The 137,240-nt window shown below is 50.2% G+C and overlaps 5 protein-coding genes and 1 non-coding gene across 32 annotated transcripts; 2 read left to right on the top strand and 4 right to left on the bottom strand.

The window, feature by feature from the left end:
- Positions 1-6,059: 6,059 nt before the first annotated feature.
- TFE3 (transcription factor binding to IGHM enhancer 3) lies at positions 6,060-20,995 on the bottom strand. Its single transcript, XM_054472172.2, has 10 exons — positions 20,441-20,995; positions 17,775-17,888; positions 16,442-16,745; positions 15,532-15,777; positions 15,345-15,449; positions 11,476-11,593; positions 11,066-11,122; positions 10,805-10,880; positions 8,732-8,879; positions 6,060-7,934 (listed from the first exon to the last, which is right to left on the bottom strand). The coding sequence occupies exons 1-10, from the start codon at positions 20,554-20,556 to the stop codon at positions 7,491-7,493; spliced, it is 1,728 nt and encodes a 575-aa protein (XP_054328147.1). The 5' UTR covers positions 20,557-20,995; the 3' UTR covers positions 6,060-7,490.
- Positions 20,996-21,489: 494 nt separating this feature from the next.
- Positions 21,490-47,407, top strand: CCDC120 (coiled-coil domain containing 120). 13 transcript variants are annotated; one of them, XM_054472253.2, is made up of 11 exons: positions 21,490-21,540; positions 39,358-39,516; positions 39,634-39,688; positions 39,867-40,000; positions 41,276-41,416; positions 41,781-42,075; positions 42,447-42,509; positions 42,862-43,036; positions 43,155-43,253; positions 44,658-45,572; positions 46,026-47,407. In XM_054472253.2, the coding sequence occupies exons 1-11, from the start codon at positions 21,511-21,513 to the stop codon at positions 46,138-46,140; spliced, it is 2,181 nt and encodes a 726-aa protein (XP_054328228.2). In that variant the 5' UTR covers positions 21,490-21,510; the 3' UTR covers positions 46,141-47,407. The 13 variants fall into 13 exon arrangements, with proteins under 13 accessions (XP_054328228.2, XP_063516911.1, XP_063516912.1 ...); XM_063660841.1 differs by having other exon boundaries at positions 21,491-21,540; positions 39,634-39,724; XM_063660842.1 differs by lacking the exon at positions 21,490-21,540 and adding an exon at positions 30,884-31,246 and having other exon boundaries at positions 39,358-39,457; positions 39,634-39,724.
- Positions 47,408-48,675: 1,268 nt separating this feature from the next.
- On the bottom strand, positions 48,676-51,814 carry PRAF2 (PRA1 domain family member 2). The gene is made up of 3 exons (XM_054471638.2): positions 51,327-51,814; positions 49,950-50,167; positions 48,676-49,523 (listed from the first exon to the last, which is right to left on the bottom strand). Exons 1-3 carry the CDS (start codon positions 51,503-51,505, stop codon positions 49,384-49,386), a joined length of 537 nt encoding a protein of 178 aa, XP_054327613.1. The 5' UTR covers positions 51,506-51,814; the 3' UTR covers positions 48,676-49,383.
- Positions 51,815-51,959: 145 nt separating this feature from the next.
- Positions 51,960-57,854, bottom strand: WDR45 (WD repeat domain 45). 13 transcript variants are annotated; one of them, XM_063660349.1, is made up of 11 exons: positions 57,487-57,854; positions 55,560-55,631; positions 55,356-55,430; positions 55,162-55,266; positions 54,164-54,272; positions 53,949-54,043; positions 53,384-53,463; positions 53,063-53,271; positions 52,882-52,983; positions 52,654-52,799; positions 51,960-52,429 (listed from the first exon to the last, which is right to left on the bottom strand). In XM_063660349.1, the coding sequence occupies exons 2-11, from the start codon at positions 55,612-55,614 to the stop codon at positions 52,320-52,322; spliced, it is 1,086 nt and encodes a 361-aa protein (XP_063516419.1). In that variant the 5' UTR covers positions 55,615-55,631; positions 57,487-57,854; the 3' UTR covers positions 51,960-52,319. The 13 variants fall into 13 exon arrangements, with proteins under 13 accessions (XP_063516419.1, XP_063516420.1, XP_063516421.1 ...); XM_063660350.1 differs by having other exon boundaries at positions 54,164-54,269; positions 57,487-57,848; XM_063660351.1 differs by having other exon boundaries at positions 53,063-53,181; positions 54,164-54,269; positions 57,487-57,842.
- Positions 57,855-59,105: 1,251 nt separating this feature from the next.
- LOC129025462 (U4 spliceosomal RNA) lies at positions 59,106-59,245 on the top strand. The gene has a single exon (XR_008497221.1). It is a non-coding gene; the product is annotated as a U4 spliceosomal RNA (small nuclear RNA).
- A 31,471-nt stretch (positions 59,246-90,716) lies between these two features.
- GPKOW (G-patch domain and KOW motifs) lies at positions 90,717-101,344 on the bottom strand. Of its 3 annotated transcripts, none has more exons than XM_054471641.1 (11): positions 100,849-101,344; positions 99,924-100,078; positions 99,700-99,824; positions 96,998-97,107; positions 94,877-95,087; positions 94,310-94,442; positions 93,502-93,604; positions 93,172-93,295; positions 93,007-93,076; positions 91,163-91,248; positions 90,717-91,065 (listed from the first exon to the last, which is right to left on the bottom strand). In XM_054471641.1, exons 1-11 carry the CDS (start codon positions 101,022-101,024, stop codon positions 90,931-90,933), a joined length of 1,428 nt encoding a protein of 475 aa, XP_054327616.1. In that variant the 5' UTR covers positions 101,025-101,344; the 3' UTR covers positions 90,717-90,930. The 3 variants fall into 3 exon arrangements, with proteins under 3 accessions (XP_054327616.1, XP_054327615.1, XP_054327614.1); XM_054471640.2 differs by having other exon boundaries at positions 93,460-93,604; positions 100,849-101,055; XM_054471639.2 differs by having other exon boundaries at positions 93,424-93,604; positions 100,849-101,055.
- Positions 101,345-137,240: the final 35,896 nt, after the last annotated feature.

Below are 137,240 nucleotides of genomic sequence, written 5' to 3' on the forward strand. Positions count from 1 at the left end.
TTTTTGACATGTGGTTTCACCATGTTGCTTAGGCTGGTCTTGAACTCCTCAGCTTAAGCGATCCTCCCACCTCAGCCTTTCAATATGTTGGGATTACAGGCGTAAGCTGCTGCGCCCAGCCTGAAGGTGATACTTTAAGGATGTGCAACTGTGTTTCACCTTAAAGTTTTGCCCGCTAGTTTTAGCATTTAGTGGATCTTGTCTGCAGCAATTATTACTGTGGTATTCTAATGGGAATTTTCTACTTCCCTCATTCCTTCTGTATTTATTATTTGGAATTCTTGTGTAAGAAAGAGTTGACCCTTCTCCACCATTCATGTATTTATTAGAGACAGCATCTCCTGGTGTCATCCAGGCTAGAGTTCAGGGGCTATTCACAGGAGTGATCATGGTGCATTACAGCCTCAAACTCTTGAGCTCAAGCCATTCTCCCGCCTCAGCCTCCCAAGTATCTGGGACTACAGGCACACACCACCTCGTCTGGCTCTCAGCATTTATTTATTCAGTCATATCACTTATATAAATAAGTATGGAATCATGGATGTTCATTTTTTGAACTATAATCTAATATTACCCTTTCTGTTATTCTTGCTCAAATTGTTCCAGCTTTGGCCATTGGGAGTTGTTTTTCTTTTTTTTCGAGACGGAGTCTCGCTCTGTTGCCAGGCTGGAGTGCAGTGGCAAGATCTCCGCTCACTGCAACCTCCGCCTCCCACGTTGAAGCGATTCTCCTGCCTCAGCCTCCCGAGTAGCTAGGACTACAGGCGCGTGCCACAACACCCAGCTAATTTGTGTATATTTAGTAGAGGCAGGGTTTCACCATGTTGGCCAGGATGGTCTTGATCTCTTGACCTCATGATCTGCCCACCTTGGCCTCCCAAAGTGCTGAGATTACAGACGTGAGCCACTGCACCTGACCAGGAGCTCTTTCAGGTTGGCTTCTGTATCTTATGACATGCTGCAATCATTGCTTTTTTGTTTGTTTGTTTGGTTTTTTTTTTTGAGATGGAGTTTCGCTCTTGTTGCCCAGGCTGGAGTGCAATGGCATGATCTCGGCTCACTGCAACCTCCGCCTCCCAGGTTCAAGCAATTCTCCTGACTCAGCCTCCTGAGTAGCTGGGATTACAGGTGCCCCCCACCACGCCCGGCTAATGTTTTGTATTTTTAGTAGAGACGGGGTTTCACCATGTTGGCCAGGCTGGTCTGAAACTCCTGACCCCGGGTGATCCACCCGTCTTGGCCTCCCAAAGTGCTGGGATTACAGGTGTGAGCCATCGCGCCTGGCCTCCATCATTGTTTTTAGGCATTTCCTTACTTTCTGTCACTACAGGATGCTCCAGGCTTATCTTGTATTTCTCTCCACCCCAGACTGAAAATCAGCCATTTTTCCAGGAGCCCTAGTTTCTTTTATTGGAGAATGGCATTTAGAAACCAAGGTCCAGGCCAGGCGCAGTGGCTCAGACCTGTAATCCCAGCACTTTGCGAGGCCAAGATGGGCAGATCACCTGAGGTCAGGAGTTCAAGACCAGCCTGGCCAACACAGCGAAACCCTGTCTCTACTAAAAATACAAAAAGTAGTCAGGCATGGTGGCCAGCGCCTGTAGTTCCAGCTACTCAGGAGGCTGAGGCAGGAGAATCGCTTGAACCCAGGAGGCGGAGGTTGCAGTGAGCCAAGATTGCGCCATTGCACTCCAGCCTGGGTGACAAGGGTAAAACTCTGTCTCAACAACAACAACAAAAAAGAAACCAAGATCTGGCCACTAGATGTGCTCATTGTTTCTGGGATAGCATGATTTGTAGGACTTCTCAGTGGACAGATTGAGAAACTGTCTGCAAAAACCAAGAAGATAGGACCACTTAGTACAACATAGTTTCTGTGGTAGGTGCCTTCTGAGATGCCCTCAACCAGTGCTCCCTGCCTGCTATATTCTTGGTCTTGTGTAATCCCCTCCCCTTCAGTAACTTGTTTCCAAGCAACAGAATGCCTCAACCTTGAGGGGATATCACTTCCATAATTAGATCACAAGAGATGTGACCTCTGTTTTGCTAGCCAACTCTTTCTCTCGCTGGCTTGGATGAAGCAAACTACCATGCTGTGAGCCACTGCGTGGAAAGGCACACACGGTGTGGATGGTGGGTACCTCTGGCTAACAGCCAGCAAGGAACTGGGGCCCTCTGTCCAACAGGCTGCAGAGAACTGGATCCTGCCAACAAATATGGGAGCACGGAGCAGATCCTTCCCCGGTCGCAAGTTCAGAGAAGTCCTCAATCCTGCCCGACTCCTTCCTTGATTGTGCCTTAGTGAGAGAGGCTGAAGCTGAGGACCCAGCTGAGCCCAGCCTGGATTCCTGACTCGCAAAACCTGAGAGATAATTTATGTGTATTGTTTGGAGCCACTAAGATTGTGGTCATTTGTTTCACAGGAATAAGTAGTACAGCATCCTTACTTGGATCCTAGCACAGAAAAGTCGTTAGTGGAAAAGCCAGTGAAATCCAAATAAAGTCTGAAGTTGAGTTAATAGTACTCTACCAATCTTATTTTTTTTTATTTTTTATTTTTTTCTGAGACGGAGTCTCGCTCTGTTGCCCAGGCTGGAGTGCAGTGGTGCAATCTCGGCTGCCAGCCTCCCGGGTTCATGCCATTCTCCTGCCTTAGCCTCCCGAGTAGCTGGGACTACAGGTGCCCGCCACCACGCCCAGCTAATTTTTTGTATTTTTAGTAGAGACGGGGTTTCAACCTGTTAGCCAGGATGGTTTCGATCTCCTGACCTCATGATCCGCCTGCCTCAGCCTCCCAAAGTGCTGGGATTACAGGCATGAGCCACCGCGCCCGGCCCAATGTTATTTTCTCAGCACTGATAAATGTGCCATGGTTATGTAGAATGTTAACATTAGGGGGAGGTGGGTGACAGGTATGAAAGCTCACTAATGGTGATGCAACTCTTCTGTAAATCTAAAATTATTTCAGAAAAACTGTTAAAAAACCTCTGGGAGGCCAGGTACGGTGGCTCACGCCTGTAATCCCAGCACTTTGGGAGGCTTAGGCGGGTGGATCACGAGGTCAGAAGATCAAGACCATCCTGGCTAACATGGTGAAACCCCATCTCTACTAAAAATACAAAAAAATTAGCTGGGCGTGGTGGCGTGCGCCTGTAGTCCCAGCTACTTGGGAGGCTGGGCAGGAGAATGGCTTGAACCCAGGAGCCGGAGGTTGCAGTGAGCCAAGATCTCACCACTGCACTCCAGCCTGGGCGACAGAGTGAGACTTCGCCTCAAACAAAAACAAAAAAACACACCTCTGGGAGGCCAGGTGCAGTGGCTCACATCTGTAATCCCAGCACTTTGGGAGGCCGAGGCGGTTGGATCATTTGAGATCAGGAATTCAAGACCAGCCTGGCCAACATGGTGAAAACCCATCTCTACTAAAAATACAAAAATTAGCCAGGCAGTAGTGGCATGTGTCTGTAATCCCAGCTACTCGGGAGGCTGAGGCAGGAGAATCGCTTGAACCTGGGAGGTGGAGGTTGTGGTGAGCCAAGATCATGCCACTGCACTCCAGTTTGGGTGAGAGTGGAGACCCTGTACCCCCACCCCCACCAAAAAAAACCTCTGAGCATTACATGTTACGTTTAAAAAATAAAGAAGAGGCCAGGCACAGTGGCTCACGCTGTAATCCCAACAATTTGGGAGGCCAAGGCGGGCGAATCATCTAAGGTCAGGAGTGTGAGACCAGCCTGACCAACATGGTGAAACCCGGTCTCTGCTAAAGGTACAAAAAATTGGGCCAGGGGCCGTGGCTCACGTCTGTAATCCCAGCAATTTGGGAGGCCAAGGCAGGAGGATCATTTGAGGTCAGTTCAAGACCAGCCTGGCCAACATGGTGAAACCCCATCTCTACTAAAAATACAAAAATTAGCTGAGCAGTAGTGGCATGTGTCTGTAATCCCAGCTACTCGTGAGGCTGAGGCAGGAGAATCACTTGAACCTGGGAGGCAGAGGTTGCAGTGAGCCGAGATCGCACCATTGCGCTTCAGCCTGGACGACAGAGCGAGACTCTGTCTTTAAAAAAAAAAAAAAAAAAAAAAAAAAAAAGGCCGGGCATAGTGGCTCACCCCTGTAATTCCAGCACTTTGGGAGGCCGAAGTGGGCAGATCATGAGGTCAGGAGTTTGAGACCAGCCTGACCAACATGGTGAAATCCTGTCTCTAATAAAAATACAAAAATTAGCCAGGCGCAGTGGCAGGTGCCTGTAATCCCAACTACTCGGGAGGCTGAGGCAGGAGAATTGCTTGAGCCTGGGAGATGGAGGTTGCAGTGAGCCGAGACCGTGCCACTGCACTCCAGCCTGGGCAAGAGTGAGACTCCATATAAAAAAAAAGAAAAGTACCTAAAATTTGCCAGGCATGGTGGCACATGCCTGTAATCCCAGGTACTCAGGAGGCTGAGGCAGGAGAATCGCTTGAACCCGGGAAGCGGAGGTTGCAGTGAGCTGAGATCACGCCGTTGCACCCCAGCCTGGGTGACAGAGGGAAACCCTGTTTCAAAATAAATAAATAAATAAATAAATAAAATAAGAAAGTATAGTGCCAGGTATGGTGGTTTACGCTTGTAATCCCACTTTGGGAGGCCACGGCAGGTGTATCACTTGAGGCCAGGAGTTTGAGACTAGCCGGGGCAACATGGTGAGACCCTGTCTCTACTAAAAATACAAAAATTAGCTGGGCATGGTTGCGTGTCTGTAATCCCAGGTACTTGGGAGGCTGAGGCACGTGAATCGCTTGAACCTGGGAGGCAGAGGTTGCAGTTAGCAGAGATCGTGCCACTGCACTCCAGTCTGGGTAACAGGGTGAGACTCCGTTTCAAAAAAAAAAAAAAGAGTATAGCAAAGTTGAGGAGAAAAAATAAAGGTTATTAGGGAGCCATCAGTCTGGTTACAGAGATTCAGCAACCAGGCTTGGAGGGGTAGCAGTGTGATAGGTTAGAAAGACCTAGCAAGGGTCGGGTGTGGTGGCTCACATCTCTAATCCCAGCACTTTGGGAGGCCGAGGCAGGCGGATCACTTGAGGTCAGGAGTTCGAAACCAGCCTGGCCATCATGGTGAAACCCCGTCTCTACTAAAAACACAAAAAATTAGCTGGGTATGGTGGCAGGCGCCTGTAATCCCAGCTAGAGAGGTTGAGACAGGATAATTACCTGAACCTGGGAGGCAGACGTTGCAGTGAGCCAAGATCATGCCACTGCACTCCAGCCTGGGTGACAGGGCGAGACTCTGTCTCAAAAAAAAAAAAGAGATATCAAGTATGGTGGTCACAGTCTAGGGGAGTCACGGTGACCAAGCCCAGTTCCAGCCCTCAGATGTCACAGTCTGGTGGGGGAAATGGAGGGACCAGGCCTGATGCTTGTTCTAGGAGTCAGTGTCTGGTTGAGAAATTGCGGGAAAATACTTTTTCCCAGCCTTCAAGATACTTGTGTTCCTTTAAATTCTCCCAAAATCTCAACATCTGTTCCAAAATTCAGTTGGTTGCCTGTTCCTCTGCCTTTCAGATATTTGTCTTTGCCCTTTCCACCATCTTAAATACCTCTGTTGTCTGCCAGGAAATATCCTCATAGACTTCTTTATCAGTTTCAAAAGTGGATTTGCAAGAAAAGCTTCTTTCCCCCTCTGCCCTCAGTGGCATTTTTCAATCGAGCCCTCACTCACCTGACTTTACTGTTTTACCGCCTCACCCATTTACAGGCTTGCATATCTTCAGAACAGTTCAATTCTATTCCTCAGCTTCTTCAAAGACCAAATGGAAGTAAGAAGCAGCATGTTCTGACTAACATCCCTTTAGAGAAATAAATTAGATGAAACACTTGCAGCAGTTAAAATTGTGCCTGGTGATTGGTCTTTAAAAGTACTAATGTCTTTTGTTTGCATATTGTCTTCCTCCATGCCCTCTTCCTTTCTAAATTCTTTTATCCATCCTTCTGGAATCTGTTTCTCCCAAGGACTTTTATCCCTCTTGGCCTGCATGGGCTATGTTCACTGCACAGTGAAAAACAAGGACAGGAGACTCTTTGCCAAAGTTAAAAGCGCATCAAACACGCCTAGCTTTTATTATTTTAATCACAAACCTATAGACCCCTCAGTATACCCTCCCTGGGGCCTGGCCCCAGCAATCCAAAGCTGACAACTTTGGGTGTAGGTATGAGGGGTGGGAATGGAAGGGGGACTGTCTCTTGATAACTCTGAAATGGGGTGATTCCTCCAAATGAAGAACTGGGTGGGGAACAGAGGTTGGGGTGGCCTAGATTCTCAGTATGCGGAGCAATAAAAAAATCAGATAAACAAATGAGGGGGTACAATATGTTTTACAACCCTCCTCCAAGCCTCTGCCTTGCTGGGGGAAGGCTTCCAGTTTTTCCTGGGCTGGGGAGCTCCCAGGATAGCCCCTTCCTTCATCCTCTTGCCCTACATGTTGAAAAAGAATACTGAGGTACTGGTTCTGGTAACCTGAACTCAGTCCCCTACTAATACCCATCACCTTCCCAAACTGCCCCTCAAGGAAGAAGGCAGGACTCTGCCCAAGGGTGGGGGCCTCTCACTCCAGATATAGGTCTGGAAAATTCATCCATGAAATTTCATAATCTGTCCCTTTTCCCAAAAGCAAGGTTGGCTCAGAGCCCTCCTAGGTCAGGTCAGGTTGGTCCCAGGTTAAGGTAGGGGAGCTTAAGTACCACTCCTCCCTGCAGTGTGGAATGCTTAGATGGGATGTTGCTGAGGGACAAGAGTGGGGCTGTGATCTCCACAAGCACTAGCGGTGGCCTGGTCCTACTGATTCTTCCACACCTGAAACGCCTGTGCTGGGCTGTTCCTATAGGGAAGGGGTGGGGCCTGGCTCCTCCATTCCTAGAAGGCCAGGAGAGTTCCCAGGGGAAGGGGCCAGGTCTCATCCTCGCTTCTGTTCCTTGCGTGGGCAGAGCAGGGCAGGGTTCATGGGGAAGGGGCAGAGCTTAAACCCCCAGGGCTGGGACCTCTATTACTTGACTCCTCTTCTGTGCCAGGATGGACTAGACTGGTGGTTCCAAGACAAAGGATGGAGCAACATCCTGACATCTCCCTTTCCCAGGAGACCTGGCTAGGACAGTCCCTAGGGGACAGGGGCGAGACCTCATCCTGTCTCCTTCCCTCACCTGGGCAAGGATGAGTCCCACGGGGACAGGGGTGAGGCTGTGATCCCCAGGGGGCAGGCCCTGATCTCATGTCCTTCTCCAGCCTTCTCCTTCTGAAATACCTGCACTGGGCGGTTCCTTTGGGGAAGGTGCAGGGCCTCATCTGACTCCTCCTCCTTGCCTGATTACAGGGGTGGGGCCTGATCACATCTCCTCTTCCCCCAGAATACCTGGGCAGGGCAGTCTCATGGGAGGGTGGGGGAAAAGGCGGGGCCTCATCCTGACTGGTCCTCCTTTCCTGGGTGGGGAAGTCCCAGGGGAGGGGTGAGGCCTGATCAGGACTCCTCCTCCATGCTGAAGCTGCTGCGGCGGCTGCTGGCCTTGGAGACAGCAGGGGACACTGAAGAGAGCAAGGGATCGGAGGCAGCCCGCAGTGGGGACAGGGCACCCCCTGACAGTCCTCCCACCACCCCCTCCTCCTCCTCCATCAGAATGTCCTCCAGCCCCAGGTGGAAGGGGTCTCCCAGGTCCCCCAGGTGGTCGCTGGGAAAGTGCAGGTCCAGAAGGGCATCTGAGGGCGGTGCGGGGGGCTGCTGATGGGGAGCATTCTGGGCAGGTCCCCCCCCTACATGGAACGTTGCTGCGCCTGGCCTGCCCTCCTCCTCAATGTCCAGCTGCTCTGGCTTGAGGCTGTCAGAAGCCGAAGTCGTGGCCAGGGAGAGCAGCCCTGGAGTGGGAGGTACCGGCAGGCCATGGATCTGGGCCTGCAGTTCTAGTTCCTGTAAAAAATAGGGGTTGGGTGCAGGATAAGTAGGGTTCAGAGTCCCTGAGAGGCAGAGGAGTGTAAAGTTTGAAAAGGGTAGGTTCCCTGGGTTGGAATTCAGCTTCTGCTACTCACTAGTTGCAAAACTTTAGGCAAGGTGCTTAACATCTCTGAAGCTTCAGAATCGCAAACTGTAAAGTGGGTATATAATAATGGCCCCTAGGCTGGGCGCAGTGGTTCACGCCTGTAATCACTTTGGGAGGCCGAGGCAGGTGGATCACCTGAGGTCGGGAGTTCGAGACCAGCTTGACCAACATGGAGAAACCCCGTCTCTACTAAAAATACAAAAATTAGCTGGGTGTGATGGTGCATGCCTATAATCCTAGCTACTCAGGAGGCTGAGACAGGAGAATTGCTTGAACCCAGGAGGCGGAGGTTGCGGTGAGCCGAGATTGCGCCATTGCACTCCAGCCTGGGCAACAAGAGCGAAACTCCATCTCAAAAATAAATAAATAAATAAATAAAATAATGGCCCCTATCTCATAGAATTCTGAGGATTGAATAAGTTAGTGGACATAAAGCTCTTGTCACAGTACAGAGCACAAGATAAATGCTATGTACGTTAGCAATATTATTATCCTTCTTAATATTATGATTATTATTTATCATTATCACTATCATCATCGTGTGAGCTGGGAAGTCCGGGGATCCCCCAAGTATGCCAGGAAGGGAAACCCTGGCCTGCTCTCTCTCTGCCTCCACCTGCAGGAAGCTCTCCCCCTCTTCCCCCACCACCATCTCCTCTTTTCAAACCTGAATTCGGAGCTGCAGGCTGCGGTTGGCCTGCTCCAGGGATCGCTGCCGGCTCTCCAGGTCTTTGGAGCGCTGCTGCTCCTTCTGCAGCTTGCGGATATAATCCACAGAGGCCTTCAGGATGGTGCCCTTGTTCCAGCGCATCTCCCTGTGGGGCCCAAGTGGGAGGCAAGCAGGAAATGCCACATGAGGGGTTTCTCAGGAGCTGAGGCGGGGATTGCACCAGGTGGGAGCCTCCCACCACATGCTTAGAACTTGAGGCTGGGGTCTTTCAAAGGTATGGAGTACCCAGAGGAAAACTTCCCGCCTAGAATCTTACAATGGTGCCCCATCACACTCCAAATGCTGGAAGCCGTCTCTGACCTGACCCCTTAGGATTCCTCTCTTCCCTATGTCCCTCCGATTGATCTCACTACAGCCACATTGGTCTCTCAGTGCTCCTAGAATATGGAAAACCATTCCCATCTCAGGGCATCAATCCCAGCCGTGCCCTCTGCCTTGAATACTCTTACCCCCAGACACCCATGCGGCTCCCCGCCTTGCCTCCTTAGGCTCTTTATTCAAACGTTTCCTTGTCAGTTGGGGCCTGCCCTGTCCTCACCTTCCTTACCCCAAACTAACCCTCCCCAACATTCTCCCATTTTCCTTCCAGTCTTTATTCTTCTCATAACACTCATCATAATGGATCTCATGGATGTTTACTTATTTACTATTTGCCTGCACCCACTAAAACATCAGTTTCATGAGGTCTGTTTTGTTCCCTCTGGTATCTTTAGGGCCTAATATGGTACCTGGCACAAACCAGAGGCTCAATAAATAAATCTTTCTCTTTTCCTTTTTTTTTGGGGGGGTGGGGGGGTGGGGGATGGAGTCTCGCTCTGTCACCCAGGCTGGAGTGCAGTGGCACAATCTCGGCTCACTACAACCTCCACTTCTTGGGTTCAAGCGATTCTCCTGCCTCAGCCTTCTGAGTAGCTGAGATTACAGGCCTACGCCACCATGCCTGGCTAATTTTTTTTGTATTTTTTGTAGAGATGGGGTTTCACCATGTTGGCCAGGCTGGTCTCAAACTCCTGACCTCAGGTGATCCACCCGTCTCAGCCTCCCCAAGTGCTGGGATTACAGGTGCCCACCACCACGCCCCGCTAATTTTTGTGTTTTTAATAGAAATGGGGTTTCACCATGTTGGCCAGGATGGTCTCGATCTCCTGACCTCGTGATCCACCCGCCTCGGCCTCCCAAAGTGCTGGGATTACAGGCGTGAGCCACTGCGCCCGGCCATCTTTTTTTTTTTTTTTTTTTGAGACAAAGTCTTGCTCTGTCACCCAGGCTGGAGTGCAGTGGCACCATATTGGCTCACTGCAACCTCCGCCTCCCGGGTTCAAGTGATTCTCCTGCCTCAGCATCCTGAGTAGCAGGGATTACAGGTGCGTGCCACCACGCCCAGCTAAATTTTTTGTATTTTTAGTGGAGGCAGGGTTTCACCATGTTGGCCTTCAACTCCTGACCTCGTGATCTGCCTACCTTGGCCTCCCAAAGTGCCAGGATTACAGGTGTGAGCCACTGCACCCAGCTAATTTTTGTATTTTTGAGTAGAGACGGGGTTTCATCATGTTGGCCAGGCTAGTCTGAAACTCCTGACCTTAGGTGATCCACCTGCCTTGGCCTCCCAAAGTGCTGGGATTATAGGCATGAGCCACCACACCCGGCCAATAAATAAATCTTGAGTAAATAAAGGAAGTACCATTGCACCACTGCACTCCAGCCTGGGTGACAGCGTGAGACTCCATCTCAAAAAAAAGAAAAAAAAAAAGGAAGTACTAAGTGAACAGAAAAGTAGGTGCATATATCCTACAGGGACCAGATGGGGCACACAGACCATAACATTATGTGCCTAACATTTTAGGTGCTGACACAGTGAGGGTCTGCAACCCTGCTCAGGCTGAGAAAGAACCAGACAGAGGAGAAATGCCTGGGCCGAGACTGCCTGGTGAGCCCACCAAGGCACAATTTTAGTAGCATGGGACGCCTGCCCCACCTCCCGCTGGCCTGAGGGTCCCAGCCCAGACTCACGGGTCACTGGACTTAGGGATGAGAGTGCCCAGTTCCTTGATCCTGTCGTTAATGTTGAATCGCCTGCGACGCTCAACTTTGGAGAGGGGAGGAGAGGAAGAAAGAGTGGGAGAAAGAGTTGTCAATTAGCCAAAAATGGAAGAGACAGAAAGTAGGGAGTTGGGAGGCTGTTGCAGGGAAGGAGTTCCCCATGGGGGCCCAGGACTTGGGGTGAGGCAGGCCTGCAGAGCACCCGGGCAATGCACACGCTCTCTGGCTTACTTAGGTTGTGATTGTCTTTCTTCTGCCGTTCCTTCAAAAGGGCCTTTGCCTCGGTCTCTGGAAAAGAGTAGAGTGATCAGGGCCTCTGGGCACAGGAAGGCAAGAAACACACGCAGATGCTAAGGTAGGGTTTGGTAGCCAAAAGCAGGGGAAATGCCTTTTTTAAAAAGTGCCTTCTTTTTACTATTTTAAACCATGGTGATAGGCTGGTTGTTAAATCCAAGATGAGAGGAAGTGAGAAGTGGGGTGAAAGCAAGACCACAAGCCATATGGGGAAAGGGGACAAACAGCCCCCATTTCCATATGTCCAAACCATTCCCCTCAGAATCAGGCCCATCTCTAGACCTGGTAGGCACAGGGCTCACCTGGGGTAAAGTGTAGGGCCATGGGGCCAAGACCCTATCACCTACCAGAGATCTCCCGTTTGATGTTGGGCAGCTCAGCTGGGCAGGAGTTGCTGACAGTGATGGCTGGTGTGGCCACGCCTTGACTACTGTACACATCAAGCAGATTCCCTGACACAGGTAGCTGGGGGCAGAGAGGGCAGAGAACCACCAGTTGGGAACAAACCCCAGGCTTGGCTCCTCCTCAGAACCAGGTTCCTGAGCTTCCACATATCCCAAAGATGGGGCACCCTCTAATGCAAGGACTGGCTGACTCAGCACCAGAACCCTTGCTTCTCCTTCAAGGCAAATTCACATGGCGACCAAACAGGGAGGACAGAGCAAACCGGACCTACCTTGCTTCGCTGGGAGACTGGAGCCTGCCTGGCCTGCTTATCGCTTCCTCCAGTCCCTCATATCCCTCAGTGACCTCTAAAGCCCCTCTCCCAAACCCCGGGGCTGGCTCTGAGAAGAAATGCTGGAAAACCACCCTTCTCAGGTCTTTGTGGGCTCTGATGGGACATTCCAGTCCGTTAGCTCCTCCCAGCACAACATTCCAATCCAGCATTCTTGGAACACTCCAACCCAATCTTCTCCGACCTTGGTAAATTGTCATGATAACATTCTATCCAAAATCTGGCCTTCTGGAGAATTCCAACCTAATCTCCAGTCTTTCACTCTGATCAAGTTGTACCATCTTCCACTCTGATCAAGTTGTACCATCTTCCACATCAGGGTCTCCTGTTGCTGTGGACCAAGGTCCTGACTCCAGTATCTTCCTGCACATTCTGTTCTCTCAGGAGATTCTTATCCAACTATTCAATTAGCACTGCTTTATGTCAGCCTAGTTTTTTTTTTTTTTTCCTCTCCTTCACATTTTTCTGGATATACTCCAGAGGAGCATGCCAATCTGAAGTATACCCAGGGCCAGGTGCAGTGGCTCACGCCTGTAATCCCAGCACTTTGGGAGGCCGAGGTGGGCGGATCACTTCAGGTCAGGAGTTCGTGACCAGCCTGGCCAACATGGTGAAACTCCATCTCTACTAAAAATACAAAACAACAAAAAAAATTAGCCGAGCATGGGGGCCTGCACTTGTAGTCCCAGCTACTTGAGAGGCTGAAACAGGAGAGTTGCTTGAACCCAGGAGGTGGAGGTTGCAGTGAGCCGAGGTCACGCCACTGCACTCCAGCCTGGGCAACAGAGCGAGACTCCATCTCAAAATAAATAAATAAATAAATACATACAAATAAAGTATATCCAAATCCCACTTCTTCATGAGTTTTAATCTCTTTTTTTTTTTTTTTTTTGAGACGGAGTATCATTCTGTCACCCAGGCTGGAGGGTAGTGGCGCAATCTCGGCTCACTGCAAGCTCTGCCTCCCAGGTTCACGCCATTCTCCTGCCTCAGCCTCCCAAGTAGCTGGGACTACAGGCACTCGCCACCACGCCCGGCTAATTTTTTCGTATTTTTAGTAGAGACGGGGTTTCACTGTGTTAGCCAGGATGGTCTCGATCTCCTGACCTTGTGATCTGCCTGCCTCGGCCTCCCAAAGTGCTGGGATTACAGGTGTGAGCCACCACACCTGGCTGAGCTTTAATCTCTTGAACCCACTTCCAATCTGGTGGATATAAGGTCCCAATCTCTAGCTGTGTCCAAATCAATAAAAAGTTCTGATAAATTAGTCCCATTTTTATACATGCTTCCATCCTATTGATAAGTTGGAAAAAAGCAAAACTACAGCCACTTGGTATGCTCTAAAGCAAGTTATGAGACCAGGCATGGTGGCTATGTCTGTAATCCCAGCACTTTGGGAGGCTGAGGTGGGTGCATGGCTTGAGCTCAGGAGTTCGAGACCAGCCTGGGCAACACAGTGAGACCCTGTCTCTACTAAAAATACAAAAAATTAGCCAGGCATGGTGACACAAGCCTATGGTCCCAGCTACTTGGGAGGCTGAGGTGGGAGGATCACTTGAGCCCAGAAGGTGGAGGCTGCAGTGAGCCAGGATTACACCACTGCACTCCAGCCTGGGTGACATGAGCAAGACCCTGTCTCAAAAATAAATAAATAGGCCGGGCGCAGTGGCTCAAGCCTGTAATCCGAGAACTTTGGGAGGCTGAGGCTCAGGATCACCTGAGGTCAGGAGTTCGAGACCAGCCTGACCAACATAGTGAAACCCCGTCTCTACTAAAATACAAAAATTAGCCAGGTGTGCTGGCGGGCACCTGTAATCTCGGCTACTTGGGATGCTGAGGCAGGAGAACCCAGGAGGCTTGAACCCAGGAGACAGAGGGTGCAATGAGCAGATATCGCACCATTGCATTCCAGCCTGGACAAGGAGAGCGAAACTCCATCTTAAAAAAAAAAAAATTAAATAAATAAATAAATAAAGCAAGTTAGGCCAGGCATGGTGGCTCATGCCTGTAATTCCAGCACTTTGGGAGGCTGAGGCAGGCAGATCACAAAGTCAGGAGATTGAGACCATCCTGGGTAACACGGTGAAACCCTGTCTCTACTAAAAATACAAAAATTAGCCGGGCATGGGGGCACGCGCCTGTAGTCCCAGTTACTCAGGAGGCTGAGGCAAGAGAATCGCTTGAACTTGGTAGGCGGAGGTTCCAGTGAGCCGAGATAGCACCATTGCGCTCCAGCCTGGGTGACAGAGCAAGACTTTGTCTCAAAAAATAAATAAATAAATATAATAAAGCAAGTTACGAGACTCTTGGAGTGTTCAAAACCAGAATGTTACAATGGTATATTCCTTGCTCTAGAAAGTTTTATCTACTGACTAGAAGGACTCTGCCTCCTGGCACAGTTCACTTGGTATGTTCCAATCACTACGAGATCCAACTACTTGTTATAACCCACAGCAAGTTTGAAGACTTTTGTTATGCTTCAAGGCCGGGCGTGGTGGCTCACACCTGTAATTCCAACACTTTGGGAGGCCAAGGCAGGTGGATCACTTGAAGTCAGGAGTTCAAGACCAGCCTGGCTCACAGGGTGAAACCCGGTCTCTACTAAAAATACAAAAATTAGCCAAGCGTAGTAGCGTACACCTGTAATCCCAGCTACGTGAGAGGCTGAGGCACGAAAATCGCTTGAACCCAGCAGGCAGAGGTTGCAGTGAGCCGAGATTGCACCGCTGCACTCCAGCCAGGGCGACAGAGTGAGACTCTGTCTTAAAAGAAAAAAAAGGTAAAAATAAAATAAAACAAAATGCTCCAATCATTACATGGTCTGGTGTATACGTCCCAATGACCTGAATCCCTTGGTACATTCAAGTTGCTATAAGATTCTCATCTGGGCCGGGCACGGTGGCTCACACCTGTAATCCCAGTACTTTGGGAGGCTGAGGTGGGCAGATCACGAAGTCAGGAGTTCAAGACCCGCCTGACCAACATGATGAAACCCCGTCTCTACTAAAAATACAAAAATTAGCTGGGTGTGGTGGCACGTGCCTATAATCCTAGCTACTCAGGAGGCTGAGGTAGGAGAATCGCTTGGACCTGGGAGGCAGAGGTTGCAGTGAGCCGAGATCGCGCCACTGCACTCCAGCCTGGGTGACAGAGCGAGACTCCGTCTCAAAAAAAAAAAAAAAGATTATCATCTCTTGGTACTTCTCACAGCAAAGCCCAAGCACCTTGATATGCCTGATATGCCCTACTGTCTCAGTGAACTCCCCACCTGTATCTCTCACAGTCTACATGGTCCACCTCTCAACACAGTCCAACAAGGTCCAAGGGCATTGATATACCCTGTTCTCGTCATAAGGCCTCCCTCTCTATCTTACCATAATCAAGGCAAGGGTCTCATATACACACAGCCAGCCTGAGTATGGTCTTGGTGATACAGAAATGCCCTAATTTTCAGACCAACCTCCGATCTCAGGGCCTCACCGTGCTGGGGAGCTGCAGTCCTGTGGTGCCTCCGGGCAGATAGCTGAGCATTTCATCATTGTAACTGGACTCCAGGCTGATGATCTCATCAATGACATCATCAATCTAGGGGAAGAAGTAAATATTATACAGGTTTAGAAGAATTTGGGAGGGGAATGTGGGGGGAGGTTTGGCTGTAGCCTCTTACCTCCTTCTCTGAGCTGGACCCGATGGTAAGCAGCGCCATGGGGCTGTTGGGTGCACTGCCTGTGGGGCCGGTAGTGTGGGCAGCCTCGGGGGCAGGCAGTGGCTGGGCACTTGCGGGCCCCGGCGGTGGGGTGAGGGCCTGGGAAGCCAGCTTGGGCCCGAGTGTGGTAGACAGGTACTGTTTAACCTGCTGCCGGCGCGCCTGCTGCAGGTGGTAGCGTGTTGGGTTCTCCAGGTGGGTCTGCACCTGTGAAATAAGGTAGACAAGGAAAGGGAGGGGACAAGGCAGAACAGGACTCAAAGGGGTGAATTCTGAGCCCCAGCCTGACCCTCCTAACTCACTGGTGCCTAGACTCAGGCAGACAAGCTGGGCCCAGAATCTGAGAACACCCCAAAAATATTGGCGAGTCTCCCCCAGGACCCAAACTCTCTTTCTCAGAAATCCTTCACAGCTGCCAAGATCCACCCATGACTGACAGGATCCCTCGTAGTTTCTGGAAAACCCTGTCACAGTCCCCAAGATTCCCCACCTAGTCTCTGACACCACCTAATAGACCTGGGAACCATACAATGCTTCCCAAGACCCCCTAATGGCCAAAGAACTAATGTATCCTACACACATGAAGCTCTTCCTACAAAGCCAGGGCCCACTTGGGGCACTCATGAGCCTCCATGGTCCACCAAGACATCCTCATGGCCCCCAAGAACTCCTCGCAATTTCACAAGATCATCTCAGAAACCCAAAACACATGAGACACGAACACAGATCATTTAAACAGTACCAGGGACCTTCCTTAGAGTCCCTAAGACCTTGCCCCCAAATCGCCAGCGCATCGAGGCCATCCCTAGCTCCTAGGATCACTCCTCAGTCACCAGGAGCCCCCTCCCAGGGCCTCTGGATCTCACCTTACCTTGAGCACCTCCCTGGGCACCTGAGCAGGGGGTGGACGGCCCAATGTGTGGCCCCCAGCAGAGACGCCAACCACAGAGATGGCAGGAGAGGCAGGTGCAGGACTGGGGAAGGGAGCCGCGGCGGCCTGTTCCCGACGCTCACGCCTCTCCTGCTCCTGTGCCTGGGCCCGCATTAGCTGCTGCCGCAGCAAGACCCTCGATGAAGAAGATGACGACATGGCAGGGGTCCTGGAGCCCCCTGCAGAAGACGATGCAGAGAGTGTAGCTGGGGTGGCTGGTGTGGCCTGCAGTGATATTGGGAGGCTGTGGAATGGGAAATATGGGGCCATATTTTAGGTAAGCTAAAAGTCTCATCCCAAGCCTAAAGGGTCTTAGCGTGATGGAGTAGACACAGGAACCAGGCCTGTTCTCTGCCTTCCGAGGCCACAATGTAGAAGCAGAGACACAGGAACCAGGCTTGGTGGTGGCTCTCAGGGGTCACAGTCTGATGGGGGACACACTGGAGGTCAGTCTGGTGGGGGAGTTTTAGCCTTTGGTCCTTATGGTGAAGCCTAGATTTGAGCCTGTTGACATATTAAGTGGAGATGCTATTGTTCAGCTCTGCAAGGGGGGGTTTGTCCTATTTACAGGAGAGCAGAAGAAGCAGAATTGAGGCTGTGGCAGCAGAATGTGGATACAGAGGGCTCCTAAGCCCAATGTGAGGCTAGAGAAGCTCTCTGAGCTCCTGGGGGTGGGTGTCAGGTGATAGGAGAAGCCCCAGGTTCCTCTTCCTCCCCTGCCTGGGCCTCTGGTCCCAGGAGCTAGTCAGTCTTGAAAACCTCGGAGATTTCACAATACTCTCTTCCTGCCCCTCTTCCACCTCCCCTCCCCTCTCTCAGAGCCCGGGCCGATGACTCAGCACATTTAGACTTCCAAGCTTGGGGAAAGAAGAGACCAGCAGGGGCTCCTCAAAGGCTGAGGGTGGGTGAGTTGGTAGTGTGGGAAGGGACTGAGTTGGGGCTAGAGGCATGTCCCCGCCCACCCGGGGACAGGAGTTTAAGCAGGCCACGCCCTATCTCTGAGCACTCCAGGCCGGCTGGAACACTTGCATATGAATGGGTGTGCAGGTGGGCTGGGGGCAGGCAGAGGAGGTCTTGACAGAGATACTGGAATCCTAGCTTGGCCACCTACTTTCCTGTGTGACATGCTCTTTCTGGCCCCTAATTTTACCACCTAGAAAACGCAGGCTGGTGAAAGAATGGGTTGGGCTGGTACTGAGGGCCTCTGCCCATCAAGAGGGGAGAGGAGGGCTGAGGAATTGGGAGGGGAATCAGATAGACAAGTCATACATACCTTGAGCGAAGGGGTAAGGGTTGGCTTTTGAGCTCGTAGAAGCTGTCAGGATCAAGGACGTTTTCTAATTCTATGTCAGCAACAATCCCGGATTCCGGAAGCAAAGAGTTCAGGCTGAGGGGGAGGTGGAGTGGTGGTCAGTGATTGAACGAAGGACTTTATTCCCCAGCCCTCCCCTGAGATGGAGAAAGAGAGAGACAGAGAGGGGGAGAACGAACAGGAGGGCACAAGCCCCTCATATTTGGCCACCTTGCTGGGTACCACACCACCATGAATTCCCACCTCCTTCCCCCATCCCCCTTTCCCTTCCCCACTGTGTTACTCATAGTCCCTTAGGAGTCAGAATAATAAGAACACCTGCATCCCAACCCCCACACTGTAACAACCTGGGTTTGAGAAAAACAGAATTTAGGAATAACAATTCACTTTATAGAAGGATTCCTGACTTCCTATTCAGAGTTCTCCCAGCCCCCATACCCCCCTACTTTTTTTTTTTTTCTGAGACAGAGTCTAGATCTCGGCTCACTGCAACCTCTGCCTCCTGGGTTCAAGCGATTCTCACGCCTCAGCCTCCCGAGTAGCTGGGATTACAGGCACACACCACCACGTCCGGCTAATTTTTGTATTTTTAGTAGAGATGGGGTTTCACCATGTTGGCCAGGATGGTCTCGATCTCCTGACCTCATGAGCCGCTTGCCTCTGCCTCCCAAAGTGCTGGGATTACAGGTGTGAGCCACTGCGCCCGGACAACCCCTATTTTCTTTACAGCTGAATGTGAGCCCAGGTATATGTGTACGCACGCGCGCACACACACACACACACACACACACACACACACACACACACACACACAGAGCAAGTAGAGGCATCCCTCAGCATAACAGTCCCTCGTAACACAAACTGAATGCATCACAAAGAGAACTGGGAATAATTCACTTGACGTAAAGATCTACCATTTCACAAATGAGTTTCTCCCAGCCCCAGCCAGAGTTCATGGGATGCCAACACATGCCTAAATATAAAATAGAAATATCAAAGGCTCCCCTCGCTCCCACAGACTGGATTTACAAGAGGGAGAATTTGGGTGGTTGATCCACTTTATACAAGCATTCTTTTCTTACCGGAGGAGCCTGCCCAGCCTTCTCCTGTTTTTTTGGATAGATCAAAACACACACACACCCCCAACACTAACACCCACTGGCGCACAAAATAAGAAGCCATATACACCCCTCCCTTTAACTATGTCCACTACTGCGATGATCTAGGTTGTTACAGAGGAATTAGAAGATGGTGAATCGATATACAGAAAGGCTCTGCTCAGCCCCAGAGAGCAAGGGACAGTTAACACACACGTGGATGAATATGCATCCTTCAATTTAGCTAAACATTTAGAATGCTGAGAGATTGCTGGTGACTTCACTTGACAAGAATCCTCTCCCCTCCCCAAGGATCTGTCTTCCTTCCTCTCCTCACCCTCAGATGGAGCCCTAAAACCACCCAGGAAGTTGGGAAGAGGAAGCTCGGGCGAGCCACTGAGCTCAGCACAATCCCAGGCACAAAAGAGGCAAAGACCCCCCCCCCCACCCACGCCGCCAGGGCTCACACACCCATTGCACAGAAGTTGGAAGAGATGGGCACTGGGGTGAGCAGGGAGGGCTGGGGCTCCAAAGCCCACTGATGAAAGTAAGGATGAGAAGAGGCCAGAGGGGATCCACCCAGGCAGGGATGGTACAATCTGTACTCATTCCAGCTCTATGGACAGATTCAAGATTACCCCCAGGAGCTCAGAGATCAAAAAGAAGATAAAAAGAAAAGGGGTGTGGGGCTAGGGAGTGGGAAGGGCTGAGAGGCTAGAGCGAGTAGCAGCATGAACAAGAGCCTCCTCTGGGTTCCCAAACAAGGTCTGAGGCCTTCTCCGAGCTAAGAGGTAACATCATCACCCTCTGCCTGGCTGTCTGTCTCCCATTCAGGCCCTTAACAGATGTGGGAAGAGGGCTTTTCCACTATCCTTGGGATCTGCCCCAGCTGGGTAGGCGGGCAGGGGGGAAAGGATTATTCTGGTCAAGTCTTGCTGAATGTTGCTTCTCTTGTTCATTCACACGCACTCACAAGGCTGGTCCCAGGCAGCATATCTGAGATACCTCCGAATCCCTCCAGATTCATGTTATCCCCAAACACAGCAACCAGTCACTGAGAAGCACCAAGCTCCCAAGACAGCACTTCTGTCCCTCAGGACCCCTTCTCCCACACTGAGGGAAAAAGATTCTAGGATTCCCTTAAAACCAGTGCCTCACCTGACAGTGTCCCCTCAAATTCATTCCCCTCATGTCCGATTGAAAATCCCCGAATTCAGCCTCTAATCAGAGACCCTGTCTGCCAAGTTCAGCTATCTTATACCAGTTTCTGGATACTCCAGAATAGGCCCCTCTAGACGCAGTCAAGGGCTCCCCAAACCTGACCCAGACCCCGCTTAATGCACTCCCAAGACTCCTTTAATAAAGCCACAATCCAAGCAGGCCACTGCTGGATTCCTTAGGTGCCCCCCAAGACGGGCACCCCGACGTCCTCCAAGGCTAGGCCGAGGACCTCCAATCCCAGTCCGGGGCCCCCGCGATCAGGCCCCTGGGAGCCCCAGTCTGCACTCCCGGCCCCAGGCGGCCCCGCACCTGAGCAGCTGAGCCGAGTCGGTCGGCCTGCGCTCCTCCAACAGCACGAACACGGCTCGAGGGCCCTCCGCGCTGGCCTCTACGCCATCCCGAGCTGGTTCGGCCGCATGAGACATGACGCCCGGCCCCGGGCGAGCCCTGCCAGGCCAGTCGGGCCTCGGCCCGGTCCCCCTAACAAAATAAGAGTCCCCCCTCCCCCCAGCTCGCCACCGCCGCCTCCTCCGCTAAGCCATGGAGCTAGCACTGCGCGGGCGGGCGGCGTCGGGGAGATGGGATGGGCTGTGAGTCATCCCCCGCTCAGAACGGACCGACGCCCCCCCTCAACCTAACCCCGGACGACCGCCCTCCTCCCCCTCATCTTCTTCCCCCTCCTCCCTCCTCCCAGGGATGGGGAAACTCCACAGGAAGTGACCGCACTGGGGATGGACGGCCCGTCTGGCCACGACCCATTAGCGAGGCGGCCAATCGCTGAACGGCGATTCGAAGGCCCACCCTAAGCGACGCCTCCGACGCGGAGGAAAAACGCGATTCGGCCCGCCCTCATTCCGAGAAGCTGCACCCAGACCACGCCCTCAGGGGCAGCGACAAATAGGCGAGGGGTGATTTGGTTGAACCACGCCTCTATGTTTGCGCCGCTTTCGGAGCCACGCCCTCTCTTCTCAAATTATCCGTCTGCAAGATAATATTAAGCCGCTCCTTGGGTCCTCTGCGCCTGCGCATCGATGGCCAGTCGGCGCACGGAGGGTCTCCTGGCCAAGCTTTTAGCTGCGGAACCGCGCCCTCTCTCGGCCAATATTTGTAATATCTGAGCCCTAGACCGCGCTCCAACCTCGATCCAGCTGTGCTCTCTCAGCCAAAGCCATAACTATGAGGCAGAGGCAGCTACATTGCCTGAAGGTGTGGGCCAGAAACCCCGCCCTTTCGCTGTTCGCAGTCCAGCCGCCCAGCTGGTCTTCCGGGAGTATTCCGCCTGTTCCATGCAATCGAGAGCGGTTGTACTATGTTCATTGCGCTGCGCAATATGTGCTTAAAAATTCTTGACGGGAGGATGAATCTGGTCCCTTCGGTGAATGACGACTTCTGGAATCACAAAGATCCAGGTTTGAATAGGGAAGGGGACCTCCCCTCTCCCAGCCTCAGCGTTCCTGGCCTGTTAAATGGGGGTCAAAATACCTGTCTGGCAGGGTTGTTCTGAGGATTAAAGATAATGTATGAAAAGTGCTAGCAGGTTGTTTGGCATACAAGAAGCTTCCCAAAATTAGTTGATTCACTCATTTGTTCACTTATTCAACATTCACTGAGCGCTTCTGTATGCCAGACGCATGCAAGCCGGCTCGCACACGGCGGAGGGTCTCACCCACATCATCAGGTGCAAATAGCTCACGAAACACCCAGACCTATAGCCTTCCCTTCCTCTTTCCTGGCATCCCAAGACCCCACCCTGAGTTGCGCCTCCAGGAATTTCACCGGGCTCTCATTTACCTTGGACCTTCCTGTATTGGCATCATTATTTCACAGCTCTGTCAGTTGCTTTCGTAAACTCATCCATACTCACACACAACCATCTTGTACAAGGGGGATACCTCTACATAATAAAGATGACTTCCGGCCGGGCGCGGTGGCTCATGCCTGTAATCCCAGCACTTTGGGAGGCCGAGGCGGGTGGATCACCTGAGGTCAGGAGTTTGAGACCAGCCTGGCCAACACAGTGAAACCCTGTCTTTACTAAAAATACAAAAAATTAGCCGGGCGTGGTGACGGGCGCCTGTAATCCCAACTACTCGGGAGGCTGAGGCAGGAGAATCCCTTGAACTGGGAGGCAGAGGTTGCAGTGAACCAAGATGGCGTCACTGCACTGCAGCCTGGGTGACAGAGTGAGACTCAGTCTCAAAAAAAAAAAAAAAAAAAAGAATACATTACCAATTGTACCACTCAAAATTCTAAAACGGAACTTGTAGATCCAATGTTAAAATTCCTATGATGCCTTAAACATGTAAGAATGGGCTGGGCACGGTGGCTCACACCTGTAATCCCAGTAGTTTGGGAGGCCGAGGTGGGTGGGTCGCTTGAGGCCAGAAGTTCGATACCAGCCTGGCCAACATGACAAACCCTCATCTCTACAAAAATACAAAAATTAGCCGGGCATGGTGGCCTGCGCCTGGCCTGTAGTCCCAGCTACTCGGGAGGCTGAGGCAGGAGAATAGCTTGAACCCGGGAGGCGGAGGTTGCAGTGAGCCGAGATCACGCCACTGCTCTCCGGCCTGGGGCGACAGAGTGAGACTCTGTCTCAAAAACAAAAACAATGGCTCGGTGCGGTGGCTCACGCCTATAATCCCAGCACTTTGAGAGGCCGAGGCAGGTGGATCGCTTGAGGTCAGAAGTTCAAGACCAGCCTGGCCAACATGGCAAAACCCTGTCTCTACTAAAAATACAAACAAATTAGCCAGGCATGGTGGCGTGCGCCTGTAATCCCAGCTACTAGGGAGGCTGAGGCACAAGAATCGCTTGAACCCGGGAGGTGGAGGTTGCAGTGAGCCGAGATCGTGCCACTGCACTCCAGCTTGGGAGACGGAGCTAGACTCCGTTTCAAAAAAAACAAAAACAAACATGTAAGAATGGCTAATTTTACAAAAGAAGAAAGAGGAGGGTCCGGGGGAGTGGCTCCCACCTGTAATCCCAACACTTTGGGAGGCCAAGGTGGGAGAATTGCTTGAGCCCAGGAGTTTGACACTAGTCTGGGAAACGTAGGGAGACCCCGTCTGTACAAAAAATTTTTTTAAAAATTAGGCCGGGCATGGTAGCTCACGCCTGTAATCCCAGCACTTTGGGAGGCTGAGGCGGGAGGATCACGAGGTCAAGGGATTGAGGCCATCCTGGCCAACATGGTGAAACCCCGTCTCTACTAAAAATACAAAAATTAGCTGGGTATGGTGGCACGCGCCTGGCCTGTAGTCCCAGCTACTTGGGAGGCTGAGGCAGGAGAATCTCTTGAACCCGGGAGGCGGAGGTTGCAGTGAGCAAAGATCGCACCACTACACTCTAGCCTGGCGACAAAGTGAGACTCTGTCTCAGAAAAAAAGAAAAGAAAAATTAGCCGGGCATGGTGATGCACACCTGTGGTCCCAACTACTTGGGAGGCTGAGGCAGGAGGATCGCTTGAGCCTGAAAAGTTTGAAGTTGCAGTGAGCCGTGTTTGCACCACTACCCTCCAGCCTGGGCGACAGAATGAGACTCTGTATCAATTAATCAATAAATAAAACTACATACTGTCTGATGAAAGATGCTACAAAGTTAAAAGACTTAACAACAGACTGGCAACAAATATTTACAGCAGTAGAGCCACAGAGTAATTATCCTGTCACACATCCCAATCCTACAAAAAACAGCTTCACACACGCATCTCAAATGTCTCCATGACAAGTGATATCCCACGACACCCTGCATGATATGCCTACCCTGCATCTTTCTGGGTTTCTCTCTCTCTTTTCTTTTTCTTTTTCATTTCTTTTTTTTTTTTTTTTGAGACTAAGTCTCGCTCTTGCCCAGGCTGGAGTGCAGTGGCACGATCTCGGCTCACTGCAAGCCTCCGCCTCCTGGGTTCACGTCATTCTCCTGCCTCAGCCTCAGGTAGCGGGTGCCTGTAGCTGGGACTACAGGCACCTGCTACCATGCCTGGCTAATTTTTTTGTATTTTTAGTAGAGACAGGGTTTCACCATGTTAGCCAGGATGGTCTTGATCTCCTGACCTCGTGATCCGCCTGCCTCAGCCTCCCAAAGTGCTGGGATTACAGGCGTGAGCCACCACACCTGGCCTTCTTTTTTCTTTTTCTCTCTCCTTTTTTTTTTTTTTTTTTTTTTGAGATGGAGTCTTGCTCTGTCACTCAGGCTGGACAGTGGCACTATCTTGGCTCACTGCAGCCTCTGCTTCCTGGGTTCAGGCGATTCTCCTGCCTCAGCCTCCCAAGTAACTGGGATTACAGGTGCCCGCCACAGCGCCCAGCTAATTTTTTTTGTATTTTTAATAGAGACAGGGTTTCCCCATGTTGGCCAGACTGGTTTCAAACTCCTGACCTCAAGTGATCCGCCTGCCTCGGCCTCCCATAGCACTGAGATTAAAGGCATGAGCCACAGGCCCAGCCCTAGTTTCTGTCAATATCTCATTCTCAACTTTCTCAATACTTGCACCCCTGCCATATAGTTGGAGTTCCTTTTTTTTTTTCGTTTCTTTTTTTTTTGGAGACAAGATTTCACTCTGTCATTCAGGCTGGAGTGCAGTGGTGCGATCTCGGCTCACTGCAACCTTATCTGGGGTTTCACCGCAAGACAACTTCAAGGTGCTGTGAAGGGGACATGTGGAGCGAAGTGGGAGGGCAGCTGGATGGTGAAGTTGGGGGTATTTAGGGATAGATATGAGTGGTGATTGAAGGTGGCTTGGGGGTGAGTTTGGGTTCTACAACAGGACAGTTTGCAGGCAATTGAAGGATCATTTGAAGGTCTTTGAAGGATCATTTGAAGGATTTGAAGGATCATTTGAAGGGAGGAATGGGGCTTCAATAAGACAGTTTAAGAGTGCAGGTGGGAGCTATTGGGAGGGTGGATTGGGAATATGGTTAATGGGTGGAGGATGGTTTGGGGTACAGTTGGAGGGAATATAGGAAGGTGGGTTTTTAGAGATAGAGTTCGGCCTTCTGTAAGGTGGTTTAAGGAACAGATGTTAACTGTCATAAGATGGTGTGGTAGGCTGAATAATCCCCTCCAACCCTGCCAATATATTTATGTCCTATGTCCTAATCCCTGGAATTTTTTTTAATTAATTAATTATTTTTAGATGAAGTCTCACTCTGTCGCCCAGGCTGGAGTGCAGTGATGTGATTTTGGCTCACTGCAACCTCCGGCTCCCAGGTTCAAGCCATTCTCCTCCCTCAGACTCTCGCGCAGCTGGGACTACAGGCAGGCACCCGCCACCATGCCCGGCTAATTGTATTTTTAGTAGAGATGGGGTTTCACCGTGTTAGCCAGGATGGTCTCGATCTCCTGACCTCGTGATCTGCCCTTCTCGGCCTCCCAAAGTGCTGGGATTACAGGCGTGAGCCATCGCATCCAGCCAAGGAACTCTTTTTTTTTTTTTAAGAGTCTTGCTCTGTCACCCAGGCTGGAGTGCAGTGGTGTGATCTCAGCTCACTGCAACTTCATCTCCCTGGTTCAAGCGATTCTCTTGCCTCAGCCTCCCAAGTAGCTGGGATTACAGGCATGCTGCACCATGCCCCTTTAATTTTTGTATTTTTAGTAGTGACAGAGTTTCACCATGTTGGCCAGGCTAGTCTTGAACTCCTGACCTCAAGCAATCTGCCTGCCTCCGCCTCCCAAAGTGCTGGGATTACAGGCATGAGGCACGGCGCCTGCCCCCTCACCCATTTTGTTTGTTTGTTTGTTTTTTGAGTCAAGGTCTCACTCTGTCACCCAGGCTGGAGTACAGTGGCATGATCACGGCTCACTGCAGCCTCCATCTCCTGGACTCAAGCAGTCCTCCCGCCTCAGCCTCCTGAGTAACTGGGACTACAGGTGTGTGACAGCATGCCTGGTTAATTCCCTGGAACCTTTGAATGCTACTTTACGTGACAAAAGGACTTTGCAGGTGTGATTAAGTTAAGGATTTTGAGATGAGGAGATTGTTCTGGGTTAGCTGGTAGACCCTAACTGTAATCCTAAATATTCTTATAAGAGGTAGGCAGAAGCAAATTCGACTGACAGAAAAGGAGGAGGCAATTTGACCACGGAGGCAGACTGTAGTGATATGACTGCCAAAAGCCAAAGAATGCCTGAAGAGGCAACAGATAGTCCTTTTTGTTTGTTTGTGTGTTTGTTTGAGATGGAATCTCACTCTGTCTCCCAGGCTGGAGTGCAATGGTGCAGTCTCGGCTCACTGCAACCTCTGCCTCCTGGGTTCAAGCGGTTCTCCTGCCTCAGCCTCCCAATTAGCTGGGACTACAGGCGCCCGCCACCATGTTTGATTAATTTTTGTATTTTTAGTAGAGACGGGGTTTCGCCATGTTGGCCAGGCTGTCTGGAATTCCTGACTTCAGGTGATCCACCTGCCTCGGCCTTCCAAAGTGCTGGCATTATAGGTGTGAGCCACCTCACCTGGTCTGAAGACAATTTTTCCATGGAGTGTGGTGGGTGATGGTTTCGGAATGAAACTGTTCCACTTCAGATGATCAGGCATTAGTTAGATTCTCATAAGGAGAATCTTGTAAGCATGTAACCTGGATCCCTTGCATGCACAGTTCACAATAGGGTTTGCTCTCCTATGAGAATCTAATACTACTGCTGCTGTGACAGAAGCTGGAGCTCAGGTGTTAATGCTTGCTTGCCTGCCACTCAGGCTCCTAACAGGCCACTGACTGGTACTTGTCCTTGGCCCAGGGGTTGGAGATCCCTGACTTATAGCCTCCAGAGGGAGTGCAGCTCTGCTGACACCTTAATTTTGGCCCAGTGCAACTGATTTTAGACTTCTGGCCCTTAAAACTGTGAAAGAATACATTTCTGTTTTTTGTTTGTTTGTTTTTAAGAGAGGTAGCTATTTATTTATTTATTTAGAGATGGAGTCTCGCTCTATTACCCTGGCTGGAGTGCAGTGGCATGATCTTGGCTCATTGCAACCTCCACCTCCCAGGTTCAAGCGATTCTCCCACCTCGGCCTCCCTAGTAGCTGGGACTACACCATGCCTGGCTAATTTTTGTTAATTTTTTTTAGTAGAGACGGGACCTTGCCATGTTGTCCAGGCTGGTCTCAAACTCCTGGCCTCAAGTGATCCGCCTGCCTGGGCCTCCCAAAGTGGTGGTATTACAGGGGTGAGCCACCGCAAATTTCTGTTTTTGTTTCTTTTTTTTTCTTTTCTTTTTTTCTTTTTTTGTTTTTTTTGAGATGGAGTCTCGCTCTGTCGCCAGGCTGGAGTGCAGTGGCAAGATCTCGGCTCACTGCAACCTCCGCCTCCCAGGTTCAAGCGATTCTCCTGCCTCAGCCCCACGAGTAGCTGGGATTACAGACATGTGCCACCACGCCCGGCTAATTTTGTATTTTTAGTAAAGACGGGGTTTCACCATGTTGGCCAGGATGGTCTCCATCTCTTGATCTCTTAATCTGCCCACCTCGGCCTCCCAAAGTGTTGGGATTACAGGTGTGGGCCATCGTGCCTGGCCCTCTTTGTTTTTTTAAGCCACCAAGTTTGTAGTAATTGGTTACAGCAGCCACAGGGAAGAACTACAGATGGCTTTGGGGAAGAGTTGGGGGTCACTGGAAGGACTTAGGGCTATGTTGGGGATTACCAAGGGCAGTTTGAGAGTATAATTAGAGGCCATTGGAAAGCATTTGGGTGCAGTTGGAGCCATCAAAGGGAAAATTGAGGTGGGATCTGGGGGGTCATTGGAGGGTGGATGGGAGGTATAGTTGGGAGACTGTGGGGAGGTAAATGGGGAATGTTTACAGGTAGCATTGGGTGCTATTAGAGGGCAGTTTAGGGTGTAGTTGGGAGTTCTTGGAGGGTGGTTTGGGTGGTATTGTTGGGAAAAATTGAAAGATGTTTTGTGGGTGTAGTTGCTCATAATTTAAGACAAGGTTGGGGCCGGGTGCAGTGGCTCACACCTGTAATCCCAGCACTTGGGGAGGCTGAGGCGGGCAGATCACCTGAGGTCAGGAGTTCGAGACCAGCCTGACCAACATGGAGAAACCCCGTCTTTATTAAAAATACAAAATTAGCCGGGCGTGTTGGCACATGCCTGTGATCCCAGCTACTTGTGGGGCTGAGGCAGCAGAATCGCTTGAACCCAGGAGGCGGTGGTTGCAGTGAGCAGACATCTCACCATTGCACTCCAGCCTGGGCAACAAGAGCCAAACTGCATCTCAAAAAAAAAAAAAAAAAAAAGACAAGGTTGGGCATGGCAGTCAGTGAAGAGTGGTTTGAGGTTACAGTCTGGGTCTACAGTTCTGGGACCAAAGGAAGGTAGTTAGTGGGTAGAGTCATGGCTGGGGCTGTTGGAAGGGGAATTTTAGGGGTGGGGTTTGGAATTGTTGGAGAGTAGTTTAGAGTTAGGTTTGGGTATTACTGAAAAGGCATTTTGGGGATATTCTTGGGAGTCGATAAAGAGCAGTTTGAGGATGTAGAGCAGACTGCTGGAAGGTGGTTTAGGGGTGAAGATGAGGCTCGGGAGGGAAGTTTAGTGATGATATTTGGGGATTATAGAGTGGTCTGGGGTACAGTTGAGGGCTGGTAGGTATGGTCCAGTGTGCAGTTTGGGGGTCTGTTTTGAAGTCTGGATGTCAGAGGGGTGTTTTGAGTTGTGGTTGAGGAGCTATTGGTGGGTAATTTGGAGAGAAGTTAAAAATTATTGGATAGACTACTGTTCAGCAATAAAAGGAACAAACCACTGTTACATGCTACCACACGGATGAACCTCAAAAACATCAAGCTAAATGAAAGATGTGAGACACAAAAAATCCACATATTGCATTTTTATGAAATGTCCAAGAAAGGCAAATTTATAGAGACAGAAAGTAGATTTGTGGTTGCCTATGGTTAGGAATGGGAATGGCATTCAGTCATGAGGGATTTTTTGGGGGGTAATGGAAATGCTCTAAAACTGGGCTATAGTGATTGTTACACACTTTGGTAAATTTTCTTTTTCTTTTTCTTTTCTTTTCTTTTCTTTTTTTTTTTTTTGAGACAGAGTCTTGCTCTGTCGCCCAGGCTGGAGTGCAGTGGCACGATCTCAGCTCACTGCAACCTCCGCCTTCCAGGTTCAAGCTATTCTCCTGCCTCAGCACCGTGAGTAGCTGGGATTACAGGTGCCTGCCACCACGCCTGGCTAATTTTTGTATTTTTAGTAGAGATGGGGGTTTCACCATGTTGGCCAGGCTGGTCCTGAACTCCTGACCTCAGGTGATCTGCCCACCTTGGCCTCTCAAAGTGCTAGGATTACAAGTGTGAGCCCCTGTGCCTCACTTAGGTAAATTTACTAAAGTTGTTGCATTGCACACTTAATCGTGGATGACTTTTATGGTACATAATTATCATTATTATTTTTTGAGATGGAGTCTCACTCTGTTGCCCAGGTTAGAGTGCAGTGGCACTATCTTGGCTCACTGCAACCTCCACCTCCTGGGTTTAAGCGATTCTCCTGCCTCAGCCTCCTGAGTAGCTGGGATTACAGGTGTGAGCCATCATGCCCGGCTAATTTTTTGTATTTTTAGTAGAGACGGGGTTTCACCATGTTGGCCAGGCTGGTCTTGAACTCTTGGCCTCAAGTGATCCACTCGCCTTGGCCTCCCAAAGTGCCGGGATTACAAGTGTGAGCCACTGTGCCCGGCCTGGTACATAAATTATATCCCAGTTAAGTTGTTTTAAGAAAAAAATCACTGAGAGTGCTTTGTAATTTAGGTCACTTAAGTATGATCCAGGGTGCATGTAAGTCTTTGGAGGGCTTAGGGGACACATTTGGGGCCACTGGAGTATGATTTGGGAGCCCAATTGGGTAACTACAGCAGGATGGTTGGTGGCTATTCGGAGGTACAGTTGAGGACTGTTGGAGAGTGTCTGAAGTGCAGTTTGGGTCAGTGGAGTGTGGGTTAGAGGTGTAGATGGTGCTGGAGGGTGGCTTGAAATGCAGTTGAAAGACCACAGAAAGTGTAGTTGGGTTATATGGCACAGTGATAGGGGCTGTTGGAAGGTAATTTTGTGGGGATACGAGTGGAGGTCAATGAAAGGTGGCTGGGTAAGAGGGGTCCATGGAACATGGTTTGGAGGTAGTGTGGGTGACTGTAGGATTATTTTGTGGTGCAGGTGAGGCCCACGTTGAGGGTAATTAGGAATGTTTGGGCTGGTGTTGGGGGCTCCTGGAGAGCCATTTTGGGTCAATGGAGTATGGTTTGGAGGGTACATGGAGAGGAGTTTGGGGTCAATGGAGGGTGTTATGGGTGCACATTGGAAGTAGATAGCAGGTGATTTGGACATGCTGTTTGGAGGGTAATGGTTTCAGGGCTGATTGCAGATGGTTTGATGGAGCAAACTGGGGGTAGTGTAAGGTAGTTTACTGCTACAGCTTGGGTGTCCATAGAGGGTGGACTGGAGGTACCGCTTGGAATCAACAGACAGTAGTTTGGGGATATAATTTGGAGGATAATGGAGGTTGGTTTGGAATGCATTTGAGGAACAACAGGGAGGGTAGCTGGGGTTTAGAGGTGTGGGGATAGCTTACAGTGAGCAGCTTGGGGTACTGCTTGAGGGTCCCTGGGGGACGACTTGGGGTGAGGGGCGCCAGTAGGCTCCCTGAGGGGGCGTGGCCTCGGCGAGGGAGGGCTCCGCCGCCCTCGAGAAAGCGTGTGCGCACGCGCTCCCAGCTTGTTCGCTCCTGGCGCTCCCAGGGCAAGGAAATCGAAGACCCGAGCCGGCGCCTGCGCACTTCGTCTCCGCCGCTGCTGTGGTCTCGTGCCCCGCCCCCCGGTCCCCCCACCCCCTAGGCTTGGCTGAGCGGCGGAGGTGGCTGTGCCGCTGGAAGCGGACAGACCCGAGTTAGAGGTGGGGGCGGGGGTCCATCGCCTGCGGCCGGGCCGGCGCTCCCCTCCCACCCTCCCCGCGACCCCCGTCTGGCCCCCACGGCTAACGGGAGCGCAGCCGAACACGGCCCACGGGCAGGGCGCCGAAGGGGAGCAGGCGCGCGCCCGGGGACGAGCAGGGCGCAGTGAGGGAGGGGCGCGTCCACTGCCCCGGCCGGCCGACACCGACCCCGCCTACCGCGGCGCGGGGACCCTTGGTGAGTAACCAGCCCCGCCTGCGGAGGAAGGGAGGGGACAGGGTGGGGTGAAGGCTCGGAAACGCCGACGGGGCGTACCTGCGCGCGCACCCGCGACCTCTGACCCCGTGGCCTCAGCCCTGACCCCTTCCGACCTGACTACATCTTTTTTAAACCTCAACCCCTGCTGGCCTTGGCCTCAGGATCTTCCATCCGGGCCCTGACCCAACCATATTCTGGTCTGGTATGATCCTCAACCCCTGTTTTGTCCCCCTAAATCCAGTCCTGACCCCAAACCCCATCCAGTTCTGTCCTGGGGATCTTTGACCTGACCCTGATCCTTGCCTGACCCTGTCTCATCGCTGAAACATCTTGCCCTATCCTAATGCCCAACACTGACCCCAGTTTCTGTCCTGACGCTTGACCTGTCTGTTCCCTAAACTCTTATCCAGTCTCCAAACCTCTTCCAGTCATGTCCTGTCCCCCTAACCACAATCTGGTGTAGTTCTGTCCTGATTCCTGCCCTCTAACTTCCGTCCTTTCTCTGCACCCTATATGATATCTTCTCCTATATACTCGTGATCTGCATCCTGGCTCACCACCTTCGTCTCCTGCCTTGTCCCTGCCCCTGACTCTGCCCCGTTTTTCCCTCTTTTCTTGTCCCATCACCATACTCATTCCTATCCTCATTGTGTCCTGGTCTTTTCCTGTTCCTGACCTCCATCCTGAACCTGCCCTTTTCCCTGTCCCCTCCTTTGACCACTGGCTTAGCCTTTCCTAGTCATGTCTTCTGACTGCTGTTCTATGTTAATCCTGACCCCTGCCCCGCTGTTTTGTCTCTTTCTTGTACTTTTTCTCTGACCCTTGTCCTGAACCTCACCTTATCCCATCCCCTGACCTCCATCCTGCGATAACTCTGGTTCTATCTTGTCCCCTACACTCCTTCCTGTTCTTTCCCTTCCCATCCCAGCCCCAGGGTGTTCTCCCCCTTACCATGCCCCTCCACCCTGTTCAGATCTTCTTCCTTCCTAATATCCACTTGCCATCCCTTCTGAGCCCAGGACAGGGGTCCCATTATACTGTGCCCGGAACTTGAAGATTCTGCTGTTTCCAGGACCTCTGAAGTACATCCCAAATGCTTCTCTTAGCAAGAGCAAGCAGCCCTATGTGCCCTGCGTGGCTGATGGGGGTTTTTGTATGTGATCTCCCCTATCCCCACCCTAGTGATCTTACATAGAGCTTACATTTCTCTTCCTGCCCCAGGAGGGCATGCAACTGTTCCTACGCCCCTGCCCTCCGCAAGTGTGAAAGAATACACTAAATTATTCAGTGACTTTCTGGGAGTCTGAGAGGTCTGGGTCATGTTTCCAGTCTTGCTGTGTTGGGGACTGCCTCATGTTGGGGGGAAGAGTTGAGAAAATATGAAGAGATGGGGGACCCAGGGGTATGTATGAATCTTCTAGGCCATGTTTGATTCTGGGTGCATGATCCCTGCTTTCCTGGCCTGAAAAAGAAGAAGTCTATTCTAGGCCAAGACTTCGGGGCTTGGTATAGAGGAGGGATGGGGTCAAGGATTCATCCTCCTTCTCTCAGCAGTAAGCAATAAAAAATCTTGGTGCTAAGTCCACTCCACCTCTGTGGGGCTTGTCTGTGGGGGAGAAGGCCAGGCAGTCACTGGATGTAAGAATCAGGCCTATCCAGTGGTAACAGTAATAACAATAATGCAGAGTTCCCCTCATTGTCCGAATCTCCTTGATTCTGAGGATGATGGGGAGAACTTGGATAGCTAGAGGGTAATGTGTTACTCAATTAGGTTTCGTTCCTGCATTTCTCATAGAGACTAGTGAGTTTGAATAACAAGATGCCAGACCTATCTTATTTATCCTGAACATCTATCCAAACCTATTGATAACAAAACAAGCATTCCTCACTGTCCCAATCTATTTGGTACCTGAATTCTGAGAGGGAGAGTGCCCAAAGTTCAGACAGTGAAACCTACCAAGTTATTTGAAGGTATTTTGTTTTCACATCTTACATAGTGAGTAGGGAAAATTGAGATAATGAAGAATAATGACTAACTAAAAAATGTATCCAAATCTATGAACTTTCCTGAGCTCCAGGGACAAGAGTTGGGATAGTGAGGGTACCCTGTTATGTAATTGGTTCCTGCATTTTGTTTGGAGGGTAAGGAAAGTTCAAGAATGAGGGATACCAGTCGTATCTCAAAAATGTTTCTAAATCCATTCAGTTCTTGCATTTGGATGGTGAGAGTTCAGACAATTTTTCTGAATGTATTTGGTTCCTGCATTTTTAATGTTGAGAAAGGAGAGATTGGATCATGAGGGAAACAGCTCTGTTTCAAATATGTCTCATTTGGTGAGCAGGGAGGGTACTGTGTGTAGATAGCAAGTAGGATTTGGAAGCTGAGGGATACCAGTTCTGTCTCAAAAATGCATCTGAGGCGGGGCGCGGTGGCTTAAGCCTGTAATCCCAGCACTTTGGGAGGCTGAAGTGGGTGGATCACGAGGTCAGGAGTTCGAGCCCACCCTGGCCAAGATGGTGGAACTCCGTCTCTACTAAAAATACAAAAATTAGCCAGGTGTGGTGGCACGCACCTGTAATCCCAGCTACTCAGGAGGCTGAAGCAGGGAACTGCTTGAACCTGGGAGGTGGAGGTTGCAGTGAGCCGAGATCATGCCACTGCACTCCAGCCTGGGTGACAGGGTGAGACTCCGTCTCAAAAAAAAAAAAAAAAAAAAAAAAAATTGCGTCGAAATACATTTAATCTCTGATTTTGGATAGCAAGAGTTCAGACAAGTTATCTGAGGAAAAACAACTGTTTCAAATGTATCAAGTGAGACTGAAGGACACCAGCTCTGTCTGGAAAAAATGTATCTGAATGTATCTACTTGATTCCTGACTTCCTGTGGGGAAGAATACTTGTAACTGTGACAGCCAACATACACTGAGCTCTTACTAGGCACTGTTCTGCACAAGCTTTAAATGTATTAACTGATTCAATGCTCACAATAGACCCGTGAGGTACATACTGTTATCATCGTCCCCATTTGACAGAGAGGCACAGAGAGGTTAAGTGACTTGTTCAAGCAGTCACACAGCTAGTAAGTGGCAGCGCTGGGTTGAATCCCAGACTCACCATTTACTAGTGATAGCAGGGTCACGTGAGGCCCAGGGCCCAGCTGGGGTAGGGCTTAGAGGTTGGGTGGTCTTCGAGGCTGTTAAAAGTCATGGACCAGGGCAATGATGTGTGTTAGTGACTCTGCCCCATTTGTCTGCCTGGCCCAGGAGGTCCAGTTACCTGCTCTCCCCCAGTTACCCCCACAACAGCCCACCTCTGTGTGAGTGTATTAATTGTTGTTGGTAAGAGTCATTAATAACATGGTATGTTTCCTTGCACTTTGAAATGCCTTTCAAAGTTACTTGGGGCCTCCATTGTCTCTGTAACCACCTTTTACCCATTTTACAGATGAGGAGACCTAAGCTTTGAGACTCAATCTACTTTGCCAGCCAGATTCTCATCCCTCTTGGCTCTGATTTTATTACTGTCCCGCTTCCCAACATCTTTGGTGGCCCATAAGAGGTGGGAGAGGCTGTAGCCGAGAGGACACTCCCCACAGACACCCAATGCCCACCTTAGCACTGCCCGCCCCAGGCAGTGAAGGGGGGAAGGCGATGAAAGGGGCCTTTGTGTTCCATGCTGGAAATCTCACACCCAGGAAGAAAGGTGGGCAGGGATGGCGGGAGGCCTTAATAGTGTGAGTCTGGGGCATTGCTGATTCAGAGTGAGTTCCTCTTTAGGCTCGGCCCATCTGCAGCTTTCCTCACTTCTGGTCATGGTGTGGGCTGCTGCAGGGGTCTGGGTAGGGCTTGGGCCCTGGGTCACAGAGCAGATGGTCCTGAATGGAGCACAGGATGTGTGCTGTGTGCCGAGACTGGCCCAGAGCCCAGGTGGTAGTGGTGATGGTGGTGGTGGTGGTGGTGATGGTGGTGGTGGTGGTGGTGATGGTGGTGGTGGTGGTGGTGGTGGTGGTGGTGGTGGTGGTGGTGATGGTGATGGAGGTGGTGGTGGGCGGGGTGAGGGGAGGCAGGAAGAGTACATCGTAAGGACTCAAAGCTCTCATTTCCTTCTCTGGCATGAAACCTGACTCTCCAAAGAAGAGAGACCCAGCATGGATGTGAAGAAGCATGAGTCCCCTTCCCTACTTCTCCTTCCCACTTGCAGGAGTAGCCTCTGTCTGCCTCCCAGCCAGGACCCAGCCCCCGGAAATTCTGATTTCACCTGCTCTTTTGCCACTGTGATCTGATTCAGGCCTCTTCACCTTTCCAGGCCTCAGCTTCTGCATCTATAAAATGGCTGTGAGGAGGCTGGGTCTGTGCCATCCTGCTACATTTGTAGGAACCAAGAGGAATCAAAACCCATAAGTGTTTTGTAGGGTGTAAGTTGTGCTTGATTTGTTGAGATTATTTCTTCTGGAGCCACAGAAGGATCTTGAGACCTGGCCTGTCCTTAGAAAGGTTGACTTCCTCTGTCCCCAACTTGGGAAACTATTCTCCAGTGAGGGTGGGAATTGCCCCAAGGCCTTCTACCACTGCCTTGCCCTGGGAGGAAAGGGTAGGGGCCTTAGAATGTGATGCTTACTGCCAAGAGACAAAAACCCAGTTTATACCCGAAGCCTCCCATGTACTTGACAGCTCCCCACACCTCTATGGCCCAGATCCAAGGTGCCTCTTGGGTGGGCAGCATCTAATCCTCTGGGAATTTGGGCAGTAGGAGAGGCAGCTGCTACTCCCACCACTCTCAGCCCTTCTTCCCAGTTTTCTGCTAAGTATACGGGGTGAGGAGGCACATGCCTCCATGCCTGGCCAGTTTTAAAAAAAATTTTTTTAGAGATGGGGGTCTCATTATGTTGCACAGTCTTGAACTCTTGGCTTCAAGCGATCCTCCCACCTCAGCCTCCCAAAGTGCTGAGATTACAGGCACCAGCTACCCTGCCTGGCCCAGGCTGTCTTCTTAGACATGCTGGGCACCCTGAGTGGACCTGGCCCTGAAATTGCCCCCGGGGTGACCCTAGTCCTCGTGGCAGACAGGTAAGGGTTAAAAGGTATGGGCCGGCCCAGTTCCTGGCCAGGTAGGCTGGGCCATTGCCTAGTGGGAGGTGGCCAAGGCATCTGCCACTGCTGCTCACTGCCACTACCAACCGGAGCCAGGGCCTGGTCGAGACAACTATTTTTGAGGTATCTGAGGCTACCCCACAGCACTCTCTGGCATTGGTGAGCACCTGGGAGCAGTGGGCCCAGGGTGCGAGGGGGATAAGGGCATTGGGGGGCTGGGGCAGGGTGTATTGAAGTTTCCGTCGGTAGAGAGCCAGGTCTGTGGGAGAGGCACACCAACAGTGCAGGGCAGGGTGGTGGTGGGGGTGTGGGGGGGCAGTGAGAATGGAGGGCCTGAGGACGGGGCAAAGCCCAAAACACCAATTTCCTTTCCTGGCACCAAGCCGATTCCCGGCCGGAAATGGACGAGGAGGGATCGGGGAAAAGAGAAGTATGAGTCCCCCCTTCTCCACCCTATCCCTGCTTCCTTTACTCCCCCCCAGGAGTAGCCTCTGTCCTCCCCCAACCCAGGGCCCAGCTCCCCAAGAAAGACCAGACTGGGCTACTAAGAAACCATTACTCAGGCACCTGCCTGCCTATGCCTGATTTGTTCACTAAAGTGGAGGAAGCAGGGGCTCTGGGGAGGGGAATGGCCCAGACATTGAGAGTTTGTATTTGCTGTAATAGTGGCAGGATGTGGAAATGACCCCCCAAGTGTTGGGGTGCCACCCAGGTGAGGTATCTTGGTTGTAAACAGTCATTACAGCCAGGAATTTCTTTCTCGGCTGTGGTGTCAGAATGGCAGACCTGAAAAACTTGCCGGGCCCGCCTCTGGGTGTGGGGGGTGCCCTCTGCTGCTCTCCCGCTGCACCTGGTCCCTGGGACAGGATGGGGGCCATGGGGTCACTGGTAGGGGGAGACCTGGGGTTGGTGTGGGGGTGTGCTGGGGAGGGGTTTGCTGGGATCCCTTTCTCGCCATCTGGGTGGGGATGAGGCAGCCCCAGGCCACAAGGCAAGTATGCAGAGGGCAGGTGAGCGAAGGCAGAGGCTTAGGAACTAGGTGTGGGGGTGTGGGGCGTTGACTGTGTCTAGCCTGCCCAGTGACCCCATGACTCATACTCTAGCTATGTCCCCCTGAGGTCGGGCTGATAGGGAGGAGTTGGGGTTCCTGTGTGGACCCTGTCTGGACTTCCAGGACGCTCTGAGAAATTAGAGAAGAAAGGATTGGCTGGGCTCAATGCCTCATGCATGTAATCCCAGCACTTTGGGAGGCCAAGGCGGGTGGATCACCTGAGGTCAGGAGTTCGAGACCAGCCTGGCCAACATGGTGAAACCTAATTTCTACTAAAAATACAAAATTAGCCAGGCATGGTGTCGTGCACCTGTAATCCCAGCTACTTTGGAGGCTGAAGTGGGAGAATTGCTGGAACCTGGGAAGTGGAGGCTGCAGTGAGCCAAGATCGTGCCACCACTGCACTCCAGCCTAACCCTATCTCCAAAAAAAAAAAAAAAAAAAAAAAGAATTGAAGCAGCCCAGCATGGGATTGGGATTAGGACCAGTGCTGGCAAGGAGGACCGTGGATGGAGTTGGGTTCCTGTGGGGGTAAAGGAAGGTTCCAGGGAACCCTGTGAGAGTTCCCTGGGCCTAAATAGGGGCTGGGAAAGTTGGAGCCCCAGTGATCTGGGATGTGGAGGAACCCCTGCCATGCTGGGAAGTGTCAGACCTTAGATGAGTGGGGATGTGGGGCCTGGGTTTGTCAAAAGGCTTTAGGGACTGATCCCCACCCCTGTCATCGAAGGCAGGGCACCACTGCTTCAAGAGAGGGGTACAGGCCCTATGGGGCAGGCAGGAGGACTGCAGAGAAACATGACACTTAAAGCAGCTTGGCCTCACCCCGCAAAACACAGATGGGGAAGGGGCTTGAACCCATGCCTCCTTGGTTGGCTCGGTCTTCCTCACACCAGGCTAACATGTCATGACAAGCTGCTGACTTCAAGGTAGGTGATAATGGGAGCTCTGTGGCCCCATAAAGCCCTCCCAGTCACCTGCCACCTAGGTTAGGCCAGGTGGTGGGAGGTGATGTCACTCAGCTGCCCAGCTGGGGACTGAGCATGATGTGGAAGGAAGGGAGCAAACTCCAGAGGAGGGGTGGCCAGCCAAGGCAGGTTCCATGGTCAGCTGAGCCATCGAGGGCAGAGAAGGAGGCAGGAGGCAGGAGGCAGGTGGTTCGTTATTTGCAGCTGTGGACTTTGCTTCTCACAAATCCCAGCAGCAGGACTTCCCTACACTAGGCTCAGGACAGGCTGTCGTGGCGAGAGGGGCTGGAGGGACCCTGGGTCAAGTGAACATTCTCCTTGCTGCACTAGAGCTACGGAATGGAGTTGGGACAAGCACAGACCCACAGATCTGAGCTTGAACCTTGGCTCCACTGCCTCCTCATTCACTTACTCCACCTTTTATTCATTCAGCTGGCACCCATTCATTGAGCACTTGTGTGTACAGCCGTGTTCAGGGTGCTGGTGATGCTGATGAAAATGGGACAGATAATGTTTCCTGTCCTCGTTGATGTTCCAGGAGGCACAATCTCTTGTTGGACAACCGTTTGTGAGAGGATATAACTGTGGAAGTGATAATTAAGTTCTAGAATGATAAGTGTGATGCAGGGGCTGGGGTGGTGAGAGGTTGAAGAAAGTACTTCAGGCAGCATCCACAGCCTGGGCAAAGGCCCTGAGGCCTGAGGGACCAGGGAGCTTATGAGGAAGTTGGTGGAGTTAGAGTGGTTCTCATGAGCGAGAGTGTAGGACCAGAGGGGTGGGCCTGGGTTATGTCTGTGGCTATGGGCCAGTTATTTCACCTCTGTGCCTTTCCTCATCTCTAAAATGGGGATACAAATCTTTCCGGGTGGCTCTGAAGATTCAGTGTGGCATCATAGGTAACTGTTGCAGGCACCCAGGTGTTGACTGCGTGTCCATTGTTGTTATAGTTGGTTGAATCTGTCCCATTAATTCTCCTTCCCCAGGCAAGACTCGTGGCTGTGACCCATGGGCCTCTGAGGAGGCGTTGTAAGTCCGCCCAGCTCCCCACTTGCTGTGCTCTTACTCAATGCGAAGGGAACCAAGGTACCAGGGCCAAGTGGGTCCAGACATCCACACGGATTCTGAAAGGGCAGGTCAAGCAGGCACGTGGGGCCCAGGTTACCCCTTATTCCCTGCTGTGACATGGGAAGCTGGGAAGGGCTGGGGGTTGGGGTATCATGGGATGTGCTTCCTTAACGGCTCCTGTGTGTCACTGCCAGACTTTGTCCAGCCATCAGCCACGGCCTCTCGACAGCACCAAGATGGAAGTCAAAGGTCAGCTGATCAGCTCTCCTACCTTCAATGCCCCAGGTCGGTGGCTGCTTCCCCTCCTGCTGCCTCCTCCCCTGCTCTGAATCACCACCTGCTTGCTCGGGAAGAATCGGTCCCTTGCCCCACAGCTGCTCCAGAATGCCCTGGCTGTCTCACTGATCTTTGTTCCCTCTGTGTCCAGCTGCCCTGTTCGGAGAGGCTGCCCCCCAGGTGAAGTCAGAGCGTCTGCGGGGGCTGCTTGACCGGCAGCGGACCCTGCAGGAGGCCCTGAGCCTGAAACTTCAGGAGCTCCGCAAAGTGTGTCTCCAGGAGGCGGTGAGGGCCGGGCCCTAGGGGTATCAGGCGGGGAGGTTGGGAGGAGGTGAGGAGCTGGGGCCCCTAGGTAGACAGACTTGGGTGGCAATTCCTCAACCACTTGTCTTGGCTGTAGATTCCCTGTCACCCACTTTCTCCTCAAAGCTCAGCTTAGATGTGTTAGAATGAATGAAATAGGCTGGGCGCTGTGGCTCACGCCTGTAATCCCAGCACTTTGGGAGGCCGAGGCAGGTGGATCACCTGAGGTCGGGAGTTCGAGACCAGCCTGATCAACATGGAGAAATCCCGTCTCTACTAAAAATGCAAAATTAGGCTGGGCGCAGTGGCTCACACCTGTAATCCCAGCACTTTGGGAGGCTGAGGTGGGCGGATCACGATGTCCGGAGATCGAGACCATCCTGGCTAACACGGTGAAACCTCGTCTCTACTAAAAATACAAAAAATTAGCCGGGCATGGTGGCGGGCACCTATAGTTCCAGCTACTCGGGAGGCTGAGGCAGGAGAATGGTGTGAACCCGGGAGGCGGAGCTTGCAGTGAGCCGAGATTGCGCCACTGCACTCCAGCCTGGGCGAAAGAGCAAGACTCTGTCTCAAAAAAAAAATAAATAAATAAATAAATAAAAAAGCAAAACTAGCTGGGCGTGGTGATCCCAGCTACTTGGGAGGCTGAGGCAGGAGAATCGCTTAAACCCTGGAGGTGGAGGTTGCGGTGAGCTGAGATTGTGCCATTGCACTCCAGCCTGGGCAACAAGAGTGAAACTCCACCTCAAAAAAATATATACGGTAATACAGGCCCACTGTTGACAATTTCAAATCCAACAAACCTCAGAAAACAGGTTCTGTCCAAAATTTGGCAGCACAGTCTGACCTGAACTGGCACAGGGTGATCTGTAGTTTCAGTTTACCCCTCTTACTGTGAATGCCTACAGTGTGCCGGAAATACTACTACAGCTCAGACCACACAGCCACAGCCCCTGAAGGGAGTTATATAATACTTAGGATCTCGATGGTGTCACCTTTATAAAAACGAAACAATTCTGGATTCCAAAGCAGGTCTCCCTGCCTCCCATGCCCACCACCACAGGGGGTTTGGGCCACTGAGGTTTGGGCACACCTGCCTGGTGGAGATACTGGTAGGAGGGAGGGGAGTATCGTGCGTGGTTGCTGAGCAGGGCCAGGCTCCTGGGAGGACTTCTATAGCTTCTGGGATCATTAATGCTTCACCCCATCCTTCCAACTAACCCTTGGTAGTCTCTGACCCCTGCCTCCCACCAGGAGCTGACTGGCCAGCTTCCCCCTGAGTGCCCACTAGAGCCTGGTGAACGGCCCCAGTTGGTCCGCCGGCGGCCCCCCACAGCCCGCGCCTACCCTCCACCGCACCCCAACCAAGCACACCACTCCTTGTGCCCTGCTGAGGTGAGCAGATGGGTGTGGAGAGCAAGAGGGTGGGGAGAGGGGACAGGTACAGAGGAGTAGCCAGGAGGAAGGTGTGGGGAGGGGACTTGTGGCCAGGTGAGGGAGAGGCTAAGATGAGAAGGAAAAGGGCTTCTGGAGGTAGGTTCCTGCGATGAGGGAGGATGATGGTCCCTGTCAGGACAGGCCTCCCACCCTAAGGAAGATGAACAGACCCAGCCCTTCACCAAGAGAGGCCCTGACCCGCCCCCTCCCCAGGGTGAATAGGTCTGAATAGGCTGCAGGAAGTGCAGGCCAGCCTCTAGTGGGTTTGGCCCCGCCAGGTCCCTGTTCCTGGCCATTTCCAACATTTGGGTGGGCCCAACAGGAGCTGGCTCTTGAGGCCCTGGAGCGCGAGGTGTCAGTGCAGCAGCAGATCGCGGCGGCCGCCCGCCGCCTGGCCCTGGCCCCTGATCTGAGCACCGAGCAGCGCCGGCGCCGGCGCCAGGTCCAGGCAGACGCACTGAGGAGGCTGCACGAGCTAGAGGAGCAGCTCGGGGATGTCCGGGCCCGCCTTGGCCTCCCAGTGCTCCCGCTGCCCCAGCCACTGCCAGTGTCCACGGGGTCAGTGATCACCACCCAGGGAGTCTGCCTGGGCATGCGCCTTGCTCAGCTCAGCCAAGGTGAGCATCCCCTGGTGAGGGTGTGAGAGTGGACATTGGTGAATGGACGTGGTAGGGCTGGGATGGGTGGCTGGCTGGTGAAAACCGGGAGGTAGGCACAACTCAAGTGGCCCAACCCGTGAGAAGAGTTGTGACAAACTGGCTTACCAGAAAGGACAAACTGTGGGGCACTGATGAATATCTGCCGGGACAGTCAGGAACCAAACTGGGGTGGTCTTGGGCTCTGGTAAAAGCAGATTCTTGGGAAGGGAACAGGATGAGGCGGAAACTGTCCAGAAGGTGGCCCAAGTAGAGGTGCCCACCCAGTGGTGTAAGGGGGTGGCACCCAGGCCTGGGAGTGAGAGGCCCACTTCTTCCCCTCTCACCTGTAGAGGACGTAGTTCTGCACTCAGAGAGCAGCTCCCTCTCAGAGTCTGGGGCCAGCCATGACAATGGTGAGGACTCCTATCCCCCAAACCTGCCCCCGACTCCTACGTCCCTTCAGCCCATCCCCTTTATTCATCTGACCACATCCTGCATGATCAGCCCATCCTTTGATGCCCAGCCCCTCCTGTGCTGCTTCAGCTTCTCCTTAGCCATGCTCCATCTTCCTATGGGTCCCCCATCATAGCCTCACCCCACCCCAGCCCCAGAGCCCCAGAACCTACTTGTCAGCCTTAGCTCCTCCTCAGCCTGCTTAACCTGTCCCAGCACTTTGCCCCTCCCCATGGCCTTGCCCCCCAGCCTGTCCTGCCCCCTCTGGGCCCCCCTCATTGAATTCTATCCCACTTGCTCTCTTCCACTCAGAGGAGCCCCATGGCTGCTTCTCTCTGGCCGAGCGCCCCTCACCACCCAAGGCTTGGGACCAACTGCGGGCAGTATCTGGGGGGAGCCCTGAGCGGCGAACCCCATGGAAACCACCTCCATCAGATCTTTATGGGGATCTGAAGAGCCGGCGGAACTCTGTGGCCAGCCCCACCAGGTGAGAATGAGCCCCTCCTCCCCTCCGCAGGAGCTGGGAATGGGATAGCAAGTCTGGGCTGGCAGAGGGTCTGCTGGTGGGTATAGTCTCTAACCTAGGCCTGCCTGTCTCTGTCTAGCCCCACACGCTCGCTGCCCAGGAGTGCCTCCAGTTTTGAGGGGCGAAGTGTGCCTGCCACCCCTGTCCTCACCCGGGGTGCTGGCCCCCAGCTCTGCAAGTAAGGGGAATCTGAGGGTGGGGTGGAGGATCAGAGGGGAGGGAACCATTAGTTCTCACTGGAAGCTTGAGGACAGCATTATCAAAAGGTGGGATGGCTGGGCATGGTGGCTCTCGCTTGTAATCCCAGCACTTTCGGAGGCTGAGGCGGGCGGGTTACTTGAGGTCAGGGGTTCAAGACCAGCCTGACCAACATGGTGAAACCCTGTCTCTACTAAAAATACAAAAATTAGCTGGGCATGGTGGAGCATGCCTGTAATCCCAGCTACTTGGGAGGCTGAGGCAGGAGAATCGCTTGAACCTGGGAGGCGGAGGTTGCAGTGAGCTGAGATCAACATCGTGCCATTGCACTCCAGCCTGGGTGACAAGAGCGAAACTCCGTCTCAAAACAAACAAAAAAACAAAAAGTGTGGGACATGGGAGGCTGGGCATTAAAGGTGAGCAGGCATCTCGGTGGATGATGGGGTAGGGATTTGGGGCAGAAGCATCAAAGTTTGACTATGGGCTTTTCTGTGCACTTTGGACAAGCCATTCCCCTTCTCTGAGTCAGTCTCCTCATTTGTGAAATGGAAATAATAATATCTGCCTTTGAAAGACATGGACATAATAAGTTCTGGTTAACATATACTGAGTGCCTGCCACCTTCTAGGAATTAGTGTTTTACGTGGCATCAACTCATTTAATCATAATGAGATCCCTATGAGGTGGGTGCTATTGTTATTCCCATTTTATAGATGAGGCAAGTGAGGCACAGAAAGGTTAAGTAACTTGTTAGTAAACTGAAGTCCTGGAGTTTGAGCCCAGGCAAGTTTTACTCTAGAGTCCATGCTTTTAACCACTGTCCTCTTCTGCTTCTTAAACAGAGTGCCTACTTTCCCCAGGCTCTGAACAAAACCAAGTCCCCGTCCTTGTGGGGCTTGCATTCTGTGAATAGTGGCTGTTGGAATGGTAGCTTTGGGTGATTCATACGTATGGTCGGATAGAGAATTCAGGCAGGGTTTTACATGTGAGCCCTAAGGCCTAGGACTCAATCCTGGAGGCCGTGTGAGCCATGAGAACGGCCTTAGCAGGGAGAGGGGTCAGCTGGATTAGGAATAGCCCCCTGCCCGGCATCTACTCTGCTAGCCTTTCCTCTGAGTCCCTACACAGATTTACACCTCCCTTGGAGCTAACAGTGCCAGGCCTCCCCCACGCATTTCTACCCCTGACCGCCTAGCCTAGGATAGAACCTCAGCTGCCTTTTACATGTCACTACCTGCCACCTTTATACACACAGCTTCCAACCCTGGGCCCATTTGGAGATGTGAAAGTGAAGGCTCAGAAAGGGGTGGGGTAGGGAGGGCACTGCACGCCTTCTGCCTGATTTTTCTGACCCTATTCCCATGACCCTCGCCTCTCACCCCAGACCTGAAGGCCTTCATTCTCGTCAGTGGTCCGGCAGCCAGGACTCCCAGATGGGCTTTCCCCGGGCGGACCCTGCCTCCGATCGCGCCTCCCTCTTCGTAGCTCGCACCCGCCGCAGCAACAGTTCTGAGGCCCTGCTGGTGGACCGGGCCGCTGGTGGGGGAGCTGGCTCCCCGCCTGACCCTCTGGCTCCCTCTGCCTCTGGCCCCCCAGTCTGCAAGAGCAGTGAGGTGCTGTATGAGCGCCCCCAACCAACCCCTGCCTTCTCCTCCCGCACAGCAGGCCCCCCAGACCCTCCCCGGGCCGCCCGGCCTAGCTCAGCTGCCCCTGCCTCTCGAGGTGCCCCGCGGCTCCCACCTGTGTGTGGGGACTTCCTCTTGGACTATTCCTTGGACCGGGGCCTGCCCCGCAGTGGCGGTGGAGCAGGCTGGGGGGAGCTGCTGCCTGCAGCTGAGGTCCCAGGACCCCTCTCCCGCCGGGATGGGCTCCTCACCATGCTCCCCGGCCCACCACCTGTGTATGCAGCTGACAGCAACAGCCCCCTCCTCCGCACCAAGGACCCCCACACCCGTGCCACCCGCACTAAGCCCTGTGGCCTGCCCCCAGAGGCTGCCGAGGGCCCTGAGGTGCATCCAAACCCTCTGCTGTGGATGCCCCCACCCACCCGTATCCCCTCGGCTGGTGAACGCAGTGGCCACAAGAACCTGGCTCTGGAGGGGCTGCGGGACTGGTACATCCGGAACTCGGGACTGGCTGCGGGGCCCCAGCGCCGGCCTGTGCTCCCTTCCGTGGGCCCGCCACACCCACCCTTCCTCCATGCCCGCTGCTATGAGGTGGGCCAGGCGCTGTACGGGACCCCCAGCCAAGCGCCACTCCCACACTCGAGGAGTTTCACGGCGCCCCCTGTCTCTGGCAGGTATGGGGGGTGCTTTTACTGATGGGTAGGGGTCTCTTAAGGCAGATGGTGAAGATATCCAGGCCAGGGAGTGGCTAGTCATGATAGCTAATGAATTGGACCATGAGGAAACTAGCTGCTGTGATGGCACAGGGTCACTCTACTGCACATGACCGGCATTAGTCCATGGGGTCCTGGTGGAGGGGATCTTGGGCACTGGTAGCAGCAATTCTTTATCAAGTTATAGGCTGAAGATGAGCCTTGAAGCCAGGGTGCCGGGAGGAAGGGACATCTCATGCCCCTTGCTGTTTTCTTCCTTTTTTCTCCATGCCCCGGAGCCTGAAAGTGCTGTCCTGTGCCTGCCTCCACCTCTTTAACGAGCCTCTTTTCCTTTCTTTTTCTGTGTCTTGTCTGTCTTTTCCTCTTCTTGTCTTCCCCGCCCTGTCCTCCGGATTCCTGCTACCCCTTCTAAAGATACTACGCGGACTTCCTGTATCCCCCGGAGCTGAGCGCTCGTTTAAGTGACCTGACGCTAGAGGGGGAGCAGTCCTCCAGTTCTGACACCCAGACCCCGGGGACACTGGTCTGACCCCTTCTGATATGTCCCTTGTTGGCCTGGGCACGATTCCAATCTGGGGAGCACACAGCTGACCTCGCTGGGCCCTGGCATGTGGTTGCTCTCAGTCCTGAGCGGAGTGCGCCAATCTAATCTTCCAAGGCCCCTGGCTCCCCATAGGCCCAGGAAGGTGTCTGACACCCTGCTTCTTCTCTCACACTGTGCTGGGGACTGGGGGCCTTCAGCCAGCTTAAAAGAGAGGGGATGATGTCATGGGGACCCCAAGCCCCTTCCTCCATTTATGTTTACAGTTGTGACTTAGGTATTCACTGTCTTCCTCCAACACTAGGTGTTTTATAAAAGGGAAACTGTGATCTCATCTGGTTGGGTTCATTCCTGTTCCCATGCCCAACCAGGTTCCATTCAGGAACCCCCTCCATAAAATGGACCATATCGGGTCTCAGGGCGATTTAGGGCAGCCAGGAGACTCCGGTGTGAACAGAAATCCCTGCCACGCATCGCCAGGGCAGTTGTTGGGGCAGTGGGCTCTCTGCCCACACTTGGAAGGACTGCAGTCTGGGTGGGATGCCTGAAGGAGCCCAACCCCGTCTGTGCCCATGGCCTCTGCCCTGACCACCCCCAGTCAGGAGGCCCCACAGGAGGAGTAAAGGGAAGAGCCATCAGGTGTGCTGTGTCCTGGGATCCTGTGGGGGTTGAACTTGGCATCTACCAGATCTGGCACCCGGTAGATGCCAGTGAAATCCTCAGGTGAGGTCTGGCTACAGGCCACGGGCCACTCACCTTCCTTGGCTTTCCTTCCACCTCTTTTTTTTTTTCTCGAGACAGAGTCTTGCTCTGTCACCAGGCTGGAGTGCAGTGGTGCAATCTCAGCTAACTGCAACCTCTGCCTCCTGGGTTCTCCTGCCTCACCCTCCCGAGTAGCTGGGATTACAGGCACACGCCACCACGCCTGGCTAATTTTTGTATTCTTAGTAGAGACAAGGTTTCACCATATTGGCCAGGCTGGTCTTGAACTCTTGACCTTGTGATCTGCCCGCCTTGGCCTCCCAAAGTGCTGGGATTACAGCCGTGAGCCACTGCACCCAGCCCCCATCCACCACTTTTTAATCAAACCCACACAAGTTGTGTTTTCTATGATACCTATCTGTGATTTTCAGAGCTGGGAGTTCCCCTACCCCCTTTTCCTGGTGTTAAAACTTTTCTTTTTATACCAATGGATCTGGACCCAAGACATTACCCACACTGGAAGGGGATTTGTATAATAAATGTGTAAACTGAACCCATGTGTTGCTGCTGTCTGCCTCACCTTGAGGGCCCACACCTCTAGTCAAGACCAAATAATATATTTTTACAGGAAAAAACATACGTTGGGAATAGCCTGTGATAGTGTCATCTGTTTTGACTTTACTTGCTTTGTGATGTGGGGCAACTTCTTTGCCTGTCTGCACTCAGATTTCTAGCCAACCTCAAAACAGTAACTCTTGGTAATATAAATGGTGATAACAAAGACCCTGTCCTTAACCTCCCTATACATTTTTTTTAATTTTTATTTTTTTGAGACAATGTCTCACTCTGTTGCCCAGGCTGAAAGGTAGTGGCGCGATAACGGCTCACTGCAGCCTTGACCTCCTGGACTCAAACAATCTTCCCACTTCAGCCGCCTGAATAGCTGAAACTACAGTTGTGCACCACCATACCCGCTAATTAAAGAAAAAAAAAAAATTGTAGGCTGGGTGCGCGGTGGCTCACGCCTGTAATCCTAGCACTTTGGGAGGCCAAGGCGGGCAGATCACGAGGTCAGGAGATCAAGACCATCCTGGCTAACACAGTGAAACCCCGTCTCTACTAAAAATAACAAAAAAATTAGCCGGGTGTGGTGGTACGTGCCTGTAATCCCAGCTACTCAGGAGGTTGAGGCAGGCGAATTGCTTGAACCCGGGAGGCAGAGATTGCAGTGAGCCGAGATCATGCCACTGCACTCCAGCCAGGGCGACAGAGCAAGACTGTCTCAAAAAAAAAAAAAAAAAATGTAGAGATGGGGTCTCATTATGTTGCCCAGGTTAGTCTCGGACTCCTAGGCTTGAGCAGTCCATGCCCAGCTTTTTGAGACAGGTTCTCACTGTTGTCCAGGTTGGAGTGCAGCGGCACAATCACAGCTAACTGCAGCCTCTACCTCCTAGGCTCCGGCCATCCTCTTGCCACAGCCTCCCAAGTAGCTGTGACTACAGAAGCACACCACCATGCCCAGCTAAATTTTAATTTTTTTGTAGAGATAGAGTCTTGCTATATTGCCCAGGCTGGTCTCAAACTCCTAGCCTCAAGTGATCCTCTAGTCTCAGCCTCCCAAAGTGTTGGAATTACAGGCATGAGCCACCGCACCTGTCCTTCCCTGTGCTTTAATGCTGATCCAGAGGTAATAAGTTCAAGGAAGGGCCTCAGAGATCACCTCTTCAGCCCACATATTCAGGAAGAGTCTAGCAGAATTGAAAAGTAGAAGGCCACTTCTGTCCTTTGAAATGTACAAGGACTTTACCCAGGAGTCTCAAATTGGCATGAGAGATGCAACAGGCTTTATTGTTGCAGCAACACTAACATATATGCCCCATTCTCTGCTGAGGCCTGTCCCCACCTCATCCCTTGGTTGTCGATGGTGTGGAACATTGGGGTGAGGGGCAAAATCCCTAAGCAGAGCTGGAGGGAGGCAAGTGGGACTGGTGAGGGTCGCGATCACCTGGACCAGTGGTCCAACAGTCAGGATACCCGACTCTATCCACACAGGGGCATGGAACACTTGGGTTCTGAGTTCAAGATTTGGCAATGTCTTGACCTGGGTTGGAAGGTAGGGTGGGGTCTGGAAAAGCTTTGGTCCAGGGTTCAAGACTTGAGAGTGCCTTGCCCCAGGCCTCAGTCTGGGGATGAGCATGGAGAAGGGTGGATGGGAGTGTCTCTGGGTTCACAATTTGAAATTGGCCATGGATGCTCTGGCCTGAAGCCCGTTTTGGGGCTGGATGTAGGTGGCTCTTGGTCCTAGGTTCAGGGCTGGGGAAGACTCTTGTCCCTAGGTAATGGGGGCTGGGTGTGAGGGATATCTTAGTTTGGGGCTGGTGTGGGGGTAGGGCAGTCACAGATGTCCTGTTTTGTTTGGGCAGGGGGCTCTAGGCTCCTGTTTTAAGTGCTGGGAAAGGGCTCTGGGTCCCAATTATGGGCTGGGGGCGGGGTGGTATTCTCCAGGTCCTGGGTACAGATCCCAGGGCCCTAGGATCCAGCCTCCTGCTCTTGTCCCAGTGCCTCTAGTAGCAGGCCCATTGGCGTCCGCTTGAGACCAATGCTCTCGATCTTGTTCTCAATCTTGTTCTTAAGGTTGCGCAGGCGCAACGAGGCGTGCACCAGGATCACTGTGGGCGGCACCGAGAGGGGTGGTCAGTGGAATAGATCTCAGCCTGCAGCCAACCGGGGCCCACCGAAGGGAATTGGCGCACAGGCAGGCCAATGGAGTGGTGAGCAGCCAGGACGCCTCAGATACTGAAAGCGTGGCCGAGTAATTGGCTTGGCAACGTGGGCATGGCCAGGGAAGGCGCCCAGTAACGGGGACGTGGCCAGTGGAAGGCACTTAACACCAAGAGTGAGATAGGAAAGGCGATAATAAAATGGGTGTTCCCAGAAGGGGGAACGAAGCCCGGGAAGGCGCTTTTAGCGGGGTCGTGGCCCGGCCCTCGGGTTTCCCAGCCCCCTCTCAACCCAGGGACCGGGGCAGGGCTGGCCTGGTGCCTTAAGCATGCTCTGGCCGCTTTCCTGGCTATCTCGGGGCAGTGGAGACTCACGAAGCACCGGCCCGGCGATGCTGAGCAGGAAGGTGCAAGCGCCGCCCGCGACCCAGAGAACCAGGAGGCCGACGGCAAGCACTGCGGCCAGGCAGGCGGTAGGGTGGCTGCGGCGGCAGCGGCGCACAGCTGCGCGGGTCTCAGCTGCCCACACCAGCACGCCGAGGGCCACCGCCACTACCAGCGCGCTCAGGAGCGTATGAAGCGGCCGCACGTACCTGCGGGTACAAGGGAACCACGCTAGCCGGCCGGGCGGAGAGACGGCCTCCGGACCATCACCCACCCTGGGCCCCAAGAGCCAGGGTCTCCCGTCTCCGGACACTCCAGCCTGGCACATCTTCCCACCAGCCCTGTCTCCAGCAGGCCCATCTGCCAGGGCTCCCGACTCACCCCTATAGACCCCTCCTTTCCTCCTTGTCAATTCCACTGTCTTGTCTTCCTCGGGTTCCCGCTTCAGGCCCTCCCATCCTGCTAGACACTCCCCACACCCCCGGGCTCCCAACACTTCCCTGGACTTTCCTTCCGACTCTACCCCCGTAGGGCCCCTCATCAGCCTGCCCGCAAGCTCCCCCTTTAACCCCAGCACCTGCAAATCCCTCTTCCAGGCCTTCTGTCTCCACACGTTCCCCTCTCCCCAGGCCTAGGGTCCTTATAGGAGCCCCCTCCAGGCTCCCATTTCCCTATAGATTCCTCCCTCCATCATTGCTAGGACCTCTTCCAGGTCGTCAGCCCCACTCTGAACTTCCAGCACTGCTCAAGTCCTTCCTCCAGATTCTCCATTCCTCTCTGGTCTCAGGCTTTCCAACCATGGATCCTCCTCCTGGGCCCAAGTTCCCCAACAGGTACCTGCCCCTGGCGCCTTCCAATCATAGCCAGGCTCCCCTCCAAGACCGGATCCCCAATAAATACATCTTCTAAAACCTCCATCTTTACCGTTTATTTCCCGGTCTCTGCCCTAAGTACTCCAGGGTCGGCCTCAATCTGGCCCCATCATTCACATCACACCCCCCCTACGCCCCTCAAGTACTCTCATGTCCCCCTTTCGGGCCCTCCTTTTTTTCCGGTTCACCTTCCAGCCCACTTTACCCTTCAGTCCCACACTTGTCTCCATCCTCCCCAGATCTTCCCTGTAGACCCCCATCCCCCGTAGGCCCTCCTCATCAGCCAGGCTCCATCTCCCTGAGGCCCTCCTTATAACTGGGCTCCACCTCTTTCAAGGCCCCCCTTCCAAGCCCCTCAGGCCGTCCATCTCTACTGACTTCGCCCTTCCCGGCCTTGCATCCCCCTCAGGTTCCCCGTCCTGGTCCTCAAAGACCTCTGGGTCTAACCCCCACGCTCTGCAGACGTCCCTGGCCAACCGGCGCCTCCCTCCCTCACCCGGCGAGAGCGAGGCCGATGCCGAAGCAGAGAAGGTAGTTGGTTTGGTAGTAGAGGAGGTTGTTGATGACGCGGTGGCACCATCGCTGCGGGTCGCATGGATCCGGAGCCGCCAGACGCGCCGACCCCAGAACAAAGTCGTCCAGGGCGCGTAGCGGTGGCAGCCGCACCTCCGACATCCTGCCGGTTAATGTGGCTGGACCAGCCAGGAGGGGGCCGGACTACAACAACCGTTACGCCCCTCGCCACCGCGGGGCACACCGGGAAATGGAGTCTGGGCTGGGCAGCTTTTTCCTAATCTCCTAGGTGGATTGCGCAAGGGCGGCGATGCACGTGACCGGAAAAGCAACTAACACGCCGCTCAGGAAAGCAGCAAAGGCTGCCGGGAAATCAAGCCTTGGCCACGGAGCGAGATGCTCCCAACCCTTGAAACTGCTATCCACCCCCGCGCGGGGCGCCGCAGGGGCTGCTCCGGGCGGTGCCAGCGGCTCAAGCACAAAGTAGCCAGACAGATAAGAAAGGAGGGACTGTCACAAGGATCCGAGTTGGATTCCACCTCCTTCCTGTCAGCGCCCAAGAGGGTCACATTTCTCCAGGAAACTCCATGCCCCGCCCCTGAGGTCAAGCCGTAAATGCCATTAAGGGCCTTTTATTCGTATTCATCACATCGGAGATCATCTCTTCCTAGGAAGCTTTAAAAAAATCCCCAGGTTGGATTAGGGCACTTCCTCTGGGTCCCTGGCAATTTCCTCCAGGTTAGGGATCCCAAGGGGTCGCTGCCTTCCTGGGTCTCCGGCCTGGCCCTTGGGGCACACAGTCATCAAGAAGTGCTGGGGGGAAGTGAGCTCTTTATTTAGACATAGCTCTGCTGAGTGGAAAGTGGGCACCAGCCCCATTAATGCTTGCTGGCTGGTGGCTTCCAAGCACGCCCCACTGCCAAGGCTCAGCTCTGCAGTCTGCCACTGCAGGTCCCTAGCACAGCCCCCAGGGTCCTTAAAAGTCATCATCATCACAGATGTCAAGGTACACGTCGAAAGCCTCTCTGTTGCAGTTTCCATCGGGGGTGAAGACATATTTGTGGAAGGTCCCATCTACGCAGATGGCTGGGGAGGGGGGTGGTGGTAAAAGGTCAGAGGCTGCCACAGCCACAGGCTCCAGTCCTCTCAGGCATCTCAGGACCTAGGGTCTGCCTCCAGGCCTTTGCCCAGTGCTGTCCGCCTTACTGATGATGAAGCTGAGCCTCACAGGGCCCTAAAATCCTTTCAGGTCCAACCCGCAGTTCTTTGCCCCATGCAGTACCCCCAACCAAGGGGCTGTTCCCACTCACCAATGACAGAGTTGACGTTCTTGGAAGTATTGCGACCGAAGGCGCAGATGCAAGCTGACTCAGCAGGCACAGTGAAGCTCGCCAGGCTCCACTGAGAGTCCACGTACTGCCCAATCATAGGCCCCACCTTGCCCACGCGAGCCAGCCTGCAGGCAGCACCGGCTAAGCCCAGGTATGGTAAACGGGCAGGGGGACAGGGACACGGTAGGGTGGGGAGGGGGTACTCACGCGGAGCGGCGGTTGAGGCGGGTATCCTTGAGAGCAAAGATATGGACGGTGCCCTTATCACTGGAAGCGCAGAGGAAGGAGGAGTCGTGGCTGAAGTTAATGCTAGAAGACAGATCAGCAGTGATGCCCATATGTCATGTGGTATGGGGTCACCAGCCCACCATGCATACCCTGTGCTCACCAGTAGAGGGTGGCAGGGTCAGTGCCTCGGCGCAGCTCTACCAGTTTCTCCTTGGATTGTGTGTCAAAGAGGCGAATAAGGGTACCCTTCTGGGAGGCTGAGGCCACTACAGTGCCTGGCTGGTTTAGAGACACACAGGCTATGTCACTCTGATGTGCATTGATCGTGAATGGAGCAGACGAGGTGCCAGGCTTTGTGCTCGCCAGGTCCTGGGGTAGGAGGGAGGAGTCTGAGGTTGGGGTGGTATGGAGGGAAGGGGCCAAGAGTCCACAAGGAAGCCAGTCCACCAACCTACCCACCCTTGTCCACTGGACGGCTCACCACAAGTTGCAGACTCCCACACTTGTGTCCCGGGAACACTAACAGTTGCTTCTCCAGGCTGGGACAGAGGTCACAGAGCCCTAGGGTGTGAAGATGGGGGGGTGGGGTGGGCGGCTGAAGAGGAGGCAGCATCTCAGAATGGACAGAGCTGGATGAGGACCAGACTTCAACCCTCCACGATAAGCTTAACCCAAAGAACCCTGAGGGGGCTCAGCTCAGCTGCACGCCCCGCCAGCTAGGCAGATTCCATTCCTTGCTCTGCAGCTGTGGAATCTAGTAAGCTGCTATCACAGCCCCAGAAGCTCAGGGATCCCTGACACACCCACCCATGTCCTCAGGAGGTGTTTCTGCTCTGCCACTGGCGTACCCAGGGGTGGGGCAGGACGAGAGGTGGGGAGAACTGGCTGAGGGCTGGAAAGATGGAGAGGCTATGAGTGTGAGCATCTCCCTGCCTCTTTCCCCATTTCTCTGTGTGTGAGTGCCCCTTCCTTTCTTTCCTCATCTCTGCCCCTCTGCCCCATCCACTGTTTCATGCCCTTACACCTGTGTATCTGAGCCCTCTCACCCTTGGGGTTGTCCCGGGTATCAAACTCAAACAGCTTTCGGGGATTGTCGGGGAAGGAGTACACATAGATGCGGTTCTTCAGCACGATCACGATCCTGTGGGTATCACACAACACAGGATGGCCGTGAGGGGGTGGCGGGATGCCCAGGGAGGACTATCCCTCTCACTTACTGTGGGGACCTCCTACCTCCCACCCCGGTCCTCCTCAGGCTCACTTGTCATGGCGCATGCGCACAGAAAGCACTGGCTTGGTGAAGGTGAACTCCAGCACCAGCTTCTCCTTGGAGTCCTTGCCCTCCCGGGCATCGTCCCAGATCAGCACTGCTGGGCAGGTGGGTGGGTTGTCGGGGCCAAGGTTTAGGGTAAGGGGCAGCCCTGGTGACACAGGATCCACCCCTGCTTCCCAGGGGCCTCAACCTACTTGCTTAGCCTTTCAATAAACAACCAGTGAGATCCTCGCACAGCACGAGCACTTGTAGATATGATCCCTGAGAGGAGTGTTCTAGACTGTTACACTCATCTACAGATAAAGAAACTGAGGTTCAAAGTGGTAGAGTGTCTGGCCAAGGACCTCAGAGCCCATCAGCAACCAAACAGGGACTCACACTCAGGCCTGTAACTTCCCCTTGGTAACTATTTCTGCCTCCAGGGTCCTAGTCCACGCACCCTGGAGATTTCCGTGAGGAATCCTAGGGCTCTGTGACTCACCTAGGGCAACTCCTGCCTTGTTCAGATGGGATCATCAAGAAAAACCCTTAAAGTAAGATGGCACTTGAGGCTCAAGCCAAGGGGGTATTGGGAAGACGGCTCCAAGATTTTAAAACCTATTGCTTGTGTGACCTTGGATGAGTCACTTAACTGCACTGGGCCTCAGTTTCCTCATCGGTAAAGATGGGGATAATGATCCTTCCTACCCCATAGAGTTACTGTGAGGATTAAATGAGTTAATAAACGTAAAGTGCTTAGGGCAGTCCCAGGCTCACAGTAAGTGCTCTAGGGCATGGCACACAGGAGGCACTCAATCAGCATTTTTAAAATGAAAACAAAGCACCAAGCTTCTCAAGCTATAAGATCCATGACTTCCAAGCTGTAGGCCTCCTCTCTGTGTGACTCTGAAGTACTCTGACGTCTTCATCTGCCAGTACCTTGGGGTGCCTGTGGGAGGCCAGGAATCCGAGAAATCTGGGCCAAAGGGCAGGATGAGGGCACTTACCTGAGATCTCTGAGAACTTGGGACTACTACCACCGCCCACCAAGGCCAGAAGGTTGGAGCGGTGCAGCATCTCCACCAAGCCCATGCTGCCCACCTGCTCGTGGTCTGGACAGGGACCAGGGTGTCAGTGGAGGTGGGAGCCAATGCCCAGCCCAGCTCTTCTGCCCATTGCCCCTCCCCTGCCAACAGCTCACCCAGATGCCCCTTCTCCATCAAGGGCTCCACGTTGTAGATGCGCACACCTGTCTCCATGGCGCAGCAAAAGCAGCCTGGGGGATGGAAGGAATCCACACTGCCTTAAAGAATGCCCAGGTAGGAAGCTGGGGGCCCACGGCCCACTTCTAACCCCTCTTTCCCTCGCTTCCTCCCACAAGGGTACAGGCCCAATCCTCTCTCACTTTGGTCTTGGTTGAAACGCAGGCTGGTCACTCCTCGAAGTGGCTGTTGAGTCATGGTGCAGGATTGTTCCCCTGGATACAAATGGGATAAAGATGAAAAGAGTCCTGGAGTCTCCCCTCCAAGTTCTGCCTCACCTGATTTCCTCCTCCTCCCACTCTGCTAACTACTGACTCTGGAGTGACTGCAAAAAAGATAAAAACAGGCCAGGTGTGGTGGCTCATGCCTGTAATCCCAGCACTTTGGGAGGCCAAGGCGGGTGGATCACCTGAGGTCAGGAGTTTGAGATCAGCCTGGCTAACATGGTGAAATCCCGTCTCTAGTAAAAATACAAAAGTTAGCCGGGTGTGGTGGGGCGCACCTATAATCCCAGCTACTCAGGAGGCTGAGACAGGAGAATCGCTTGAACCCGAGAGGCGGAGATGGCAGTGAGCCAAAATCGAGCCATCGCATTCCAGCCTGGGTGACAGATCGAGACTCCGTCTCAGGGGGTAAAAAAGATAAAAACAGAGAGAGTCCCAGGGTCTCTGCTCTAAGCTCCCAAGATCCCAAACAGCATGGCCAGGAACCCTCCTTCTTTCAGGTTTGGCAAGCTCCAGGCCCACACTGATGTGGACCCCACACCTCCTCTTTACATGCTGGCCCTCACTGACTTGTCAGGAAGTAATGTGATAGGGGGTGCCCCCGTGATATCTCCTCCCCACCCCCAGCCAATCTTGATCCCAATGCCAGACATGGCCTGGAACCACTCCCAACCCATTTCTCATCTTCACACCTGACCTAGCACCGGACTCTGTCAATAAATAGACAAAAGTGGGCTAGGAGATGCACTTCTTGTACCTCCCTGACTTGGCCCTGAGACTGCTACGCTTGGTCTGCCATCTCCAGGAACTCCTCTGCTCATACCCTTCTAACTGTACCCCAACCTATTTGACCACCCCAGAGTCCTCTCACACCTTTCCCCCTCACCGGCTTCCCCAAACCCCTTCAGGATGCCTACCTTGGGATGACCCCTTCTCATGCCTTGGTAACTACCTATCAGGGCCAGCCTAGACATTCCCTTAGATCGGCTTATGCCCTGGGGACTCTACCCTAGGATTCCCCCTAGCACTCTAAATTTTCCACCCCTGGGACATCTCCTTCCTTGTGTTCTGCTGTCCTTGACTACAACATAACCTGGCCTGGACCCAACCCCAGGAACCCCACCCATTCTCCTAAGATTCCCCCTCTAGACCCCTATCCAACACCCTGCCCCAGGGCACCCTTGCCCTCTAAGACCCTTGCCAAAAACAAACCACCCAAAACTCCTACCTAGGAGAACCTCAACCCCTAAGATGCCTGCGCAGTCCCCTACTAAGATTACTGCCATAGAGCCCCCAACTTCCCTTCAAATCCTCAACTCCCCAAGAACTCTGGCCAGACACACTCCTTCCCCATCCTCCAAGAGTCCAAATCTCCTTCCTTTCTCTCAGTTACACCCTCCACTGGAATGCCTCATGCTCTTTCTTTGGACAGCTCTGCCTTAGAGTTATTCTCTGGACAGCTCCAACTTTCAAGACCCCTTTTTTGCACCTCCATTCCAAACGCCCGCGCCACCCCAGACTCTGTCCGGGATGCCTCGCCCCTCTCCCAAGAGACCAGCCGCATGCCCCTTCCAACGCCGGCACCCACTCAAGACCTCTGCCTTAGACCCCTACTCGAAAGACTCTCAGCCTCCCCGCCTCCCCCAGACCCAACCAACCCTGGGGTCGTGCTCCAGCTTCCTGCCGCCTTCACCGGCCTGACCTCCGCGTGTCCCTGACCCGGGCCCCAGCTGTCGGTGCCGCCCGCGGCCCGGTTTTCTGACCTCCCGGGCCTTGGAGCCCGGCTCGGGTGTTTACATCAGGCCCTACTTCCGGGGGAGGGAGCCTGTCGCAGGAAATGACTCACCCCAGCTGGAAAAAGGCGGCCACCGCCTTCCTCGCCCAGTTCCCGGGTCTTCGGAGCATCGCGAGTGACAGTGGGGTTCTCCGGGGAGGGCGTGGGGAGCGGAGGAAGGTCGGCTGGGGGACCGGAGGCGAAGGGGGTTCCTCAAGGCCGAGACTGTCTGAGGGAACCCGGAAGGGTGGGGAGAGAGAGCGTGTCTTGCCCCCAGCAAAGCGAAACCGGCCGAGCCCTCAGCCCCTTGGTGGCACCCACGATGGGGGAGTAAACCTTCCCTGCGAACAAGACGCGGACCTTCGCGGCGGCCGAGAGTAGCCGCCCCAGTTCGCAACACACAGTCCTCCCAGGCTTCCAGAGGGGCGGCGCTGGGGGTTACAGGCAGGGGGCGGACCTGGAGACCTTGAAAGTGGAGAAACCTCCTTGGCTCCGGGAAGCCAAGGAACAGATTTCACTTTCTTTCTCCCCACCCTATTCCCCCAACCCCGCCAGCTCTGAGTTTTGTCTTTTGTGTTTTGTTTAGTTTTGTTTACTGAGACAGAGTCTCGCTCTGTCGCCCAGGCTGGAGTGCAGTAGCGCGATCTCGGCTCACTGCAACCTCCGCTTCCCGGGTTCAAGGGATTCTCCTGCCTCAGCCTCCAAAGTAGCTTGGATTACAGGCATGTGCCACCACGCCCAGCTAATTTTGTGTTTTTAGTAGAGACCGGGTTTCTCCCTGTTGATCAGTCTTGTCTTGAACTCCTGACCTCAGGTGATCCGCCTGCCTCGGCCCCCCAAAGTGTTGGGATTACAGGCGTGAGCCACTGCGCCCGTCTGGAAGGATTTTTAATTAAACTTTACATTAAGAAATAATAAATAGGCTGGGCGCGGTGGCTCACGCCTGTAATCCCAGCACTTTGGGAGGCCGAGGCAGGCGGATCATGAGGTCAGGAGTTCGAGATCAGCCTGGCCAGCATGGTGAAACCCCGTCTCTACTAAAAATACAAAAAGTTAGCCAGGCATGGTGGTGCGTGCCTGTAGTCCCAGCTACTCGGGAGGCTGAGGCAGGAGAATCACTTGAACCCAGGAGGAGGAGGTTGCAGTGAGCAGAGATCGCACCACTGCACTGCAGCCTGGGTAATAGAGTGAGACTCTGTCTTGGAAAAAAAAAAAAAAAGCCGGGTGTGGTGACACGGGCCTTTAATCCTAGCTACTGGGGAGGCTGAGGCAGGAGAACCGCTTGAACCTAGGAGGCGGAGGTTGCAGCAAGCCCAGATCCTGCCATTGCACTCCAGCCTGGGAGACAAGAGCGAAATTCCCGTCTCAAAAAAAAAAGGGCTGGGCATGGTGGTGCATGCCTGTAATCCCAGCACTTTGGGAGGCCGAGGCAGGTGGATTGCCTGAGCTCAGGGGTTTGAGACCACCCTGGGTAACATGGTGAAACTGCCTCTCTACTAAAATACAAAAAATTAGCCGGGCGTGGTGGCGGGCACCTGTAAGTCCCAGCTACTCGGGAGGCTGAGGCAGAAGAATCATTGGAAGGCAGAGGTTGCAGTGAGCCAAGATCGTGCCACTGCACTCCAGCCTGGGCAACAGAGGGAAACCCTGTCTCCAAAAAAAAAAAGAATATTCTTGAAAAAAAAGAAATATGCTTTTTGCAGTGGCAGTGTCATAGCCAATGAGGTTTAGCCAAGGTGTGGATATTGCTAATTGGAAACTTTTCCCAATACCCCGCTCCGAAGACTTGCAGTATAGTTGGCATTGGCAATTTTTGACAGTCTATGAAGACTGAATATTAAAGAAAAAAAAAAGAAAAAATACAGAGAAATCTCATACTTTTAATACAATCAGGGTTTCATATTGATGAAATCCCCCCTTTACTTTTTTTGAAGTATTGTTTTGATGCTTCTGTTTTTTCATATATTAATATATAAGAACATCTTTTTAACTCATCCTTTTTAACTGGTTCATGATATTATGTAGCATTGTTCAGCCCTTCCCCAACTGATGGCTGCCTAGGTTGTTTCAGATACTGTGTCGTCAATTCCCACGTATATATTTACTTGTGAATTTTGGCCCTATATACTCCCCTTGGCATGATTCCACTACTGTGCTCCTCAACAAGGCCAATCATCTGGCTTTCTTCAGACTCCACTTCCTCATGTCCCAGACCATATTCAACTCAATTCAATTTGGTGTCTGTCACTCCTATGTCTTTGGGACTGCTTTTAACCAGACCACTGAAGAATAATAATCTTGCCAAACCAGCAATCACTTCTCTGCCCTCTCCTGTGACTTTCTAGTGAAACCCACAATTTCTTCCTCTCACTCTCTTGGTTTTTCTTTTTCTTTCTTTCTTTCTTTTTTTTTTTTAAGATGGAGTCTCACTCTGTCACCTAGGCTGGAGTGCAGTGGCACGATCTTGGCTCACTGCAACCTCTGCTTCCTGGGTTCAAGTGATTCTCCTGCCTTAGCCTCCCGAGTAACTGAGATTACAGGCATGCACCACCATGCCCAGCTAATTTTTTGGTTTTTTTGAGACTGAGTCTTGCTCTGTCATCCAGGCTGGAGTGCAGTGGTATGATCTCGGTTAACTGCAACCTCCGCCTCCCGGGTTCAAGCGATTCTCCTGCCTCAGCTTCCCGAGTAGCTGGGATTATAGGCACGCATCACCATGCCCGGCTAATTTTTGTATTTTTAGTAGAGACGGGGTTTCACCATGTTGGTCAGGCTGGTCTCAAACTCCTGACCTCGTGATCCACCCGCCTTGGCCTCCTAAAGTGCTGGGATTACAGGCGTGAGCCACCGTGCCCAGCCTAATTTTTGTATTTTTAGTAGATATGAGGTTTCACCATATTGGCCAGGCTGGTCTGGAACTCCTGACCTCGTGATCCACCCGTCTCGGCCTCCCAAAGTGCTGGGATTACAGGCTTGAGCTACCACGCCCGGCCTCTCTTGTTTTTTTTTTTTCTTTGTTTTTTCTTTCTCTATCTCTGGCTACTCCTCCACTTGTATCAAACTTCCAAATATTAGAATATCCTTGGGTATAATCCTGTCTGATCCTTTCTTCCTAAGTGACTTCCTCTTCTCCTATAGCCTTAATTATTGCAAATATTTGGAAGATCCTCTAGGCCTTCAGCTTAGACCTTTCTCTGGAACACCAGACTCAAACGTACTGTAATGACCTGTTTGACATTTATGTGGGTGTCACATACTGCTTATCCATCCAAACAGATTTGTTCTATTTCCTTTGCTCAGATGCTCCCCCACTGTCTCCTTCATCTCAACCAATGGCATCACGATACAGTTTGTGGCCAGGCGTGGTGGCTCACGCCTGTAATCCCAGCACTTTGGGAGGGCGAGGTGGGCGGATCACTTGAGGTCAGGAGTTGAGACCAGCCTGGCCAACGCGGTGAAACCCCATCTCTACTAAAAATACAAAAATTAGCTGGGTGTGGTGGTGCATGCCTCTAATCACAGCTACTCAGGAGGCTGAGGCCGGAGAATCGCTTGAACCCGGGAGGCGGAGGTTGCAGTGAGCTGAGATTGCACCACTGCACTCCAGCCTGGGTGACAGAGCGACACTCCGTCTAAAAACAAAAAAAGAATAAAAATTAAAATACATTTTGTTACTTGAGTCAAAGAGCCGATATATCATGCTTAATTCCCCTCCATTTTCTTTTTCTTTTTTCTCTTTTTTTTTTTTTTTTTTTTTGAGATGGAGCCTTGCGCTGTCGCCCAGGCTGGAATGCAATGGCATGGTCTCAGCTCATTGCAACCTCCGCCTTCTGGGTTCAAACGATTTGCCTGCCTCAGCCTCTCAAGTAGCTGGGATTACAGGTGCCCACCACCACACCCAGCTAATTTTTATATTTTTTAGTAGAGACGGGGTTTCACCATCTTGGTCAGGCTGGTCTCGAACTCCTGACCTCAGGTGATCCACTTGCCTTGACCTTCCAAAGTGCTGGGATTACAGGCGTGAGCCACCACGCCCAGCTGATTCCTCTACATTTTCATTGGCAAATTCTGTTGGTCCCACTGTCAAAAGTTATCATGGGCTGGGCATGGTGGCTCATGCCTGTAATCTCAGCACTTTGGGAAGCTGAGGTGGGAGGATTCCTTGAGGCTAGGAGTTTGAGACCAGTCTGGGCAAGTCCCTGTCTCTACAAGAAAAAAGGTGTCATGCACTCTCAGTCAAAGTGGAATAACAGGGACCAACTTTGTCCTCTCACAGGAAACAACCAACTTTGCCCCCAACAAAAAAAACAAAATACATGAAACGATTTTTTTTTTTTTGGACGGAGTCTCACTCTGTTGCCCAGGCACAATCTCGCAATGGCAAGATCTCTGCTCACTGCAACCTCTGCCTCCCAGGTTCAAGTGATTCTCCTGCCTCAGCCTCCTGAGTAGCTGGGGTTACAGGCACTTGCCATCATGCCTGGCTAATTTTCATATTTTTAGTAAAGATGGGGTTTCACCATGTTGGCCAGGCTGGTCTTGAACTCCTGACCTCAGGTAATCTGCCCGCCTCGGCCTCCTAAAGTGCTGGGATTACAGGTGTGAGCCACCGCGCCCAGCCGAAACAATGATTTTTAAGACATTAGACATCAGGCACCAAAGGACAGTGATCCGTGAAAGATGGGAAACAACGTGAGCACTACAACTGTCCCAGCACACTGCCTGGAGAGCTTCCATGCTATGGCACTGGAACGGGAAACTGAGGCAGTGCCTGGTGGACTCCCTAAGTTGAGGTGGTCCAGAGAGACAAGGGCAGCTGGAGTTAAAAGGACAGAATGTCAGGAGAGAGGAGCACAGAGAATCACAGAGATCTGCAGAGGGTCCCCCTTCAGTATTTAGCAGAGTGCTTATCAACACATGCATATGAGGCAGCTACCTAAGGCCAGGAAAAGAACCATCCAAATGGATTGGAGGGAACAGGTCCTGACACTCACATGGAGCTTTTGAAAATAGTGCCTGCACCCACCAACCAGACTGGAAAACTCATAATTCACAGGGCATAGAGTACACAGGAATGTCTTGTCTCAGTTGTGGGGAGTAACTAGCCCTAGACTTAGTATTGCTCCAGGCTCACTTTACACATCATAAAAGAAGACCCTAAAAGATCCTTAGGAATAACAAAGATTGATAAGAATAAAAAAAGACCCAGCTCCTAAAAAGGTAAAGTTGACAATGTCTGTTATCCAAAGATTACCAGGCATAAAAAGAAGCAGGAGGCTGGGTGCAGTGGCTTATGCCTGTAATCCCAGCACTTTGGGAGGCGGAGGGCGAGCAGATTGCTTGAGCCCAGGAATTGGAGAAGAGCCTGGGAAACATGGTGAAACCCTGTCTCTACAAATAATTTTAAAAGTTAGCTGGCAGTGATGGCGTGTGTCTCTAGTCCCAGCTACTCAGGAGGCCGAGGTGGGAGGATCGCTTGGGCCCGGGAGGCCAAAGTTGCAGTGAGCCATGATGGGGCCATTGCACTTCAGCCTGGGTGACAAAGAGTGAGACTCTGTCTCTAAAAATAAATACATAAATAAAATGAAAAGGACAATATTCCAATGACCTAGTAATCTGTGGAAACTTGGATGAAAGTTTAGGTATTCCAGACTTGTGCAAATTAATTGTATCTATATCTCAGAGAAAATCTTCCTCAAAACATGATTTTTTTTAAATTGGGGAGACAGCTTCCAATGTAAACTGAAAGTGCACACCCAAAACACAAATCTCTAAGGTAAAAATTACTCTGCTCAGACCCAGTTGAGCCAGCTTTAATATTAGTGTCCCTCCTTTATTACCACAAAGGGGTCCCAATCCAGACCCCAAGAGAGGGTTATTTGAGATGGAGTTTCGCTCTTGTTGCTCAGGTTGGAGTGCAATGGCGTGATCTTGGCTCACTTCAACCTCTGCCTCCTGGGTTCAAGCGATTCTCCTGCCTCAGCCTCCTGAGTAGCTGGGATTACAGGTGCGTGCCACCACGCCCGGCTAATTTTTGTATTTTTAGTAGAGACGGAGTTTCACCATGTTGGTCATGTTGGTCTTGAACTCCTGACCTCAAGTGATCCGCCCACCTGGGCCTCCCAAAGTGCTGGGATTACAGGCATGAACCACCGTGCCTGGCCCAACATCTCTTTAAACAACTGCCCCTGGGCATGGGTGGGTGGGTGGAGGATGTGACTGAGCTGAGATGCTCCTTTCTCTCTGGGACTGATAAATTTTGCATACTTTACATAGCTCAGACTGCCCTTGGGCTATTTGTCTTTTCTCTTCCCCCCCCCCCAGGCGGAGTCTTGCTCTGTCGCCTAGGCTGGAGTGCAGTGGCACAATCTCCGCTCACTGCAGCCTCCGTCTCCTGGGTTCAAGCGATTCTTCTGCTTCAGCCTCCCGAGTAGTGGGGATTACAGGCGTGCACCACCACGCTGGGCTAGTTTTTGTATTTTTAGTAGAGATGGGGTTTCACTGTGTTGGCCAGGCTGGTCTGGAACTGCTGATCTCAAATGATCTGCCCGCCTTGGCCTCCCAAAATGCTGGGATTACAGGCGTAAGCCACTGTGCCCAGCCTCCTTTTTTTCTTTTTTAGAGACAGGGTCTGGATCCTCCTGTCTCTGCCTCCCAAAGTGCTGGGATTACAGGCATAAGCCACTGCTCCCAGCCTAGTTTTATTTTCTCAGTGCAAATTTAGGAGCCATCAGTATACTGTTTTTGTTTTTTTGTTTTTTGTTTTTTGTTTTTTTAAGATAAAAAAGGCTGGGCATGGTGGCTTACGCCTGTAATCCCAGCACTTTAGGAGGCCAAGGCAGGCAGATCACCTAAGGTCAGGAGTTCAAGACCAGCCTGGACGACGTGGTGAAACCCCGCCTTTACTAAAAATACAAAATTAGCCGGGCATGGTGGTGCATGCCTGTAATCCCAGCTACTTGAGAGGCTGAGGCACGAGACTCTCTTCAACCTGGGAGGCAGCGGTTTGCAGTGAGCTGATATCGCGCCATTGCACTCCAGTCTGGGCAACAAGAGCAAAACTCTGTCTCAAAAAAAGAAAAAAAATTAGCTGGGTATGGTGGTGCATGCGTGTAATCCCAGCTACTCGGGAGGCTGAGGCAGGAGAATCACTTGAACCCAGGAGGTGGAGGTTGCAGTGAGTCGAGATTGTGCCACTTCGGTCCAGCTTGGACAACAGAGCGAGACTATATCAAATAAATAAATAAATAAATAAATAAATAAATAAATAAATAAATGAAATGAAATAAAAGAGATCACCTAGCAAGTGAATGTAAATAAAGAAGAGGTTACAGGACTAAGACGTGGGACATTGCTAAGATATAGGGCTCAGGGGAACCAGGAGGAACTAGCAAGACTGAATAGGAGAAGCCAGCGAGGCAGGAACAGAGCCAAGAGAGGATTCCAGAAAGTCAAAGGAAAAAGCATTTCAAGGACAGGTGCGGTGGCTCACGCCTGTAATCCCAGCACTTTCGGAGGGTGAGGCGGGTGGATCACTTGAGGTCAGGAGTTCGAGACCAGCCTGGCCAACATGGTGAAACTCTGTCTCTACTAAAAATACAAAAATTAGCTGGGCGTGGTGGTGCACGCCTGTAATCCCAGCTACTCAGGAGGCTGAGGCGGGAGAATCACTTGAACTCAGGAGGCCGAGGCTGCAGTGAGCCAAGATCACGCCACTGCACTCCAGCCTGAGTGACAGAGGGAGGCTCCATCTCAAAAAATAAATAAACTAGAAAGCGTAGCCCATACACAGGAAAGAAAAAAAGAAGAAAAAAAACGGTAAATAAAAACTTCCACTGAGGAAGCTCAGATGTTGGAATTACTAGACAAAGTTTTTTTGAGACAGAGTCTCACTCTGTTACCCAGGCTGGAGTGCAGTGGTGTGATCTCAACTCACTACAACCTCAGCCTCCTGGGTTCAAGCGATTCTTGTGCCTCTGCCTCCTACGTAGCTGGAATTACAGGCATGTGCCACCACGCCCCACTGATTATTGTATTTTTAGTACACACAGAGTTTCGCCATGTTGGCCAGGCAATATAGTGAGATCCCATCTCTACAAAAAATTAGCTGGGCATGGTGGTACGTGCCTGTAGTCCCACCTACTCAGGAAGCTATGGCAGGAAGACTGCTTGAGCCTAGGAAGTGGAGGTTGCAATGAGCTGAGATCGGGCCACTGCATTCCAGCCTGGGTGACAGAGCAAAACCTTATCTCAAAAAGAAAAGAAAAGAAAAGAGAAAAAAAGAAGTACTGTACTTATACGTGTGGTACAACATGGATGAACCTTGAAAATATTATGCTATATGAAATAAGCCAGACACAATAGGCTACATATTTTTATGATTAATTTATATGAAAAACCAAGATAGGCAACTTCAGAGACAGAAAATACATTCGTGGTTTTTAGGAGCTAAAGGCTAGGAGATGGGTGGAATAGTGACTGATAATGGCTATGGGGTTTCTTTTAGAGGTAATGAAATAAAGGAATAAAGGTTATTTTTTTTTTTTTTTTTTGAGACAGGAGTCCGACTCTGTCCAGGCTGGAGTGCAGTGGTGTGAACTTGGCTCACTGCAACCTCCGCCTCCCAGGTTCAAGCGATTCACCTGCCTCAGCCTTCCGAGTAACTGGGATTACAGGCGCCTGCCACTGCGCCCAGCTAATATTTTGTATTTTTAGTAGAAACAGGATTTCATCATGTTGGCCAGGCTGGTCTGGAACTCCTGACCTCAGGTGATCCACCCGGCTGTGCCTCCCAAAGTGTTGGGAATACAGACGTGGCCACCACACCCAGCCCAAAATAAAGCTTCTTGAATTAGATAGTGTTGATGTCTGCACAATCTTGTTAATGTACTAAAAACCACTGCATTGCACACTTTTTAAAATTTAATTTAATTTAATTTTATTTTATTATTATTATACTTAAAGTTTTAGGGTACATGTGCACAATGTGCAGGTTAGTTACATATGTATACATGTGCCATGCTGGTGTGCTGCACCCATTAACTCGTCATTTAGCATTAGGTATATCTCCTAAAGCTATCCCTCCCCTCTCCCCCCACCCCACAACAGTCCCCAGAGTGTGATGTTCCCCTTCCTGTGTCCATGTGTTCTCATTGTTCAATTCCCACCTATGAGTGAGAATATGCGGTGTTTGGTTTTTTGTTCTTGCGATAGTTTACTGAGAATGATAATTTCCAATTTCATCCATGTCCCTACAAAGGACATGAACTCATCATTTTTTATGGCTGCATAGTATTCCATGGTGTATATGTGCCACATTTTCTTAATCCAGTCTATCATTGTTGGACATTTGGGTTGGTTCCAAGTCTTTGCTATTGTGAATAGTGCCGCAATAAACATACGTGTGCATGTGTCTTTATAGCAGCATGATTTATAGTCCTTTGGGTATATACCCAGTAATGGGATGGCTGGGTCAAATGGTATTTCTAGTTCTAGATCCCTGAGGAATCGCCACACTGACTTCCACAAGGGTTGAACTAGTTTACAGTCCCACCAACAGTGTAAAAGTGTTCCTATTTCTCCACATCCTCTTCAGCACCTGTTGTTTCCTGACTTTTTAATGATTGCCATTCTAACTGGTGTGAGATGGTATCTCATTGTGGTTTTGATTTGCTTTTCTCTGATGGCCAGTGATGGTGAGCATTTTTTCATCTGTTTTTTGGCTGCATAAATGTCTTCTTTTGAGAAGTGTCTGTTCATGTCCTTTGCCCACTTATTGATGGGATTGTTTGTTTTTTTCTTGTAAATTTGTTTGAGTTCATTGTAGATTCTGGATATTAGCCCTTTGTCAGATGAATAGGTTGCGAAAATTTTCTCCCATTTTGTAGGTTGCCTGTTCACTCTGATGGTAGTTTCTTTTGCTGAAATTGCACACTTTGAAGAGGTTGGTTCTATGATATGTAAATCTTATCTTACAACTATAAGAAAAGGAATGACCTATTGAAACATGGAACAACCTGGTGAATCTCCAATAACTTTTTTTTTGAGATGGAGTTTTTTGATCTCAGCTCACTGCAACCTCCGCCTCCTGGGTTCAAGCAATTCTCCTGCCTCAGCCTCCCGAGTAGCTGGGACTACAGGCACCCGCCACCATGCCCGGCTAATTTTTATATTTTTAATATGGGCAGAGTTTCACCACATTGGCCAGGCTGGTGTTGAACTCCTGACCTCAGGTGATTCACCTGCCTCGGGCCTCTCAAAGTGCTGGGATTACAGGCGTGGGCCACCGTAATCCAGACCTTTTTTTTTTTTTTGAGACGGAGTCTCGCTCTGTCACCCAGACTGGAGTGCAGTGGCACGATCTCGGCTCACTGCAACCTCCGCCTCCCGGGTTCATGCCATTCTCCTGCCTCAGCCTCCTAAGTGGCGCCCACCACCATGCCCAGCTAACTTTTTTTTGTATTTTTAGTAGAGGCGGAGTTTCACCGTGTTAGCCAGGATAGCCTCAATCTCCTGACCTCATGATCCGCCTGCCTCGGCCTCCCAAAGTGCCGGGATTATAGGTGTGAGCCAGTGCGCCCGGCCTCCAGTAACTTTTATAGAGTGAAAGAACTTAGAGAGAGCCAGTCTTGGTGGCTCATGCTTGTAATTCCAGCACTTTGGGAGGCTGAGGCGGGTGGATCACTTGAGCTCAGGAGTTTGAGACCAGCCTGGCCAACATGGCAAAACCCCATCTCTACCAAAAATACAAAAATTAGCTGGGCGTGATGGTGCACGTCTGTAATCCCAGCTACTTCAGAGGCTGAGGCAAGAGAATCACTTGAAACTGGGAGGTGGAGGTTGCAGTGAGCCGAGATCGCACCACTGTACTCCAGCCTGGGCAACAGAGCGAGACTCCGTCTCAAAAAGAAAGAAAAGAAAGAAGGAATTTAGAAAAGAGTTCATACTCAGATGCATTTATATAAAACTCTTAAAAAGGCAAAATATGCCAGGCACAGTGGCTTACGACTGTAATCCCAGCACTTTGGGGGGCCTAGGCGGGTGGATCACGAGGTCAGTAGATCGAGACCATCCTGGCTAACACGGTGAAACCCCGTCTCTACAAAAAATTAGCCAGGCCTGGTGGCACTTGCCTGTAGTCCCAGCTACTTGGGAGGCTGAGGCAGGAGAATCGCTTGAACCCAGGAGGCGGAGGTTGCAGTGAGCGAGACCATGCCATTGCACTCTAGCCTGGGCAACAGAGCAACACTCCATCTCAAAAAAAAAAAAAAAAAAAAAAGGCAAAATATAACAAAGTATATTTTGTACACTTTATTATATTTTGTATACTTTGTTATATTTTGTATGCTATAGTAACAAAGCAGATCCGTGGTTGCTTGGGGATGAGGTGGGGCAGTTAGTAAGGGAATTACAAAGGGGCATGAGGAAACTTGGAGACGATGATATGTTCACTATCTTGGTTATGGTGATGGTTCATGAGTGTATGCATATGTTATTTTTTTCAAAACAAATACCTAACACTTCTGTTTCTTGGACCAAATTTTTTTTTAACTTACCCTGCCCCCACCACCTGCTTGGACCAAAATGTAATACCTATTTATGTCCTAAAAAAAATAGTAGCAGTTTAGAAAATCGACAACACATAGATAGAAAAAAATGTTAAATAACTACAATTGCTTATTAATGGATGCATGTTTGTTAGACTCTGCACACCTTCCCAAACCTTAATCAGATTGTATGATATCACCTAAATCACTTGATCCATGCTGATTTTTGTCAGGTGTTTGCTTTTTATCACAGAAACTGCTGTAAACCCAGCTTTGCAAAAAGATGTCATTGAAAGAAAAGTAGTTCAATGTAACTTTGAAACTTTGAACTCCCTTGAATAGTTTATAAGGTGTCTGACATGTTGAGTACCCATGTATTTCCCTCAAACAATTTAAAGCATCTTGCAGCGTCCCTGAGAATTCACTATGGCACTCTGAGGTGCCTCAACACAGTTTGGGAACTGCAATCCTAACTCATGCAGGTCTGTGTTTCCTCATTCTGTTTCTTTTCACTTAGTATTATGGTGTTTTTGTTTTGTTTTTTAGAGGGAGTCTCTGTCACCCAGGCTGGAGTGCAATGGCGCCATCTCGGCTCACTGCAACCTCCGCCTCCTGGATTCAAGCCATTCTCCTGCCTCAGCCTCCCAAGTAGCTGGGATTACAGGTGCCCACCACCACGTCTGGCTGATTTTTGTATTAGAGATGGGGTTTCACCATGTTGGCCAGGATGGTCTCGATCTCCTGACCTCGGCCTCCCAAAGTGCTGGGATTACAGGCGTGAGCCACCGTGCCTGGCCAGTATTATGTTTTGAAGCTTGATACTTTGTTTTCTTTTAATAGAGATGGGGTCTTGAGGTCTCACTATGTCGCCCAGGCTATTTTTTTTTTTTTTGAGACGGAACTTTGCTCTTGTCACCCAGGCTGGAGTGCAATGGTACGATCTCAGCTCACTGCAACCTCCACCTCCTGGGTTCAAGCAATTCTCTTCCCAGGGATTACAGGCTTGAGCCGCTGAGCCCGGCCAGTCCAGGCTAATCTTGAACCACTGGGCTCAAGTAATCTTCCCGTCTCAGTCTTCCAGAGTGCTAGGATTACAGGCGTGAGCCACCACAATCAAACTTCTTTTTTTTTTTTAAAGAGTCAGGGTCTCCCTCTGTCACCCACACTGGAGTGCAGTGGTGTGATCATAGTTCACTGCAGCCTCAAACTCCTGGGCTCAAGCAATACTCCCACTTCAGCCTCCCGAGTAGCTGGGACTACAGGCGAACTTCACCATGCCCAGCTTTTTAAAACATAATTTTTGTTAAGATGCGGTCTCATTATGTTGGCCAGGCTGGTCTCAAACTGCCGGCCTCAAGTGATTCTCCCACCTTGTTCCCCAAAGTGCTGGGATTACAGGTGTGACCCACCTTGCCTGGCCCGGGTTGTCTTTTTTTTTTTTTTTTTTGAGACGGAGTCTCACTCTGTCGCCCAAGCTGGAGTGCAGTGGTGTGATCTCAGCTCACTGCAACCTCCACCTCCTGGGTTCAGCAATTCTCCTGCCTCAGCATCCCCAGTAGCTGGAATTACAGGCACGCACCACCATGCCTGGCTATTTTCTGTATTTTTAGTAGACACAAGGTTTCACCATGTTGGCCAGGCTGGTCTCATAGGGTGTCTTTAACTAGCATGGAACCCACAAGGTCCACTCATTCATTTTTGTATTACCTCCCAGGCTCAGCATGGTGCCTGAACCTCTATAAGGAGGCAATGTGTGTTAAGAGAGACAGGAGGGGTCAGGTGCGGTGGCTCACACCTGTAATCCCAGCACTATGGGAGGCCAAGGCAGGCAGACCACTTGAGGCTAGGAGTTTGAGACCAGCCTGACCAACATGGCAAAATCCCGTCTTTACTAAAATTGCAAAAATTAGCCATGCATGGTGGTGTATGCCTGTAATCCCGGCTATTCAGGAGGCTGAGACATGAGAATTGCTTGAACCCGGGAGTTTGAGGTTGCAGTGAGCTGAGATCGCCCCACTGGACTCCAGCCTGGGTGAAAAAATAAGACTGTCTCAAAGAAAAAATTTTTTTTTTTTGTAGAGACGGGGTCTCCCCACGTTGCCCAGGCTATAACTGTACTTTAAAAGACACAATACTCTAGAGATGTCATTAGAGTTAGGTAGATTATTATCTTAATTGACCCTAAATTCACTATTTTGGAGCTAAGCAACCAATTACAGCCTGGTGATATATTCACCTGCTCCCTAGATGGAGGTTCTGTGAAGGCAGCAGCTCTGTCCACGTTGTTTACTGTAGGGCTGAACACTGACCTTGAGACATAGTTGGCACTCAAAATTATATGTTGAATGAGAGCATTTTGATCAGGTGGATCTAATGCATTTGAAATAATTCATAGGGCTGGGCACAGTGGCTCAAGCCTGTAATCCCAGCACTTTGGGAGGCAGAGGCAGGCAGATCGCCTGAGGTCAGGTGTTCAAGACCAGCCTGGCCCCAGCCTCCCTAGTAGCTGGGATTACAGGCATGCACCACCACGCCTGGCTAATTGTGTATTTTTAGTAGAGATGGGGTTTCAATAAGTTGGCCAGGCTGGTCTTGAATTCCTGACCTCGTGATCCACCCACCTCAGCCTCCCAAAGTGCTGGGATTACAGGCGTGAGCCACCGCGCCCGGCCACATCTGGCTAAGTTTTTGTAGGGTCGGGATTTCTCTATGTTGTCTAGGCTGGTCATGAACTCCTGGACTCAAGTGATTTGCTCGCCTTGGCATCCCAAAGTGCTGAGATTACAGGCATGAGCCACTGCACCTGGCCTATAACGCAAATTTTATTTTTATAATTTTTTTTTCTGAGACAGAGTTGCACAGGCTGGAGTGCAGTGGTGCGATCTCGGCTCGCTGCAACCTCCGCCTCCCAGGTTCAAGTAATTCTCCTGCCTCAGCCTCCCAAGTAGCTGGGATTACAGGTGCCCATCACCACGCCTGGCTAATTTTTTTTTTTTTTCTGAGATGGAGTTTTGCTCTGTCACCCAGGCTAGAGTGCAGTGGCTCAATCTCGGCTCACTGCAACAACCTCTGCCTCCCAGGTTCAAGCGATTCTCCTGCCTCAGCTTCTCGAGTAGCTGGGATTACAGATGTGCGTCACCACACCCAGCTAATTTTTGTATTTTTAGTAGAGATGAGGTTTCACCATGTTAGCCAGGCTGGTCTCGAACTCCTGACCTCAGGTGATCCACCTGCCTCAGCTTCCCAAAGTGCTGAGATTACATGCATGTGCCACTGTGCCCGGCCAATAAGACTACTACTACTTAATCAGAAAAAAAGTTTCGAAAGGTTGGATATTTTTAAACATTGAAAAAGTATTTTTTGCCAGGCACAGTGGCTCATGCCTGTAATCCTAGCACTTTGGGAGGTGGAGGCAGGAGTTTAAGACCAGCCTGGCCAACATTGTGAAAAACCCTGTCTTAAAAATTAGCAGACGTGGGCCGGGCACAGTGGCTCACACCTGTAATCCCAGCACTTTGGGAGGCCGAGACAGGTGGATCACGAGGTCAGGAGATCGAGACCATCCTGGCTAACACGGTGAAACCCCGTTTCTACTAAAAATACAAAAAATTAGCCGGGTGTGGTGGCGGGCACCTGTAGTCCCAGCTACTCAGGAGGCTGAGGCAGGAGAATGGTGTGAACCCGGGAGGCAGAGCTTGCAGTGAGCCGAGATTGCGCCATTGCACTCCATCCAGCCTGGGCAACAGAGCGAGACTCTGTCTCAAAAAAAAAAAAAAAAAAAAAAATTAGCAGACGTGCACGCTTGAACCCAGGAGACAGAGGCTGCAGTGAACTGAGATCATGCCACTGCACTCCAGCCTGGGTGACATAGCAAGACTGTCTCAAAAAAAAAAAAAAAAATTGTGGCTTAAGAAATATTGACACTTAAACTACCTTGAAAATAAGAATAGATTTTGTCTAGAAATAAATTATGTTATTTGAAATAATGATTAAGTTTTTATTTGGTTCACTAATTCCATAAGGTCATAAAACAGATAATATAAAAAGCTTCCATGGTTCTATTTATATGGACATTAGTAGGAACTTGCAAGTGCTACTGTAATTCCTCAATGTATTGTTTCAGCAGTACTAATTTAATGCAGATATAGTCTAGATTAAGTTTTACATTTTTTTTTGAGATGGAGTCTCGCTCTGTCGCCCAGGCTAGAGTGCAGTGGCACGATCTCGGCTTACTGCAAGCTCTGCCTCCCGGGTTCATGCCATTCTCCTGCCTCAGCCTCCCGAGTAGCTGGGACTACAGGTGCCCGCCAACACGCCTGGCTAGTTTTTTGTATTTTTAGTAGAGACGGGGTTTCACCGTGTTAGCCAGGATAGTCTTGATCTCCTGACCTTGTGATCCACCTGCCTTGGCCTCCCAAAGTGCTGGGATTACAGGCGTGAGCCACACCGCCTGGCCAAGTTTTACATTGTTAAGCTATCCATGTTCTCTTGGGAACTGAACTTTTTTTCCTCTTGATGCTCTGGATTTGACATTGCACTTGACTTTTTATGTAGTAACTGACATGTGCCAGAGTTGGCATCTTCCCCCAAGTCCAAGCATCATGAGTAACTCTTGCTTATCTCTCTCTCTCTTTTTTTTTTGAGACAGGTTTTGCTGTCACCTAGGCCGCAGTGCAGTGGCGTAATCATGGCTCATTGCAGTCTCAACCTCCTGAGCTCACTCAGTTCTCCCACCTCAGCCTCCCATGTAGCTGAGACTACAGGCATGCACCACCACACCCAGCTAAATTTGTTTATTTTTGTAGAGACTAGATCTCACTATGTTGCCCAGGCTGGTCTTGAACTCTGGAGCTCAAGCGATCCTCCTGTCTCAGCCTCCCAAAATGTTGGCATTATAGGTGTGAGCCACTGCACCCTGCCTTGCTTATCTTTATAGATTCAAATGGTAGGCATTTCCCATCACCTAATTCCTTTTTTTGTTATTGTTGAATAGGGTCTTGCTGCCTGGGCAGTGGCCCAATCACAGCTCACTGCAGCTTCAATCTTTTGGACTCAAGTAATCCTCTTGCCTCAGCCTCACAAAGTGCTGGGATTACAGGCATGAGCCACCAGGCTTGGCAAGTGATGAAATTTTTTATTTTTATTTTTTGAGACGGAGTTTTGCTCTGTTGCCAGGCTGGAGTGCAGTGGCACAATCTCGGCTCACTACAACCTCCGCTTCCTGGGTTCAAGCGATTCTCCTGCCTCAGCCTGTCAAGTAGCTGGGACTACAGCTGCGCGCCACCATGCTCGGCTAATAAGAGATGGGGTTCCACCATGTTGGCCAGGATGGTCTCCATCTCTTGACCTCGTGATCCACCCACCTCGGCCTCCCAATGTGCTGGGATTACAGGTGTGAGTTACTGCACCTGGCCGGCAAGTGATGAAATTCTTATAATTTAAATGGCTACAGACTTAAAAGGCAAGCTATATACATTGAAGCGCTTTTTTTTTTTTTTTTTTTTAGCATTTGTACTTTTCAAATAGACCCATTCTTTTATTAATAAGCTAAAGATTTTCTTTTCCTCCCTCATCTTCTTTATTTGTAAATACTTTTGGGTGTGTTTCTTTTAGTTAAGTATGCACAACAGATAAGGAAGGGTGTGTTTCTGTTATTTACTTATTTGAGATGGAGTTTCACTTTTGTCGCCCAGGCTGGAGTGCAGTGGCATGATCTCAGCTCACTGCAACCTCCACCTCTGGGGTTCAAGTGATTCTCCTGCCCCAGCCTCCTGAGTAGCTGGTATTACAGGCGCCCACCACTACCCCCAGCTAATTTTTTTTTTTTTTTTTTTTTGAGACAGAGTCTCCCTCTGTCGCCAGGCTGGAGTGTGGTGGCGTGATCTGGGCTCACTGCAGCCTCCACCTCCCGGGTTCAAGTGATTCTCCTGCCTCAGCCTCCCGAGTAGCTGGGACTACAGGCACGTGCCACCATGCCCAGCTCATTTTTTGTATTTTTAGTAGAGATGGGGTTTCACAATGTTGGTTAGGATGGTCTCGAACTCCTGACCTCAGGTGATCTGCCCGCCTCGGCCTCCCAAAGTGCTGGGATTACAGGCATGAGCCACCGCGCCCGGCCTCCCCCAGCTAATTTTTGTATTATTATTATTATTATTATTATTATTTTTTGAGATGGAGTTTTGCTCCTGTTGCCCAGGCTGGAGTACAATGGCGCAATCTCGGCTCACTGCAACCTCTGCCTCCCAGGTTCAAGCGATCCTCCTGTCTCAGCCTCCAGAGTAGTTGGGATTACAGGCGTTAGCCACCACACCTGGCTAATTTTTTGTATTTTTAGTAGAGACGGGGTTTCACCATGTTGGTCGGGCCGGTCTTGAACTCCTGACCTCAGGTGATCCACCTGCCTTGGCCTCCCAAAGTGCTGGGATTACAGGCACGAGCCACTGTGCCCGGCTTATTTATTTATTTTTTGAGATGAAGTCTCACTCTGTTGCCCAGGCTGGAGTGCAGTGGTGCGATCATGGCTCACTGCAGCCTCTAATTGCAAGGCTTAAGTGATCATCCCACATCAGCCTCCTGAGTAGCTGAGACCACAACTGTATACCACCAAACTGGGCTAATTTTTTGTAATTTTTGTAGAGACGGGTCTCACATTGCCCAGACTGGTCTCAAACTCCTGGCCTCAAGTACTCTCTCTTTAAAAAAGATAATACTGCAGGGCCTGGAGGCTCATGCGTGTAATCCCAGCACTTTGGGAGGCTGAGGTGGGCAGATCACTTGAGGTTAGGAGTTTGAGACCAGCCTGGCCAACATGGCAAAACCTGGTCTTTACTAAAAATACAAAAATTAGCCAGGAGTGGTGGTGAGCGCCTGTAAATCCCATCTACTCGGGAGGCTAAGGTGCGGGAATTGCTTGAACCTGGGAGGTGGAGGTTGCAGTGAGTCAAGATCGTGCCACTAAACTCCAGCCTGGACGACAGAATGAGAACCTATCTAAAAAAAAAAAACGGGTAATACAGGCTGGGCGCAGTGGCTCATGCCTGTAATTCTAGCACTTTGGGAGTCTGAGGCAGGAGGATTGCCTGAACGCAGAAATTTGAGACCAGCAAGGCAACATTGTGAGACCTCATCTCTACAAAAAGTAAAAAATTAGCCAGGTGTAGCATGGCGCACCTGTACTCCAAGCTCCTTGGGGGGCTGAGGTGGGAGGATGGCTTGAGCACAGGCTGTCCAGACTGCAGTGAGCCATGACTTCGCCATTATACTCCAGCCTGGGTGACAAAGGAATACCCTGTCTCTACCCCCTCCACCAAAAAAGGAGTTAATATAGCTTATTGTATGTTTGGTTATACTATAATCTTTAGAACAAAATCCCAAACAAAAACAATGCACCCCTCACTTCCTTTGGCAGCTGAGTGGCGAAACTGAAGTATATACAAAGTATTATACGAAACTGAAGTATATACAAAGTATTATACAAAAGTGAAGTATACATGTTACAAAGCCAGCCACTCTCAGAAACATCCAGAGGAGGGGCCTGGCACAGTGGCTCATGCCAGTAATCACAGCACTTTGGGAGGCCCAGGTGGGTGGATTACCTAAGGTCAGGTGTTTGAGACCATCCTGGCCAACATGGTGAAACCCCATCCCTACTAAAAATACAAAAATTAGCTGGGCGTGGTGGTGCGTGCCTGTAGTCCCAGCTACTCGGGAAGCTGAGGCAGGAGAATCACTTGAACCCGGGAGGCAGAGGTTGCAGTGAGCCGAGATCACACCACTGCACTCCTGCATGGCGACAGAGTGAGACTCCATCTCAAAAAAAAAAATAAAAAAAAATCCAGAGGTGACTAAGTGCCCGGACTTCAACTGAACCTTTGATGAGTGCTACCCAGTACTCCAGTTCCCACACACTCACAGTTAAAATAGCAACCTTTTTCCTCATTCCTGAGAAAAGAGGGATAAAATAACAATCTAAGAGGAAAGGAAAGAACAATGTTTCTGGGGTGGGCGTGGTGGCTCATGCCTGTAATCCCAGCACTTTGGGAGGCCGAGGCAGGCGGATCACGAGGTCAGGAGATCGAGACTATCCTGGCTAACACGGTGAAACCCTGTCTCTACTAAAAATACAAAAAATTAACCGGGTGTGGTGGCGGGCGCCTGTAGTCCCAGCTACTCGGGAGGCTGAGGCAGGAGAATGGCGTGAACCCGGGAGGTGGAGCTTGCAGTGAGTCGAGATCGCACTACTGCACTCTAGCCTGGGCGACAGAGCGAGACTACGTTTCAAAAAAAAAAAAAAAAAAAAAAGAACAGTGTTTCTTGGGACCAGACCTGATATCAAGGTTGGCTGTTTTCAGCAGTGGAGGCAGCACTGCGCTATTGGAGTTTCCAAGCTAATTAAGGGAATTTTTCCCACTTGGTGAAAGCTGGGGCCTCAGGGATCAGGCTTCCTAACATTTTGGGCACCCAGTTAAAAGATCAACAGTCCCCTGTCCCTTCAGCATGTGACTCACCCCAGGGCAATGAACTGGGCCCACGGCTCCATCTGCATCTATATCCCTATAAATCATGGATTTATACATATTGATATATACGTTTATAATGCTTGTAATATATACTTCCATTTCAACTTACATATATATAAAATGTAACAATTTCTTTTCTTTTTTTTGAGACGGAGTTTCGCTCTGTCGCCCAGGCTGGAGTGCACTGGTGCGATCTTGGCTCACTGCAAGCTCCGCCTCCCGGGTTCACACCATCCTCCTGCCTCAGCCTCCTGAGTAGCTGGGACTACAGGCTCCCGTCACCACGCCCTGCTGATTTTTTGTATTTTTTTTAGTAGAGACGGGGTTTCACTGTGTTAGCCAGGATGGTCTCGATCTCCTGACCTCGTGATCCGCCTGCCTCGGCCTCCCAAAGTGCTGGGATTACAGGCGTGAGCCACCGCGCCCGGCCAAAATGTAACAATTTCAACCTGTAAAAAGGTAAGTGGTCACTTTACCTATGATGTGGATTAAATAAGACGTGTCAACGCAGCCATCCTGCCCCATCCGACCAGACCTTAATGCTCCAAAACCATCAGTTTGCGCCTGGAAAACTGGGAAAAGTGTTTATTCCCTTACACACGCTTCGCCAAAGGCCCTGACACTTAGGGCTTTTTCACTGCTGCGAACGTTGGACCGGCTTGTGAGAAGGAGTACAGTTAATCTAACTTTGGTATACTGTATCCAGAGACCACAGAGGGCTCGCTCTGCGATTTATGGTGCGAGGAGGACCAGACACCCGCTGTGCCCGTCCTACTCCTGCAGATCAAACTCAAAGCCACACTTTCCGGAGTGAGAAACGGGACAGTAAATGAACGCAGGAACCACGGTGCGCAGGCACAGAACCCCGCTGGGTTTGCTACGAAGGTTGAGGTGGAAGCGCCCAGCGCACCAGGCGCCACGGCCCGGTGTGTGACCTCACTAACCTCCATCAGCGAGCACCCTGTCCTGCCCCTTCACGGGCGAACAACCCCACACGAGGTAGTGGTGTGGGAACCAGCACCCGGAACCGTAAAAGCACGGCTTCCCTGAGCCCAGGCACTGAATGGCACCCACTGCGCATGCCCCAGAGCGGCGACGAATGGGAGCCCGGAGCGCAGGGGCGGAGGCGCGCCCGGGCCGCTACCGAGAAGCGCCAATCAACCATCGACCAATCAGATCATCACCGTCAATCGTCGTCGACCAATCAGAGTCCACCGCGCCCCGGCCTTGAGCCAGTTGCTTGTTCCGCTGCGGGAGGGCTGGGTCAAGACTAAGCATTTGGGGGAGAGGGCAATGCGGTGGGCGGGAGAGAGGCCGAGGGCCGCTCGGGTCTGGGAGCGCCAACAGGACGGGATGGGCACGAGCATGCCGGGCCCCGCGCGGGGAAGAGGCTCTTTCCTTACCCCACATAAAAAGGTGTGCCCGGGTTGGCCGCCCCTGCCCAGTGTTGTGGCCCCACGTGGACGCTTTCATGCGCGCGTCCCTGCCCCGCGCGTGGCGGGCCATTCCAGGCTGTGGGCTGCGGGCTCTGGGGTCCGAGGGTCGGACACGCTGGGGAGTGGACACCCCTAGGGTTACACAGACAGGGCTTTGGACACCCACAGGGGCACACACATTGGTGAGTGGGCACTCCTGGGGTCACACAGACCGAGGTGCATAGAGGTAGGGCGCGCCCGCCCAGGGGTAGTTGGTGGTGGCTGAGGGTGAGGGCAAGGTAGGGACTGGGAGGAGACTTCTGGTTCCCTGGCTGGGCCAGGGTTTTCCTGTGCAGGTGAGGGGAGTAGGCCGGGGCCTCTGGTTGGCGGGGAGGGCTCCAGGAGCCTGTCCCAACCCTGCAGGCCTCTGGCTGAGCCTCACAGAAGAGAGCTCTGAGATGGGCTGTGCAGCAGGGGAAAGAAAAAGAGGTCGGTCGCCTGTTCTGGGTTCTTGACCATCCACCAGTGGTGGTGGAACCTGGAAGTCTGAGGGAGGAGGGTGGGGAGGCGCTTGAGGGACGGGGGAATCTAGGCGTCAGGAATGATAGTTCGTTGATCCAAATTACTCAGTAATGGATAATTTTAACACGTGCCAACCTCTCCTGATTACGTGAATAATTTCACTGCGTCTTCACAACCACCTTAACTACTATTATCATCGTTGCGTTCTGGATGAGAGACCTAAGGGCCCTGTAGAGGTTACCAGAAGGCACACAGCTGAGCAGAGCCAGGGCCAGGGTCAGGCTGTGCACTCTGGACTCTGTGTTCTGACCATGCGTCACTGACTCTACAGATGTCTCTGCTTTCTGTGCTCACCCTGTCCTCATTCCGCCCCTGGCAGGACAGAGGGCCCCTGAAGCATCCATTTGCCCACAGCATCAGTGAACCGTGTAGAACTCTCTGTGCAAGTGAGCTGGCCCCTGCGCACCCTGAGTCGTTTTTCTTCCCTGGCTCCCCAGGCAGGGGCAGTGAACAGAGGACAGGGAAGCTTTGTAGGAAGAGGGCAGTAAATCACAGCATAGCTATCCAGACTGCAATTATTTACTTAGTGCATTCAGGGTCTTGTGCTAGGTGGTGGGGATTCCACACTAAACCAGACAGACAAGGGTCTTGTTCCTGCCTGCCCTCGGGGTGTGTTTTGGGAATTCCTCCTTGAGGGTGCTTTGACATTAATGGGCAGAGGTCTGGTGCTGGGGGGCAGTCCCACACCAGCAAGACTTGTAATGTACATGAATGTGAATGTCATTTCAGGATGGTAAAAGGAGCCCGTTTCTTTTTTTTTTTTCTGAGAAGGAGTTTCGCTCTTGTTGCCCAGGCTGGAGTGCAATGGCGCGATCTCGGCTCACTGCAACCTCCGCCTCCCAGGTTCAAGCGATTCTCCTGCCTCAGCCTCCCTAGTAGCTGGGATTACAGGCATGTGCCACCACGCCCAGCTAATTTTGTATTTTTAGTAGAGACGGGGTTTCTCCATGTTGGTCAGGCTGGTCTCGAACTCCCGACCTCAGGTGATCCGCCTGCCTCGGCCTCCCAAAGTGCTGGGATTACAGGCATGAGCCACTGCGCCTGGCCGAAATGTTTCTTACTAAAAGGGAGCATTGGGTCTGAGGGTTGGGAAATGACACTTCCTTAAGTCAGGCCTGTCCCAGGAAGCACCCTGCAGTCAGGGGTACGGAGGGCCATGAGGATAGTATGGTGAGGGGAGGAGGAGGATATAGCAACGTAAATTTTGCCATCTTGGCCTCAGTTTGGTTTTAAAGGACAGCAGCTGGACCTTCCCTATGTGTAGGACTCAATTAGTGGGGCCAGGGTGTGGAAGACACCCCTGTGTCTTATTACCTACTCAGGGCCTGAGGTGTGGCAACCAGGATCTTGTAGGGAATGCCTTCTCAACAAGAAGCAAAATACAGAAGATATAAACAGGAAGCCAGGCGTAGTGGCTCACACCTGTAATGCAAGCACTTTGGGAGGCTGAGATGGGAGGATCCCTTGCACTCAGGAGTTTGAGACCCACCTAAGCAACATAGTGAGACCCTGTCTTTATAAAAAAAATTTTAAAAATTATCCGGGTATGGTGGTGTGTGCCTGTAGTCCCAGCTACTTGAGGGGCTGAGGAGGGAGGATTGCTTGAGCCTGAGATTTCAAGGTTGCAGTGTGCTGTGATAGTGCCAGTGCACTCCAGCCTGGGTGATAAAGCAAGAACCTTGTCTCCAAAAAAAGAAAAAAAAGATATAAACAGGAGGTGATTCATCTGGTGCCCCTGGAGGTTGGAGACGAAGGTGATGGGGTCTATCCCAGTTCTTGGGTGTTCCTGGTGTTTACTGTGTAGTAAATTACTTCTGCTTCCAGCTGTGCGGACAAGCAAACAGAAAAGCTGGATTAAAGCTGCTGTTTTTAAGTCTATTTGAAGGCCCAGGAGAGCAAATTATCTTTGAGGTATTACCTCACCAAATACTGGCATCCAGTGCAGAAAAGCAAGAGTTGATGGAGACACATAAAAAACAAATAAGCTCGGCTGGGCACAGTGGCTCACGCCTGTAATCCCAGCACTTTGGGAGGCTGAGGTGGGCAGATCAGCTGAGGTCAGGAATTCGAGACCAGCCTGGCCAACATGGTGAAACTCCGTCTCTACTAACAATATAAAAATTAGCTAGGTGTGGTGGCGGGTGCCTGTAATCCCAGCTACTCGGAAGGCTGAGGCAGGAGAATCGCTTTAACCTGGGAGGCAGAGGTTGCAGTGAGCTGAGATCGTGCCACTGCACTCCAGCCTGGGCAACAGAGCAAGACTCTGTCTCAAAAACAAACAAACAAAAACCAAAACAACAAACAAACAAAAACCAAAACAACAAACAAACAAAAAACAAACTAGCTCTGGCCGGACGTGGTGGCTCACACCTGTAATCCCAGCACTTTGGGAGGTGTGCGGATCACCCGAAGCCAGTTCAAGACCAGCTTGGCCAACATGGTGAAACCCCATCTATACTAAAAATACAAAAAATTCGTCTGTCATGGTAGTGTGTGTGCCTGTGGTCCCAGCTACTGGGGAGGCTGAGGTGGGAGGATCACTTGTGCCTGGGAGGCAGAAGTTGCAGTGAGCTGAGATTGTGCCACTGCACTTCAATCTGGGTGACAGAGTGAGACCGCGTCTTATTAAAAAAAAAATACAAATATTAGTTGGGTGTGGTGGCATGGGCCTGTAATCCCAGCTACTTGGGAGGCTGAGGTGAGAGAATTGCTTGAACCTGGGAGGTGGAGGCCTCAGTGAGCCGAGATCACGCCACTGCACTCCAACCTGGGCAACAGAGCAAGAATCTGTCTCAAAAAAAAAACAAAAACAAAAACAAAAAACAAAGGCCAGGCGCAGTGGCTAACACCTGTAATTCCAGCACTTTGGGAGGCCCAGGCAGGTGGATTACTTGAGGTAAGGAGTTTGAGACCAGCCTGGCCAACATGGTGAAACCCTGTCTCTACTAAGAATACAAAAATTAGCTGGGCGTGGTGGCCCATGCTTGTAATCTCAGCTACTCCGGAGGCTAAGGCACAAGAATCACTTGAAACCCAGGAGGCAGAAGTTGCAATGGGCCGAGATTGCACCATGGCACTCCAGCCTTGGCAACAGAGTGAGACTGTCTCTAAATAAATAAATACATACATACATACAGACATACATACTAGCTCCAAATTACTGATGCCAATCAAGAGTAATAAAAAATATGAATGATATGAAACGTGATATTAAAATGATTAGTAAATCACTATAGTCCAGAATGGGAAAACTCATTCCACTATGTACTAAAATAACAAAAATCGGGCCAACACTTTGGGAGGCTGATGTGGGCAGATCCCTTGAGTTCAGAGGTTTGAGACTAGCCTGAGCAACATAGCAAAATTTCATCTCTACAAGAAATATAAAAATTAGCCAGGTACAGTGGAACATGCCTGTAGTCCCAGCTACTCGGGAGGCTGAGGTGGGAGGAAGAGGATGGCTTGAGCCTGGGAGGCGGAGGCTGCAGTGAGCCGAGATCACACCACTGCACTCCAGCCTGGGCAATAGAGCCAGACCTTCTTTTTTTTTTTTAAATCATTCTTATACCTTGATAAGGAAATATGCAACTTTTAAATGTTAATTTAGAAAATAACCAGCAAATGTAGCAGATGTTTAGTGTCCCCTAAATTAGTGTTCAAGGGGATCGATCTGGACGCAGAGAAAGAAGTAGAAAAATGGAGAACAGTTCAGGCACAGTGGCTCACGCCTGTAATCCCACGGCTTTGGGAGGTTGAGGGAGCAGGATTGCTTCAGCCCATGAGTTCAAGACCAGCCTGGGCAAAATGGCAAAGAGCCCAATCTCTATGGAAAATAAAAACTTTTAAAAATTAGCCCACCATGGTGGCACTGGGCTGTAGTCCCAGCTACTCAGGAGGCTGAGGTGGGAGGATCCCTTGAGCCCAGGAGTTGGAGGTGGCAGTGAGCCATGATTGCGCCACTGTACTACAACCTGAATGATGGTGAGACCCTATCTCTAAAAAGAAAAAGCAGAATAATTTTATCTTGGCCCCCATGTGGCACCTCACAGCTTGGGAACAACAATTTCTCACATTTCCTCAGTTCCAACCACCACTCACAAGCTGTGTGACCTCGAGCAAGGCACCCAAGCTCCTCTGGACCTCAGCTTCCCTGTCAGTACAATGGGGATAACAACAGTGCTTACTTTATGGGATCATCTGTGAATGTGAAATGAGTTAATAAATGGAAAGCACTTAGAAAAACCTCTAGAACCACTGAATCAAATTGGATATCATTATTGATCCCTCATTCAATCCTTCAATACCCATTTAGTGTTGTCTGTCCAGATGGTGGAAATACGCCTAGCACACAGTGACTGCTCAGCGAACAGTGTCACAATGAACATGTGAAATGGCCTTGAAGGCCACATCGGGGCTTGCCTTGATCAGCAGGTTGGAGGTGCTCCAGGCCCGAAACTTGGCTGTGAGTGGGGACACGGGAGGGAGGTTGGAACTGCCACTACAGAAGGGGCTCTGAACCTAGGTTCAGGAGAGAGGCTTTGAACCTGCACGTGTGGGGAGCCATGGAAGTTTCCAGGAAGGACTGCAGGTCCCACCTGGAGATGTGCCGTTCCTCCTTCAGGTACCTGGGAATGTCAGTCACACCCCAGACCTGCTCAGCTCCTCCAAACTGCTGTTCCTGTATCTGAGAGCTTCAAGTCCCCAAATGGCCTATCTAATACATGGGGAAACTGAGGACTGGGGAGGCCCAGGGACTGAGCTAGCATTCACTTGTGGAAATAGTCTGGCATCACCTGAAGAAGTTAGAGACATGCAAACCCTACGCCCTCAGATTCCCCTCTGAGAGTCTGCGTGCCTATGTGAACCAGGAGACACGTGCGGGAGTGAACACTGCAGTGTTACTCCCAACAGCAACAACCAGAAACAGCCCAAAGGCCTGTTACAGGAGAATATGGACATGCAGGCTGCACATGCACACCACGGAATGCTGTATAGCAGTGGAAATAAATGAACAGCTACCCCTACAGGCATACAGGAATCATAGCAACAGCTGGGAGTGACGTGAAGCAGAGGGACAAGAATGTGCACTCATGCCCGGTCTGCCTGGCTTACAATCCTGGCTCTCTGTTTGCCAACTAGAACTATCGTGCAAATCATTTAACCACTCAGTGCCTCAGTTCCCTCATATGTAAAATGGACATGGTAACAGTGTGTATCCCACAGGCCATTATGAGGATTTAAATGATTTAAAGGATTGTGGGCTGGGCACAGTGGCTCAAGCCTGTAATCCCAGCACTTTGGGAGGCCGAGGTGGGTGGATCACCTGAGGTCAGGAGTTCAAGATGAGCCTGGCTAACATGGTGAAACCTCATCTCTACTAAAAATACAAAAAAAAAAAAAAAAATTAGCCAGGTGTGGTGGCAGGGGCCTGTAAACCCAGCTACTTGGAAGGCTGAGGCAGGAGAATCACTTGAACCTGGGAGGCAGAGGATGCAGTGAGCTGAGATCGTGCCACTGTACTCCAGCCTGGGCAACAGAGTGAGACTCGGTCTCAAAAATATAAATAAATAAACAAACAAATAAATAAAGGATTGTGAATGTAAAGGTGACAGAACAGTGCCTGACACACACATCAAGTGCTACATGAGTGTTAAGATAAAGCCAGCTGGGTGTGGTGGCTCACGCCTGTAATCACAGCACTTTGGGAGACCGAGGTGGATGGATCACCTGAGGTCAGGAGTTCGAGACCAGCCTAGCCAACATGGAGAAACCCCGTCTCTACTAAAAATACAAAAATTACCTGGGCGTGGTGGCGGGCACCTGTAATCCCAGCTACTCGGGAGGCTGAGGCAGGAGAATTGCTTCAATCTGGGAGGTGGAGGTTGCAGTGAGCCAAGATTGTGCCACTGCACTCCAGCCTGGGTGAAAGAGCGAGACTCTGTCTCAAAACAAACAAAAAACAAAAAGAAAAAGAAAACCAGAGGCCAGGTGCAGTGGCTCACGCCTGTAATCCCAGCACTTTGAGAGGCTAGGGCAGGAGGATCGTCTGAGGCCAAGAGTTCAAGACCAGCATAGGCAACATGGCGAGACCCTGTCTCTATTAAAAATTTAAAAATTAGCCAAGTGTGGTGGGATGCACCTGTAGTCCCAACTACTCAAGAGGCTGAGGGGCGAGGAATACTTGAGTTTGAGGCAGCAGTGACCTATGATTGCAGCACTGCACTCCAGCCTGGACAACATAACAAGACCCTGTCTCAAAAAAAACAAAAACAAAAACAAAAAAAAAGATAAATCTAGAATGTCCAGTGGGGAAAAAGTAAGTTTCCAAAGATTACATAATGTTATGGTTTGATGACTTGTACCTCTCAAACCCAGCACTTTGGGAGGCCAAGGTGGGTGGATCACCTGAGGTCAGAAGTTTGAGACCAGCCTGACCAACATGGTGAAACTCCATCTCTACTAAAAATACAAAAATTAGCTGGGCATGGTGGCGGGCACCTATAATTCCAGCTACTTGGGAGGCTGAGGCAGGAGAATCGCGTGAACCTGGGAGGTGGAGGTTGCAGTGAGCTGAGATCGTACCATTACACTCTAGCCTAGGTGACAGAGCACTACTCTGTCTCAAAAAAAGAAAAAGAAAAAGAAATGTAATTGCCATTGTAACAGTATTAAGAGGTGAGATCTTTAAGAGGTCATCAAGGAAGCAAGAGAGAGAGAGAGAGTCTTTTTTCTACCGCGTGAGAACATAGTGAGGTCATCTGCAAGCCAGGAAAAGAGTCCTCATCAGAAATGACCCTGCCAGACCTTGTTCTGGGAATTCTAGCCTACAGAACTGTGAGAAAATAAATTTCTGTTGTTTAATCCAAAAAAAAAAAAAAAGTGGTAATCAAGAGGCCTCATGAATGGATTACTGCTGCTATTATGGGAGTGGGGAGTGGGTTTCTCATAATAAAATGGGTTCAGCCCCCTCTCTGGCCCTCTCTTACTCTTTCCCCCTCCACTATGGGATGACACAGCAAGAAGACCCTGGCCAGATGCTGCACCTAGATCTTGGACTTCCCAGCCTCCAGAACTATAAGGAATAAATTTCTATTCTTTATAAATTACCCAGTCAGTGTCATGTATTTTGGTACAACAGCACAAAACAGACTAAGATGTATACTTTTTTTTTTTTTTTGAGACGGAGTCTCGCTCTGTCGCCCAGGCTGGAGTGCAGTGGCGCAATCTCGGCTCACTACAAGCTCCACCTCCCAGGTTCATGCCATTCTCCTGCCTCAGCCTCCTGAGTAGCTGGGACTATAGGCGCCCGCCACCACGCCTGGCTAATTTTTTGTATTTTTAGTAGAGACGGGGTTTCATTGTGTTAGCCAGGATGGTCTCGATCTTCTGACCTCGTGATCTGCCCGCCTCGGCCTCCCAAAGTGCTGGAATTACAGGCGTGAGCCACTGTGCCCAGCCTAAGATGTATACTTTTATACAGTTCAGAAACACCAAAGATGAAGCAAGATATTTAGGCTGCAGACTACTGACTTATTGTATCCTCACATAGCTGAAAGAGGACGAGAGTCTCTGGGGTGCCTTTTAAGGCACTGATCCCATCTATGAGGGCTCTGCCCTTGTGACCTAATTACCTCCCAAAGGCCCCACCCCTAATGCCATCACATGGGGTGGTTATGATTTATTTTTTTTTCTTTTGAGATGAAGTCTCGCCCTATTGCCCAGGCTGGAGTGCAATGGCGCAATCTCAGCTCACTGCAACCTCCGCCTCCCGGGTTCAAATGATTCTCCTGTCTCAGCCTCCCAAGTAGCTGAGACTACAGGTGCACGCCACCACGCCCAGCTAATTTTTGTCTTTTTAGTAGAGATGGGGTTTCACCATGTTGGCCAGCCTGGTCTCGAACTCCTGACTTCAGGTGATCCGCCCACCTTGGCCTCCCAAAGTGCTGGGATTATAGGTGTGAGCCAGTGCTCCTCGCCTCTACAAAAAATTTTTTAAAAATTAGCTGGGCGTGGTGGCGCACGCCTGTAGTCCCAGCTACTCAGTAGGCAGGAAGATTGCTTGAGCCCAGGAGATCAAGGCTGCAGTGAGCCATGATTGTGTCCCTGCACAATCAGCCTGGGAGACAGAGTGAGACCCTGTCTCCAAAAAAAAAAAGGAAGCCTTGCTGGGCATCTAATGGGAAAATCTGTGTTCCCAACAATGGAAATCAGCTAGACTGACCAAAGCACCAGAGGAACAAATGTATTTAGAGTGGTTCTGTGTGCATATGGTGGGGGGTGTATGGCAAGTGGGGAGTTGTCAACTGGCAGTCTTTAGCAGTGGCTATATGGAGGCTTCTCATGATTTCCACTTCAGTCAGAACAAAAGCCACAGTAGTTCCAGTGGATGGACCTTACAGCACTACAGGATCTCCCTGACCTGACCTCCTACCACCTTCTCCCTCACTTACTCCCCTGCAGCCACACCAGCCTCCCGGCTGTTCCTCACACACGCTAGCAACAGTGCTACCACAGGGCCTCTGCACTTCATTTCCCCTGCCTAGACCGCTTTCCCCAGATAGCTGCATGACCGTCCCTTACTTCCTTAATACCTTTGCTTAATGTCACCTTCTCTCTAAGGCTTTCTGTGGCCATCCTATTAATACTGCCTCTTTCCCCCATGGTTCTTAGCTTCTTATAACATCTTCCATCACTTACTTCTGCTTATTGCTCACTGTCTCAGCCCCAGTGGCAAGGATGTTTGTTTTGTTTGTAGCTCCATACTCGGTACCCAGGATGCTGCCTGGCATATCGTAGGGTCTTGATATTAAGTGATTTACTCCATACGGTTCCCCTAGCATGCAGGATGGTACCTGGCATTCAGTAGGAGCTCAAGAGATGTTTGTTGAATGAACTGATGTGATAGGGGACTTGGTGAGGACCCGCCCCCACTTAGATAGCTTTAGAAGCTGTTGGATACTTCATCCCTCTGCGTGGTGCTGCAGACATGGAGATGAAGAGGTGGCCTCAGTGTGGGAGTAGAGGGGAGCATTCCCTTGACTGAGGAAGGAATGTTAGGAAAGAGAGCTGAGGCTGGGCGTGGTGGCTCATGTCTGTAAACCCAGCACTTTGGCAGGCCGAGGTGGGCAGATCACGAGGTCAGAAGTTCGAGATCAGCCTGACCAATATTGTGAAACCCCGTCTCTACTAAAAATACAAAAATTAGCCGGGCATGGTGGCATGCGCCTGTAATCCCAGCTACTGAGGAGGCTGAGGCAGTGAGCCGAGATCACGCCACTGCATTCCCGCCTGGGCAACAGAGCAAGACTCCATCTCAAAAAAAAAAAAAAAAAAAAAAAAGAGCTGAGGCCAGGCGTGGTGGCTCATGCCTATAATCCCAGCACTCAGCACTTTGGAAGACCAAGATGGGAAGATCACTTGAGCCCAGGAGTTCAAGACCAGCCTGAACAATATAGTGAGACCTTGTCTCTATTATCTCTAAAATAAAAAATTATTTAAAAAAATTTTTTTAAAAGAAGACCTGACCTGTCCATATCTGCCACCGAACACAGCCCAGACAGCAACCCCCAGCACCTCAATAATTGACTCCTCTCTGAAAGGCAAAGAAACTGCTTCCTGAGTCTGCTGCTACAAATTCAAGGCTCGGCGTCTGGACAATTTTTAACAGAAGCAGCCCCCTGCCGGGGAAACTTCTGGGGGCTTGGCAGAAGAGGCAGATGCCTTTTAATCTACCTCTTGCTCAATCCCTGTGATGTGAAAAAAGCCAGTCTGGACAAATTGTACAGGTCACAGTCCCCAGCTTGTGAGGGGCCTGTAGAGAATTCTCGGGCTCACAGAAGCTGTTGCTGCAGTAACCACTGCCGCAAGAGCAACTCTGGCAGCAGGCAGGTGCCAGGCAGCAAGCTGAGAGAACACTGCACAGATTCAAAGCGTCTTCAGATACAAGGCTTTGTTTGTGCACAGTGAACAAGGGGCATATTGGGAAAGCCTCCTTATATTGTCCACACTTCCCTGAATGTAAGGAGCCCTGTCCTCAAAATGGGGATCAGCAGGGCTCCTTTTAAGGCAAAGCAGAAAAAGTCCCAGTGGCCTGTCAGGGGAGACCAGGCACTTTGGCTGGAGCTAGGTGTTCTGGACAAAGGGCCATATTCAAGAACTTTGGGCCCCATTTTCAAGCGTAGGCTTAGGAGAAAGATGAATTCCAGGAAATCTGAAGCTGATGAGATATCTACTTTAGCATTGTGGCACGGGGAGGAGATGGAGGGTGTCTGAAATGGCCGGGTTATGTCGTGCTACAGGCAGAGACAGAGCCCCAGTGCCATTCCCTGGGGAGCTTTAGCCCTTCTCAAAGGTGCTACCAAGGCTGGTTTATTATGATTGGAGAAAGGAGGAGGCCTCCTTGACAGAGTGAAGTGCATAAAGCATAGGAAACAGACTACTGGACATGAGAAGTTGGGAACATCCTCCCTATGATTAACAAAATACAAGCCAGAGACCAGGCATGGTGGCTCATTCCAGTGCCTATAATCCCAGCACTTTGGGAGGCTGAGACGGGAAGATCGCTTGAGCCCAGGAGGTCAATGCTGCTGTGAGCTATGACTGCACCACTGCACTCCAGTCTGGGCAACAGAGGAAGACCCCAGGCTCAGCATATTCTCTGGGGTCCTGCTGAGAGTGAAAGCATATTCTGCTGCTAGTTGCTAGAGTTCTTGCTCAGAAAGTTGTTCAGAGATACAGTATTTCAGATTCCACAGCATCCAAAGATTTTTTTTTTTTTTTTTTTTGAGACTCTGTCCCCCGGGCTGGAGTGCAGTGGCGCCATCTGGGCTCACAGCAACCTCTGCCTCCTGGGTTCAAGCGATTCTCTTGCCTCAGCCTCCTGAGTAGCTAGGATTATAGGCGTGCACCACCATACCTTGGTAATTTTTTGTATTTTTGTACTTTTAGTAGAGACAGGGTTTTGCCTTGTTGGCCAGGCTGATCTTGAACTCCTGGGCTCAAGCGATCCATCCACCTCAGCCTCCTAAAGTGCTAGGATTACAGGCATGCACCACTGTGCCCAAGCTCATAGTTTCTATATTCCAAGAGTGAGCTCACGATCAAATGAGTCTTTTAACTTGTCCTGTACCCTGAGCAGAAAAGCAAGGCTGAAAAGTGAAATGGTTCCCACCTCAGTCAACTCAGTTCCCACATTAACTCGCAGCTCATCATACTACTTATGATTTCATCTTTCTATTAAGTACTTGAAATGGTTTTTATTATACCCTAAATTTTGGTAAATATTGGGTTTGTTTCTAGCTTCCCTACTGGTTCACCCATCCCTTTCCCTTGTCCTTGTCCTAGGACTGCACCAGAAGTAGAGGATGGAACAATGATCTTCCCACCTTCTGAAGGCAACTTTCTCATATGGTACAGAACTGGTACCAGCCTGGGGGATGGGAGGAGTCCCATGGGTCAGTCATCATCTGTGTCACTAGGGCCCATGTACTGGCAGATGGCATCGTAGTGAAGCTCCACCACCTGATTTTCTCTTGGCAATTGCACCAAAGCCCGGCTCCGTGCTCTGTCCCGGCTCAGCAAATGTCCCACCTGGAACAGAAGTGAAGTGGAATCAGCAAGGCAAGCCTAGACCCTGGGACAGGCCCTGAACGACTCACAAACCTCTACTGCCAGGTCTGAGACTCACCCTTCCAGCCTGTGGGCCCAGCACCACCATCACACGGTCACCCTCTGCCTTGGGAACCAGGGTCTCCAGCATGTCTTCCCTCAGGCCTATGGATAAGGGAGAGGGGAGTGACGCCCACAGCAAGGACCAGCCCAACCAGCGTCCTGTCAGAAGGGCCTTTCCTGGCCAGGCGTGGTGGCTCACACCTGTAGTCCCAGCACTTTGGGAGGCTAAGTTGGGAGGATCGTTTGAGCCCAGGAGTTCGAGACCAACCTGGGCAAGATGGTCAGACCTCGTCTCTACAAATTTTTTGTTTTGTTTTTGTTTTTTGAGACTGAGTTTGGCTCTTGTTGCCCAGGCTGGAGTGCAATGGTGTGGTCTTGGCTCACTGCAACCTCCGCCTCCTGGGTTCAAACGATTCTCCTGCCTCAGCCTCCTGAGTAGCTGGGATTACAGGCAACCACTACTGCGTTTGGCTAATTTTGTATTTTTAGTAGAGATGGGGTTTTGACATGTTGATCAGGCTGGTCTCAAACTCCTGACCTCAGGTGATCCACCCTCCTCGGCCTCCCAAAGTGCTGGGATTACAGGCATGAGCCACCGCGCCCAGCCTACAAAAAATTTTAAAATTAGCCAGGTGTGGTGGTGAGTGCCTGCAGTCCCAACTACTCAGGAGGCTGAGGTGAGAGGATGGCTTGAAACTAGGAATTCGAGGTGGCAGTGATCCATGATGGTGCCACTGCACTCCAGCATAGGTGATAAAACGAGACCCCATCTCAAAAAAAAAAAGAAAAAAAAAAAAAAGAAGGGCCTTTCACCTGGCTGTGGTGGCTCATGCCTGTAATCCCAGCACTTTGGGAGGCTGAGGCAGGAGGATCACGAGGTAAGGAGTTCGAGACCAGCCTGGCCAATATGGTGAAAACCTGTCTTTATTAAAAATACCAAAATTAGCTGGGTGTGGTGGCGGGCACCTGTAGTTCCAGCTACTCAGGAGGCTGAGGCAGAAGAATCACTTGAACCCAGGAGGCGGAGGTTGCAGTGAGCCGAGATCGCGTCACTGCACTCCAGCCTGGGTGACAGAGCGACTCTGTTTCAAAAAAAAAAAAAAAGAAGGGCCTTTCCTGTATTCTCTGGAGCCACTCTACACCCTGTTGACAGATGGGAGTCCCACCACATCCATTTCACAGATGAGGTAACCTAAGTAGTTTACAAAAATCACTGTAATAAAGGGTGGTGGTGATAACAACAGGCACCTTTTATTGTGGGCATGTTTTAACCCCTGCCCTGCACTGAGAGCTCAATACACATTCCTTCACTAAGGCACCAATCACAAGAGGAAGAAATAGTAAATTCCATGCTAATTTGACAGACCGGAGGCCGAGCGCGGTGGCTCACGCTTGTAATCCCAGCACTTTGGGAGGCCGAGGTGGGAGGATCACTTGAGGTCAGGAGTTCCAAGACCAGCATGGCCAACCTGGTGAAACCCTGTCTCTACTAAAAACACAAAAATTAGCCAGATGTGGTGACGCTTGCCTGTAATCCCAGCTACTCGGGAGGCTGAGGCAGGAGAATCGCTTGAACCTGGGAAGTGGAGGTTGCAGTGAGCCGAGATCATGCCACCACGCTCCAGCCTGGGTGACAGAGTGAGACTCTGTCTCAAAAAAAAAAAAAAAAGAAAACTTGACAGACTGGGAGAGCGGGGCTCAAGATAACCACCATCATGGAAGTGTCTAATGTTCTGTAAGAGGATGCCAGGCCTTGCAAAATACCTGAACTCTGCCAAACCTCCCAGCTTTGCCTGGGCCAGGCTCTGGGCCTAAAACACTCTTCTTGATCAACCTCCAGCTGCCATCGCTCAAACTCACCTTCCAAGACTCGGCCTTCATCTGTCCGACATACACAGGTAGCTGGGCTTAGGACATCTTCAATTATCATCTGGGGATACAGGTCAGGGGGATGTGAGATTTTAGAGAGGTAGGGAGGCCCAGTCCCTAGGAGAGGGAGAGGGAGTCAGGCTGCAGGGTTCCCACCTTGGTGTTGTAATATTGGCCTCCTTTGTACATGTTGTCCACAAACCGCACGCGCAGGTCCCTGTGCAACCAGTGCTGACTCCTGGGGGCTGCTTTCTCACTCTTGGCTGCAGGCCCATCCTGTCTGTGGAGAAGGTGCCAGCACCAGGCTTAGCTCTTCATCAGATGCACTTTCCAGTTGCCCTCCCTTTGCCTATGCTATGAAACCCACCCACAATGCAGTTCCCAGTTCTTTCTATGAGCCTGCCTTGCCTCGGAAGCCTTCCCTGGCTGCTCGAGTCTACCCACAGCCCTGCCTTCTTGACTCCTCCCGCATGCTCAGAGTCCCACCGGTCTGGAAGGTGTTTCCGCTTCCTCTCTGAGTTGTCCTGCTGGATGTGGAGTTCTTGATTCCAGAGGGTCTTCCGTGATGAGGCAGTTCCGTTCTGTTGCCCTGGGGAAGGAAGTTTTGCTCACCTGGCCTGTTCAAGAGGTTATGAGGAGAACCAGGACAGAGCCTCAGTGTCTCACTGCCCTTTCCTTCCAAGGCCATGTCTCAGCCTAGAGCCACCTCCCACCTGCCAAAGTGCCCCTCTCACCCCTCAGGCATTTGCTAGAATGCCTTTCCCCCACCTCTCAACCATTTCAGCTTCCTTCAGGAACCCTCCCGCAGCCAACCTAGTCCACACCAACAAGGCTCACCTAGTGTGGACTAGAGATTCCCAGAGAGCTCTGTCTGTACCCATTTGCCAAACTGCCCTGTCCTACCGAAACGCCTTCGCCTGTGCTGGTCTGTCTGCCTAGAATTCCTTCCTTCTTGGTCACACCCTAATCCTAGCAGTTCTCACTCCCTAGTAAAAGAGAGGTTCATCACCCTAAATGGACAAAGATCTCAAAGGTAGGAATTGGTTTCTGCACCTGTTTCTTCTCACTCAGAGACAGGCTACAGACCCAGGGGTATGACATCGACCTTTCTCCAATCAAATGGAGTAAGTCACTTATGTCCATTCTCACCTCCTGACCTCTGATTGGAAGTCATATCTGCCAGGCACACTGCTGCCCCTCCCTGCTTCAGATCTAAAACCATCCCATTAGCCAGGCCCTGCCACCCCTAGGAATGCGTTGCCAACTCCCCTAGCTCTACAAGAGGCTCACTCACTGAGATCCAAGGTGTTCTTGTCAAACTCCTGCTGGGAGACATGCCGCAGGCAGTACTCACTAACAGTCACCACCCGGTTCCCCACAGCCAGACGAACCATGGCCCGAACATTGTCAGGATCGAGGCCTTCCACCTAAAGTGTTGAGGGGAAGAAGTCAGGTAGGGGTTGTGGACTCCACCCACATTCCTAGGACCAAGATGTCAACCCCTTACCTCTAAGAGGCCTGCTTCCTCTGTCTCCCCAACCAGACTCTGACCCCTAAGAAGTGGGACCAGGTCTGGTTCCTGTGTCTCCCTCAGCTGACTGTGGGGCTTCCTTGGATCCTTTAAGCATTTAATCTTCAGGGACTTGTGGCATATGGCATTCTCTTCCTTTTAGCTGGGAACTGAGGCTCACGAAGGCCAGCAAGTGGTCCTGTGTTACTGAGTGAGGCAGTGGGCCAAGCAGACCTAAAAGACTAGGAGTCCCAGCCTTTCTACCTCAAATCCAATTATTCCTCCATCTGACCCTCAGATCAACCTTCCCTGCTGCCTGTTTTGGGCTCCCGGGATATGTTGGTTCCTTACCTTCCCATAGAGGCCTCGGTGAGGGCCAGAAAGAACCACCACAGCTCCTCCAGGCACCAGCCCTTGAGGCTGATCTTCCTTATCTTTGTCTTGCTCCTCATCTGGCCTTGGCATGCGGGAGGGGCCAGTGGTCAAGGCCTGGGCCTCGGTCAGGTTGGCACCCAGACCTAACCCCTTGGGCCTCAGTGAGTTGACACGGGGCTTCACTACTCTGCAGGGAGGAATATGGGTTTGTTGGAGAGGAAGCAACAGTCTTCAACACCTTATTTACTTCCTCTTCCTGCCCAAACCCGCCCCACCCGACCCATTGACATTTTCTTTTCTTTTCTTTTTTTTTTTGGAGACAGAGTTTTGCTCTTGTCATCCAGGCTGGAGTACAATGGCTAGATCTCGGCTCAGTGCAACCTCCACCTCCCGGGTTCAAGTGATTCTCCTGCCTCAGCCTCCCGAGTTGCTGGGGTTACAGGCGCATGCCACCATGCCCGGCTAATTTTTGTATTTTTAGTAGAGACAGGGTCTCACCATGTTGGTCAGGCTGGTCTCGAACTCCTGACCTCAGGTGATCCGCCCTCTTTGGCCTCCCAAAGTGCTGAGATTACAGGTGTGAGCCACCGTGTCTAGCCCCCACCAATATTTTCAAGGTTGCCCTTTCTGATCTCATATTAGGACTGTTTTTGACCTACAGAAACCGCAATTTCATTTGGTTCAACCTAATAACATGCTGCATATACCATCTATTATATAATATCTACAGTGAGATCAGAGGCAGATCGCTGTAACCAAATATACTATTTCTACAGGGGAAATCATATGAATATTCACACCAAGCAGGAGAAACCGGATTATAAATACTCAACATGGTTGGGCATGGTGGCTCATGCCTGTAATCCCAGCACTTTGGGAGACTGAGGTTGGTAGATCACCTAAGGTCAGGAGTTCAAGACCAGCCTGGCCAACATGGGGAAACCCCATCTCTACTAAAAATACAAAAATTAACCAGGCGTGCTGGTGCATGCCTGTAATCCCAGCTACTCAGGAGGCTGAGGCAGGACAATCACTTGAACTCGGGAGGTAGAGGTTGCAGTGAGCCGAGACTGCACCACTGCATCCCAGCCTGGGTGACAGACAGAGACTCCATCTCAAATACAAAAAAAAAAACAAAACAAAAACAAACAAAAAAACTCAACGCCAATTCAGGTCATATTTGGCTGCCAATGGGTTATGAAAAAATGAAAAAATGTTTGGTTTTCAGAATTCTTGAGTTTGCAATTGCGAAGAAAGGGTTGCAAGTCTGCATGACAATAGCAAATGTTTAGTCTACACTTTCTTGGGGTCAGGGCCTACTGTATGTGCTTTATGTATATAATTTCTTTTCCTTTTTTTTTTTTTTTTTGAGACGGAGTCTCACTGTCACCCAGGCTGGAGTGCAGTGGCGCAATTTCGGATCACTGCAAGCTCCGCCTCCTGGGTTCACGCCATTCTCCTGCCTCAGCCTCCTGAGTAGCTGGGACTACAGGCACCCGCCACCATGCCTGGCTAATTTTTTGTATTTTTTTTTAGTAGAGACAGGCTTTCACTGTGTTAGCCAGGATGGTCTCAATCTCCTGACCTCATGATCCACCCACCTCAGCCTCCCAAAGTGCTGAGATTATATGTGTGAGCCACCGCACCCGGCCCTACTTTCTTTTCTTAAAATTAATTAATCTTTTGTAGAGATGGGGCCTCCCTATGTTGCCCAGGCCAGTCTCAAACTCCTGGAGTTAAGTGATCCTCCTGCCTCAGTCTCCCAAAGTGCTGGGATTACAGGCATGAGCCACTACCTGGCCTATGTGTATAATTTCATTTAACTCTCACAACAGACCTATGAAGTCAGTACTATTACCCCCATTTTTCAGATGAGGAAATTGATGTCCCTAGAGGCAAACTTTATATAAATAGGATTCTATTAGAGTTTCAAAGGGCAAATGGGAGTTTAAAACAGTAGTGGAAGGGGCTGCTGAATTAGTTAGGGCGATAATGTATCCTCCCTCCCTGCCTAGGTGGTTCTGGTTTGGCAGTGACCCTGGGGATCTTGATTGCAGCCTGATCTATCTGTCCCCTCGCCCCTATCCCAGAACTCACTGATTGAAGGTGCGGCCGATGCCCTCACCAGGTTTCCAGCCCATGCCCCGCAGCATGGCCAGCCCATAGGCCTCCACCGGGACCGCCTCATAATTAGCTTCCTCTGGCACCTACAGGTTCAGGTAGAGGAAGGAGGGTCAGGCTTTGCTTACACTGGGTCTCCTATTTGAAGTGCACTTGCTGCCCCCCACTGGGAGACCTGCTACGTGTCTTTTCCAATCAGCTCAAGGGTGAGTTTTGATTTCCTCTTTCCATCCCTCACTGTACTCCTCCATGTTCAGTCCTTCAACAAATATAAAATAAAGCACCTCGTCTATGGCAAGTACTGTTCTAGGTACTGGGGATGAAGCTGTGAACCAAACAGACAAAAACCCCTACCCTTGCAGAGCTTCTGATCTAGTTGTGGAGACATACTATAAATAAAACCCAGAAAACATGATATGTCAGGTGGTGACGTAAAGAACAAGAAAACAGGGTAAGAAGATGCAGAGGGATGGAGAGGGAGTGCCACTGGGTTGACATTTAAGCAGAGATCAGGAGATGACAGCAGAGGGAGCCATGAGGATATGAGAAGAAAGTGTCCCAAGCTGAAAGCATAGCAACAGCAAAGGCCCTGAGGCCGGACAAGGCTTGGTATGTGTGAGGGGTATCATGAAAGTCACCATGACTGAAACAGAAATGGTGAGAGTAGACAGCACAGAAGGGTGGGGAAGAGACCAAATCAGGAGAGCTGGGCAGGAGTCAGAGGACCTTGAGCCAGGTGGGAGCCACAAGAGGGACCAGTGAGGAAATTACTCTAACAGTCCAGATGAGAGATGCTGGTGGCTCAGCCCTTTGCAGTGGTATTGGTGGTGGTGAGAAGTGGTCAGTTCTGGGTGTCATTTTGAAAAAAGATGATAGGATTGTGCTGGCAGATTGTATGGGGCATGAAATAAAGAGAGGAATTGAGGATGACTCCAAGGTTTTCTTTTCTTTTTTTTTTCTTGAGATGAAGTCTTGCTCTGTTGCCCAGGCTGGAGTACAGTTGCACGATCTCAGCTCACTGCAACCTCAGTCTCCTGGGTTCAAGCGATTCTCCTGCCTCAGCCTCCCAAGTAGCTGGGATTACAGGCACGTGCCACCATGCCCAGCTAATTTTTGTATTTTTACTAGCGATGGGGTTTCGCCATGTTGGCCAGGCTGGTCTTGAACTCCTGACCTCAGGTGATCCGCCTGCCTCAGCCTCCCAAAGTGTTGGGATTACAGGCGTGAGCCACCACGCCTGGCTGACTCCAAGGTTTTTATGCTGAGTGAGAGGAAGGATGGATGGAATTTTTGGTCACCTGATATGTAGAAAGCTGCAGGAGGAGGTTTATAGAGGGAAAAATTAGAAGAATGAGGCCAAAGCTGGAACAGGATGAAAGGATGAAGAGGGAAGTGAGGATCTTTTTTTTCTTTAAAGATGAAGGAGCTGGGCACAGTCGCTCACGCCTGTAATCCCAGCACTTTGGGAGGCTGAGGTGGGTAGATCACTTGAGGTCAGGAGTTCAAGACCAGCCTGACCAACATGGCGAAACCTCGTCTCTACTAAAAATACAAAAATTAGCCAGGCGGTAGTGACACGTTTCTGTAATCCCAGCTACTTGGGAGGCTGAGGCAGGAGAATCGCTTGATCCTGGGACCGGGAAGTTGCAGTGAGCCGAGATCACACCACTTCACTCCAGCCTGGGCAACAGGGCAAGACTCTGTCTCAAAAAACAAAAAACAAACAAACAAAAAAAAGTTGAAGGAAACCAGGGCACATCTGAAGGCTGAAGAGAACAGTTCAGTTGAAAGAGAGAGTGGTGTGGGGCTGTAGGAGAACTAGACTCCAAAGAAGCAGTGCAAGAAATTTATGAAAGAAGAGGTGAAAAGTCAGGTCTGTGGGTATGAAAGACAGACTTGGTTACTTCTGTAGACATGCCTCTCACATCCCCTCGTCACCTCCCATCATCACTCCTTCCCATTCACTCCAGATACACCACATGTTGCCTCACTGATGGACACACACCACATCGATTTTCTGCCACTATGCCATTGCTTGGGCTGTTACTACTAAAAGGAGTACTCACTCTGTTCTTCCCTCTCTCACTAAACCCTACTTATCCTTGCAGACCACTCTGGTCTAAGTCCCCAGCATCTCTAGCCTGGACTACTCATCCCCTTGCTTCCACCTTCACTAATGAGTCTGTTCACAGCTGCCAGAGGGATGTTGTCAAATCATAAATCATATTTCATCTATGCTCAGGGCTTGTCCAGGCTCTCATCTCACTCAGAGTAAAAGCCAAAGTCCTCACAATGGCCTACAAGGCCCTGACTGGTCTAGCACCCCCATCACCTTTCTGACTTCGTCTACTACCCCTTCCCCTTACTCATTCCACTTCAGTCACACTGGTCTCCTTGGTGTTCCACAAACACTCTAGGCAGTGTCTACCTTCAGGGCCTTTACATTTCCTGTTCCCTTTGCTGCACACCTCATTCAGATAATCCTAGGATTCGAGTACGTTTTTAGCATCCAGATATCCAGATTCATTTGGTAATGCTTCCAAAAAGGATGACAGGAGAAGGGGCAGGTGGCGGACCTCTAGCACACACACAGACTTTCCCTGCTATGTGCAGGGACACAGCCTGGCAGACAGGGCAAAGAAAGGCTGGGGCAGGAGGGGGACAAGGGGCCAGCTCACTGTCTCTGCCCGGGGTTCGCTGTCTGCCCCTTCCCCGCTGGGGGTGCATCCTTTCTGGATCATGGGGATAGCGAGCGTGGGGTCGACACCCGCATTCTCTCTCTCTTCCAGAGACTTCTTGGATTCTAAAGGAAGAATAGGAGGGAGCAATGAAGTCTCACTCTATCCTTCCACCTTCTTCCTCTTCTTCCTTCACTGGGGAAGGGTAAAGGGGCATCACTCACCCTCAATGAGCTCCTTCACAGCCTGGGACAGCACCCCATCCGCCAAGGCCCCAGTATCTGTGGATGGCCCAGGGGGCCGGGCTGGTGGCTGCCTGCAATGGCCATTCTGGATCAAAGGGATGACGAGTTCCTTGGGGGCCTCCTGGGGCTTCACACTGATGTGGACACAGAGGGGTGGGGTTGGGAGAATGGCAGGGCCAGTGGGTCACACTCCTTCATTCAGAGAAAACACAAGAGCCAAACTCACTCCAGCCCCACAGACCATGTCTTCCCTACTCCATGTCTGGATCTCCTGTACCTCTCTGATCGCGCATTCTTTGGATTATCTCCCCAGTGCCCCCAACTCGTAAATGTCAGTGCCTTCGAGAAATAAGTCCTGGACTCTCTGTTTAACTCAAGACCGGCTTCCACAATGGCCCACAAATCACTATCTTCAGCCCAGACCCTCCCCAGCTCCAGGTTCCCAAACAGCTTCCTAGATGCCTGATTCTCTTCTGGAAATCCCTCCCTCAGACCCCTCAGACTCTCCTCTCCTCATTAAGCTGATGGTAGCCTCCATCATCCTGAATCTGCCGCTCCATCCCGTTCCCCATATCGGAGAAGCCTCACCACTTCAGCTGAGACACTAGCAGGTCCTGTCATTTTCTCATTCTTTCCTTCTCCCAGAACGCACAGACCTCAGTGTCTTCAAGTCCTAAAGACACTTCTTCTCAGTAATACATCCTCTCTTCGCAATTCCCATGGCTATCAGGCCCAATTTCCTCACCCCCTCCTATAAACTCCCGCCTTCTGGCCTCCACGAATTTACTCAGGCTGTGCTTCAGGCTTAACAGGTCACTGTCACCAAGACAAACAACTGAGATTCCTCCCTCCCGCTTACGCCCACCGCAGAGATTTCCAAGGGGTGAAAGACCCGGCGCGTCACCTCTGCAGCTCCCTCCCTTCCACGGTTTTCAAGAAATCCTTCTCCTCCGGAGATGGCCCCGCGCCGTCTCCCGAGTCGGCCAACCGCCTCCGTGCGGACGTGCGAGTGAAGCCGAATGAAATTGGGGCAGTGGAAGCAGCCGTCAGCGGCAAAACACCCTCTTCGGAGTCAGCCATCTTGCTCCTTTTCCCAGGCCGGCGCGCTGCTTGCTGGGAAATTTAGTTTGGGTTCAGATCGCTAGGGGCCGGCCAAAGCGCGTAAAAACTACTTTCCCATCAACCACTGTGGCACCGGCGGGAGGGGGCGGTAAGGGGCCGTGGGAAGTAATTGTCGCTCTTTCAAACGTCGTGGGAGCGCGTCGCGCCAAGCGCCCAGGGAAATGTAGTTTTTTGTTTGTTTGTTTGGTTTTTTAAGATGGAGTCTCGCTCTGTTTCCCAGGCTGGAGTGCAGTGGCGTGATCTCGGCTCACTGCAACCTCCGCCTCCCAGGTTCAAGCGATTCTCCTGCCTCAGCCTCCGGAGTAGCTGAGACTATAGGCATGCGCCACCACGCCCGGCTAATTTTTGTATTTTTAGTAGAGATCGGGTTTCACCGTGTTAGCCAGGATGGTCTCGATTTCCTGACCTCGTGATTCTCCTGCCTCCGCCTCCCACAGTGCTGGGATTACAGGTGTGAGCCACCACGCCTGGCCGGAAATGTAGTTTTTAGCGGGGTAGGCATGGTAGAAGGTGGATTCATTCTTGCCAGGCATTAATTCTTCGTGTAGGCGTTTGACAAGTATTTATGGAGCGCCTAATGTATGCCCTACTTATGTGGGAAGTGTTGATAAAGTAAATCATTTAGAAATAATCAGCTGGGTGTGGTGGCGCGCACCTGTAGTTCTATTTACTCCTCAGGCTGAGGCAGGAGGATGGCCTGAGGCTTGGGAATTCGAGGCTGCACTTAGCTCTTATTGAACCACTGCATTCCAACCTGGGTGACAGAGCGAGACCCCATCTCTAAAATAGAAAAAGGTCGGGGGCGGGGAGGATGGAGCGTCAGTTGTGTACAATAATAAATAATAGACATGAAATAAATAATAGACATAAAAAGCCCCGTCTCTACTGAAAATACAAAAATTAGCGGGTCGTGGTGGCTCATGCCTGTAATCCCAGCATTTTGGGAGGCCGAGGCTGGTGGATCACCTGAGGTCAGGACTTTGAGACCAGCCTGACTCATATGGTGAAACCCTGTCTCTACTAAAAATACAAAAATTAGCCGGGCGTGGTGGCGGCGCCTGTATCCCCAGCTACTTGGGAGGCTGAGACAGGAGGATTGCTTGAATCCGGGAGGCAGAGTTTGCAGTGAGCTGAGATCCTGCCACTGCACTCCAGCCTGGGCGACAGAGCGAGACACCGTCTTAAAAAAGAAAAAAGAAAGAAAGAAAGAAAGAAATAGTGCCTACTGGCCAGGCTCATACCTGTAATCCCAGCACTTTAGGAGGCCGAGGTGGGCGGATCACTTGAGGTCAGTAGTTCGAGGACCAGCCTGGCCAACATGGTGAAACCCCATCTCTACTGAAAATACAAAAATTAGCAGGGTGTGGTGGCGCGTGCCTGTAATCCCAGCTACTCGGGAGGTTGAGGCAGGAGAATCGCTCGAACCCGGGAGGCGGAGGTTACAGGGAGCCGAGATCTCAACACTCTGGCCTGGGCTATAGAGTGAGACTCAGTCTCAAAAACAAAAAAAAAAAAAAAAAAAAGAAAGAAAGAATAGTGCCTACTGATGTCAGATTTTAATACTCAACAAGGCACTAGATTCAAATATCAATAAAATAGGCTGGGCACAGTGGCTCATGCCTATAATCCCAGCACTTTGGGAGACCAAAGCAGGCAGATGACCTGAGGTTAGGAGTTTGTGACCAGCCTGGCCAACATGGCAAAACCCAATCTCCACTAAAAATACAAAAATTAGCCAGGTGTGGTGGCACATGCTTGTAATCCCAGCTACTTGGGAGATGGAGGCAGGAGAATCGCTTGAACCTAGTAGGTGGAAGTTGCAGTGAGCCAAGATTGCCCCACTGCACTCCAGCCTGGGCAACAAAGCGAGACTCTGTCTCAAAAAAAAAAAGAAAAGAAAAAGAAAAAGAAAAAAAAGAAAAAAGAAACTTGTAGTCTAGTAGGGAATACAGACATTTAAATACATATTTAAAAAATATAGCAGCATGTGCCGAGCTTAGTGGCTCACGTCTGTAATCCCAGCACTTTGGGAGGCCTAGGCAGGAGGATTGTTTGAGCTCAGGACTTTGAGACCACCCTGGGCAACCTAGTGACACCCTGACTCTACAAAAAAATTTAAAAATTAGTGGGGTGTGGTGGCGCACATCTGTGGACCCAGCTACTCAGAGGGCTGAGGGGGGAGGATCGCTTCAGCCCAGGAGGTTGAGGATGCACGGAGTGGTGATCAGGCCACAGCACTACAGCCTGGGCAACAGGGTGATACTTTATCTCTAAATAAATAAATAAATAAATAAATGTATGTATACATACAAACACATACATATAGCAACATATAACATTAACAGCAATATATGTGTATATATATATATATATATATATATATATATATATATATACACAGACATATACATATAGCAACATTAAACATATTGTGAGAACCAGGTCCTAAGGCTTCAAAGATTACTGATATGAAGGAAAAATGAAGTAGTCAGAAAATTAAAAAAAAAAGATTATTGAGACAGATCTCTCTTGTGTAGGACCTCAAGAGTTCATACAGGCAGGGTACGGTGGTTCATGCCTGTAATCCCAGCACTGTGAGAAGCCGAGGCAGGTGGATCACTTGAGGCCAGGAGTTCAAGACCAACCTGGCAAAGATGGCAAAACTCTGTCTCTACTAAACATACAAAAATTAGCCGGGCATGGTGGCAGGCGCCTGTGGTTCCAGCTACTCAGGAGGCTGAGGCACGAGAATCGCTTGAACCCGGGAGGTGGAGGTTGCAGTGAGCCGAGATCGCGTCATTGCACTCCAGCTTGGGTGACAGAGTGAAAGTCTGCCTTAGAAAATGAAAAAAATTTTAAAATAAAAAAAAAGAGTTTATACAGAGTGGCTTATACAGAGTTGCTGGGTGTGGTGGCTCACACCTGCACTTTCAGCACTATGGGAGGCTGAGGCAGGAGGATTACTTGAGGCCAGGAGTTGGTGGTTGCAGTGAGCTATGATTGTGGCACTGCACTATAGTTTGTGTGACAGAGCAAGACCCTGTTTCTAAGAAAGTAAATAAGTAAAATAAAAATAAAATAGTTTGTACAGTAGATGACAGATACTTAAATATTCTTAAGAAAGAGTAATATAATTCTGCTACAAATTAGGCTCAAGGAAATCATTGAAGATGTGTAAAACAATTTTATATGAGATTCATTATCGTATTATTGTGGCAAAAGCTTGAAGACCACTTAAATTATCAACAGAAGGGGATGCAGTAAATGAATTATAGCACACACCTTGGATGAAAGAAATATGCCTTTACATTGGAAGTTGTAAATAAATATATATATAAATATATATATATATAATATATATATATTTTTTTGAGACAAGGTCTCACTCTGTTGCCCAGGCTGGAGTGTAGTGGTGTGATTTCGGCTCACTGCAACCTCCACCTCCCGGGTTCAAGCGATTCTCGTGCCTCAGCCTCCTGAGTAGCTGGGATTAGAGGTGCCTGACACAACGCTGGGCTAATTTTTCTATTTTCAGTAGAGGTGGGGTTTTGCCATGTTGGCCAGGCTAGTCTCAAACTCCTCACCTCATGTGATCCGCCTGCCTTGGCCTCCCAAAGTGCTGAGATTACAGGCGTGAGCCACTGCATGACCAGCCGCTATAAATATAATTAAATGGACTGGGCACGGTGGCTCATGCCTATAATCCCAGCACTTTGGGAGGCTGAGGCAGGCAGATCCTCTGAGGTCGGGAGTTCGAGACCAGCCTGGCCAACAGGGTGAAACCCGTCTGTACTAAAAATAAAAAATTAGCCATGTGTGGTAGTGGTTACCTGTAATCCCAGTTACTCGGGAGGCTGAGGCAGGAGCATCGCTTGAACCCAGGAGGCAGGGGTTGTGGTGAGCTGAGATTGCGCCACTGCACTCCAGCCTGGGTGACAGAGCTAAACTCCCTCTCAAATAAATAAATAAATAAATAAATAAAAGAAAATAAAAGAAAAAATATAAAATTAAATGAAATGGGGACATACTATGTTTTGGAAGGTAGATTAGTATGGTGGTTTGGAGAATGGTCTTAACAAGAGGCAACCCATTATTCAATCTCATGGCCATGTTTCCAGGTATAGAAGCTCTGGGCATTCTGGCATGGACCCTGGAATCTCAAGGGTAAAACCACTTTGCTTTTCAAGATACAACAAAATTCATTAAAAAGTATTTAAAGGTGAGGCACAGTGGCTCATGCCTGTAATCTCAGCACTTTGGGAGGCCAAGGCAGGAGGATCGCTTGAGCCCAGGAGTTGGAGGCTGCAGTGAGCTCCAATTGCACCACTGCACTCCAGCCTGGGCAACAAAGGCAGAGGTTGTGGTGAGCCGAGGTCGTGCCACTGTACTCCAGCCTGGGCAACAGAGCAAGACTTCATGTCAAAAAAAAAAAAAGACTTTAGACTTCTGCTTTTTTTTTTTTTTTTTTTTTGAGATGGAGTCTCGTTCTGTCACCCAGACTGGAGTGCAGTGGCACGACATCCGTTCACCGCAACCTCCACCTCCCCCAGGTTCAAGCAATTCTCCTGCCTCAGCCCCCCTGAGTAGCTGGGACTACAGGCGCATGCCAGCACGCCTGGCTAATTTTTTGTATATTTAGTAGAGACAGGGTTTCACCGTGTTAGCCAGGGTGGTCTCGATCTCCTGACCTCGTGATGCGCCCGCCTTGGCCTCCCAAAGTGCTGGGATTACAGGCATGAGCCACTGCACCCGGCCTGTTTTTATTTTTTTTTGTTTTTGATTTTTGAAATGGAGTCTCGCTCTGTTGCCCAGGCTGGAGTGCAGTGGCACGACCTCGGCTCACTGCAACTTCTGCCTCCTGGGTTCAAGAATTTCTCCTGCCTTGGCTGGGCGCGGTGGCTCACGTCTGTAATCCCAGCACTTTGGGAGGCCGAGGCAGGCGGATCACGAGGTTAGGAGATCAAGACCATCCTGGCTAACATGGTGAAATCCCATCTCTACTAAAAATACAAAAAATTAGCCGGGCGTGGTGGTGGGCGCCTGTAGTCCCAGCTACTCAGGAGGCTGAGGCAGGAGAATGGCATGAACCCGGGAGGTGGAGGTTGCGGTGAGCGGAGACTGGGCCACTGCACTCCAGCCTGGGCGACAGAGCGAGACTCCATCTCATTAAAAAAAAAAAAAAAAGAATTTCTCCTGCCTTAGCTTCCCGAGTAGCTGAGATTACAGGCACCTGCAAACACCTGGCTAATTTTTATATTTTTAGTAGACGCAGGGTTTCACCATATTGGCCAGACTGGTCTCGAACTCCTGACCTCGTGATCCACCCGCCTTGGCCTCACCAAGTGCTGGGATTACAGGTGTGAGCCACCGTGCCCAGCCTTTTTTTTTTTTTTTTTAAGATGGAGTCTCGTTCTGTGGCCCAGGCTGGAGTGCAGCAGCGCCATCACTGCTCACCGCAACCTTCACCTCCTGGGTTCAAGTGATTCTCCTGCCTCAGCCTCCCAAGTAGCTGGGATTACAGGTGCGTGCCACCACGCCCAGCTAATTTTTGTATTTTTAGTAGACGGGGTTTCACCATGTTGATCAGGCTGGTCTCGAACTCCTGACCTCAGGTGATCCGCCCGCCTCGGCCTCCCAAAGTGCTGGGATTACAGGCATGAGCCACCGTGCCCGGCCCAAAAAATACTTCTGAAAAATATAGTTCACTTATCTTCTGGAACACCCCTCAATATGGATTTGTCTTGTGATTTCTCATTATTAGACTGAGATTATGAGTTTCGGACAAGAATGTCATGGAGATGATGTGCCCTTCTAATCACATCATATCAGGGAGTTCATGATGTTCATAAGTTCTATTGTTAATTACATGAACATGAATCAGTTGGTTAAGGTGTTGTCTACCAGGTTTCTCCACTGGTTCCATTGCCTGCAGTGCAAACTGTCCATGGAGGAAGTGATACCCACTTCCTAAAGCAGCCGCCTGAGGCAATGTGCGCAATGCAGACTTATACACGCTGGGACAAGAGGTCCCTGAAAGAGTTTTGTTTTTTGTTTTTAAGCAAGAGTTCCTAGGAAAACCTGAGAGTTTTACCTTCTCAGCTGGTTCACACTTTGTCTCTGACTTGCTCCTGATATGTATCATGGAGATCACCCCAGCCTAACCTGATCCTGATGCATTTTTTTTTTGAGACAATCTTGCTGTGTCACCTAGGCTGGAGTGCAGTGGCGTGATCTCGGCTCACCGCAACCTCCATCTCCCGGGTTCAATCGATTCTCCTGCCTCAGCCTCCCGAGTAGCTGGGACTACAGCCATGCGCCACCTCGTTCCACTAATTTTTGTATTTTTAGTAGAGATAGGGTTTCACCATGTTGGCCAGACTGGTCTCAAACTCCTGAGCTCAAGTGATCCACTCTCCTTGGCCTCCCAAAGTGCTGGGATTATAGGCGTGAGCCACCGCAGCAGAACGTGATGCAAAATTTTTGGTGGTGAAAATATAATGGTGACTCATGCCTGTATCCTCAGCTACCCTGGAGGCAAAGGTAGGAGTGTTGCTTGTACCCAGGAGTTTGAGACCAGGCTGGGCAACATAGTGAGATCCTGTCTGTAACAAAAGAATAAAAAAGAGGGAGGAAGAAAAAATATATAATAAGAGAAAAGACCTTTGTTTCTGTCTTTACTTCATATTGAAAAAATCAGGAGTAACATTTAGAAAAGTATTTGCTTATCATATAATTAAGGAAGACCATATCGAAGTTTTACAAAACCAGCCATTTATTCTTTTGCTCATTCAATAATAATTAATTGAGTATCCACTCTGTTAACAGGTCCTGCCTCCAAGGAACTCATACGAGATGGGAAAATCAGGGATTACAAATGTGTCTAAGACCTCAGACACAGATGGCTGTAGGGAAGGGTGGTCAAACAGACAAAATGGGGATTAATTGTGCCCAGCACTACTTCCAAAATGGACTGAAGACTGAAAAAGGATTGTGAAGGATGGCAGGAAGTGAAGTTGGAGTGATGTGCAGAGGCTAGGTCATGGATAGCAGGGAATATTAGGACTTTGCTGGGGTAATGAGGAAGTCATGAGAAGGTTATGGGACATGACAAAAATGTGTGTTTTATTTAAAAGTATATATAAAAAAAAGGTAGAACAGCCTGGGCAACATGGCAAAACCCTATCTTTACAAAATATACAAAAATTGGCCGGCGCGGTGGCTCACGCCTGTAATCATAGCACTTTGGGAGGCCTAGGCGGGTGGATCACGAGGTCAGGAGGTCAAGACCAGCCTGGTCAATATGGTGAAACCCTGTCTCTACTAAAAATACAAAAATTAGCCAGGCGTGGTGGCGCACACCTGTAATCCCAGCTACTCAGAAAGCTGAGGCAGAAGAATTGCTTGAACTTGGGAGGCGGAGGTTGCAGTGAGCTGAGATCGTGCCACTGCACTCCAGCCTGGGTGACAGAGTGAGACTCCATCTCAAAAATAAAATAAAATAAAATATAAAAATAAAAAAATTAGCAGGGCATGGTGGCAGGCGCCTGTAATCCCAGCTACTTGGGAGGCTGAGATGGGAGGATTGCTTGAGCCCAGGAGGTCAAGGCTGCAGTGAGCCAAGATTGTGCCATTGCACCCCAGCCTGGACAACAGAGCAAGACCCTGTTTCAAAAAAACCCCAAAAAGTAACATGCATAAAACATACAGGGTCAACATCCCCAAAATGCAAAGAGCTCCTCCAATTCAATAACTATAAACTGCCGGAAATCCCTGACTGAAAAATAGGCAATGGACATAATCAGGTATTTCATAACATAAGATATACAGGCCGGGAACAGTGGCTCATGCCTGTAATCCCAGCACTTTGGGAGGCCGAGGCAGGCGGATCACCTGAGGTCAGGAGTTCGAGACCTGCCTGGCCAATATGGTGAAACCCCATCTCTATTTTTTGTAAAAATACAAAAAAAATTAGCTGGGCTTGGTGGTGGGCACCTGTAATCCCAGCTACTCGGGAGGCTGAGGCAGGAGAATCGCTTGAACCTGGGAGGCGGAGGTTGCAGTGAGCCGAGATCATGCCATTGCACTCCAGCCTGGGTGACAAGAGTGAAACTCCGTCACACACACACACACACACACACACACATATACACACACACGAAAAGAAAAAAAAGAAAGAAATATAAATCACGTCTGGGTGTGGTGGCTCACTCCTATAATCCCAGCACTTTGTGAGGATGAGGTGGGCGGATCACGAGGTCAAGAGTTTGAGACCAGCCTGGCCAACATGGTGAAACCCCATCTCTACTAAAAATATAAAAATTAGCTGGGCGTGGTGGCAGGCTCCTGTAATCCCAACTACTCGGGAGGCTGAAGCAGGAGAATTGCTTGAACCCGGGAGGTGGAGGTTGCAGTGAGCTGAGATTACGCCACCGCACTCCAGCCTGGGGAACAACAGCAAAGCTGCATCTCAAAAAAAAAAAAAAAAAAAAAAAAAGAATTAGTTCACTTTGGAAGGCTGAGGCAAGACAATCACTTGAGGCTGGGAGTTCAAGACCAGCCTGGGCAACTTAGCAAGACCCCCTATCTCTCCAAAATTAAAAAATTAGCCTTGCATGGTGGTGCCTGCCTGTAGTCCAAGTTACTGGGGAGACTGAGATGGGAGGATTGCTTGAGCCCAGGAGTTGGAGGCTGCAGTGAGCTATGATGCCACTTATTTTATCGATAAATAAGTGTCTTAGACTGTTTATGTTGCTATAAGGTAATAACTGAGCCTGATTTATTTATTTATTTATTTATTTATTTATTTATTTATTTATTTTTGAGACAGAGTCTTACTCTGTCACCCAGGCTGGAGTGCAGTGGCATGATCTCAGCTCACTGCAACCTCTGCCTCCCGGGTTTAAGCGATTCTCATGCCTCAGCCTCCCGAGTAGCTGGGACTGCAGGCATGTGCCACCATGCCCGGTTAATTTTTGTATTTTTAGTAGAGACGGAGGTTTCACCATGTTGGCCCGGCTGGTCTTGAACTTCTGATCTCAGGTGATCTGCCCACCTCGGCCTCCCAAAGTGCTGGGTTACAGGCGTGAGCCACCGTGCCTGGCAGGTAATTTATTTTTATTTTATTTTATTTATTTTATTTTACTTTTTGAGATGGACTCTTGCTGTGTCGCCAGGCTGGAGTGCAGTGGCACTATCTCAGCTCACTGCAACCTCTGCCTCCTGGGCTCAAGCAATTATCCTGCCTCAGCCTCCCAAGCAGCTGGGACTACAGGCGCCCGCCACCATGTCTGGCTATTTTTTTTTTTTTGTATTTTAGTAGAGATGGGGTTTCACCATGTTGCTCAGGCTGGTCTTGAACTCCTGAGCTCAGGCAATCCACCCACCTCAGCCTCCCAAAGTGCTAGGATTACAGGCTTGAGCCACCGCACCTGGCCTTATTTTTATTTTATTTTATTTTTTTATTTTTGAGATGGAGTTTCGCTCTTGTTGCCCAAGCTGGAGTGCCATGGCACGATCTCGGCCCACCGCAACCTCTGCCTCTCAGGTTCAAGCGATTCTCCTGCCTCAGCCTCCCAAGTAGCTGAGATTACAGGCACGTGCCACCACACCCAGCAAATTTTGTATTTTTAGTAGAGACGGAGTTTCTCCATGTTGGTCAGGCTAGTCTCGAACTCCCAACCTCAGGTGATTGGCCTGCCTCAGCCTCCCAAAATGATAGGATTGCAGGCGTGAGCCACCACGCCCAGCCAGGTAATTTACTTTTATTTATTTATTTATTTTTGAGAAAAGGTATCACACTGTTTGCCCAGGCTGGAGTACAGTGGCTCAATCATAACTTACTGCAATCTCAAATTCCTGGGCTCGAGCACTCCTCCCACCTCAGGCTCCCAAGTAACTCCCAGCTAATTTTTTCTTTTTTTAGTGGAGAGGAAGTCGCACTATGTTGCCCCACCTTGTCTTGAACTCCTGGGCTCAAGTGATCTTCTTGTGACTGAGTAATACATTTATTTTTATTTATAAATGTTTTATATTTATATAATTGGGTCTCACTATGTTGCCCAGGCTGGTCTCCAACTCCTGAGCTCAAGCAACCCTCTTGTCTTGACCTCCCAAAGTGGTGTGAGCCACTGTGCCTGGCACTTAAAATCTTTTTAAATATTTTTATTTACTTATTAGTTATTTAAGGCTGGGTAATTCATAAAGTGAAGAGGTTTATGTGGCTCACAGTTCTGCAGACTGTACAAGAAGCATGACAGTATCTGTTTGGCTTCTGGTCAGGGCCTTTTGCTGCTTTCATTCATGGCCTAAGTCCAAGGGGAGCCACCATGCAGAGATCACATAGGAAGAGCCATGCAAGAGAGAGGGGAAGTGCCAGGCTCTTTCTTTCCTTCTTTCCTTCCTTCTTTCTTTCCTTTCTTCTTTCCTTCCTTCCTTCTTTCCTTCTTTCCTTTCTTCCTTCCTTCCTTCCTTCCTCTCTCTGTTTCTTTTTTAGATGGAGTCTCACTCTGTTGTCAGGCTGGAGTGCAGTGGCGCAATCTCATCTCACTGCAACCTCCGCCTCCTGGGTTCAAGCAATTCTCCTGCCTCAGCCTCCTGAGTAGCTGGGACTACAGGCATGTGCCACCACGCCCGGCTAAGTTTTTGTATTTTTAGTAGAGACAGGGTTTCACCATGTTGGCCAGAATGGTCTGGATCTCTTGACCTCGTGATCCACCCACCTCGGCCTCCCAAAGTGCTGGGATTACAGGCGTGAGCCACCACGCCCGGCCTTTGCCAGGCTCTTTTCAACAAACAGTTCCCCAGGGAACTAAGAGTGCGAACGAACTCACTCCCTTCCTGAGAGATCCACCCACAAGATCCAAACACCTCTAATCAGGCCCCTCCTCCAACACTGGGGATCAAATTTTAACACGAGGGTTGGCGGAGCCAAACCATGTCTAAACCATAGGAGTAAGCTTTTATGTGTTATTTGTGACAATTCATCAATCTGTATGCTTATAAATCAGTGTATGCCATACCGTGATTAAACAGGTTTAAAAATTATTCTAGAGTGATAGGGAACAATAGCTAGAATATTTTGTTAAGTGGGAAAAGCAATTTCAGAAGTGTGCAGGTGACTTCTGGGGAATTGGTCACAGTCTCTTTTTTAACCTGGCAGGGGTTACACATATATTAATTTTACAATTCATTAAACTGTTTATGTACATTGTATGCATGTTCTTCTCTACTAGCTATATATCACCATTTTAAAAACTAGAGAGAGAAGGACTTTCAGACAGGTAGGATGAGGAGCTTGGTGGACCTTCTCCCCAACAAAGCAAGCATAACTGGTGGAAATTATTAAAAAATAAAACAACAACCCCCTGAGAGTTGTCAAAGGTCACAGAGCAAATGGAGACATATTTATTCAAGAAAATAGGCCGGGTGTGGTGGCTCACGCCTGTAATCCCAGCACTCTGGGAGGCCGAGGTGGGTGGATCATTTGAGGTCAGGACTTTGAGACCAGCCTGGCCAACATGGTGAAACCCCGTCTCTACTAAAAATTAAAAAATAATTAGCTGGGTGTGGTGGCGCGTGCTTGTAATCCCAGCTACTGGGGAGGCCAAGGCAGGAGAATTGCTTGAACCCAGGAGGCAGAGGTTGCAGTGAGAAAAGCTCACGCCACTGCACTCCAGCAAGGGCAACAAGAGTGAAACTGTCTCAAAAATAAAAATAAAAATAAAAAATAAAATAAAATAGGCCAGGTGTGGTGGCTCACACCTGTAATTCTAGCACTTTGGGAGGCCGAGGTGGGTGGATCACCTGAGGTCGGGAGTTCGAAACCAGACTGGCCAACATGGTGAAACCCCATTTCTACTAAAAATACAAAAATTAGCTGGGCATGGTGGTGCATGCCTGTGATTCCAGCTACTCGGGAGGCTGAGGCAGGAGTATTGCTTGAACCTGGGAGGCAGAGGCTACAGTGAGCTGAGATGGTGCCACTGCACTCCAGCCTGGGCAACAGAGCTAGACTCCATCTCAAAAAAACAAAACAAAACAAAAACCCAAAAAACAATAACAACAACAACAAAAAACCTTAAGGGAAGGGGAAGGTATGATGACACTATTTCATCAAATAGAGAAGATTAATAAAGAAGTAAAAATTACAAAAAACCCACAAATTGCTGAGCGCGGTGGCTCACGCCTGTAATCCCAGCACTTTGGGAGGCTGAGGCAGGTGGATCACGAGGTCAGGAGATCGAAATCATCCTGGCTAACACAGTGAAACCCCATCTCTAATAAAAATACAAAAAAATTAGTCTGGCATGGTGGTGGGCGCCTGTAGTCCCAGCTACTCGGAAGGCTGAGGCAGGAGAATGGTGTGAACCTGGGAGGCGAAGCTTGCAATGAGCTGAGATTGTACCACTGCACTCCAGGCTAGGCGACAGAGTGAGACTCCATCTCTAAACAAAACAAAACAAAATCCCACAAATCTTGAAGTTGAATAGTACTGTATAATAACTGAAATGAGAAGAGAGAAAAGAAAAAAAATTCACTAGAGGGGATAACAGTAAATTAGAGCTGGCAGGCAAAAGCACCAGTGAACTAGTAGAGAAAACAATATGGATTATGCAAACTGAAGACCAGACAGTAGAAAGAATCAAGAAAAATGAACACAGCATCAGAGAAATATGAGACACCATTAGGTGCACCAACACACAAGTAACAGCAATACCAGCAGAAGTGGAGACATGCAAGATGAAAGGGGAACATTAAACATACATACATACATACATACATAAAAGAAGTGGAGACAGGAAGTATCATGGCTGCGAGTAGCTGGGGCCTGTGTCGCAAGCAGTAAAGGAATTTACCAAGACAGTCATAGGTAAAGAAAAGCAGATTTGGCTCAGTGTGGTGGCTCACGCCTGTAATCCCAGCACTTTGGGAGGCTGAGGCAGGAGGATCATGAGGTCAGGAGATTGAGACCATCCTGGCTAACACGGTGAAACCCCATCTCCACTAAAAATACAAAAAAAAAAAAAATTAGCTGGGTGTGGTAGTGGGTGCCTGCAGTCCCAGCTACTTGGGAGGCTGAGGCAGGGGAATGGCATGAACCCAGGAGGCAGAGCTTGCAGTGAGCCAAGATTGCGCCACTGCACTCCAGCCTGGGCGACAGAGCAAGACTCTGTCTCAAAAAAAAGAAAAGAAAAGAAAAGAAAATTTAGGCCAGGCATAGTGGCTCACATCTGTAATCCCAGCACACTGGGAGGCCTAGGTGGGCGGATCATTTGAGGTCAGGAGTTTGAGATCAGCCTGGCCACCATGGTGAAACCCCATCTCTACTAAAAATACAAAAATCAGCCGGGCATGGTGGTGCATGCCTGAAATACCAGCTACTTGGGAGGCTGAGACAGGTGAATCGCCTGAACCCAGGAGGCAGAGGTTGCAGTGAGCCAAGATTGCGCCACTGTACTCCAGCCTTGGCAACAGAGGGAGACTCCATCTCCCCAAAAATATTAAAAATAATAAAAAATTAAAAAAAAGTCTGGGCACAGTGGCTCATGCCTGTAATCCCAGCACTTTGGGAGGCTGAGGTGGGAGGATCACCTGAGGTCAGGAGTTTGAGACCAGCCTAACCAACATGGAGAAACCCTGTCTCTATTAAAAAAAATACAAAATTAATCCCAGCTACTTGGGAGGCTGAGGCAGGAGAATTGCTTGAACCTGGGAGGCGGAGTTTGCGGTGAGCCGACATCATGCCATTGCACTACAGCCTGGGCAACTACAACTAAACTCTGTCTCAAAAAAAAAAGGAAAAAAGAAAAGCAGATTTGTTAGAGAAAGTATGAAGATACATTGCAGGGTACAACAGGCAGCAGAGAAGGGGCTGTCTGCCAAGAGGTGGGGGCTGGAGATACATGCTGGAGGGGCCTACCTGGTGGAATGAGGTCATTGTGCCAGCAGGTTGTTTGTGATTAGCCATCTCTCAGAACAATTGTTCATTGTTCTCCCCATCCTGGGGCCCTTCCTGAACTAGGGCCCCTTCCTTGTTGCTTAGTTATCAGGACTCCACAGGAAGGAACAGAAAAAAATATCCAAAGAAATAACAGCTAAAAACTTCCCACATTTGAAGGAGAAACTTATTTATTATTTTTTTTTTTTTGAGATGGGGTCTCACTCTGTCACCCAGGCTGGGGTGCAGTGGCTCAACACAACTCACTGCAGCCTCGACCTCCCAGACTCAAGTGATCCTCCCACCTCAGCCTCCGAAGTAGTTGAGACTACAGGCACACACCACCATGCCCAGGTTTTTAAAAAAATTATTATTTGTAGAGATGAGGTTTTGCTATGTTGCCCAGGGTGGTCTCAAACTCCTGGGCTCAAGGGATCTTCCATCCTAGGCCTCTCAAACTGTTGAGATTACAGGCATGAGCCACCATGCCCAGCCTGATGGAGAAACTTTCTTTCTTTTTTTTTTTTCAGATGGAGTCTCCCTCTGTCAACCAGACTGGAGAGCAGTGGCTCGATCTCAGCTCACTGCAACCTCCACCTCCCTGGTTCAAGTGATTCTCCTGCCTCAGCCTCCTGAGTAGCTGGGATTACAGGTGCCCGCAACCAGGCTAGGTTAATTTTTGTCTTTTTTTCTTTCTTTCTTTCTTCCTTTTTTTTTTTTGAGACAAAGTCTCGCTCTGTTGCCCAAGCTGGAGTGCAGTGGCATGATCTCAGCTCACTGAAACCTTCACCTCCCGGGTTCAAGCAATTCTCTGCCTCAGCCTCCCGAGTAGCTGGGATTACAGGTGCCCACTACTACTCCCAGCTAGTTTTTGTAGTTTTTAGTACAGACGGGGTTTCACCATATTGGCCAGGCTGGTCTCAAACTCCTGGCCTCAGGTGATCTACCTGCTTTGGCCTCCAAAAATGCTGGGATTACAGGCATGAGCCACTGTGCCTGGCCTTTTTTTTTTTTTTTTTTTTTTTTGTGAGATGGAGTTTCACTCTTGTTGCCCAGGCTGGAGTGCAATGGCGCAATCTTGGCTCACTGTGACCTCTGCCTCCTAGGTTCAAGTGATTCTCCTGCCTCAGCCTCCTGAGTAGCTGGGATTACAGGCATGCACCACCACACCTGGCTAATTTTGTATTTTTAGTAGAGACAGGGTTTCACCATGTTGGTCAGGCTGGTCTCGAACTCCTGACCTGAAGTGATTTGTCCACCTAAGCCTCCCAAAGTACTAGGACTATAGGCATGAGCCACCATGTGGGTCCCTGATGGAGAAACTTTAATCTACACATCCAAGAAGTTCAATGAACAAGTAAGATAAATGCAAAGAGGTCCACACCTAGTGTAGGATCCCTGAGTTCCTCCTCCTTTCTTTTTGTGTTCTGACCTAAAATCACAGAGTGCTTTGGCCATTCTTCCACCCAGTGAGCTGCAGGTTTTTCTCAGCAGGCTTGAACTCAAACCAAGGCCTTGAACATTCCCAGGCACTGATAAAGGTATCTGGGTTGTTGCCCAAGCACTGAAAGAAACTGACCCTAGCCCTGAACAAATTCCTTAAAGCCTCATATAAACTCCATACCGTGACCCTTTGGCTGTGGACATACCTAGGTAGAACATCCCTTTTCTCTTGCTGTCCCTCATAAGGATAGAGTGCTGTCTCTGCAGCACTCTGTATGTAAATTCCCCCAATATGCATTTTGGGCTTATCACCCCGGCATTTAGTGCTTCTTTTTTTGGAATCCCAACTCATCCCATCTCAGGATCATTTTGTAGCAGGATGAGCCGCAGACAAAACCCCTCAGACACTGGGTTAAAGAAGGAAGAGGCTTTATTCAGCCAGGAGCATCGGCAGACTTGCGTCTCAAGAACCAAGTCCCTGAAGAAAGAGTTCTTGGCCCTTTTAAGGGCTTACAGCTCTAAGGGGTTCACGTGAAAGGGTCGTGATAGATTGAACAAGCATGGGGTACATGGCTAGGTGGGGGTGGTGAGCAAGGCAAGTGTTTCTCCATACCATTGTCTGTGATCTATAGATAGCACAAGCAGTTAGGGTGTGGGTTAATCTTTAACCTACAGGCCTGGCCAGTGGTGCCGATCAGTCTGTTATTCTTTTCAGTTTTTACTTCCTCCTTTTCTTTGGAGATAGGGGACAGTAGGAGAAATGGCCTCTCTCCTCATCCCCCCCTTTGAGAACCTCACTTACTAGTGGGAGTTCTCATTATCATCCTCACTATCTAGATCTTCCTTTGAGACAGATCCATAGTGATTCATGTAGTATACTTGTGCTGAGGTCTTTTGATGAACTAAGGTGATAACAAAGCTTCTTAGTAACTGGAGAAATACGGGTAACATACAGGGGAGTAACATGCAGGTTCCTAACACTATTATCATTCCTATTATGAGAGTTTTAAACCCTCCTAGAGCTGGAAACCATTTTCCAAACAGGGATCCAGGATCAAACCTATGCCAAACCTGCATGGGTACATGTGCCAGCTTTGTCATGTCTCTAATTATATTTTTGGCTACTTGTCCTTGATCATCTCTTTGCAGACAGCAATTGGTCGAGTTGAATTTTTCACAGACTCCTCCTTCAGCTGCCAGCAAATAGTCTAAGGCCAATCTATTCTGATAGATGGCATTTCTCATTTGGGTTTCCTGCTGGGCTAAAAGAGTTAAAGCTCTGCCAGTTTCACTAGTGATTATTTCTAAGATGGCCTGTAACCATATGATCCAGTTGAGCATGTAGATGGGGGTATGGTATCCCTATGAGTCGTCTTGTGCCCATGTGGCAGGCCTATAGTACTGTATGATCCTTTCGGGGTGCCACTCATCATCTTTCCAATTTCCTGTAGCTATGCTCCTCTTTTCTCAGGAGGCATAGACAGGGAAACCTAGGAGGTCACCTGTTTTTATGGGCAGTAAGAAAAAGGATGGCTTAATGGTGCCAATGACACAACTACCTGCCCATTGATTAGGTAACTGAGTGTAGGCTCTGTGCCTACATATCCAGTAGAGTCCAGCGGGAGCCGTCCAGTCTTGATGAGATTGTGGATGGGCCTAAGCAGTCTGTAATTTAGGAAATTTACTGAAGGGATTATTTTCAGTATGGTTTAGACCCCACCAGGTGACTGTCCCTGTGTCCCTGTTATGCTTTTATACAGCTTCTGTCCTAGACAATTGAGCCTTCCTATGGGGATGGTGAAGTCTTTTCCTTTTCTAGCTATGCAGTATTGTCCATTAATAGAGGTTTTCAAGACCCAGAAGTTGCTAGTTTGGGCCTTCTGGACTGGAATTATGTCAGGAACTGGATCAGTAGGCACTAATTCTCGGGTTTCCCAAGGCCATCAGTCTCCCATAGTGGTTCCCCCACATACATAACAGGAAGTAACATTGAGGGAATGAGCTACATTTTCTGCTAACTGGAGAAACAAGTTCTTTGTCCTTTTTTGTGGAAGCTCTGGTGCTGGCAGATTCAGCTCATTATAAAAGGTCTGAAACACTGGTTTGGAAGATCGCTTGTGGACCTCCCCTTGGACTAAAATATTTACTCGGGGATCCAGTTCAGTTCCATCGATTCCTAGAGTTACATACTCTCCTGTTTTCCAGCAGGGATCAAGGAGATTGGTAATTAGTAGTTCAATGGGTTACAGTGACCACCAGTGCAGGCAGAGTTACTCTTTCCTTTTTGAAGGCGGACAGGGTCCTTCTCATCTTTTTTTCCAGGTGGCCTAAATACCACAGGACCAGTAACTACATTCATCACTACACAGTCCTAATTCATGACAAACATACTTATTTTCTACTATATAGCCCCTTTCCCAATCTAGAGAGCCACATCTTATTCTATTTCTGTATGGGTCACTGTTGATTGCCGCACAGGCATCAAATTTTAAGATAATTTGTTTGCGGACTTCTTTCTCTTCTGTTCTAGTTATTACTTTACTAGTATCAGCTTTTCCCCACTGCCAGTCCTCAATCTTGTTTCAAAAACAGTAGTCGTAGGGGGCTCAGATGGGTTATAGTACACATCAGACTGGTCACTTCCTGGGCTACATACCTTGTATAGAGTAGCATTATACAAACAAGTTCCTTTTAGAGTCCCAGTACACTCATACTAACTATAAAATAATAGGACTGCAGCAACCTTTTGTCCTACTTGATTTTGTCCTACCTTAGTGACTGGGAACAGTCCTCAGTCTGAGGAAGGTCAGTTGAAGTCCTTACTGTACAAGTCCAAAATTTAAGGAAAATGAGCCCCACGATGAGTTTTCTCACGCTTTGGCCATGTGTGGACCAGTCAGCTTCTGAGTGTGACTGGAGCAGGGCTTGTCATCTTCTTCAGAGTCACTTTGCAGGGGTTATCTAGGCTTGGTCTCACCTCCCAGGTCTCAGGTGCTGCAGGTTTTACCTGGCTGTGTTGGATCCAGGCTGGGATTCCCTCTACCTTTACGGCTGTGGGAGTGGTCAAGATGACAGCCTGGGGTCCTTTCCACTGTGGCCGCAAGGGGCCTACGTTCCAATCCTTGATCCACACCTGATCACCTGGGGAGAAAGGGTGAACTGGGGAGAATAAGCTGCCGGGGCACCTCTCATTTACCCAGGCTGAAATTGTTTGTGTAATTTTCCCTAAAGCCTGTAGCTGTCCCTGTAATGCAATTTCACCTAGCTCTTGAGGAGTGCCTGGGAGTCCCCGTAGTATGGGAGGGGGCCTATGATATAATATTTCATAAGGGGAATATCCTGTTCTTCTAGAAGGGGTACATCTAATCTTAAACAATGCCACAAGGAGAGCTTGTACCCACTTTAATCCTGTTCCTTGACACACTTTCCCTAAACTATTTTCGATAGTGCGATTCATCCGCTCCACCTTTCCGGAACTTTGTGGTCGGTAGGCGGTATATAGTTTCCATGTGATCCCCAATACCTTTGCTGTCTTCTGTAACAAGTCAGCCACAAATGCTGGCCCGTTGTCTGAGCTGATTTGTAAGAGCAGTCCAAACCTAGGGATGAGATCTCGGAGAAGCACACGGGTTACTTCACGAGCTTTCTCAGTCCTTGTTGGATAGGCCTCCACCCACCCAGAGTATATACACACTAGAACTAGCAAATACTTGTTACCTCCACATTTGGGCATCTCGGTGAAGTCTACTTGGAGATCTTCAAAGGGGGCTGCTCCATAAGCTTGTATGCCAGCGGGGATGGTTGGACCTTGCCTAGCATTGTGCTGCCAGAAGGTGACACACTGCTGCGCCACTGTTTTGGCAAGGGCTGAAAGATGCGAGATGTAGAAGTACCGGCCTAACAACTTTTCAAGTGACTCTTGGCCTAGGTGGGTGGTCTCATGCACAGCCAGTATGACTGCGGCTCCTAGCAGTTGTGGCACAGCTATTCTTCCATCCGATAACTGGATCCATCCCTCTTCTATTACCTGACCTCCCTCTGCCTGGAGAAAGTCCTTCTCTTCTTTAGAATAAGTAGGTACAAGGTTAGGTGCCTGAGGGAGCAGGGGGGCTGTGACTGATGCCCGGTAGGGGGTGGATGCTGCTTTTCGAGCCTCTGAGTCAGCTTGGGAGTTCCCCAAGGCAATCGAGGTGGAAGCTCGCTGGTGTCCTCTGCAGTGCATGAGCCACCTTTTGGGGCTTCCACACTGCCTCTAATAATTGCAGGTTCTCTTGCTGATACTTTATGTCTTTTCCCCAAGAGTTCAACAGGTCTTTTTCCTTGTAGAATGCCCCATGCACTTGGAGAGTTAAAAAGGCATACCAAGAGTCAGTGTAAATGTTTACAGTCTTACCTTCACTTAGCTCAAAGGCCAGAATTAAAGCAATGAGTTTGGCCTTGTGGGCTGAAGTGCCCTGGGGCAATGATTTGGCTTCAATGACAGCATCCAGGGTTACCATATTCCACACACCTCTCTTCTTGTGGGTTGACGAAGCTGCTCCCGTCCATGTACAGCTCCCAGTCTACCGTTGTCCAAGGATGGTCTCGGAGGTCAGGCCTGCTAGAATAAACTGACTCCAACACCTCTACACAGTTATGTTCAACTTGGCTCTCTGATAACAGGAGCAAGGTGGCGGGGTTCAGGGTATTGCAAACTTCAATGGTTATGTGGGGATTCTCACAGAGCAAGCTTTGGTACCTAGTTAGTCTAGCATTCGTTAGCCTGTTATGTCTTTTGGGGTTCATTAGTGTTACCACAGTATGGGGGGGCCTTTATTTTTTTTTTTTTTGAGATGGAGTCTTGCTCTGTTGCCCAGGCTGGAGTGCAATGGTGTGATCTCGGCTCACTGCAAGCTCTGCCTCCCAGGTTCACGCCATTCTCCTGCCTCAGCCTCCCGAGTAGCTGGGACTACAGGCACCGGCCACCATGCCCGGCTAATTTTTTTGCATTTTTAGTAGAGATGGGGTTTCACCGTGTTAGCCAGGATGATCTCGATCTCCTGACCTCGTGATCCGCCCGCCTCAGCCTCCCAAAGTGCTGGTATTACAAGCGTGAACTACCGTGCCCAGCTAGGGGGCCTTTATGTTTACGTTTTGCCCAAGAGTTAGCTTATCTGCCTCTAGTGCTAGCAGGGCCGTTGCTGCCAAGGCTCTTAAGCACAGGGGCCAGGATGAGAGTCAGGATGGTCAGGATGACAGTTGGGGTCAAGGACATTGAGTTTCTTGTCGATACTGGTGCCGAACATTCAGTAGTAACCACCCCAGTCACCCCCTTATCCAAAAAGACTATTGATATAATTTGGAGCCACGGGGGTTTCGGCAAAGCAAGCTTTCTGTTTGCCCTGGACCTGCACTGTCAGGGGGCATGAGGTAATTCACCAGTAATTCATCCTGCCTGGACTTTCTCCAGGCAGAGGGAGGGCAGGTGTTAGAAGACGGATGGATCCAGTTGTCGGATGGAAGAATAGCCGTGCCACAACTGCTAGGAGCTGCAGTCATACTGGCTGTGCATGAGACCACTAGGCCAAGAGTCACTTGAAAAGTTGTTAGGCCGGTACTTCTACATCTCGCATCTTTCAGACCTTGCCTTAGAAACTCCATCTAGCTGTTTGGAGAGGTAGGCTACCGGTCTTGGCGAGGGCCCCACCATCTGGGTTAAAACTCCAACGGCCATTTTTTCTTTCTCTGACACATACAGTGTGAAAGGTTTTGTTAGGTCAGGTAGCCCCAGGGCTGGGGCCGACATGAGTTTCTCTTTTAACTCATGAAAAGCTTGTTGCTGTTGAGACCCCATTTGAAAAGTTCCTTGTCTCCTCACTTTGTGACTCCGTACAGGGGCTTAGCCAATACTGCAAAGTTTGGGATCCACAACCTGCAGAACCCTACAGCTCCTAAGAATTCTCTCACCTGCCTTCTGGTCTTAGGCTCTGGCAGGTTGCAAATGACTTGCTTTCTTTCTGATCCCAGGCTGCGCTCTCCCTGTCGGATAGTAAATCCCAGGTAACATACCTGCTATCTGCAGATCTGAGCTTCCTTCTTGGACACCTTATACCCATAGTCTTCCAGGTGCCGGAGCAGGGTACCCATTCCCTTGGCACACCTGACTGCCATGGGGTGTCCCAGCAGGAGATTGTCGACGTACTGGAGCAGCACGAAGTCTAGGTCTCTGGGGGGAATTTTCTGGAGGTCTCGAGCCAGTGCCTCCCCGAAGATGGTGGGAGAGTTCTTGAACCCTTGGAGGAGCCGAGTCCAAGTGTACTGAGTGGTGACACCTGACTCCGGATCCTCCCACTGAAAGGCAAACAGTTTTTGGCTCTCAGGAACTAGTCTGATGCTAAAGAAAGCATTTTTTAGGTCCAAGCAGGTGAACCAGCTGTCCTCAGCTGGCAGCAACCCCAACAATGTGTATGGGTTGGATGCAAAGTCATTTTGCTTGGTTGACCATATGCAAATCCTGTACTTGCCTGTAGTCCTTGGTCCTCAGCTTGGGAACAGGTAGGAGGGGAGTGTTCCATGGAGACTGACAAAGGACTATAATTCCAAAGGCCCTCAGATGCTTGAGATGGACCTGGATGCCCTCAAGGGCTTCTCTGGGGACCGGGTACTGCTTTTGCCTGACCAGCTGGGCCCCAGGCTTAACTTCTATTAGTATGGGGGCCTGGTTGATTGCCAACCCTGGCGGGTTGTCTTCCTCCCACACCCTTGGCCACCACTTAGCCAGAGCTGGTCCTATCTCTTGGCCTGGCTCAGTTAAGAAGAGTCTCCATTCCTCCTCCCGAGGAACCATAAGGGCCATGATGACTCCCTTTCCAGGTAACTTTAGCTGTAAAGAGCCATGCTTTGTAAAAAAGATAGTGGGTCTCAGCTTGCTAAGTAGGTCCCTTCCCAGTAAAGGCAAGGGGCAGTCAGGCATGTACAGGAACTGGTGAATTACCTCATGTTCCCCGACAGTGCAGGTCCGGGGCAAACAGAAAGCTTGCTTTGCCGAAACCCCCGTGGCTCCGATTATATCAATAGTCTTTTTGGATAAGGGGGCGACCAGGGTGGTTACTACTGGATGTTCAGCACCAGTATCGACAAGAAACTCAACGTCCTTGCCCCCGACTGTCATTCTGACCATGGGCTCTTTGGGGGCACATGAGCCTAGTCCCCCTCAGTCCAGTAACCCTTCTGCCAGATTGAACAAGGCCCCTTCGTCCTTGTCTGAGGCCTCCTGCTCAGAGTCACCTTGTTTCCCTTTCAACTGGGGGCACTTGTCTTTCCAACATCCTATTTCCTTACAATAAGCACACTGGTTACGCTGCAAGCGTGGATGGCCAGACTGGGTATTTTTCCTGGGGCCCCCCTTTCTCGCCCCTTCGGGGGGGACCCCTCTATTGCTATGGCTAGCAGGTTGGCGTTTCGCTGGGCTTGGCGTTCACTCTCTCTGAAGTTCTCTCTGTGGCTTACCGTATCTCTATTCACAAACACCTGGTTGGCTATCTCCAATAACTGAAGTATTTATGCCTGCAAACCCAGCCTGTTTATGTAGTTTTCTTCTAATGTCTTCTGCACTTTGACTAACTAAAGCCATGTTAATCATGCACTGGTTTTCAGGGCTGTTGGGATCAAAGGGAGTATACATACGATAGGCCTCACATAGTCTCTCGTAAAATTGTGCTGGACTCTCTTCCTTTCCTTGAATAACCTCAGATATTTTATTTATATTGGTGGCCTTCTGAGCTCTTTTCTTTAACCCTTCCAGGAGGGCTTCCCTCTACCAGTTTAGCTTTTGCATATCCTGTCTTTCATTTGGGTCCCACTGGGGGTCTGTTCCTGGTAACTGGGCCATCAAATACTCTTGGGGGTTTTTGTAATCAGCCGGAACATGTTCCTCTAGCCACTTAGTTGTTGCTTGGAGCACCCTTTGCCGTTCATCCATGTTAAACAGGCACATGAGCAACTGGTGGCAATCAGCCTAAGTAGGGTTGTGGGTCTGGATAATAGTTTGGAGCAAATCAATTATAGCTTGAGGCTTTTCAGTATAGGATGGGGTATTGTTTTTCCAATTGAGGAGATTGGCAGAGGTGAAGGGTTGGTACACAAAGGCACGCCTTTCCACCATATGCCCGTCCTCATTTACCCCAGTATACCGTTGCTCTCTCAGGGGTATTTGTATCCCAGTTTTAGACCTCAAATGGGCTACCAAGGGAGGAGTTTCTCCTGAGGTCTCGCATCCTTTCTTTTCTACTCTAGGTGGCCTAGGGGTATGTAGGCCTTGTGGAAGCTTGGGCACAGTGGGCTCAGGAGTGGGAGGCCTTCTTTCTTGGTGAAAGGAGGGGCCACTGGCGCTGCTTCTTGCCATGAATCCTTTGATATTGGGTCGGACAGGACTTTAGGTGCCGACTTCCCTTGGTGGGTGAAGCGGGATTCTTCCTTGGCTGTCTGTCCCTTTGCCACTAGTACTGCTGCTGCCTGTCCTCTTAACCACTGTGGGGGTCTAAAACCAGCTGTAACCAAGTGTCTATGTATGGAAACTGGTCTGGGTTTTCTGGCTTACCAGTTACCTTGTGCCATACCTTTGAAACAAGGGACCTGTCTAGGCTTCCTTCTGATGGCCAACCCACTTCTAATGCTGGCCAATCTATCTCACACGAGATCCTAAGTTTTCCTGGGGTCATAGTAACCCCATAATCTCCATTAAAACCTTTTTTGAAATTCTTTAACATAGTTCCTAATGGAGTGGGCTTACTTTGCGTCTCACCCATCTCCACCCCCACACAAGACAAAAACGACACTCACGACACAAGAAGGGAAAGGGTAAAGGGGTCACCCACTCGCCTCAGCAGTCACTGGCCGCTTCCCTCGCGGGAATCTCGGATCCTCTTAGCTTAGGCAGGCTGGTACCAGGCGCCAGCACGAACTGCCATTAGCCATGTGAGGTATCCTACGGAACTGCAGCTTGGGGCTCAACACTCACTTTGGATGGCGACCACTGTCCATCCAGTGCCCGTCTAAAACAAGCATTCACTCACTTTCACTTTCCTTTTTTTCAAACAAGCCAAGCCAAATCATAATCAAAACTGAGACCAAAGTGCCGATAAGGGCACACCGTGGGTGATCAGGCCATGCTTCCACTCAAATGGAGTGGGTAAGTTCCCAGGACTGGTCCTACCATATTCCAGATGCCCGGACTCCAAGCGCCAGTTCCTTCCTGGTGTTCAGCTGCTGCATTGATCCTCCGCAGGGGCCTGCCGTGCACCGCTGTGATAAGGTGTTCCACGAGGGCAAATGCCTACCCAGGAGCGCTTTCAGGATCCACGTTGCTCAAACTGGCTGGAGTCCCCTGCAGGGATGCTCCACAGGGCAGGCCTAAGCCACCTAAGGGGGTGCCTCGACCATCGTTAATCACCTCGCTTCCCGGTCAGGGAACCAAGAAATGTAAGGAAGAGACTTTATTCGGTCAGGAGCATTGGCAGATTTGTGTCTCAAGAACAAAGCCCCCCCTAAGAAAGAGTTCCTGGCCCTTTTAAGGGCTTACAACTCTAAGGGGTCCACGTGAAAGGGTCGTGATAGATTGAACAAGCATGGGGTACATGACTAGGTGGGGGTGGTGGGCAAGGCAAGTGTTTCTCCATACCATTGTCTGTGATCTATAGATATCACAAGCGGTTAGGGTGTGGGTTAATCTTTAACCTACAGGCCTGGCCAGTGGTGCCGATCAGTCTGTTATTTTTCAGTTTTTACTTCCTCCTTTTCTTTGGAGACAGGGGACAGTAGGAGAAATGGCCTCTCTCCTCAATTTCAGCCACTCCCTTGTGGGAACTCCCTTACTGCTGATTTTTGAGAGATTCCAGTCATGGTTAGACAGGACAAAACACTCAGGCACATCATAGTCAAAAATCTTGAAATCCAAAGAGAATATCTTGCAAGCACAAATAGAAAAATGACTTGTCACATATAAGGGAACTCCAGTAAGATTAAGAGTTGACTTCTCATCAGAAACAAGAGAGCCCAGCAGACAGCTAAAATCATATTTAATGGTAAAAGACTGAATACCTTCCACCTAAGATCAGGAACAAAACAAGAGCGTCTGCTCTTGCTCCTTCTATTCAATACCATATTAGAAGTTCTAGCCACGGTAATTAGGCAAGAAAAAATAGGCATTCAGGGCCGGATGCAGTAGCTTACGCCTGTAATCCCAGCACTTTGGGAGGCCGAGGCAGGTGGATCACGAGGTCAGGAGTTCGAGACCAGCCTGATTAACACGGTGAAACCCCGTCTCTACTAAAAATACAAAAAAATTAGCCAGGCGTGGTGGCGGGTGCCTGTAGACCCAGCTACTCGGGAGGCTGAGGCAGGAGAATGGCATGAACCTGGGAGGCGGAGCTTGCAGTGAGCCGAGATCGCGCCACTGCACTCCAGCCTGGGCGACAGAGTGACACTCCGTCTCAAAAAAAAAAAAAAGAAATAATTTTTTTTAAAGTTAGCTCAAAATTTGCTGGGTGCGGTGGCTCATGCCTATAATCCCAGCACTTTGGGAGGCTGAGGTGGGCAGATCATCTGAGGTCAGGAGTTCAAGACCAGCCTGGCCAACATGGTGAAGCCTCATCTCTGCTACAAATACAAAAATTAGCCGGTGTGGTGGTGCATGCCTGTGATCCCAGCTACTCAGGAGGCTGACGCAGGGAGAATTCCTTGAACCCAGGGAAGGGAGATTGCAGAGAGCTGAGATCGTGCTGCTTCACTCCAGCCTGGGTGACAGAGCAAGACTCTGTCTCCAAAATAAATAAATATATATGTAATTAAATATACATATATACACACACACAATGTATTTATATATATATATATGTGTATACACATGCACACATGGCCAATAAGCACAATGAAAAGATGCTTAAAATCTGTATTAATTTCTGATTGCTGCTGTAACGAATTACCATACATTTACTGGCTTGAAACAACACCACAAAATGTCTTACAGTTCTGTAGGGCAGAATTCTCATCAGGCTAATATCAAGGTGTCAGCAGGGCTGCCTTCCTTGTGGAGAATCTGTTTTCCTTGCCTTTTGAAGCTTCTACAGGTAGCCTGCATTCCTTGGTATGTGGCCATTTCCTCCATCTTTTCCTTTTTCTTTTTTTTGAGGCAGAGTCTTGCTATGTCGCCCAGGCTGTAGTGCAATGGCGCAATCTCGGCTCACTGCAAGCTCCGCCTCCCGGGTTCACGCCATTCTCCTGCCTCAGCCTCCCAAGTAGCTGGGACTACAGGCGCTCGCCACCAGGCCCGGCTAATTTTTTGTATTTTTAATAGAGATGGGGTTTCACTGTGGTCTCGATCTCCTGACCTCGTGATCTGCCCGCCTCGGCCTCCCAAAGTGCTGTGATTACAGGCGTGAGCCACTGCGCCCGGCCACTTTTTCTTCTTCTTTTTTTTTTTTTTCTTGAGATGGAGTTTTGCTCTTGTTGCCCATGCTGGAGTGCAATGGCGAGATCTCTGCTCACTGCAACCTCTGCCTCCTGGGTTCAAGCAATTCTCCTGCCTCAGCTTCCCGAGTAGTTGGAATTATAGGCATGTGCCACCACGCCCGGCTAATTTTTGTATTTTTAGTAGAGACGGGGTTTCACCATGTTGGCCAGACTGGTCTCAAACTCTTGGCCTCAGGTGGTTCGCCCGCCTAGGTCTCCCAAAGTGTTGGGATTACAGGCATGAGCCACTGTGCCCGGCCAGCACTTCCTCCATCTTTAAAGCCAGCACTGCATCATCTTCAAATCTTTCTCTATCACCCCTGCTTCACATTTCCTTTTCATCCCTTGTCATATTTTCTTCACTGATTCTCCTGCATCCTCTTTTATTTTTAAGAACTCCTTTGACTATATTGCCCCCCTCAATAATCCAGGATAATCTCCCCATTTCAAGATCCTGAATCACAACTGCAATGTATCTTTTGCCATATAAGGTAACATATTCACAGGTTCTAGGGATTAGGAGGTGAACATCTTTGGGAGCTTATTGTTCTGCCTGTCAAAACATATTTATCTAAAGCATATAAAAACATAATTATTTATTAGGAAAATGCAAATCAACCACAATGAGATCCAACCTCACATCCACTAGGATGTTATATTAAAAAATACAGACAAGGGGCCAGGCACGGTGGCTCACACTTGTAATCCCAGCACTTTGGGAGGCTGAGATGGGTGATCCCTTGAGGTCAGGAGTTTGAGACCAGCCTGGTCAAAATGGCGAAACCCCATCTCTACTAAAAATACAAAAATTAGCTGGGTGTGGTGGCACACACCTGTAGTCCCAGGTACTTGGGAGGCTGAGGTGGGAGAATCACTTGGACCCGGGAGGCAGAGGCTGCATTGAGGTGAGATCGCACCACTGCACTCCAGTCTGGGCCAGAGCAAGACTTCATGTCAAAAAAATAAATACATAAAATATAGATAAGGCAGAGAGTGGTGGCTCATGCCTGTAATTCCAGCAATTTGGGAGGCTGAGGTGGGTGGATCATTTGAGGCCAGGAGATCTAGACCAGCCTGGCCAACATGGAAAAACCCTGTCTCTACTAAAAATACAATAAAAAAATAGCCAGGTGTGGTGGTGCACACCTGTAATCCCAGCTACTGTGGAGACTGAGGTGCAAGAATCACTTGAACCCGGGAGGTGGAGTTTTTTTTGCAGTGAGCCGAGATGGTGCCACTTCACTCCAGCCTGGGCAACAGATCGAGACCCTCTCTCAAAAAAATATATAGACAATAACAAGGGTTAGAGACAACTTGGAGAAATTGGGAAACTCATACATTGCTGGTGGGATTGTAAAATGTTGCAGTGACTTTGGAATATAGTTTAATAGCTCCTCAGAATGTTAAACTTAGAGTTACCACATGACCCAACAATTCTACCCCTAGGTATACACTCAAGATAAATGAAAACATATGTCCACTCAAAAATTCATACACAAATGTTCAGGGCAGCATTATTTATAATAGCCAAAAAGTGGAAACAATCCAAATGTTCATTTACCAATGAATGTATAAATAAGATATGGTATGTCCATACAAGAAATATTAATTGGCAATATAAAGGAGTGAGGTACTGGCACAGGCTACAACATAGAACCTCAAAAACATTGTGCCTTGTGAAGGAAATCACAAAAGACCACATATTGTATGATTCAATATTTAGGAAATGAGAATAAGCATATCCATAGAGATAGTGTGTTAATGGTTGCCAAGGGCTGGAGGAGTAGAGCTAAAGGTTGTGGGGCAGACTCTGTGACCATGCCTGCAGTCTCAGCTACTCTGGAGTCTGAGGCAGGAGGCTCGCTTGAGTCCAGGAGTTCGGGCTATAGTGTGCTATGCTGATTGGGTGTTCACACTAACTTTGTGATCAATACGGTGACCTCTCAGGACTGGGCACCACCAGATTGCCTAAGGAGGGGTGAATCTACCCATGCTGGAAACACAGCAGGTCAAAACTCCTGTGCTGCTCAGTAGTGGTATCACAACTGTGAATAGCCACTGCACTCCAGCCTGGGCAATATAGCAAGATCCCATCTCTCTAAAAAAAGGCTATAGGGTTTATTCATTCATTCATTCATTCATTCATTCATTCATTCATTCATACATTCATTGAGACAGGGTCTTGCTCTGTTGCCTAGCCTGGAGTGCAGTGGTGTGATCAGGACTCACTGTAACATCCACCTCTCCCGCTCAAGTGATTCTTCTGCCTCAACCCCTGAAGTACCTAGACTACAGGTGTTTGCCACCATGTCAGGCTACATTTTTATTTTTTATTTTTATTTTTATTTTTTTGAGATGGAGTCTTGCTCTGTCACCAGGCTGGAGTGCAGTGGCACGATCACGGCTCACTGCAACCTCTGCCTCTTGGGTTCAAGCGATTCTCGTGGCTCAACCTCCCGAGTAGCTGGGATTACAGGCACGTGCCATTGAACCCAACTAATTTATGTATTTTTAGTAGAGATGGGGTTTCACCATGTTGGCCAGGATGGTCTCGATCTCCTGACCTTGTGATCCGCCCACCTCGGCCTCCCAAAGTGCTGGGATTAAAGGCGTAAGCCACCGTGCCCAACCTTTATTTTTTACTTTTAGGAGAGACAGGGTCTCACTATGTTGCCCAGGCTGGTCTGGAACTCCTGGGCTCAAGTGATCCTCCTGCTTCAGCCTCCCAAAGTGTTGGGATTACAGATGTGAGCCACTGTGACTGGCATGGGGTTTCTTTTAGGGAGACAAAAATGTTCTAAATTTACAATGGGATGACGATTGCACAGTCCTGTGAATATACTAAAACCAAGTGTACACTTTAAATGGATGAATTTTATGGTATGTAAACTATATATATAATATCTCAATATGTCTATTAAAAAGTTATTAAAAGATTGCAATACATTAACTACCCATGATCTCCTGTATTTCAAACAAAAGGTCTGAAAGTTGTTTCAGAAAAATACAGGTTACATGGTTTTGGTTTTTTGTTGTTGTTCTGATTCTTAACATGAATTTATGTATTTTGTTTACATTCGAGTAGCTAAATTTTTCTTTCTTTCTCTTTTCTTTTAGTTTTTTTGTTTGTTTGTTTGTTTGTTTTTGAGACGGAGTCTGGCTCTGTTGCCCAGGCTGGAGTGCAGTGGCACAATCTTGGCTCCCTGCAAGCTCCCCCTCCCGGGTTCACGCCATTCTCCTGCCTCAGCCTCCCAAGTAGCTGGGACTACAGGTGCCCGCCACCATGTCCAGCTAATTTTTTTTGTATTTTTAGTAGAGATGGGGTTTCACCATGTTAGCCAGGATGGTCTCGATCTCCTGACCTCGTGATCCGCCTGCCTGGGCCTCCCAAAGTGCTGGGATTACAGGCGTGAGCCACCGTGCCTGGTCTAGTATTTTTTTTTTAATTTTTAGTTTCAGGGGTGGCCCAGAGCAGTGGCTCATGCCTGTAATCCCAACACTTTGGGAGGCCGAGGTGAGTGGATCACTTGGGCCCAGGAGTTCAAGACCAGACTGGACAAAATGGTGAAACCCCAACTCCACTAAAAATACAAACATTAGCTGGGCATGGTGGTGGGCACCTGTAATCCCAGCTACTCGGGAGGCTGAGGCAGGAGGCAAAGGTTGCGATGAGCCGAGGTGGCGCCATTGCACTTCAGCCTGTGCAACAGAGCGAGACTCCGTCTCAAAAAAAAAAAAAGTTCAGGGGTACATGTGCAGTTTTGTTACATAGATAAACGTGTGTGATGGGGGTTTGTTGTACAGATTATTTCATCCCCCAGGTATTAATGGTAACCATTAGTTATTTTTCCTGATCCTCTCCCTCCTCCCATCCTCCAATCTCCAATAGGCCCCGGTGTGTATTGTTCCCCTCTATGTGTTCATATGTTCTCATCATTTAGCTCCCACTTATACTGAGAACATGCAGTACTTGGTTTTCTGTTCCTGCGTTAGTTTGTAAAGGATAATGGTCTCCAACTCCATCCATGTACCTGCAAAGGACATGATCTCATTCTTTTGTATGGCTGTAGCTAAGCTTTTCACAAAGAGCTTAAATAACATACTGAAGGTGAGGAAGCAGGTAGTAGCAGTCAGACTTGAACCCAGGCTGCCTAGCACCAGAGTTTGGAGTCTTACCCAATTCTCCATATTGGCTCAGGGCTTCTGCCATGTTTTCAGCCTAGCTTTGTCCACTGCCCTTCTTCACCTTCCATCCTTCCCCATACCCTTGCAAGCCTCCCGCCCCCAAGGTTCATTAAGGCAGACTCCAGAGCCACGTACTGTTCACAGCTCCCGAAAAGTACCCAAGGCTTTTCACGCCTGGCTGTATTTGTCATGATAGAACCTCTGCATGAAAGGCGAGGGGGTCTGTGGGGCAGGCGACTATCCATGACATTATTGTCCTTACAGCCCAGAACGATAAAGGCTAGGGGATTGAAGAGGCGGAGAAAGCGGTTAGGGACTCTCCGTAGAAATTGTCTCAGCCCCGCCCCCTAAATTCACTTTCTAGCCGCAGCTCCTTGAATTTACGTCCGAGCCACGCCTCCAATTAAACTGTCTCCGCACCCTCATCTCAAGTAATCCCCAAAGCTCCACCTCCTTAAATAATCTTGGGCCCGGCCATTTGAACACCTCCAGACCTTACCTTCCTATCTCCCTTTAATAAAGTGCAGAAAACATTTCTCAAATAACACCTTTAGGATTATCTCCAAATATGGTCACACACAGGCAAACTCCATTCGGCCCACCCTGGAGAATGCTACTTCAAAATTTGGCTCCTGTGGGGAACATCGCACACCAGGGCCTGTCGTGGGGTGGAGGGAGTGGGGAGGGATAGCATTAGGAGATATACCTAATGTAAATGACGAGTTAGTGGGTGCAACACACCAACACGACACATGTATACCTATGTAACAAACCTGCACGTTGTGCACATGTACCCTGGAACTTAAAGTATAATAATAATTACAAAAATTTGGCTCCCGAACTTTCCAGAGCACACCCTTTAATTAGCCTCTAACCCTCAACCCATTCCTGACATCGCAAGCCCCGCCCCCATGGGACTATAGGCTCCATCCCTGTGTCTCACATTTCAGGCCTGCCCCTTCGCTGCGTGCTCGCCCCCAGCACTCTCCAGGCCTCGCCCCCTCGGAAAGGACCCTCAAGGCCCCGCCGGCCAGAACAGGGATCCAGCTCCAAATTCTCAACTAATCTGGCCCTCGCCTACTGCGATAACCCTCAAGGAATATTCTAGGATAACCCCAAGGCTCCTCCCCTTCGAAGCATCCTCCGATCCCCGCCCTCCCAAATCGCGCCCCTTGGCCCCACCCAAGGCAGGGCAGTAGCTGCTGACCCCCCAGGCCTGCTCCTCTGAACCCAGCTCCTCTCCGAACCTGCCCCCTGGGAGGCCCCACCCGGTCACACACCCTCCTTCCGGCGCAGGCGCAATGTGGCGCCCGCCCTGTGTACTAGCATCGCCACATCGACCGCAGCTCTCGCCGCCAGGGGGCGCGCGTCCAGCCGCGCCAGGAGCTGCCGGAAGCGGGGGCACGCGGGCAGTAGGGGTCCAGGCCTGCGCGCAAGAGGGGACAGGTCAACGCCGACCCTCGGCCTCGGCCAACCCCATGCTTCCGGACGCTCAAAGACTAGAAATGCCCCTCAGGATACCCGGCGACCCCTGGCCACTCCCTCGATAGTTTCGGAGGTCACTGCTGTCCCTCCCCTCTCACGCGATTCCCGACCATCGGGGGTAGCCGGTGCACCCCCAGCCTGCTCCCACGGTGTCACTGGAGATCGCTGTTTGACTGCAATAGTCCTAGACACCTCCGAACACCCCGTGAGGTCCTCGACTGCCCCCTAATCACCCTGGATGCCCAACTCTTCACCCACGATATCTCAGGGGACCCATTTCCCCCAGATATCCTGGGAGAACACGGCCTGACCCCGTAGCCCTGGGGCCCCCAATTCCCCCTATAGGTATCCTAGGCAACTGCTGCTACCCCCATGAATTCCCTCAGAGGGCGCGTTCCCCCCATGGCCCACATACCTCCAGAGTCCCCCTCCACAGGTCCCCAGGGGCCGGGGGGGACACCCTGAACCTCCTTCACTGCTCCTCCCAATTCTTGTTGAAACTTCCACACCTGAATCTGGAGAGGGCAGCTTCCAATCTGGGGCTCCAGGTTTTAAGAACCTGTGGATGTGAGAGTGAGGTGCTTACACACCGTGAAGGAGAGCTTGAGGCTATGTAGCTCCATGGATGGGAGGGTCTTGCAGACTGGGGCATTGTCCAAGGGCTGAGAACAGATGGACGGTGAGGGGAGGCATCCAAGCACCAGGTAGAATCTACTAACATCCATCAGGGAGCTTGCCAACTGGATGGGAAACTGCTTCCAGTCTGGGAGGTATTCAGGCTTGGGGAATCATGAACGAATGAAGGGGTCCAAGGACGTCCTCAGGGGATGTGAATTACAGGGGTAGGGGCCCAGGATGCTGGATAGGTGTTTACTGAGAGAGCTGACACCAGCAGGGCCGAAATTCCAGGGCCAGAGAGTAGTGCATGTGTCACTGAGGCTGCTGGCAGGGTTAGGGTTGTAGAGAGGATGCAGACATGAGGGAGGAACTCCAGCCACTGCATTGTCTGACACCTCAATGTACCTCTCTGGGAAGTGGGGGTGATGAGATATGCATGGTAAGATTGTCAAGAGAGTTCGGAACAAAGCTTCCAAATTGCTGGTGTTGTGCCAAGCCAAGCTATTTGGTAGCAGTGTTGGTGCTTATCTTTAATATTGATTACAATGACACTATGGGGGAGCAAACCCTCACTTAGCCTTGCCCCACTGTGGATTCAAATCAATGCCCTTCTTAGCCTCGTCCATTTGTGAATACAACCCAATTACCCAGCTGGGCCTGGTGGGTCATGCCTGTAATCCCAGCACCTTGGGAGGCAGAGGTGGGCGGAGTTTGAGACCAGCCTGGCCAACATGATGAAAACTTGTCTCTACTAAAACTCCAGAAATTAGCCGGGCTTGGTGGTAGGTGCCTTTAGTCTCAGCTACTCTGGAGGCTGAAGCATGAGAATTGCTTGAACCCAGGAGATGGAGGTTGTAGTGAGCCGAGATCCCACTACTGCACTCCAGCCTGGGTGACAGAGCGAAACTCCGTCTCAAAAAAAAAAAAATCATTAAAAAAAACTCCAATTACCCCTTTTAGCCTCACGTAATTCAAGGATTAAGTCAATTTCTCTCACAGCCCCACCCAATTCATTAATTTAACAAAAGATTGTATTTATTTATTTATTAGAGACAAAGTCTTGCTACATTGGCTAGGCTGGTCTCAAAATTCTGGCCTTAGTGATCTTCTTACCTTGGCCTCCCAAAGTGCTGGAATTACAGGAGTGAGTCATCATGCCCAGCCTGTTTTGAGAATTTATATTTTATTTTTTTAAAGACAGGGTCTTGCTCTGTCACTGAGGGTGGAGTGCAGTGGCATGATCACAGCTCATTGTAACCTCGAAGTCTTGGGCTTAAGTAATCCTCCTGCCTCAGCCTCCCAAGTAGCTGGACTACAGGTGCATGCACGACACCCAGCTATTTTAAGTTTTGAAGGGGTTGAGATATAATTGACTTCAATTTGATAGGTTTTGAATATGTTTATATCAATGAAACGATCACTACAGTGAAGATACTGAACAGGCTGGGTGTAGTGGCTCACCTTTGTAATCCTAGCACATTGGGAGGGAGAGGTGGGAGGATTTTTTGAAGCCAGGAGTTTAAGACCAGCCTGGACAACATAGTGAGCCCCCCCGCCCCAGTCTCTACAAAAAATGTAAAAAATTTGCCAGGCATTGTGGCACATATGTGTAGTCCTATCTGCTCAGGAGGATCCCTTGAGCCCAGGAGTTTGAGGTTACAATGAGCTATGATTGTGCCACTGCAATCCATCCTGCATGACAGAATGTGACCCTGTCACTTAAAAAAAAAAAAAATACTGAGTATAACTATCTCTGCCAAAAGTTTTCTCCTGCCCTTTGTATTTCCTCTTTCCTGCCCTTTTGGCCCACTCCCTCCAGGCAACTACTAATCTACTTTCTGTCACTGTATATCAGTTTGCATTTTATTAGATTTTTATATAAATGAAATCATACAGCATGTGCTTTTTTGGAGCGTGGGTCTAGTTTCTTTTACTGTAATTATTTTTGAGATTCATCCAAATCCTTCATTGTTTTTTATTGCTGAGTTGTATTCCCCTGTATGAGTATACCATAGTTTGTTCATTTATTCACCTATTTTTTTCATTGAAAATTGTTTTCTTTTTAAGAGATAGGGTCTCACTATGTTGCCCAGGCTGGTCCCGAACTCCTGGGCTCAAGCAATCCTCCTGCCTCCACCTCCAGCCTCCCAAAGTGCTGGGATTACAGGTATTAGCATTTTTAAAATAGAGACAATGTTTCTATGTTTTTAAAATGGAGACAATCTTTCACTATGTTGTCAAGGCTGGTCTCCAACTCCTGAGCTCAAGCGATCTTCCCACCTCAGCCTCCCAAAGTGCTGCGATTACTGGCCTCATTCAACTATTAATGGACATTTGGGTTATTTCCAGTTTTTGGATATTAACAAATATTATGGACTGAATTGTGTCCACCCATAAATATATATATTTTTTGTTGTTGTTGTTTTGTTTTGTTTTTTTTGAGAGAAGTCTCGCTCTTATTCCCCAGGTTTGAGTGCAATGGCTCGATCTCCGCTCACTGCAACCTCTGCCTCCCAGGCTTAAATGATTCTCCTGCCTCTGCCTCCCAAGTAGCTGGGATTAAGTCACCTGACACCATGCCCGGCTAATTTTTGTATATTTTAGTAGAGATGGGGTTTCACCATATTCGCCAGGCTGGTCTTGAACTCCTGAACTCAGGTGATCCACCCACCTTGGCCTCCCAAGGTGCTGGGATTACAGGCGTGAGCCACTGCGCCCAGCCATAAATATATATGTTAAAGCCCTAACCTCCAATGTGACTGTATCTGAAGATAGCTTCTTTAGGAGGCAATTAAGGTAAAATGAGGTCATTAAGGTGGAGCCCTAACCAGATAGGACTGTGACCTTATAAGAAACAGAAGAGAGAGATCTCTGCCTCTCTCTGTGTGTGTCTCTCTCACGCCTTTACTCTCCTTCACTCTCTTAATTCCATGTGAGGACACAGCAAGAAGGCAAGCATCTGCAACCCAAAAGGAGAGACCTCACCAGGAACCAAATTGGCTACCACCTTGATCGTGGAC

Source organism: Pongo pygmaeus, chromosome X (assembly GCF_028885625.2).
Source record: "Pongo pygmaeus isolate AG05252 chromosome X, NHGRI_mPonPyg2-v2.0_pri, whole genome shotgun sequence".
Lineage (NCBI taxonomy): Eukaryota > Metazoa > Chordata > Mammalia > Primates > Hominidae > Pongo > Pongo pygmaeus.

Bases quoted from the DNA above. Each gene is read 5' to 3' on its own strand.
- TFE3 (XM_054472172.2), bottom strand. From the start codon at position 20,556: ATGTCTCATGCGGCCGAACCAGCTCGGGATGGCGTAGAGGCCAGCGCG. The intron at 11,594-15,344 runs GTGAGGCCCTGA...CTCTGCCCCCAG, and splicing joins GACTGCAGCTCCCCAGCACG to CTACCTGTGTCAGGGAATCT. The intron at 11,123-11,475 runs GTAGGTGATAGG...ACTCTTTTCCAG, and splicing joins CATCAAACGGGAGATCTCTG to AGACCGAGGCAAAGGCCCTT.
- CCDC120 (XM_054472244.2), top strand. From the start codon at position 38,450: ATGATGTGGAAGGAAGGGAGCAAACTCCAGAGGAGGGGTGGCCAGCCA. The intron at 41,417-41,780 runs GTGAGCAGATGG...TGGGCCCAACAG, and splicing joins ACTCCTTGTGCCCTGCTGAG to GAGCTGGCTCTTGAGGCCCT. The intron at 43,037-43,154 runs GTGAGAATGAGC...GTCTCTGTCTAG, and splicing joins TCTGTGGCCAGCCCCACCAG to CCCCACACGCTCGCTGCCCA.
- PRAF2 (XM_054471638.2), bottom strand. From the start codon at position 51,505: ATGTCGGAGGTGCGGCTGCCACCGCTACGCGCCCTGGACGACTTTGTT. The intron at 50,168-51,326 runs GTGAGGGAGGGA...TTGTACCCGCAG, and splicing joins ATCGGCCTCGCTCTCGCCGG to GTACGTGCGGCCGCTTCATA. The intron at 49,524-49,949 runs GTGAGTCTCCAC...TGCCGCCCACAG, and splicing joins CATCGCCGGGCCGGTGCTTC to TGATCCTGGTGCACGCCTCG.
- WDR45 (XM_063660349.1), bottom strand. From the start codon at position 55,614: ATGACTCAACAGCCACTTCGAGGAGTGACCAGCCTGCGTTTCAACCAA. The intron at 54,044-54,163 runs GTGAGCCTGAGG...TGATACCCACAG, and splicing joins GTGCGCATGCGCCATGACAA to GATCGTGATCGTGCTGAAGA. The intron at 52,800-52,881 runs GTGAGTACCCCC...TGCTGCCTGCAG, and splicing joins CGCCTCAACCGCCGCTCCGC to GCTGGCTCGCGTGGGCAAGG.
- GPKOW (XM_054471639.2), bottom strand. From the start codon at position 101,024: ATGGCTGACTCCGAAGAGGGTGTTTTGCCGCTGACGGCTGCTTCCACT. The intron at 100,079-100,848 runs GTGACGCGCCGG...TGTCCACATCAG, and splicing joins GAAGGGAGGGAGCTGCAGAG to TGTGAAGCCCCAGGAGGCCC. The intron at 93,296-93,423 runs GCAAGGCAGGCT...CCTTCTCCACAG, and splicing joins AGCCAGGGAAGGCTTCCGAG to ACAGGATGGGCCTGCAGCCA.